Source organism: Anser brachyrhynchus, assembly GCF_964034855.1.
Source record: "Anser brachyrhynchus genome assembly, chromosome: 3".
In the NCBI taxonomy this organism is placed as follows: Eukaryota; Metazoa; Chordata; class Aves; order Anseriformes; family Anatidae; genus Anser; species Anser brachyrhynchus.
Genome location: NC_137696.1, coordinates 28,309,009 through 28,453,187, shown reverse-complemented (window position 1 = coordinate 28,453,187; position 144,179 = coordinate 28,309,009). Strand labels below are relative to the sequence as shown.

Genomic DNA, 144,179 nt, shown 5'->3' with positions numbered 1-144,179 from the left:
AACTGCATCTGTGGCAAAAGGGCTGTTGGTACTTTTAACTATGTTGATTTCTAACACTAAGCTACGTGTCTGAGCCCATCAGATGGAAATGACCTCTTTCTTCCTAGTCTGCCGCCATGCTACAGCTTGGACGTTCCAGGCAGGCCTTCCTGCTGAAATGAGAGCAATACTCTTCCCATTCCCCTAGTTCGGTTCCGAGGGCAGCAACATGCAGCTGGTGGGAAACAGGAACATCCTCTGCTGTTTGTAAGGTACACTCAAGCCTATCCCTAATGTTTTGCGTCCTCATTCAAATGGACTCGTGATTTAGCTGTGTCAGTAAAAGAGATTGGTAGGCCCAGCCACTTCGAATTGCCTTTTCCCAGAAATTAATGCCCTTTCACGATCTGTTCGCAGAGATGCTTTTGTGAGTGCCCCTTAACCCACTTCAATCAATCTGGATTAGCAAAACCCTCCTGCTTAATCCATATAAGCTACGCCTGGCTCAGGTTGACCAAAAGTAGGTTAGGGGGTGCCCACATGAGCCACTCTGCAGTCAGATCTGAAGAGGTGGTAATTTCCACAAAAAGAAGTAGGACGGGCGGAGCAGGGGAAGTGGATCTGAATCAGCAGTTCCTTCCCTCCCCTCAGCTGCAGGCAGAAAGAGGATGCCAGCTGGGGCCCTGAGCTCCACACATGGCACTGCTGGGCAGCTCAGCTGACAGCACAACTTCTGAAGCCGCAGTAGTGCAGCTGTTTTCCCATACACCCATTCTCATCATCACAACATTGAAAAAAGCTTTGTGTGGACCAGCTGTTGCCTAGAGTGCACAGCATACCAAGGCCTTTGCAGACTCCTCACGTACTTCCACTGGGATGTTTGTGCACGGGCAAGAGTTGATGCAGGTAGAATTCAAAAGCAGGTTTGAAAAGTAAGTGTCAAAATGCTTGGCACTGGCGTTGCTCATTCCTGAAACAACTGCAGGCACATACATTGGTCCTCTGGTGCTTTCTGTATGGCAGTTTTCTATAAAATATATCTGATACGGAGCTTGTGTGGCTGTCGGGCTTGCAAACCCACATAGAGCATACGTAAAAGCTGGGATATGTACTGGGAAGTGCTTCCTCACTTCCAGCATGTGGTGTTGCTGTTATGATCCCTGTCAAGGAGGTAGCAAGTATTTACCTGGCCGTTTGGCTGGCTTTAGCCTGCAGAGAAATTTTAACCTCAAAGCTGTAAGTTTAGCATTTTCATAAGATTTGGAATGTGTTAAAAATATCAAAGGAGATCTAGGTAGTGTGTAGGAGTGGGGACAGGGAGAATAACTCGTATAAATGGCATGCCAGGGGTGTGATTTTATACTGAAAGGCTAGTTACTAATGGGATTTGAAATGTCCTAACAACTGCATTCTTGCTGAAGTGGTTTTTTTGCTTTACATTAGCAACTTTTACTGTTCTCTTCATTATTATTATTATTATTATTATTATTATTATTATTATTATTATTATTACATGAATGAAAGAAGTCAAATGTTCGAGTGATCTTGCTGCCTTAGGAATAAATGACAAAGTTCCTGTTTCTTTCATGAGGACCAGAAACACATTTGCAAAGGGTTGTGAATATATGAGGAAATATTTACCACTCTCTTGCGTTTAGGGCATGGAGGAGGATGAGGGGCCTTTGGGAAATTCGCAGTCTGATGTTGACACTCCTTTCTTGTCTCCCTGCCTGTTACCTACTTCTGGATGGGAAAGAAAGGGGCTGGGAATGGTAGCTGCTTGTTTTCTGAGGAATCTGTACTAGATCTCTGTAAGGCCACAGCCAATATGTTTCCCCTTTATGCAGCAGGGAGAGATGAGGCAAAGCAGTGCGTGTGCTCATACATATTTCAAATCCTTTATTTTTTTTCTTAGGGTTATTTTCACTTTTCTTTTAAAATAGGGTAAATCTTGGTGCCCTAAAGCTAACTCCTCTTCTATATAGTTTACTCTTGTTGATTTAAAAACAGGAATCCTGAGGAAGATTTGTCAGCGTAGCGTTTGCTATGCAAAATTTACATGCAGCTGCTTTGAACTAAATTCCTGGCAGAAGTGAAAGGATTTTGAGGCTTCCAAATCTTAGCTGACTTCTGTTTTGTGCAGACGGAAATCCATCTGATACGTACTTCTCAAAAGATCCCTCCTAGCCAGTAAGGGCTGTACAATCCTTTTCCAACCTGACTGAGACATATTATTGGTGTATGGGAGGGGATGGTTCTGGACCAAGAAGTTAATTAGCTGTGCTTGGGAACGCCGGCTACTAAAGTAACTGATTATTTTTTGAAGGGGGAGGAAAACTCTTATCTTCAGAGTTGAAAGCAGCAAAAACATGCAAATGTGTGCAAATCTTGAGAAATCTTATTTCTCTTCTGTTGGTCAGCACTTTTCCTCACATGTGGGGCAAATTTTCCAGCAGTTCTACTTTGGTTTCTGGAGTTGTAAGTTGTATCTAGTCCTACAGAATGAGGAGCATTTGAAGGCTACTTGCAAATCAGGTGTTGGTAATGTCTGACTAGTTTCACAGTAGCTGAGAAACCGTTGACACTGATAGTTTTTTTTGGTAATGAAACCATGATCTAATCCAGGACCAGCGGTAAACAAGTGGTTTGCTGTTTAGACATGTAGGGTAACTAATGCAATTAAGGTAATGCAGTCCTCTTACAGGTGAAGACTTCTCCTGCATTGACACAGCAGCCTCCTCAATCTTTGGCAGCAATGCTAACTTCAGTGTGTGGAAGCTCTCCTTAGGAGCAGGATCAATTCACTGCCCCATAAATCTTATTATGTATTCCATTCGTTCCTCAGAGAAGTATCATGAGGGTTAATTATTTCTCTGCTCTGACTCAGACAGTGATTTTGTGCCAGAGGATTCTGGCAGTAAGTATAATCCTAGTGATACCCTCAGTGAGGAAACCATTGTTAACGATGTTGATGAGGAAGCGCTAATGGAAGCTGAACCAGAGCCTGATATAGAAATTGAGAGACCTAAGGCAAACAAAGGAAAGAGGTTGGAAACCTTGCTGTTTGCTGCCTTCTGCAGTAGATCTTAGGAAAAATAGCTCTTTGTCTTCTTCCCCCTTCCCCCAAGCCCAAACACAGACTGCAGAATGCCTCTCCTGAGGCTGAGCTGTGCTAGAGGGAGGGAGGAGATGTGCTGCTTAAGAGCTGGTGCTGAGCGTCATTCCCTCGGGAAGCCATGCAGTGAGGAGCGGTTTTCAAATACAGTGAGTGTCTCTTCAGCAAAGCTGGGCTGCCAGATGGGGGCTGAGGCCCCTGTTCTGCCCATGTTCCTCCAAGGCATCGCTCCAGAGCCAGTTGGCATGGAGAATTGTAAGTACGTTGGCCATGTTACTCTGTTTAGGACCAGTGCTCTGGTGGTAGATGTCGCATGAATAAACCATATATTTCCAGCTCTGTTCTTCTCTATCAGTATTTTACAAACTCATGATGAGAGACCAGTGACGTCTACCTGCTGTACAGCTGTTCTGTGAGGTGCAAAAAGGCTCCCTGTGCAAGTACACAGAGGTAAGCACAACCTAGTCTGTAAAAAATTTATTTCCCTTGTCCCAAAGAGATTATTTTCCTCTCCTACCCCCATGTGGTTTCTAAGGCCTAGTTTAAACACATACAATGACATAAGATACATAACTATTTTCCATACATGGCATTGGTTGTTCAGCAGGAAGCATTCATTGCTTTAAGACAGTACTGAAAGAGATTCTGTTCTGCACTCCAAAAGAGAAGCAGACAGGATTATCTTGTGTCACATCCTTCTTCTATTAGTCAAATGGTGAGATCAGACATCTGAGTTGTTTCAGTCTATGACCTTACCCCATGCTTCCTGACAGATCTCACAGCTTTTCTTTTGTCTCTAGTTTATATGCAGAATCCCCCAGTCCCTGTAACAACCTGCATTCTTTCTTGATATTTTTCCTAGTATCTTGGACCCTTTGGGAGATCGCAACCTTGCCTTGGTTTCTGTGTGGCTGCACTGCCTTAGTCTGGATCCCCCCAATGAAGGTGCTTAAAGGTATTTATGGCCTTCTCCAATGTTTCTTGCTGCTATTCAACCTACACAGTGCTCTTTTAACTTGCATTCTTCCTGTATGCCTCCAGAAGCAGAACAGCAGTCTCTAATGTGACACTGACACTATGGCCCTTTATAGCAACCAGCGGTTTACACATTCGTCATTCAACTCACAATCTGCTTTACTATCTCTGTCATCTTACCGTTGCTCTCTCATTCTCTAACATGCTTAATTTTCTTTAGGCTCAGCAGCTGCTGCCAGAATTTTCACTGAAAACAGTTTTCAGATTCTCCCTCATGCTCTCTCGCAAGGAATGTCAGTAGCTCTTTTTTTTTTTTTTTTTTTTTGGTCTCCTGTTTCATGGTATAATATAGTTTTCCTTCTAATTTCCTTTCTAATTGCTTCTGCATTTTCGTTTAACAGTCCGTGATCTCCAGCAGCATGTGTTACGCCCCATGAAATTTGGACACTCTGTGACTTCATTATTTCAAGCATCCTTGTAAGCCATACCCAGCAGTTGTAACCTTTCTTTATGTGATTGCATTCAGAAACATCCTCTTTTGTTAGCTGACTGTCATGTATCCCCAGCAGTTCTCAGCCTTCTCTGTTTTTTATCATTATCCTGAGGCCCAATGCTTGCATTTTGTAACATTGTGAGGCTTTCTCAAACAGCTCTGTCATGGTGACATCTCCTCTGGTTTTCTGTATTACCATGAGACCTTTCTTGACGCAGATATCTTGTTCAACTTCCCTGATGTCCCACAGCACTACACAGCTTTTTTTCTACAACCTCAGCAACTTTTGTGGTTCTCCGATATCCCCTGACTGTTATCTGTCTTTCTTTGATCTTTCCCAGCTGAACCACAACATTCTCTTACCATCACTCACCATATCATCTATGATCTTCACAGGCACCTCTGGCTCATTAATGGTTATTTCCACAGTTTTCAAAAGTTCGACTCAAAACATTTTCAATAATCCAAAAATGTTGACAAATATTCAGCCAAAAAGGACTTCATTATAAAGTAGCAGTTCAAGCATTCACTTTGTTTCTTGGACAACATTTTTTTTAAAGAAAATACATACCTGTCTCAGTGATTTTTGAGAATAGGACATTGTTACAGCATTTGCAGAAGTGTATATCAGTAGTCTGAGCCTCTTCAATAAGTGACTAAGCAAGGTGTCAAAGGTTTTATATCACGATTAGCTTGCCCAGCGTGTAAAGACCCTGCAGAGATGAAGACTGGCAACACTGTTGAAAACTTGATCCGTAATAGCAGTCTCTTTAATAAAGTGGATATTGCTGTTCAATGCAAATCAACCTAGTAATATTTGTAAAGTACTTGAAATATTTGGGTGACTGGTACTATAGAAATTTAGACTGTTGCTGTTCTTATACATATGTATTCTTAGACATCCTTACCCATAAAAACTAACAAGACAATTTTGAGTTGGCTATGGTTTGGCAATTTTTACTTGCCTGCTAGTTGACCTCAAAACCTGTTCGAGGTTCAAAGTTTTAAAACAGAAAAAAGAAACATTCTGAACTTTATGAAGCTGTGGAATTGGCTTCATTCTGATATCACTCCTTTTGAAAACAGATGAGCAAGAAATAATGCTAATTACAGTTCTTATCAGATTTTCAAGTAGTAGCATCATCATCACCAGACTCATCTCTGTTGGTATAGTGTAAGCTAACTGCATCCATTCTACATGGATACCATTACAGAGTGAATATTTCTTCATAAAAATTCCAACTCTTGGCCATGTTTCTATACTTCAAATCTCTCCCTGTCTCCAGTGCTTTGATTCCAGCAAGAATCCTAAAATAAGTTTAAATAAGTTTGTACCTGTAGCTTGTCATGTGCAAACATGCACGCTTGTTCCTGGTTTCTGCTAATACGGATTATAAAAAATGATACAGTAGTGCATTACAGTTTTATTTAGTTCCTTAGTCAACAATGCTTTTAGTTATTCCCAGCATTAGACACCATGTTTAACTGTGTAAGGGCTGCATTACTTTATTTCCTTTACTGCTCGAATTCTAAGGCAGTCAACAGTACTTCAAATATGGATTTATTACTGCTTACATAACCACTGAACTGCAGGGAAGGGAGGATGAAAATGTTACTGAGTGCTGGGATCAATTTCTTTTCACATGAAAGCACTGTTTAGCAGAAGAGGAAGAAACTGAACCTGGTGCCAGCTATTTTTGCACTAGCCAAGTCCTGTAATCAGAACTGCATGGGACTGTGCTAACTTCACTCTGCAGTAGGGTAAGGTTAGCTTAAGCTTGCATATATATGCTTCCACAGGCCCCTGGTCCAACCCTTCCTCTCCCTTCCGTTTTCTCTCCTCAGCCTTTTCTGCGGCAAGTGCAGAAGCCATCTCAGCCAGGTGGACATCATCAGGTGAGGTCTGTGATGGTCACTGTGTGACTGTGCTGCCGAACCTAATTCAGCGACGGATCCAAATTCAATCATGGCATAGCTGGATATAAATCAGATTTTTATCTATCTATCTATTTATTTAAAAACTGAACTGGATCTGGCATCTTTTCAAACATGTAAGTTTTCAGAGGAAGAGAAAAACAATATATAGTTTCTGTTACTTTTGCATCAGGTAGATGTTTGGTTTTTATTTTCATTCTTTCCCAGTAGGAATTTCCCTGGAATGAAGGATTCCCCTGTGAGTGCTGAGTGGGCATGACTGGCTTCTTTCCAGATACAGGCTGTCATTTTAGTGTGCAGGCTGGAAAATAACCACAGAACAACTTAGGTTCAAACGGTCCTCCAGAGGTAATTTGGTTCAAACTCTGTTCCATCCAGCACTAATTAGATCAGACTGCTCTCTGATAATACTTCTCAGGTAGATGGCCCATGGAGAAAATAAAGCCTTCAAGTTTGGATCAGAAAAACATTTCTTAAACTTCTTGTAAGCATAAGCCTCTCCTGAATCATTTGTCTCCTCAAGAATTTCCTGAGCGCAGCACTTCTTCCCAGACTAGGGAACAACTAACCACCTCTAACTGATAGCAACAGCTCAAATTCTTCTGAGGGGAGGGAGTTAGAACTGATTATAATTTACTTGCTTGAAGTGCGAATATCCATTTCTCCGCCTTGGAAGAACTGCACTGCAGTGAGCAGCTAGATAAGCTTGCATAAGTACTTGCAGCCAGTTCTCACGACCATGTCCTGGAGGAAATGAGCATCACCTAGTAAGCAGATCATTCGGGTTTCCCTATCTTGCTTTGATACTACATTTCTTCTTTCTGTGATTTGCCTAAGTTTATGGTTCATACTTCTTAATTAAGAAATATATTTTTTTTCTCTCTTAAATGTGACTCTCTTTGGATCCTCTTTCACTGGAAAGTATACTCTGAGTTGTCTTTGATCTAGCACTGGGTAGCTGTCAGAATCAGAGAACTGCTCTTTAAAGCAGGTTGAACATAGGCATTGCAAAATTAAGGCTTTTATTCATCTTGTTTTGTAGTTTGCCACATGGCTGATGTAATGGCATTACCTCTAGCAATGCTCATTCTGCCTTTAGCCTCTCTACTGATATTGCTAACAATAAGTGAGAAATCTATTTTTGTGAGCGTTGTGTGACAACTGGCTCAAGTGATACAAGGTGCTGAACATATCTATGCTAGACTCAATAATAATTTAAAGCAGGAAGTCTCCACATTTAAATAGCAAGAACACATTAATCCGGACTAAATTTTTGTCCTTCAGCTTCAACTTTGTATGACAACTGTCCACTCTAAATAGCATTCAAATGAAAAAGAAAGGAAGACGTCCCTCATAACTGTACTTTCAGTCACCCTTTGAATGGTGTTGGTTCACCCATAATGCGCAGCCTCTCTGAAATACACATATTGTCTGTTCTCAGCATCCACAGTGTTATGAAGCAGTTGGGAAAAGAAAGTGAAGAATAACTTCTCCAAATGCAGCTAGAGGGGAGGGAGAAGTATTAGAGAGACCTGGATATAATTACCTGAGCTGGAGCTCAGCCAGGAAAACGCTGATCTAAAGAACAGGGAAGTCCTGACTCTGCACGAGGGATCCAGACAAATCTAAAAAAAATAAAATAAAAATGCAATAACAGAAGTGGGATTTGAGCATCTGGGAAAATGTTTGAGAGAGTGAACGAATACAAACTAAGGCCTCTAGGGAGTGTGGTAGGAAACAAAAGGAGCAAGATCAAGAACAGAGGAATATAATGGTAACATAGATGGCATTGACTGTCTTATAATCAGTCCATCCTACCTGGTAAAACTATCAGCATCCTGTACACGATCTAAAAGAACTGAAGTCTTGGAGTTCGTTTAACCCTCTACCCAAGCTGAACTACATGAACACAGATGAAAATAAGGCAAGTTATCTCTGTTGTGCTCTTGAATAGCAATGAATAAGAACTGAGTCAGACATGATAAATATAGTAAATTTTTAACATAGCACCAGGTTAATTAGCCATCATTAAAGGAAAGCTTGTGCAGGAAGAAGGATTTCTCTCTGCTGGGCTGTTCCACAACTAAGGAGACCTGGTCTCAGACTGGAAGGATTTTACCCTTAATTCCACAGTCCTTAAAGGGTGTTTATAGGGAAGGTGGTTTAGAGGACAAATGTTAAAAAAAAGAGGGGGAAGAAAAGGAGGGGAATGGATGAACTTGAGCAAATCCAAGCAGGGTAGCATAAGGGATTTGAAACTATGCATACTTCTCACTGGCAGTTTTATTTCGTTTTGTTTTGTTTGCTTAATTTTGTTTGTTTTTGTTTTGTTTATTTTTTACTTTCTCTGAACTCTTTTTTTCTTTTTTTTTCTTTTTTTCTCTCAGCTCATTTGTTTTATGCCAAGAGGCTTAGTTGTCTTTCCTGGCTTATTTGTAGTGCATCTGGATTTAAACATCCTGATAAATCAGTTCCTCTAAAGACTGCGATCTAAAAATGAAAGTTGGGATGGATTTTGACCTAATTTAAACAGTTATACATCTGATGAAGTAAAGCTTAGCCATTGTCTTCTACTGAACGTAGTCTTTTTAGAATTGGTAGTTCTTCCATTGTTTTTATCTGTCTGAATGTATTTTTTAATTGTATATTTTTTGCTTCTTTATTATCATGTCTGCTTACTGTGCTTTAGAAGACAAATGTAAGCCAGGGTCACAGTGCAAGTTCAGACTAGATTCAGACCACAATGCTGCATTTCTCAGCACCTTGCAGGATTTGGCATTTCATTATTTATTTATTTTTTAATTTATTTAATTATTGAACACAGAATGAGAACAGATTCATCTTGGTCACTATTCTAATATGACTGGCTTGGAATCTAAAAAAATAAATTTTGAAGACAGCTTTGCTTCTGATCTTAGGACGAACACTGGGAATTAGTTAGGCACTGCTACTTGAAAAAAAGAGAGAGATAATTAGAATCCAAGTTTTAATCATGCTGCCTTTGAAAGCAAAACAAAATCAGTAACAATCTGAAATCAAGTCCCTTGCTACTTCTCGCTTTAGTAAGAGGATGCTCAATTCCCACAAATGCCAAGAGCGTTTCTCAGAACTGAGAGAAGAGCTCTACTGAATTTTGCTGCAGCAGCTACAGAAGTTGCTGCACTGGGCTGCCCGCTCTGCTGCTCTGCTGGAGGTTACCACCATCTGAGCAGTGTTGGCAGAAAAGACCTCAATTACACCTCAGTTTCTTCACAAAAAGCCTGTTTGTCTACTTAAAATCGCCTCAGTGGGATTTCACCTGTGTGTCACTAGCTGCAGTGCTGTCTGGCATGGTTTTGATTATGAGCTGATACCAGCTAATGCAGTGTAGTATCTTCTGTGGAGTGCCTTAGTGATTTCAGATGAGCTCCTAGTGACAATTAGTACTGCTTTGCCACTAACTGGGTATGGTGGTTTCATACTGATGGCTAGCTAAGCTCCACCACGCTGTTCTCTCGCTCCCCCTCCTCAAAAGAACAGGGGAAGAAAATAGGAGGAAAAAAGGCTCATAGGTTGATGTAAGGATCAGTTTATCATAGAATCGTATCATAGAGTGGCTTGGGTTGGAAGGGACCTTAAAGATCACCTTGTTCCAACCCCCTGCCATGCGCAGGGATGCCACCCACTAGATCAGGTTGCCCAGGGCCCCAACAACCTGGCCTTGAATTCTTCCAGGGATGGGACATTAAATGTAATTAAAGGGAAAAAAACAACAATAGCAAACAGAGAACAACACTCCCCCCCCCCCCAAACAGCAACAACAACCAACAAAAAAAAATCAAAACAAACAAACAAACAAGCAAAGACCTTGTGGAAGCAATGGCAGAAAATTATTCTTCCCATCAGCAAGTGATGTTCAGCTGCATTTTTGGGAGCATGGTCCCAATACACAGAGTGGTTGTTTGGGAGGACAGACAGTATAATGAGAGCCCCCTTCTTCTTCCCCTTCCTCAGCTTTCGTTGTTGAATGTGATGCCATATGGCACAGAATATCCCTTTGGTGAGTTTAGGTCAGCTGCCCTGGCAATGTCCCCTCTCCACACACCTCTTGCCCACCCCCAGCCTTCTGGCTTTAGGGAGGGTGTTGGAGAGACAGCCTTGATGCTGTGCCAGCACTGCTCAGCAATAGACAAAACATTGGTGGGATATCAATGCTGTTCTAGCGACAAGTGCAGAGCGCAGCACTATGTGGGCTGATGTGGGGAAAGTTAACTCCATCCCAGCCAGCCCCGGCACGCAGGGCAGTAAGAGCAGGAAGGACAGAGGCTGAGCAACCAGTGAACACTCGCTTATAAAATCACTACTAAAATGGCAACGGATTATTTATGTGGGATGAATAATGGGAGAAAAAGAGTTGTGCTGTCATTGTCAGATGTACAAGGCCCAAGTGCCACATCAGTGGTGCTTCAGTCTTTTGTTATCTCTGAAGATACGAGAATTGCTCTTGGCCTCAACTCAATCTACCACCTGCCACTAGAGCAAGAAGCTATCATCAGCTTTACACATCTGGAGTTCAACATCAAACTCCAGGCATGACAGCTCTAACTAACTGATGTTACTTCTTGTCCTTTACTACAGCTGGAGGCCCAACGTTTAGACATCTATTTTCTCAATATGTTATGCACCTTCCCTCTGACTACAAGCAAAATACATTTGCCCAGCAAACTGCTTGCAATTGCACTGGGATCTGCTGAGCTCCTGCCTTTCTGGTGTGCTGTTGAAAATCAAATTATATAGGTTTAGCAACATAACTATAATTAGGGTCAATGGAAAACTGCGGGTAGGGTAATACTGTGGATTCTGCAATTTTTGCCATGTTGCTCCATAATAGGGCAAAACCCATTAATTTTATTGCTCCACAGTGCATTAACACTGTCAATAAAACATCCCCTGCTTCCTGCAGTGGAACTGGCCTTTCAGTGAGCACATTGCCAAGGCTGGCCTCAATTTACAGTAATCCGCAAGTGGGGCCCAACTGCGCTCCTCCTGAAGTCAGTGGCAAAGCTCCTATTCACTTCAGCAGTAGCTGCCTGGGCAGGCCTAGGCAGAGAAAATAGGGATGGATAAGGGAGCAGAGCTGACAAAAAAAGAAGGCAGGTTATCGTGTTTCATTATAATCTCTGCAGTTATCACCTGATCTCATACTGATATTACCAGGAGGTTTATTCATAGATTAAAATTATGTTGTAACTAAAATTTGATCTATATTTATTTTCTTTTTCTCCATCACACAAAGAAAATCTGTCCTCTAGGTTACTGCTACTTCTGGGCTCTTGAGTTCCTTCTCTTCCTCCTTCAACTTTCTTCTGCTTTTCCATCACGCGCCCATGCACATCTTTCATCCATTGCCGCTTCTTGGAGTTTTTCATTCTCTACCCCTCTACTGTTCCAACTCCCAAAATAATTAGATGTCAACTGGCTAATTGCTGACTGTATTGTACCATTACTGGCCCTTTCAGGCAGGAGAATACAACTCTTGAGATCATTCTTTCAGGATGTCAGCAAACTTGGGTAGATGTCGTAAGACTGATGTCATAGTTGGAAGGCTGCCCAGAATCAGGTTAAAATTAAAAAAAATCAAGTTTGAGCTCTTGTGACTATAGAGGTGGTCTGAATACGTCATACAGGTTCAAACAATTACAAAGATAATGCAAGATCCAGGCTTCATTCCTTGTGACACAAGAGGGAAATAAAAATGGAAATGAAAAAGGAAAAAAGAAAAAAAAAAAGTGAGCTAATTGTGGGAAAGAAGTACAGAAACTGAGATGGAAAGGAAAACAGGGATGGAGAAGGGGGAGAAATATAGAATACTCTACTGGAAAAGGGTAAGGGTGAACTTAAACTAAATAAAAGAAATAAAATCCTAAGTAGTGAAGAAAAAACAAAGAAGGATGACTAGTAAAATAAGCTGGGGATTGTGGCTGAATTTAATTCTGGCACTGCAGAGAAAAGTTCCAGCTATTGAATTACAGTCTAGATTCTTTAGATTGCAGAGTTGTAAGTGAATAGATTGGCTCTCTTATGTGCTTACACAACACCCACTGACTTAGGGACTATGACCACATGAATGCTTACCAATGCTAAGAATAAAAGGTTGAAGTAATTCCTGTGCACCAGATGACTTGGAAGAACCTCTGCATGAGGTGGCAGAAATAAAGACTGTATTAAAATGCAAGTGGTCAAAACAGATGAGCAATGGCTGCAAGGTCAACATCAAATCCTGTATTTCCTGTTTTCTTAAGGCTTTGACATTGCACTCACCGTCCTTTAAAATTAGTTTTTATGTATATATATTCTTATTTTTACATTATTAATAGTAATTGTTGTATATTATATATATATTATCATAGCTTTTTAAGGAGATAAAATTGATATCCTTTCACGTGTTACCAACATGTGTTTGGTTCATTAGATGGGTTGTAATTCCAGATCCACAGACTGGAGCAGAGGTCCATGGAGGAGGCTGCGGCCCATGGAGAGCCCCCGCAGGAGCAGGCCCCGGGCCGGAGCTGCAGCCCGTGGAGAGGAGCCCACGCAGGAGCAGGGGGTCTGGGGGGAGCTGCCGCCCACCCGTGGGGGACCCGTGCTGGAGCAGTTTGCTCCTGGGGGATGGATGGACCCCGTGGTACGGAGCCGTGTGGGAGCAGTGCTTGAAGAGCAGCAGTCCACATAGGATCAGTTCGGGAAGGACGGCATCCCATGGGAGGGACCTCATGGTGGAGCAGGGGTAGAGAATGACCGTGAGGGAGTGGCGGAGACGAAGCGTCAGGGACTGACCACAGCCCCCTTTCCCCGTTCCCTGTGCCATGAGGGAGGTAAAAGAGGGTGGATGGGGAGGAAGGTGTTTTTAGTTTGCTTTTAGTTTCTCACTGCTTTAGTCTGCTAGTGATAGGCAAATTAATTTCCCTATGCTGAATCTGTTTTGCCCTTGAAGATAATTGTTGAGTGATCTCCATGTCCTTATCTCAACCTGTGAGCCCTTCTTTTTCTTTTCATCATATTTTCTCCCCCTTTTCCTTTGAGGACAGGGATTGAGAGAGCAGCTGTGATGGAGTTTGGCTGCCCAGCAGGGTAAAACCAGCGCAGTGTTGGTTCTAGTTTCCCTTACTCCCTGGTACTCCTTGCCACAGGGATGCCCCCCATATTTTCCTACACAGCTCTTCATCACATAACACAAATTTAATCTGAGCATGTCCATTCTTGACGGAACAAATGCAAAACAATTTTCAGAAGTTTCAGAAGGCTTGTTCTATGAACAGCAAAAGGTAACTCCTTGATATTAGCATTCATGATACCTTCTTCATATTTTTAGCATAAGGATATTCTGGGATTAAAAAAAAAAAAAAAAAAGGCTGTAAACTTTTTTAAGGCAAAATGGTATGCTTTTCTCCTGACTGGGTTACTTTGGCTAGAGTTTTCCAGAAGTATTGAGGTGAGATAAATACCCCGAATGGTAAATTTCAGGCATCACAGTTGATACTTGCCAGTGTTGTAAATAGCTGAAAACAGTGACTTAAATGGAAAGCATAAAAACCTGAGCTACAGGAAGCCTCATGTTCGTTATCCATAATATCACAAAGTACTTCATAAAATAGCTACATTTACTTTGTAAATTCCAGGAGAAGACTTCAGTTCACCTTAAACACGTTTACTTTCTCAGCCTTCTTGGGAGGGTGAAGTTACCATCAGGCATGCAGAGGCAGTGGCACGGAGGATTTGGAGAATGCATTCAGAGTCCCACAGGAGAAATGGGAGGGAGTACCAGGCCCTGCATCATCTTCAGTGCAAGTCTTACGCTTAATACCATAATTCTCTCTTTGCGGTGCCAACTGATTTAAAGAATTAGCAGTAACTGAAGTATAGTGTGTGCATTACTGTTGTGCCAGGGAATGCAGTCATCCACCAGTGAGGTTGTCTTGTGATATACATTGCCCATACACACACAGTTCTTTTCCCAAAGACTTTTGTAATCTCGGATTCTGTTTACTGTTTTATCAGCTATGCTAACAATTAATTCACATACGACAGAGCCCAACCTACTCAAAGATCCTTAAAATTGCAGGATCATGGCTTAAAAGATTAAGTTAAAATTTAACTCATAACAGTTTTTGCTGAATTCACATCACCAACTTATTTATCATTTAACACGTGACCGTGACTGTCTTTGATTTACATATAAACAGAAGACTTTTTTTTTCTAGTTATCCTGATGTCCCAAGGCTATGCATGTGTACATAGAATGTATGTAAAGGAAAGGAGCTCTGTTTTCCAAGTGCGGAAAGGAAATGATTCTGACTAGAAGCATACGTCATCAGCATCGGCATCCCTTGCCCTTTGTTTCCAAACATGGTAAAGAGCAATAAAGCTGTTTGTGGGTTATAACATGACATCACGTAAGAAGACACAGTTCTAATCTTTTTTATGCATATATGTATATAACAATCTCAGTGTGGGCATCTAAAGAATTAAGGGTTATGAAATACCAGGCAACAGCAATGTATAAAAGGTAAATGACACATAGCAAAGGAATCTCCTTTCAAATCACATAGCACATGAAACCGTTCTGGTCTGTGACAAGTACACCACTAGATTTTTTCCATGTTTATCCAAAGTAGCTTAGTAAGCATATCATGCATTCCATTCACTGAGTCTGTGTACAAAAATACAGAGTATGATGACCCTAAGCAATGTCTGTAGTGCCAGTAAGCTTGTCAAAAAGGGCGACTGGCTGTAAACTGTTTATTTCAATTAATTTTTATAACAGAAGTGATAGAAATAGCTCCTATTCAAGTACAGCTATACAACTGTTACTTCAGTGCAGTTATGCCTGTGCAACTTTGTTATAAAAAGAGATAAGAGCCATGCACATCACGTGTTCTGTGAGCTAACGAGACTTCAGGAAAGGTTGTCAAGAATGGCATAAGGCAGATCTATTATTTTCAATTTAGAACCAATGCATTTATCTTTTCTGTTTGCTAAAAAGGGCAGTTTCAATTTTTTTTTTCCTTTTTCTGGTGACTGAAAGGAAAAAAAAAAAGTAATGCAAGATGCAGGCTTCCTTCTGTCCCATATGTCTTAAGTGTACAAAGCTTTTTTTAGAGAATAGCTTTCTTTCAGGGCAAACTAGTTCTTACTAAAAATAATTCTTATGAGATCAGATAAAATGAGAGGCATGTTGCTGGCAGATACTGGTCCCTTATTTACAAAGAAATAAGGCTAACTCAGCCTAATCCAGGCCTATGATACAAGGAGGGAGCTGAAGAACCTTCCCTGTTGCCCGGGACCTTGGTTGACAGCCCGAGAGCTATTTTGGTTGCTTTTGTCTACCAGCATTGGAGATGCGAAACAGAAGGAAAAGGGCCAGTACAAACACCTCCCCCAGCCTGCCCTAGCCTGTGGGATTGGCCGCAGAGACAAGCACAGCCACATCCTAGAGATTTCCAAAAGGCACAGGGATGATCTGCATACCCAGTTTGGATTCCTGATCCTTTTGCAGATGGCTGTGAAATCACTTTAACATGGTATGTCTCTCTACTTCCCTAACGTGATCTACAAAAACAAAACACAATATAATCCCTTAGATTTGTAAGACCTACCTGGATGCGCATCTGTTTAATTGTAAAAATTCAGGTGCCACTGCAACAGAGCTGGAAATATGGTAAAGACTGTCTACCTTCATGGAGGTCATTTTCCCTCCAGTAGGTCTTGGGGTTGCATGCTGCATGAAAGCCAAATTGAGATGGCTTTCTAATGTTTGTGTCCTCTTGACTTTGAACTTCAAGATTCTGTCTCCCCTTCCTTCATAGAAATGTCTTCTCTCAAGTCTTTCATATTGAACAGTGCCAGATTCCCTCTAATTTCTGGCCTTGTGTAGTATTTTCAATATTTTTAGCCTGTTATTGTGTAGACCGCAAGCCCCTGAGACAGGGCTTGTGTCATATATATAACAAAATGCTCAGTAATTATTTATGATTTTTCATGGGATGGGATTGCAGCATTTATATACATTATTTAATAACAGATATGGACCACAGTTGTTAAGCAGACAGAAAGATCCATATTGTCAGGAGGACTGAAGGTGATGTCTCAGCTTGCACGTGTTGTCGGATAACTACATCTGTACACAAACATGCTGCACATGTACGTCCAAATGAAGTCAAAGCATACTAGTCACCTTTTATTTGATTAAATATTTGTTCATGCAAAGCATTCTGAATTGCTTATCCATGTAATTACTGGAATGGTATCAAACTACCTTACTTGTAGTTGTGTGGTCTGTTTTTGCATGTAGTATTCTTTACTCTTCACATAAGAGTGAAACAGAAAGGTTTGAAAAGGGTTAGGATCTTTTCCCCCAAATAATGTATTTCCTTACAAAGAATTCATTGACTTACTGCATTAGAAAAATATCCCATGATCAGGTTAATTTTATTTTTGAACTAGAAGATGAATCCCAGAATCCAGTTGTTCACTTGTAATTCAGCACTGAGCTAAAGAAACAAGAGCAGAAAATGCATAGTTGTAAATCATGCTAGCAGCCACAGAACAATATAATGCTGAGCAGCCATTTTAGGTCTTCGGTTTCTTTATACCCTTTCCACATAATGAAGCCTGCTAAATGAATCCTTATGGGAATCATTCATGAAGTTTGTGTTTTCTACATGAAATTCCATGTACAAGAGATTAATTTTGCAAAGTAAACAGTCTGTATTCTACAAGAATTAGTTCAAGGTACTTTTTTATTGTTTGCTAGATGTAACAATAGTATTATCCTCTTAAGAAAACGTAAACTCATTCTGCCTGGAAAAAAAAAAAAAGAAAAAAAAGAAGAAAAAAAAGAAAAAAGGAGAAATATATGTCAGTGGGATTATTTCAGTCAGAAGGAATGAAGGTGGCAAACACAGTTCCTGGTGTATTATATTCAGAAGGATTCTGAGACCATTTATAGCTAGATACGTGGAACGTATCCTACCTTCTTCTCTATTACAGAAATTGCTGAAAGAAACAAACTGTTGCTGTTTCATTTCAGTCTTCAAAGTGAAGCTCTAACAGTAGATTGAGTAGATGCTCTGCCTAATAAATGTGTGTACTTCTAGCACACTTCTTTTCTAATGCTCTGTTGATGAAATTACCACTTCCTTTCTTCCCCAAATTTGCTTGTGGATAGATATATTATTTTTCTCAGTGAGAAATAATCCAGGTGTCCAATCAACCCAAAGGTTGTGCATTCATTATTTCTATTTAAGCCAATTAGAACAGTGCAGATGCCTCTTCTATTTGATGATTTGCTTCCAGAGAAAGATTAGAGAATTAATTAAAATATACAATCTAATTGAACTGAAATCATAAGATTTTGTTTCTAGGAAACAACTTACAAGTATAAATGAGTCTAGAGTTGTGCATTTATATCTAAGTATAGAATGTATCATTTCAACCCGCTACACCAAACTTTGAATCTGATGTTCGTTTTCAGACTGCTAGTCTAATTTAGTTTCAGAATGGAGAGTACAGCTTAAGATTCCAAGCACCCAGAGACCTGGATGGGGGCGTAGAAGGGTGACATGTGATTTTTGTTTCAGTTAATTTTAGATTTATTTCTGTTTATGAGATCAGTTGTCTATTTCTAAAAGTGTTTTCTTTTTGGCAGACTCCTCAACTGAAAGACTTATTTCGAGATATTTCCTGTTGAGTAACTGATGGTGCTGCTGCTGAGAGGTAAAGGAAGACATACAATGCTGAAGGGAACGTATGGTATTGTCATAGTAATGACAGGCATGAAACAGGAGTGCCAAGATCACAGAATCATAGAATGGTTTGAGTTGGAAGGGACCCTTCAGGATCATCTAGTTCCAACCCCCCTGCCATGGGCAGGGACACCTACCACTAGATCAGGTTGCTCAAAGTCCCATCCAACCTGGCCTTGAACACTTCCAGGGATGGGGCATCCACAGGGCAACCTGTTCCAGTGCCTCACCACACTCATAATAAAGAATTTTTTCCTTATATCTGATCTAAATCTACCCTCTTTTAGTTTAATGCCATTAACCCCTGTCCTATCACTATACTCCCTGAGAGTATAGAGTCCTTTTCCAGCTTTCTTGTAGGCCCCCTTTAGGTACTGCAAGGCTGTGATAGTCTCCCTGGAGCCTTCTCTTCTCTAAATTGAGCAACCCCAACTCTCTCAGCCTGTCTTCGTAGGAAATGTGCTCCAGCCCTCTGATCATCCTTGTGGCCCTCCTCTGGACTTGCTCCAACAGGTCCGTGTCCTTTTTTATGTTGAAGGCCCCAGAGCTGAATGCCATACTCCAGATGTTATCTCATGAGAGCAGAGTGGAGGGGAGAATCACCTCCCTCAGTCTGCTGGCCTCACTTCTTTTGATGCAGCCCAGGATACCGTTGGCTTTCTGGGCTGCAAGCGCACATTGCCAGCTCATGTTGAGTTTTTCACCAAACAACACCCCAAGTCCTTCCCCTCAGGGCTGCTCTCAATTCATTCTCTGCCCAGCCTGTATTTGTGCTTAGGATTGCCCCAGCCCAGAAGCAGGACCTTGCCCTTGCCCTTGTTGAACTTTGTGAGATTTGCACAGGCCCTCTTCTCAAGCTTGTCAAGGTCTCTCCGGATGACATCTCTTCCCTCCAGCATGTTGACTGTACCATACAGTTTGGTGTCATTGGCAAGCTTGCTGAGGGTGCACTCAATCTCACTGTCCGTGTTGCCAACAAAGATGTTAAACAGTGTTGGTCCCTGTACCAAGCCCTGTGGACCCCACTCATCACCGGTCTCCACATGGACATCGAACCATTGACCACAAGTCCTTGACTGCAACCATCCAGCCAATTCCTTACCCAGTGAGTGGCCCACCCATCAAAACCACGTCTCTCCAATTTAGAGATAAGGATGTTGAGCAAGACAGCATCAAATGCTTTGCACAAGTCCAGGTAGATGATGTCAGTTGCTCTTCCCTTAGCCACCGATGCTGTAACCCTGTCATAGAAGGCCACCAAATTTATCAGGCATGATCTGCCCTTAGTGAAGCCCTATTGGCTGTCACCAGTCACCTTGTTATTTTCCATGGGCCTTAGCACAGTTTCCAGGAGGATCTGCTTCATGAGCTTGTTGGGTGCAGAAGCAAGAGTGACTGGCCTATAGTTCCCTAGGTCTTCCTTTTTTTTTTTTTTTTTTTAAAAAAAGGGGGTTATGTTTCCCTTCTTTCAGTCAGTGGGAACTTCACTGGACTGCAGTGACATCTCAAATATGATGGGCAGGGGCTTAGCAACTTCATCTGCCGCTTCGCTCAGGACCCATGGATGTATCTCATTAGGTCCATGGACTTGTGCACCTTCGGGTTCCTTATCTGGTCTCAAACCTGATCCTCTCCTACAGTGGGCAATTCTTCATTCTCCCAGTCCCTGCCTTTGCCTTCTGTGACTTGGGTGGTCTGGCTAGAGCAATTGCTGGTGAAGACTAAGGCAAAAAAGTCATTGAGTACCTCAGCCTTCTCCATATCCTGGGTAACAAGGTCTCCCATTTCCTTCTGGAGATGGTCTCCCATTTCCTTTCCCTACTCCTTCTTTTATCACCAACATACCTATAGAAGCCTTTCTTGTTGCCCTTGGTGCCTCTGGCCAAATTTAATTCTATCAGGGTTCTAGCTTTCCTCATTCAATTCCTGTCTGCTCTGTATTTCTCTGTATTTCCCCCAGGCTATCTGTCCTTGCTTCCACTCTCTGTAGGCCTCCTTTTTCTGCTTGAGTTTGGCCAGGAGATGCTTGTTCATCCATGCAGGCCTCCTGTTGTTTTTGCCTGACTTCTTCTTTGTTGGGATGCATTGCCCCTGAGCTTGAAGGAGGTGATCCTTGAATATCAACCAACATTCCTGGGCCTCTCTTCCCTTCAGGGTTTTATCCCACAGTACTCTACCAAGCAGATCCCTGAAGAGGCCAAAGTCTGCTCTTCCACAGCCCAGCTTGCTGTGCTCCCTCCTTGTTGCCCTCAGGATCCTCAAGTGCACCTTGTCATGGTCACTGCAGCCAAGGCTGCCCTTGAGCTTCACATTCCCCACCAGCCCCTCCTTATTGGAGGGAGAGCATAGCATCTCTCCTCGTTGTTTCCTCTATCACTTGGAGAAGGAAGGTATCATCAGTGTATTCCAGGAACCTCCTGGATTGCTTAGGTCCTGCTGTGCTGTCCCTTGAACAGATATCAGCGTGGTTGAAGTCCCCCATGAGGACCAGGGCTTGTGAATGTGAGGCTGCTCCTATCTGTCTAGAGAGGGCCTCATCTGCCTGGTCTTCCTGGTCAGATGGCCTGTAGCAGACCCCCCACTCTAATGTCATCTGTCCCTCAGCTTCCTGTAATCCTGACCCATAAGCTCTCTGTCAGCTCCTCATCCATCCCCATGCAGAGCTCCATGCACTCCAGCTGCTCACTGACATAGAGGACGGCACCTCCTCCTCATTTCCCCCGCCTGTCCTTCCTGAAGAGCCTGTATCCTCCATTCCAACACTCCAGTCATGGGAGCCATCCCACCACATCTTGGTAATGCCAGTGAGGTCATGGCCCTGGAGGTGTGTGTACATCTCTAACTCCTCTTGTTTATTGCCCATGCCATGTGTGTTAGCATAGAGGCATTTTAGCTGGGCACCCAGTGAAGCTGCCTTACTGGCTGCAGTGGCTGGAACTCCTTTGTGCTGGTCTTCAGGTGCTCTCCTGCTGACCTGTGACCCTCCTCCAGGCTCTGGGCATCTATTGCTGATACTGGCTTCAAACTGGTAAGGGTGGCATGAACTGAAGTTCTCTTCCCCCGGCAACTTTACTGTAAAGCCTGTTCACCAGCTTGGCAAGCCTATGACCAAAGATGCTCCTCCCCTTCTCTTGCAGATGGATGCCATCAGCCTCCAGCAGACCATGTTTCTCAATTCGAGTCCCATCATCTAAGTAATTGAACTCCTGACTGTGGCACCAGTCTTGTAGCCATTTGTTGATTTGCCTGATTCAAATGGCTCTTTCAAACCCCCTTCCTTTGACTGGGAGGACTGTTGAAAAAGCTACTTGCACCCCTGAGTCCCTTACTGCTGCTCCTGGAGCTGTGTAATCCTTCTTGATACTCCTCAGGCTTCTCCTGGTTGTATCAGCGGTGCCCATGTGAAACAACAGCAGGAGAAGATCTTTCCTTCCATCTCAGAGCAGCCTAACAAGCAGTGCAGGAAGAAAATGCAGCATACAGAATGATTGGATCTATCCCTCCAGCTTATTGTGTGAGTTCTTTTGCCATGTATTCTAAATGAGGATTGTAATTTGTATTTCATGTGATCATAGGTTCTAATCCTTCCCCTTTCATATATAAAAATTCCCACTCAGACTTTGCAAATGATCTGTGTTTGGTTAGCACAGGGTTTCTTCATCATTTATTTCCATTGTGCTAAAGACACCAGCAGAATTTTGTATGATAGTCCCGTTTGGACAAAGCTGTGGCAAAGTGAGATGGTGGCAAATGTTCTCTCCTTTAAGATGAATATTCAGAAATCTTGGCATTTTGATGAATTCTGTTGTAGCACCTGGAAGACCACTCTTCCCAACCAAGCATTCTTTTGTCTTCCTTTACTAATGATCACTGCTGTGCAATTATTCTAGTTCCTGCTCCCATCTAAAACTCCTGCCCAATTTCACAGCTGTAATAATAAATTTAATATTAAATAAATAGGTTTTGTTTGTTTTTTACCTAGTAACAGAAGAAGAGACAATGAGATGCAACACTGGACAGTTAAGATGAATCTTTTTTTATTGTGTTGTGGATGTTCTGCTCTTAATTTAAGTCCTCTGAATACATTTACACAAGCCTTTTCCTGGTGCTTATAGGTTCTTCATGTACTTGCTGTAAAGAATGCGGTAGCTGGATGGAAATCATCAGACAAATGAGGTCAGAATCTCAGGAGAGTATGCCCGCAGAACTTGGAACTTGGTAGGTAAAAAAGAGGTTATGGAAAGTTCTTAGCTTTTGAGGAAAACCTCTTGCAAAGTATTTAGCGAATGCACACAGTAAGATATAGGAATAGAAACATGCTTGTGGCTACTTGAGAGCTGTCAGAAACCAGTAAGACGTGCAAAAGGTGAAATTTAAGAGAAAAATGTTTATGAAGCTCAGCAGTTTTGTGAATTGCAGCTAACTTCACAAAATTCTTAGAGGACAAATAAAAACTCCAGGGCAGTCTCTTGTGTGCTTATTTAATGTAATTAATTAATGCATTTTCAAACCACTTTTTTTTTTCCTGTGCAGAGGGATTTTAATTATAGCATAAGAATCATATGTAATTGGTGTAAGAGATGTTCACATAAATGGAAATCTGAGCTGCTATGTTTGAAACTAAAGGAAAGAAGAAATGCCCTACTGGAAGACGGGAGCTTATGTGAGTCAACTTAATCTGATTTGTGTGTGCTAAAGGTCTGGCTCATTCAGAAAACTCAGATACTGCCTGTAACATGTAAAACAGCCACATGTTGTCATGGGCAAGACCATAAGGTAGAGATAATGAGGATAATTTCCTTGTTTTTATGAGGTCAGATATCCATTAAGAAAATAACCAGAAAACACTACAAATCAAAAGCTTTGTAGAGTAAATCACTCAGATGCTCAAGCAGAAGTCCCATGTCTGAGACCCTCCTGCAGTATGTACCCACTTGGTCTTCCAGAAAAAAACTACTTCAGACTTTCCTCGGGGATCCAGATGTAAGTGGAGGGAAGAACACCTCTTAGTTAACATATGAATGGAACCAGTAATATGTTTTCTAGGGTAAAATATCATAGTCCCCTGTAGAAGTTACTGGCAAGGGTTCCAAAGCATCACTTTTATTCTCATTTCATGTAGGTTTCAAGGCATCACCTCTAACTTTGACCTGGTATGATCTGATTCATGTATAAAATCCTCGTATAATTCCTTGGGCTAGTAGATCTATGCTTTAGCTAGTTCCTGTCCCTTCCCAAGCACAGACTGCAGCAGCTTCCAGCCTGTTCTAAGTTACCACAAGCCACAAAGGATCATTTTAAAGCAGCGATCCCAGCACTTTGGTGGGATGTGGAGCCACATCCACCTTTTCAGCTGTCCTCCAAACATGCCATCTATTCCAGATTACAGAGAAGTGCACGAAGTAAGCAATGTTTTTTTGTCAAATGAAGCTTGTGATGTGTTTCTTTTTAAACTTCTTTTGAGCTTCCATGGTGAAGTTAAGAGAAGGAGGGATGATGTATAGCAACTATAATGGAATAAATAGCTGGCCTGTTTCTTTGGTTTTAAAACCTAAATTAAAACAATAAATGCAAAGCTCATCTCTACAAAGACAGACTGACTTTGGTATTATATTTCTTCTAGAATCAAGCTTTGAATAATGGTCTCTGAAACACTATCATGTTATTTCTTGAAAAGAATACAGCCCAAGCATATGTAGATCCATATCTTGTACTTTTCACAGCAAAAAGATAGATTAATTCCTACTGGATTTTATAATTTTTAGCATCATAATCTCCTTGCCTCTTTCTAAAATAACATTTCTTTTTCTGATCTTGTTCCCAGTCATTACTTCAAGGACCATGCAAGGATTTCCCTTGCTGCTGGACCCGTGCAAATCTTGCATTGCTTCTTATTCAGTTCTGCACCTCTTCTGAAAAGGCTTCTCATCTTTTTTTTTTTTTTTTTTTTTAATACCATCCCTATCAGATGCTGATGGTTATGGTTGCTACTGACTTACAGTGGTTCTAAAACATGAACAGGTAAGAGATGGAAGGCTTTTTATTTCTTTGCAGATAAGCCAATATCCTAGTTGTAAAGTTGTTTTAATAATAATAATTTCAAACATTACAAAGCTGGCACTTCCCCTCCACCCACTGGTGTAGTCACAGCAGAATGAATGGTTCATTGTTATAAGAATCATTTCACTGCACAAGGCAACCTCTATTTGCAATTAGAGGGTTAGAAATGTTCAGCCAATGATGACAATTAAATAAAATGATTGTCTGAGCATCCCTTAGAGCTTTGTTATAAATCAGCCTTTCTTCACACAGTTGGTGCTACCTGCATTTTATTATATACCCACAGAGTCTTTTAGAGTAACAACAACCCTAGTAGAAATAGGCAAGTGAAATGTGATTTCTGTTTGCATATTCAGAGCAAAGAGCAGCTGGCTGCACCTTGAGTAGAAATTGGGTTTATGCAACAAGGACTTGGAACATGGGAGGGAGCTTAGAACAAAGCTGCAAAATAATAGCGGAGGCTTTCAAGAAACTGAGTTATAAGAATATTGAAAAATCTTATTTAGTGACATGGAGTAGTTGATGTTTTAGGAATAGCTGACGTCTGAAGGTGACCAAGATAAAATTTACAACTCTTAAGAAAATGATACCGGGAAGGTTGAATTTATCTAAGCATAACAGGGATAAATAAGGAAAGTTTTACAAGGAAGAATTTCCTGACAGCGAAATCTACTAAAGATAGCATAAGGATGGTTTTTAACCAAAACTCTGGAAACAATCTAGTGGGGGAGGTCCCTTTACTGGTAGTTTTCTACCTCAATTTATTTACTTCGATGTTCTCCAGAAGAAGAGTGAGGTTTTCTTACCAGGCAATTAGAAACCCCAGCATTCAGCAAGCGTTTGAAAAAGGCCAGATTCCTATGAAAACCATTATTTTTTGAATGTAGACTCTCCAGCAGTACTTTCTAGTGAATGTTATGCTCAGAAAGTGGTGAACTGACCATAGTACTTACATTCCTGAATGTACCATGCCAGTCAGTGGCAAACAATCATTATGAGTGTTTTAGAAAAAAACACTGAAATAGGAAACAGGGTGTAAGACGGTCTGTTCTGTCTAAGGCTGGAATGAGCAGGAAAACATCCATCACTGTTTATGTGGTTGTATTTCTGAAACGTGGAAGCTAAACTAACAGAGGAAGTGCAGAATTAAATACTCAATGGAGACCGTGATTATTGTTGATACTGATGCATAGTTCTTGAAAGTGTGACTTAGGACCAGTTGCAAGGAATTTGTTCTCATTGATTTTAAAGAGCATATCTTAGTTTTGAAATTGCTGCTTACTAGCTATAGTAATAATAATGCATGTGTTAGTGTTATAATCTCTTAAAAGCTCATTTCTTCACATCTTTTTATAGAAACACTAATTCATTTGGCAAACATTTTTGTGATGTTCTTTCTAAAATACTGAAGAAGAATATTTTTGCAACTGCTGCTTTGTATATTTTGGGTCTCATGCATGATTTATCACTTACTAAATTTGAAATCCAAATTATGGAGTTGGCTATGGCCATTGCCAGAAAGCAAAATCTGCAGTGCTGGAAAGGAGTTAAAGAGGTTATCATCATCTTACTAAGTTTCTACCTTTATTGGAACAATATGTGTATTGTGACTTACTTCTAACCTTGCAGTCAACAAATGCTAACTCACAATAGCAAAAGTTGTCATTCGTCTATAATCAGGACATTATATTTGTTTCAAGTTATTCCAACTTCGCAGTCAGTGGAAATTAACAAGCTAGAGTAAAAACGTTGTCATTCATCTATAACTGGGACAGTAATTTTATCATAAGTTATTCCAACTTTGCAGTGAATGGAAACTAACCAGCAATAGTAAGTGTGCTGTCAGTCATCTAAAATAGAAGGGAGGAGAAAGGAGAAAGATGGTTAGAAGACAGAACACATTTGTAACAGAGTCAGAGCAAAATAATTCCAGTGTTGTGATGCGTTCTGCAATTGAGCTTTTTTTGCTTGTTTGTTTGTTTGTTAAAGATAAATTGCAAAGTACCTAACATTGGTGAAATTTGGTACAGGCTTCCAACTGGAAGTCTACGCCACCTCCTTTGGCTTCTGTCCAACTAAACTTTGACAAAAGGAAGAGGTACAGTGCAGTAAACTATGCTCTGGTGAAGTCAAATCGCTGCTGGTGTTGGGGCCAAGAAGCAAGATAAGCAGCTGTTTGCAGAGCTCAGGGCTGTTTCAGCTATAATGCAGCAGATAACTAATACAAGGCAGCTGAGCCAAGTATTAAAGCTAGCTCGGATACGAGAGGCTGCAGTGTAGACATCCCTTTAAGAGTAATAGCTCTTTTAAGGAAGAAGTCTTTTTTTTTTTTTTTCCAAATGCTACAAGTGCATTGTAGGCACTTAACAATTATTAATAATAGCTAATTAATAATGGCTCAAATCCATGGCTGTAGTTAAGGAACGTAAAGCATAACTCATATGGAGTTGTAAGATGACTCAAAACCATCTTAACCAAATCCCGGGCCAGCTTTGTGCCTGGACTTTACTCCAGCATAAGACAGAGCAGCAGAGTACAATTTGTTCTGAGACATTAGCAAGGGAGAGCAAAGAATGTAATGAATAAATTTTATTGGTAAGGCATAACAAGAATGCAGACTGGTGGCAAATAAGACCGTTAGGGGATAAGAGCATAAAATTATATGGAGGGAGATGAGATTGGTCTATCGCAGTGGTCCTAAATCAAAATGTCACCTCAGAAACTACGAAAGTCAGCAGTGGAGTGGAAGTGAATGAAAGACAAGGGTCAAAACAACAATCATAATTTATCTGAATGTCAGAAAAGCATTTCTATGCATTGATTTACATTTGACTGTACTTATACAAAAAGAGACTTCAGCCCTCACCGAATAGCCTACAACACAATACAAATTCTTTTCATAATAATTCTAGGGGGGGAAAGCAATCCGGTTTTATTCAAGGAATTTTCGCTTAAATATTTTAGTCTACTGAGAATAGACTGAAAGACACATACCATACTCCAGACTCACATCTACAGAGGTTTATGGTTAGATTTTATGATGCTATTTGACACTACGAGGAACGCTTTTAGGATCCTTGGTGGAAAGACACTGTGGAAAGCTTCAGCTGTTGTTTTTTTTTCCTCTTCAGTCATGCTTGATGGAAGATCTATAAATTGTTTACCTGTATAACAAGGAGCAGGGTCTGCTGGCAGTAAGACTGAGATTCACATTCAGGACTCAAGACTATGTTTGATAGTAAAGGATTTGCTTCTTTTTCTGGTGATGTTACTTTGCCTTTTTTTTTTTTTTACAACAAAAAAAATAGTGTTCCATTACGAAAAGACGTTGCTGACTACTGCTGTAGTTATCTGCTGAGTCATCCCAGTAATTATAATTGTTTATTTTAGCATTCTTAACGAGTTTTTGAGATAGTTAACCCTTCTTCCCCTAGAAGATGGTTGAGAAATACTGCATAATTTCATAAATAAAGCTGAAGAGTCTTTGGTTAAAACACCCTTAATGGTCTGCTACGCAACACTTCAGCAGTCAGCTGACTCATGGCAACCTGAAATTGAAGATTACTTGCGAGTGAGGAAAAGAAAGGACAAAAAGAAATTGCAGTACATTTTAACTATCTTTATAATAGTCTGATCCTCATCTTGTTCAAATCCATGGAGCTGGTATAGATGTCATCTCTGTGTCTGGTTGAGAGCAAAATATTTATTTATAAATTAGATTAACATAATCAGTGATGAAAATAATATATTAAATTACACAACTGACTTCTGTTTTGATAATCTTAGATGTTAACAGGAGCACACTGCCAGAGCCATTTTCTTTTGGCCCACCATTTATTTTTGGAAATCCTGCCACTATCACCAAAGAGAAGGTATTAGCTTTCTCTCTGAAAGTGCTTTGTTGTTGCAATTCTCTCGCTTCTATTATAAAGTAAATTGTATTTTCTTTCTGTATTAGCTGTACAGAAAATAATTCCAACAGATATAAGAAATCTTTTCCTACATATTAAAAATCAAAGTCTAGACACATTAAAAAGAACAACAACCTTCAAAAAACAAAACAACCCCCCCCCCCCAAGATAACCCACTCCCCCCCACTGCAGAAACCTCTCTGGTGCGCATCTTGCACTATGCTGTTCGCAGAGCATTAAAGAAGGCCAAAGTGATCTTGTGTGAACGCTGCTGTCCTAGGACACTAACTATAATGAGACATGTGAAGATCTCAGCTGTTTTTTCGTCTTAAATACAAACAGATTTTCCAGAGAAACAAAGACTGCAAAATGGAAGATTGTTTCAGAGAAAATGGGGGAAACCTCACTGTGAGAGGATGGATTACTATGCTTTTTGAAGCTTTTGGATTCCCCCAATGACTCCAGAACATTAGTCACACATTCTCCTCATGACCTTGTATTGAGGGTGATCCATGGTGATGATATGAGACCAGACTCAGCTGGGTTTGCTCAGGAGTAGCCTGCCAAACCCCTTGCATCTGGCTGATGCTAAACAGAAACACATTCTCTTCTGGTTTATGCCTTGATGATCATTTTCTGTAGCATTCAGAAAGCCTCCACTGGGTTGTTCGGAGCAGAGGCACACCATACCACTCAACCCAAGCTGATCCATCCATCGGAAACATCTGAATTCCAGTCCTCGTTTTCAGCTGAGCAACAGAAAATGCAAAAGGGATCACTGCAAAGTGGCTTTTGGGTACTCTGAGCTGCTTGGATCCCAAGGAAGGAAGGTATGAACACAACTTCGACACAAATTAGAAGAGACATTATGTGCCTCTGCCTCTTATGTTGTCCGCGGCCCTAGGTTATTAGTGTGACACCATCAGCTACCAAGGCTTCTGCCACGTTCTTTTTGTGGAGAAAGGAAGGAGGTGGGAGGTGATTTGGAGGGCATTAATGCTCATGCTATGCTGTGGAAGATGCTGAGAAAGATGATGGTAGAATTGTACAAAGTGACTTGGACATATCTAATGATTACAGCTTGGGAACACATGGGCCAGTTACAAGAGGTTACAGATTTCTCAATACGTAATTCAGAATCATAAATATATACATGGCCCTAACTCATTTTTCTGCTAGACTGCTTTAATTTCTTGACACTAACATTGCTAAATGGACCTGGAAATAAAAAGACGCTCAACATTTATAATTGATTTCTGCCCTATTTCATTTTGGCTCCCCTGCTTCTCATAGAACTAATATGAGTTCCTAAAGATTTAATATTTTGTTACAGATTAATTCAGTGGGATTTAGACTAAGCTAGTGTCCAGCATGACTTTGCACTTGGTGACATCTGTGATACCAGCATGCAAAATGGTTCTTCTGGCATTTTTACAAATTCTATTGTACCACACAGTATGCCTTGAGAAATCAAGCTATAACCATATCTGATTTGGCTAAGAACACCGAGCAATATAACACAAATAATAATGATTTTTTTTTTAAGGAGTAACAGTTTCTGGCTATTTTCATTCCCTCTCAGGCAGACTTGTTGCTCAGGCACACTTTCAGTGTTTTTATATACATGTCACAGTCAAAGCTCCTTTAGATTTGACTGGTATGACCAAACAGTCACATCAGAACAGTCACATCAGCATCCTGAATTTTTTCTAGTGTAGAACAAAGGGGATCTCAGAACAGAATCCTTTCCCAAACATCTTTTCATTCCTTCTACTGGAGTATCTCCTAGAGCCAGTTAAATATCTATCTTGGATATATCTATAAGATGCATAGATGTATGTTAGATGTAGATCTTCACGATTATATTTGGCTGCTTTCAAGATATTTTTCACTGTCAGAATGGCTTACTTGTCAAAGCTTTTATTTGGAGGACATTCTGGGGATACAGTAACCCCAGGCCTTGGAAAATACACGATTCTTTAAGGTTCTTAAGGTCCACGGTCAGTCATGAACGTCCTGAATATTTAATGGGAGCAATTAAGATAAGTGTATTTACCAGATTCAATCGAGTCCCTTATTTCAGACCGTGTGAACATTGTTGTCAATGGTACCCACTTAATTTTTAAGAGTATGATGCTGCTTTTCTGATTACTCATCTGCATTTTGTGATTCACCTCTACAGATGCGTTTTCATTGACATCATTCCTATGCCAGTAAAAACATGCAAATTTTTCGTATTAAATCGGTATTCGTTCGCTTGAATTTCAGAGCCTATCACTCTTTTTCTGAATCGGTATTTTCTAACGGCTGCTCTTTTATTTTTTCAGACTGACGTGTGTTTATCGTGCTACTCAAACCCTTGCCTGCTGGTGGATGGCCCTGACACCAGGGCACCGTGCTGATCCTGAGGGTTGTGCGCGTGGGGCCAGACTGGTGAGACTCGTGGGAGCAGATGAAATCTGTGGCACCTGGATGAGAAATATGTCAAGAAGGTGTATGTATATATATATACACACGTGTGTATATATGTGTTTATAAAATTCTGTACCTTTTTATATCTAAAAATCTAGCAGTTTATGAAGAAATGTATTGAACTACATGCATTAATTCACACGTTTTTAATGACCGAACCCCTAGACAACAACGGTAATGGTGAATAAAAATGACCGACGCAGAAGCACCAGGACGCCTTCCCGTCGCTGGAAGCCGTCAGGATAGGCGCCCCTCGCTTCCGTCAACGGGCACCGAGGGGAGCGCTGGGCTCAGCCCGGCAGAAGCCGCTGAGGGAGCGGGGCAGGGGGGAGCTGGGTCCCCACCAGGCCCCCGGGGGATCCCGGCTCCCGGCAGGAGAGGGGAGAGCGGAGCGCGGACACCGCCGGCAGCCCGGGCCGGGCCTCGCCGCGGGGGCGGCGGCTGCCGAGGACAAAGGGCTGCCTCCGCCGGCGCCGCCGCACCTGAGGCCCGGCCTCCCGCCCACCCCCCCCAGCGGCCGTACCCCTGACGGGGGGCGTGGGCTCCGCCGCCCCGCCCTCCCCGCCGCTCCCCCGGCCCCGGCGGTGCCGCCGGCCTCCCCCGCGCTCCTCCGCTCTCCCCTCGCCCTCCCCCCCCGCGTTGGTTCGCTCTTCCCCGCCCCTTTCCCCCACCTCTCCGGCCCGTCCCACCCCCGGCGCCCCGCGGTGGTGTGGCCCGGCCCGGCGGCGGAGGGAGGGAGGGAGGCGGGCGGGCGGGCGCTGGCTGCCGGGGCTCTCGCTGTCCGTCCGTTGAGGCGCCGGCCCCTGAGGAGCGGAGCGCGGCGAGCGCCGAGCTGAGCGAGGAAGCGGGAGCGGCTCCCCGACGCCGGGCAGCGCCATGAGGTGAGGGGCCGGCCGCGGGCGGCGGCGGTGGGCCCCCGCCTCTAACGGTCCGCGGCAGCCTGCGGCGGGGGGCTCGGAGGAGGACGGCGAGGAGGAGGAGGAGGAGGAGGAGGAGGCGGCGGGGGCCGGGCCGGGGGGAGCCCCGCGGTGGGGGAGGGCTCCATTGTTAGCGCCGCGTGGGGGAAGGGCGGCCCCGCCGGACCCGGCCCCCGCGGCGGCGGCGGAGTTGCGGGGCCCGCGGGGAGGGAGCGGGCCCGCGGCGTGCCCCGGGGCGGCCCCTCGCCTGCTGGGCCGGGCGGGCCGCGGAGGTGCGCCGGGCGCGGCGGGAGCGGGGTCTCCCGGCGCCTTCCTTTCTTCCTCCCTTTCTTCCTTTCTTTCTCCATTTTTTTTTTTTCTCCCCCCCCCCCCCCCCCCCCCCTCCCCGTTTACCGGCGGGTGTTGCATTGCAGCAGCGGCGGCGGCCGGGCTGTTCCCGGTGCGATCAATAAGCGGGAGCGGGGGGCTGGGGATTCCCCCGCTCGCAGCCGTTTGGGGCTCTCGGGTGTAAACACGGCGGTGCCCGCCGCCGGCCGAGCCCATACGCGGCGCTGCCCTGCCCCGCGGGGCGCCCGAGGCTCGCTGCGGGCTCATTCATTTGGAGCCCAATTCCTGCCGCCGCCGCTCGGCCCCGCGCCCGTTTCTTTTCCTCCTGCTTCCCCGGTCTGCCTCCCGGGCGGCCGCGAGGCTCTGGGCGCCGTGTAGGCCTGGCCCCGGTTCCCGCTGGGCGAGGAGCCGGGCTCTGCCCTCGGAGGTGCTGCGCTCGGGCCGGGTCCTCCTTTGTGCTCCCTCCGGGGCACAGCAAAACCCTAATTACGGGGTTTGAACTTCTTGGCCCCCCCCCATGCGTCCACACCTTCTTCCATGCAAAGGGCAGCCTCGCAGCTGGAAGCATGGCGAGGCCCCCCCCGTTTTGTACAAAACTTTGTTCCTCTATTTCCCTCTAGTCTTCTTTGTTAACTGTTAGTATTTATGCAGTACGTTATTTTAATCCTCATCTTGTGTCATGATACTTTATTTTCCCTTATTCATATTACTCTGGAGAAATGAGATGCCCTGCAAGTTCAAAGTTACAACTTAAAAAACCTTACAGATCCTTCATATACGGATCCTTCAAACATTAGCAGTTTTATTTCGATAATCTTTAACAGTGTACTGAGTACTGCTAATCTCACGAAGGTTGATACAAACATCTTGAGAAGCCCTGTATAAATTTGTTTTTTATGCTGGCAGAAAAAAATACTTCCAATGTGCGGTTGATGCTGAGTGAAGTAAGCTCTACCAGCAAGTCTGTGCTCTCGCTGATGTAACTGTATGTGTCCTAGGGCTTATGCCAGTTCAGAGGCAGCACAATGTTCCTCTTAACCAGCACAACAGGAAAGTGCCTGTGTTGAACCTTCCCTTAGGTTGCTTATTTAGGTGTTTGATTCGTTGACTTCAAGCAGTTAGTAAACGTCGGCAAATGATCTGGTTGTGTGCCTGAAACTTTCAACCTGCTCCTGAGTACACAACACGAAGCTGGTAAGAGGGAAGCTCCACAGCGAGTTGAATGGGCTTGCTGAGTGGTCATGGGGTATTTTGAAGAAAGCTGACTCCAGAGGCTCGATTCCAAACCTTTTGGAAAAAAAAGAAGCAAGCTGTACCAATTAAACTACACAAGTTATGAAAACGATGTGGTTAAAGCAGTGTTTTCCTCTCTATAGAGGCACCATTAAATTGACTCGGTTGTGTTTAATTGGTCCAGCTCCAGTACAATGGCAAGCTTTCACTGCACGCTCTCCCTTTGGACTTGTTTAGACTAGGATTGACGCTATATTTCTGAAACATGTTTAAACCAATATCTGCACACCCTATTATGTTTGAGCAACGAATTTTAGCGTGTATTTACTGGTTAAGGCAAGCCCTGATGGGGGAGGAGTGAGAAGGTGGATAAGGATAAGTGACCAGTGCTTCCTATATAGCTCTTCTATATGCAGGTATTACTGAAAATATGCTTTTGACATGAATGATGTTGATGGTTTCCTGAAATGCGTAAGTGTTCTGCTATTGCTGTTCCATAGGTAAGTATGCAGTTGGCGCTCCAATTTATATAAAAAGAAACAAATATCAGAAGTCATTCTGAGGTGAGGTGGATGCTCCCCCACCCCCTTCCAGAAAAAAAAAAAACTTAGTTTCTGTAGTGTCGTTTGGTGCCTACATGTGTGAGAACCCAATCTTCGGCCATGTCAACCTGACATGATCATGATAATTTCATGTTAAGGTCTCACATCTTGTCTAGGCTGCTTAGATGATCAGTTACTAAAGAGCAAACTAGTTGTCCTTGTGGTAGGTAAAATTAAACATCATTGTAGACAGCATCTTGATATTGTAAAATGACAATTCAGTAAGATGCGAACATCACAGCACAAGTTGAACGCAAGAATTAATTCTCGTAGTAGTCTGTTTTGTATTTGAATCAAATTTATATGCTCTTTGGGTAGCATCTGTTAGGGTTGCAGGTGGCCGATAAAGTTTATTAGACTTAATATTAAGCATCGCAGTTAAAAGGTCCAGCTTAAGAATGAAGTGACTCAGTTCAGGACACAACTTGAACAGCCACCCACCAGCTTTAGATAAACAGTTGATAGTGATGAACACCCATTTCTCTTATTGTATTGTGGTTAGCTGACAAAGTACTGCTCTTAATGTAGTTCCTGAACGGACTTATAATAGGAACCCAGAAATAGGTGTATTCGGTGAGATTTCCATTTGCTAGCCAAATGGAATGTGGTGCTGGGAAAAAGTAGTTAAAGTATAAATAGCAGCACAATTTTGTGCCCTTGTTCTAGGAATAGCGTAACTTCCCATTGTATTTATACAAGAAGCTCATGTGTAAACAGAATGATAGTGAAGGGTATGTTGAAATCTGTGTTATAGAAGCTGAAAAACATAACTACTGGTACAGTTGGGATTCTGCAGTGAAGGCTAACTGATTGATCTTAAGTTTTTATTTTTTGGTATCTAGCTCATTTTGTATGCTTACTCTAAAAATAAATGAGCTTCCCAAGATGCTGACTTTTTAAATCAAACTGTGTACGGCTTTCTCTTGGGATTTCTACATCCATTTCTTTGTGTGGGAAAGAATTGTTTTTCATTAGTGTGCTAGTGAGAAAGCAGACTGCTTAATCTGGCTTTGTTACCCAAGTTTCAGGAACTGGGAAAGAAACAGTATTATTTTAGATCTTTATTTATTTTAGAATTTTAAATTCCATTATTTCTAGAGCTCACGGAATCACAGAATGGTTGAGGTTGGGGGGGACCTCTGGAGATGATCTGCTCCAACCCCTGCCGAGCAGGATCACCTAGAGCACGTTGTGCAGGATGGCACCCAGGCGGGTTTTGAATGTCTCCAGAGGAGGAGACTCCACAACCTCTCTGGGCAACCAGCTCCAGTGCACTGTCACCCTTACAGTAAATAAATATTTTCTCCCATTCAGCTAGGAATTCCTGTGCTTCAGTTTGTGCCTGTTGCCTCTCGCCACTGGGCACCAATATTCATTACTTAACTCATATTCGTAGCTCACTACATTAATTTGTGTTTGATAGGCTTCTATGCATATTGTGTGTGTGAAGGTTTATTGTATATTTAGATGGGGCAAACAGCTAAATTGCTGCAGATTTTTTTCTTTTTAGGAAATCATGTCATATCCTCGTTTTTTTCAAAATAGTTAAATTTGTGGTCTCATTAAAATTTCTGCTCACATTCAGTAGTTTATCTGCTCAGGTATGTTGCCCTAGAATAGACTTTGTTACTTAAGTCTGTATTTTGTGCTGGGGTTAGTAAGCCTTCATTATATTCTAAATTTTGTGCTAGTATGTCTGATATCATACTCCCTTTTTTTTTAATGTCTTTAATATAGGAGTGAAAGCCCATGCAGAAGTAACAAAGCATGTACCTTCACTAGGACTAGGAATTCTTGAAGGGTCCCATGTATGTTTTGTAGTTTTCCTAGACAAGCAGGTATACAAGAACATAATGTTAGTAGTGACAGTAGTATCACAGAATCATCTAGGTTGGAAGAGACCTCCAAGATCGTCTAGTCCAACCTTTGACCTACCACTAACAAGTCCTCCACTAAACCATATCACTAAGCTCTACTGCTGTAACTGCAGCTATTCAAGGTAAAATACCAGAGTAGAAGAAGCCATTAATTTCAGTGGCAATGTTAAGTTATTGTGTACATCAAAATGTAGGGTAATGCTTTGGAATTTTGGCTTTATTTTAGTTTTAATACATGCATAAATAGTATATTTGAGCTAGAAAGCTTAATTCAGTTAAGAAGTATTTGACAAAATACTGGAATTGTAAGCAGGCCAGTAATTTAGACTGGGTCTTTGTAATGGGAGCCAATACACTTCCTAAAAATTGCTCATGTCTCAAGAGCAACATTGGAGGTGTAGGCAGTTTTTTCCAGGTGGGTACAGGAATTCAGGTTACTTTCCGTCTTCTAAAGTAAACTAACAGATGGACTGAGTCATCTGTCTGATAGAAGTGCAGACTTCAGCTCGTGTTTTATCTGTGGCAATTGAAAGTAATTTCTGGACTGGTTGTTTCTGCCCACCTGATAGGGAATCTGACAACTGTTTTGCCCTCAAGGTATCTGGATAGAGATTAGTGAATTTTTTTTGATAGTAAAAGTGTAAGTCTTTAAAAGATTACTGTGTGAATGGAGGATGCATGAATCACTTTTTTTTTTCAGAAGCTATTTATGACCATCTTACCAATTATGTTGTCAGCCTCTAAAAATTAGAAATAGTCTGGGAGTGTGTATAAATCAGGAATGCTCTCTGGAATGCTATATACACATGTATTCTTGACTCTGATTCAGGGCTTCGTATCGTTTGTTACTGGAGGTCAGAAAACAAGACCAAGTTGGTTGGCTTCCTACTTCAGACTGCTGTTTAGTGAAAGCCTTTTTTCTACGCTTGTGTAAAGAGGTTATTCTTTCAGCACCTGTTTCGGTGGATGCCTTCCCGAACACACGCCCTGAGTGACGTATCTGCAGTGCCTTAGGCATATGATTGGAAATACTTAGTAATGAGGACTGCCGCTTGCCGTGCCAGCGCAATTCATGCAGAACTATTGTAGAAGTGGGTTATTGAACTGCTGGATAGAGTCATTTGCTTTCATTACTAGAGAGCAAATGTATTTTGTGAAACAGATATTATTCTCTTCTTTACTGTGACCTTTCATCTGGAATTGCTCTTGACAGTTCATGCCTGCTTCCACTCATCAGTGTAGGAATACATATGCCAGCTCTCTAAACATCTAGACGGGTTTAGGTTTTAGGAGTGCTCTAGTGCTGAGGGAAAGCAAAAGATACCATCTTTTTATGTTTGATTGGGGGGGAAAAAAAAGAAAACGTGATTTTTTTTTAGTAGTAGCTAAAAGTAAACCTAGAGAGGTAAGTCCTACAATCCTTCTTGAACAGATTCAATATTTTAAGTAATTTTTAACGATCGCTTCACCACCCCACCCTTCCTTTTCCCTGCCAGTCTTTGTGAATTGTATAAAACTGTGTTGTGTTCTTGGGATGTTGGCATCTCCCTTGGGACTAATATGGGAGCAAAGTGACTTTTCTATCTGGCGATACTTAAGCCTGCTGTATGAAAAGCCAGTGCTGTGGCCCTAGTGGCTCTCCCTGCTTTAATTTACCCTGTGTTGTCACAAATACAAATGGAAAATAACTAGTTTTGTGTATAGCTCTTTTTGTTGGGCTACATACATAATCTTTTTTCCCTTTTAGAGATGTCTGCAACACCTAGTTTTAACTTTAAACATTTCTAACTTTAAGAAGAAAAAATGACATCTAAGTAACTGAGTTTGTTTTGCCTTGCCTTGGTTTAAAGTGCTGTGTACTGATACAGGCTTTAGATGAAAACGTGCAATTTTATTTCAGCTACTGCTGTTTAATTGCTCTAATGATTAATAAGCCTCCACCTGCCCAATGTCACTAATTGCACATCTTGCTTTACTGTAGCTATTTCACAATTAATGCTTTAAAAGTTCCTGAAAAAAATGGGGAAATCATTCCTGACATCTTTTGGCGGTGTTACGCTCCTGGTGCTCCTTATGTCGTAATTCCGTGGGCACTTACAGGCAGCTTATGGAACTGCTCCTCGTGAGAAAATGTGAAGTTTTGGGGGTGTGCTGCCCAAATGCCAGCGCCAGCCTGGTGAAGAAAAGTTCACTGTGTCATTAGATAAATTGTTAGTTTGCTTTGTCTTCTCAGTTGAACTGCTAGTAGTAAGTACGTGGCTTGGGAATCAACGCATAAGGGAGCGCAAGGAGCTGAAGTTCCATCACTCTCTGTGAGTAATCTTTAGGCGGGGCTAACTTAAACAGAAGAGAAAGCACATGCAAAAAAACTTCCATGATCAATATTCTGGCCAAAAAAAAAAAAAATCTGCTCTTAGTTTTGTATATTGAAAATTCTCCAGGCAAAGCTTGCTTATATATAGGAAAATAGTGGTTTAAAAAAAAAAATTAGTCCCAAACTAGTATGTTTCTCTAAATTTGTGGTGTGGCAATGTGGCTAATTTTTAATGTTACTGTTTTTCTAACTGTGGTTTAAAAAAAAAAAAGGTGCTGATACCCCCTGAGGTATGGGGGGGAGAAGTGGAAACTGATTGCACTCTGGAGTGTGATACAGAAATGTTGTTTTGTTGGACTGGTCTGCTGCCAGAAACAACCCTAAACTCCTAGTTTGTAGCACAAATAAGATTGCAAGGATTTTGTTTCAAACGTTCTCTCATTCTTCTTTTATTTACAAATTTGGAACTTAGTTTCAGTTTCCTGAATCAGATCCTAAAGTGATGTATATCTATTGCAAATTCCATAAAGAAGGTGAATTTTGGTTGTTGTATGTTCTAAGTATATGGGCCATATAGTTAAAAAAAAAAATTTTTAAAACTTTTGAATTTAGCAGAAAAATAAAGGAATAAGTAATCACTGGTGTAGGTAAAGCCTTTGTTATACTTAGTTGCAGTTTTATAGCAGCTAGAGGAGTATTTTCTTTCTAGAAAGAATTTTTTTTTTCTAGAAGTCAATTTGTGTTGTTCTTAAAGCAGAATCCTAAAATATGGTTTAATGCTTTTTTTTTTAGGGTGCTGACTACTGTCATCCTCCACTTCCTTGGAGATGACACTGATAACAGATTTTTAACTGAAACACTTAGGAGGTGATGTAGTTAAGGGAATGTTTTACTGTGGTCTCCTCACAGTTGAGGAACTACTGGTAAATGCTTTATATTTCACTTGTGTAAGACAGTATGTCTTTGCATGTGATGCTAGCAGATATGATCGTATATTTTGTGGAGATTTTCATTTAAGTTGCATTGTTCTTACTGTACGGATTGAAAATGCAAATGCTAAACAGGAAGGTGATTGAGATTCCATTGTATTTCATGCATTTCCAAAAAAAACTTTCAATACTTCTGTATTAGTGGTATTTTTACTGGCATTGGAGGGAAGAGGTGGCTGGTATTTTTAGGTTACATTCAACTTTCTGTTTGTCTCTTTGCAAATCAAACTTCAGCATATGCTCTGTGTAAATTTGTGCCTTGAACCTAGTAGTGTTGCTTCTTCAAGTCGCTAGCTCTTGAAATAGCTCTTTGGGGCGGGGGGGAGATTGTTTTTCAGGCACCAAGCTTCCAACTCTAGGCTAGCAAGAATTTCTCTCTTCTAGTTACTGTAGCTGTTCATGTCAGTGATTCGTTACAATAAAGAATATATACTGCTGCTGCTTCTGATGACTTGTTTTCTTGTTGTATTGCTTTATTCTATTGAAATCTTTTCCCTTCGTTGCTCTCTTTTAAAAGCTTAGTGTATTTTATAAACAGTGCATAGTGATGTGTACATTTTATTTCCTCTCCTGTGTTAAACTCCTGCTGATATTTCAGGAAAGCGTACCAGCCTTTTGGCAAACCTTAGTCCATTGAACAATGCTGACTCTTCTATGAAAGTATTTAGTCTAAGGTAACAGCCTGTTGAATTTGGACTTAAAATTGAACACAGTGAAGATTTACTATAAAACTCGTACTGTTTTTGAATGCGGTTACAAAGCGTATTTTTAGAAAACTGTTTGGCTGCTGTAGATTAAGTTAAATGAATTTTACAACTTCAGAATAAAAATGGTTATCTGTGGCCTAAAATAAAAGGTGTGGCCATACTTAGCAGTGAAACTTAATCCAAATGAACCTAATTATGGCAGAGATAAAGTAGTGAACGACAGTACTGTTATGAAAATGATCACTGCTGAACCTCACGTGCATGATCTTTGCATGTGTAAGTCTAACCAGTAAACATACTACTTCAGAGCATGTGTAGGTTGGCTGTAGTTGTATACTATTCTAGCAAAAATACTGCTTTTTTAAAGGAAATTAAGTTTAGAGGTACTTTTTTTCCCTCGTTCAGAATATGCCTGCTTTGATTAAAAAAGCTTGAAATGTGATCAGAATGCAAGAAGCTACTGTTACATTTTAATTTAGCATTACATGCTGGTTTATTTAGCCAAATCACTCTGATGTAAGTGGAACATGAGGATGGCACAGGAAGCAGATGATACTTTGTGCCTCCATTTTCTGTGCGTGTATGAAATACGCTTTAAACACTGACCTGCCTTACAAGTCAGGTACAAACCATTTGGTCTGAAATGGAGAATGAATGAAGAAGTATATTAAATTTTGCAACTTAAAGATCTTATGGTATAATCTCAAAGATTGTGGTAGTGCTGTTGTTTGTTCCGGTTTCCGCAACATTGTGTGATGAATCCAGTAGTCCTCTTTAGTGACCAGCTTAGTTAATGGCACCGTATATGAATTGCATATGGTTGCTGCTTGACTTTTCATCTGACAGTACAACCATATTATGAGGTGAGGAAACCTGTACTGCTGTGTTCTGGGGCTTCATTTTGTATTTTTCTGATGTCTTACGTTATTCTTCCATCCTGTAAGAAGATTAGTTTATCTTGGACTTCTTGGTTTGCTATACTCTAAAGGCAGCTTTGAAACTGATGGATACTACTGTACACTTCTTATTTGCTGTACATTTCTTACTCAGTGATAGAACGGTCCTGTGTCCCTGCCGCTGCCACTATTCCCAACAATAGATAAGTGCACAAATGGATGGCAATAAGATAAACACAAAGGTTGTTTTGTAGGTTATGAGTACTGTTGCTGTAGCTGCGTTGCTCTGAGAATATAAACAAGACAAAGGTTTTATAAGGAGAGGCAATATCTCTTACTGGGTCAGCTGCTGTATTGATGGGGAATGGCACACATGCAAGTTTTCAGATGTTCCAGTGCTCATTTCTTGAGAAAATTACTCAATTCTTTGGAGACACCATGTGGAGGTTTTGTACTGTGTGGATTGTTACAGGCACACCGCGCATACAGGTAGATATTGTGTTTTATTTTTTTAATGGGTAGCTTGTAATTTTGAATTCTTAGCCAAAAAAGTGAAGAATTAGGTGCTTCAAAGCAAGTAAGCAGAGGTAGGATCCTATTTAAATTGACACTTGGTTTTGTACTGCTCTGCAACCATGGTGCTTGCATAGAGGAAGTGGAGATGGCATTGCAGAGAAAGATGTCAAAGTGAAAATTGTGAAAATCCTTTTCAGAGGTTACTGTTCGTGTGTGAGAGTGTATTTTCCTCTGAATTATCTGACCACTGGAAATCAGTGGAGGAAATGTTCAGTATGGTTTGTTTGAGGAGCCCATCTGCATTATTTTTATAGAGAGGTGGTCTGGGTCACTAGAGTGGCTGCACATAGGTAAATCTCTGGGGTGCGTGGAAAGGGTTGCATCTTAGGCATGGCTAATACTTAATAGTAGGATTTTATCTTTGCCCTGTTGAGGTCTCTAGTTAGTCATCGCAAGATAGAGGTGTGTATATCTAAGCCTTTTCTGGGTGCTGTAAATATCTTACCTTCAATGCACGTGTATCCCTTTTCAGAGGGAAGGTGGATGCAAAACAAGCAACCTCTTCTCCCTCACTGTTTCCTCTTCCAATGCTAACGAAAACTCCCTGTTCCTGATGCGTACTGTTAGCCTCTGCATGCTGCCTAAGTGTGAACATGTGAGTCCCTATATTTGATGGGCAGCCTCCATCTGTGGGCAGGTAGCTGGCTTCTAACTAGTCCGTTCTGCAGCTCCACGGTTAGGAATACGGAGGGAGGCAAGTGACAGTAATGTAGGGGAAATCCTTAGCTATTATGAATTGGGAAATATATGTAACTTTGTTAATGGCATGATTTCCATTACCCAGGCCTTATATAATAAGGGTTTTCTTTCCTTAACTTTTGCTTCTAAATAAATTATACTTACTTTGTAAGTGATGTTAGGATGAAGACTGAACTGTCTGTGTAACTTTTAGGAATCCTTTCAGGTTCGATGATTTATTTATATGCTTCCAGGCATAGTATTCATCACGCATTTATTTGAAGTCTTGCATTTTTCTTTGGGAGTTGAACAGGGCTCCTGATGTTAAAGTATGCCTGCAGTTGGGGTGGGTCTGGGGGGTGAACTTACCCCCAAAGATCAATCATGAGAAACTTCCTTTGTAACTCTTGGCAAAATACCACTGTCTTTCTTGGGAATGGGGAGGGCTTTGAAAAAGAAGAAAGCAAAATACCAAAGGAGATTGATAGTCCATATTTTCATATGCCTTGTAATGTATCAATTTCCCAGCCAGCTGAGTGATCGCAATTTCCTCACTTTTGGGGAAAGGGGAAGAGATTTTATGCAATTCATATTGGCTTATCAAAACCTTTACCTCCAAGCAAGAGGAACAGTTTAAATGTCCACATGTAGTTTTGCTTCAAAATTCATTACAGAGATTAAATTCGACGTAATCTGAGTTGTCTTTTTTTTTCTTTAAAACAAAACCAATCCCTGCAACAAATAAAAAAAATCCCCAAACAAAATGAAGCAAAACTATTTTGAAACAAAGCCATAGGCTTTTCTTCTAGAATTTGAGAGCTTTTGTTTTGTGTTCAGTAGGACAAAAGTCTGGCATAAAATGATGAAAGCATTCCTCTCTTAAGAACAGAGATTCTGAGCATCTAAAGAAATTCTTCTTGGACGTTACTCTAGAAATGAAGCATTGCTGGCCACGTTCAGTGTAGCTGTGAACTTTGTCTCAGCAGCATCGTGTCTTCCGACCATTTAAATACACTGAATTTTTTAAATGTAAAAAGTTAGGTGTTGTGCCTCGGATCCTTGCTTAGGTTGGCGAGGAGAGTAATGTTTATTCTGGGGATGTTCTGGTTCTCAGGGTGGCTGGGGTTAATGGGAGCTTGGCAAGTAAAAAAAAAAAAAGTTCCATATTGTTTTTCTGCAGTGGGTTCCTGTTGCTATGCGACAACCAGAATGTCACTTAGTCCAGGGTGTATTAAATTTGTATTCCCTGCACATAGCTCTGCACGTTCGTTTTATACTCTACCAGGAGGCCACGTTGCCGACTTCCTGTAGGACTGTAGTACGAAGTATGTATCGGAGTTCCTGTTCTGGTGCTTGCTGTGACTGTGCACGTCAGCACGCTTGCACAGCCTTTCTTTGTTTTTGGATGTGTGGGACACCTGTGCGGCACAGGCAGACAAAAAGGGGCGATGGTTGTGTTCCTGGGGGTGGGATGATATTGCCAAGCAACATGCTAAGGCTTCAAAAGGGAGACATTTCTTGTATGGAAAAACCTCAGGCTGTGGATTCTGAAAACATCTAAAACATGATGCAGAGAAAGTTAATGCAGGTGGTATACTATATGAATCTTCAAACCAAAAAATCCAGTTAATTTGTAGTGATTAGAAATAACTTTGTTATTTGAATATGTTGACATCTCCCTTCCCTGTCTGAAACCAAGGCTCTCCCCACCCCCCCAAAAAAAACAAAACAAACAAACAAAAAAAAAACGATGGCAGCATCCAAACTCTTCAGCCTCTCCCCATTCACTGTAGATGGATGGATTCCGGAATGCTAAAGATGTGTTTGGGGAAAATTAGGTTCTGTGCCTCTGAAACCGGTAATGGACAAACAGCAGCACTGGCAAGGCATTATTCCATAATCAAATTAGACTTTCATAGTGGAAAAGAAGTCAAAAATAATATTTGAAGGCTAGGAGGATGTTAATTTGATCTTTGCTTCAAAAAAATGTCATGCAGCATGAATGGCAAATACAGAATTTGAAAGCTGCAGATGTTTAATACTGTGCTTGTAAGAATAAAATTGCACTGTCTTACCTGATACGACATTTATCCTATACAGTAGCAGGTCTTATTTTTAAGCACTTCTCTGAATTTCGTTCTGGATTTTGAAAGCTATTTTATGAAATCTAAACTGAAATTAAGGTAGGTACTAAAATAAGCAGGTCAAAGAGTGTTAATTTTTCTGCTCTTAAAATTGAGATATGCCATTACCTAATATATCTTTCAGTTGTCAGTCTGAAGCAGATTTGTAAGCATGTGTGTTTTAATGTTTTTTTTTTAAGCTTGCTTATGTGTGGCTTCTTGATAAAGTAAAAGTGGAAGAGTCAAAATAAAGTTAAGAAAGATCAGAAATATCTTGCAGTGCTGTTCTCTTCCTTGTTTTACCAAGGATATGCCTCTAATGCATGAAGTATCATTAAAGGAAAGGCAGTATTTAATAATAGCATTTTCTTCCATAAGTTTGCTGCTTAATTCAGGGCTAACTGTTTGAGCATTGCATGCATGTTCCCAGGCAAAAGCAATAAATACTATTTCTCAGTGTCCACAAAAGAGTCTGCTGCAATGTAAAACACTCTTACGGCATTTTGTATTGATCTCACCCAATACGGAAATCTGTTACAGAGAAATGATGTCATGACATGGGTGGGGGATGCTTTTTTTTTCTTATTTGGAAAAGTGAATCCATTCTTTTGTTTCAGAATTACCGTCACAAATTAGAGTACTGCCTGTAGCTTTTAACATTGTAGTGGCTTGGTTTAATGATATCCTTTGGCAGAAGGAACTATAGGAACTTTCAAAAACTGCCTTCTCTTCTTGAGGATGCTCTGTGTATGTGGGGGAAGTAGGTGAGTTGTGAAGCTGTAACTTGAATGAAACTATCTTATTTTAACGTGCAGAAAGTCTAGTGCATGCATGGGAAATTCATAAATTTGAGATGCAAGTTGTAAGTAGTGCTGAGGTAGGTTATTTAAGTAAATCTGAAAGGAGCTCCAAGTAGAAAATGGGCCTTCTAAAACCACTTTGGTTTTATGATAAACAGCACTTACAAGTTAAAAGCTTTAAAATACTAATCCATTTATTTTTATCTTCAGTTGTCTAACGTACTCCTCAACTGTTACTTAACTAGATCCTAAATCCAACTGTAACGTTGCTAGAAGACTGTCTGAGTTTGTGTTGTAATGTAGCCTACCCCTTTCCTTTTTTCTCCAAGTCTGGTAATGGCTGTGATTTTGCTGAGAACACCCAAGGTTAAAGAAAAATTCAAAGTACAAATCTGGGGCAGAGAGCAACGCTTGTCCCCCCCTCCCCTTCCAACACACACCTACAAACAAACTAACAAAAACACCTAGGAACAAATGCTGTTTAAAATCTTTTGTTCCCCCCAATCTTTTCTTCCTTTTTTTTTTTTTACATTGATGTCTGTAGTTCATGCTTCATATCGTGCTTCATTGTATAATGGAGTAGAAATCCAAAACGAACAAAAAGATGCAGCAGTAAATTAACAATTTTTTTCCTGCATTGATGGTTGCCAGATGAAAGCAATCTGTGAATGGGTAATACTTTATCTTAATTTTTTTTCTCTTGCAGTTCAGGTGCTATTCTGCTATAAATAGGGCTATTACAAAATAGTCAACTTCTTGTATCCACCTTCCTGCTGAAAACTGATTTTAAGTTGAGGCAAGTCCTGTAGGTTTGATAGGAGTAGTCCAAAGTTGTGTTTAGCTGTTTGAAAGAAGCTAACTTCTTTATGTATTTGTGGTCTGTTATGTTAACCTACCTTCTTGTTCATTAATCTTGTTCATTAATACCTGTATGCAAATGCAAAATTCTGTAAAAACTTTGCTGAAGTACTTGAACTCATCCCCAATAGCGACTGAATTCTGATTTGCAGGAAGAATTAGGTTGTTGTTTCAAGGCTGCTTTTTTTTTCTTAGTTGTCTTTCTATGTTGCAGAGGTTGGAAAGCCTGTAATGAAAGGGAAATTGGAGAGAGGATCATTTCATGGTCTCATAGTTTTCTGTAAGAACTGACTACTTTTTCTGTATTAAGGAGTTTGTCCTCTGGTACTGGTTGAGCTGTTCATAGTTGTCAAGATGCTTATTAGTTATTTCCTGACTTGTTATCCTATTGACTAACATGAGACTGCGGAGCCTAAACTTAAAAATGTTAAATTTTTCAGTGTATACCTTAATCCTTCAGAGCACAGAAAGCATCATATAGCCATTGAGGGGAAAGGGCCCTAGGTCATCTTGGATTAAATGATTGAGATAGATTTGGTGCACCAGTTATTGAGCTTCAGCTCTCCATTGGAGAAAACAGCTTGCAGTTTCTTGCACAGTTGAAAATGTGAGCTTTATAAGAAGCAATGTGGAGCTATACCTGTGAGTATCACTGATGGCATTGCAGAGAAAAGACATAATGAGTGAGAATAGTACTAGATTCACTGGTGGTGTCTGAGGCATCAAATTGAGGAAGAATACCGTCTTGGGGTCCAAGTAATGTATAATTTTGTATGGGGCAAGATGTTGGGTCAGGTTACAGCCTACTGATAATAACCTGAATGAGGGGATGAGGTTGGTTTTGCAAAAATAACTCTTTGCCTTCACCTCTTCGCTTACTAAAGTTACATAGCTATAGTATACTTCAGATTTCTTTCCCTTAGTCATGTTTCCCATGTGTTGCATACTTCTGATTAAAATCCTTTCAGTTTGATCCAGGCTGTTACCTGCTGCAGTGGATTGTGGCTGAGTAGTGTACTGAATCTAAAATGTTCTGACTTTCAGGAGAAACTTCAGGTTTTTATTAGAAGATGTGTATTGTTTTAACTATCTACATTGTTTAAAAACCTTGAAGGAAAGTATAGTGTATTGGGTAATATTTTTTTGACTTGCCGTCTGTATGTTCTTCTCATAGACTATAACCTAATTGTTTTTAGAGCAGAATATTTTACTTGAAAATAAATCCGACTGAAGCTCTTTTATTTTGTATCATGAGAGCTAATTTAGCTGAGATATAATTAGCAGTAGTCGTGGCTTTTGTGTCTAGCAGAAATGCTACCTGAAAAGATAGGTGCAGTTTGCCTTCTTTGTACATGGCTTATTTGCATTTGGTAGCAGACGAAGTGTTGGAAGTACCGCTAGACAGTGTTACTAATTTTATGTGTAGCTAGTTGGTAGACGTAGTGGATAAACCCTGAGACTAGTAATCATGGATTACTTGCTTCTCAAAACTTGATGAGCTTTCATTAAAAATTGACAGTATAGCAACTGCTGACTGCAAAATTACTTAAAATTGTAGAAACCTTTTAGTTTTGTTTTTCTTCTGTGTTGCAACAAGATACTGTTAGTAGTTGATTTTTTTGCGGAGTTCCTTTAATCTGCTGTACACTGCTAAGCATCTTTAGATTTATGTGAGTAACTTCATGCTGAAGTTTCTCCCTATCAGATGTTAGACTTGAAACACTTAATAGAAAATATGGAAGAACAGATCAAAAAGTGAATGGGAGTGGGGTGGGTGTCCAGTTTTTTCACCAAGTTCTAGGGAATGCATATACAGGAAAAATTTAATTTACCATATGGAGAAAAATCCAGAGGTGTGAGGTAAATGCTTTTTTTTAAATTTTTTTTTAGTGGTAGGATTGTTTTCCATTCGAAAATGATCGTTGCTTTTTCACTCTTGCGTATGTATCTTAACTAGTAGGGCCAGCAAAGAGACAAAATGTGAAAGAGATGCTTGGTTTTTAAATCTCTATCAGTGAGTTCTTAACAAAACAAATGCTTTCTTTTCACTTGGCAGTTGACGTCTGTGTTAGCTCAACCTGCAGAGCGCACTTTCTAGATGGTTGTTTGGGAATTACAAATATCTATAGGTGGGGTGATCTGGAGAACATATCCCAAGTAATCTTTATAGCTTGGGTTTGTAGCCCAGAGGTCATGGGGGTGCTAACAAAAAAATTAACGAGATAAAGAGAAGTTGATTGTTATATTTTATTTTTTTAAGCACCTGTCAGTGCATATAGCTGTTCTCATTTTCTGTGTTTTAGCTCAATAGCTGAGCTCAGTTTAGGGTTTTGGAATTTAATTATGTTTGGTCAGAATAAATGTTGTTTATGAAGCTCATTATCTGATGTGTGCTTTGTCTAAATTTCAGAAAATGCTGATGAGTGATGTTTAGCACTTGCTAAAGCTGTAGTTCAATGCAAGCTTTGTCGAAATAAGAAGTAGAATCTTTTTTTTTGTCTAATGTTGCATATCTGGTTTTCTGCTGTTATTGTCTTAAATCTTGAAGTTAATTGAACAGTAATACTGTTCAATTGAATGTTATTTCTTGGAATGCCAATTAAAGCTATACAAGAATAATGTTTTATTCTTGTGAAGATGTTCAATATTTTTATGTGATTGCAATTAACTGGACAAATGCCAGCTGAACTGTCAATCCTAAATTTCATTGGCATTTTAAAATTTCTTGATATGTCTTGTCTGCAAAATAGGCTCTTGTCTAAAATGGGAGCTTTTGTTTTCTAATTTTAAAGTGCCTTGATCTACAGTTTGGGTAGAACTTTGACAACTTGAACCACTTCAGAAGCAGTTTGCTTGAACTCATTTTCAGAGGTTGTAATTGAAAATGCCATTTTAAAAAGAGGCTTCAGGAAGCCCCTAGACAAGCATTCCCACAGTTTAGGAAGACTTGAGTGACATAGGCTGTGTGTTGCATGTGACTGGTGAAAAATGCTAGGATTACTTGCAGCTCTGTTTGAGATGTGGAATGCACTGCATCTATTGTTAGCTCTCCAACTGGAGCAGGATTGTTTTTCTCTTCTGACATCATGTAGCAACACTGCTGTATATAGTTTTTTGAGCAGTTAAAGGTAATAGCACTGGGAAACTGTCTTTCAGCAGTTACTTACATGATTTTTTTTGGTTTAAAATTCTTAAGAATATGTCAGGCTGTATATCTCTAGAAGCCTATAAAGTTCACTGTGTTTAGCTTCCCTTTTCAGGGTAGTGTCTCTTGGAAGTCTAAGCATTCTTTTTGGGCAACTCCACACTACTGAGATTATGCACTTAGTGTGTGTATTTGCACCATAGTAGTGAGGATGATTGTTGCCATCTAGCCTGTAAATAAATACAGCAGTCACAAAACCACATAATAATGTTTCTTTGTTGTTGCCTGTAGCAGAAAAGATCATAATCTTTTCTTCCTCACTCTACAATTTAAATGCTGAACTCAGAATTTCATCAGAGAATGTAGAGATCTGTTTTTTCTAAAATCTGATCTTAGTCTGCATTGTACTTCAAGGTGTCATCTCTTCTGAATTCATATATCTGATAACATGCTATTAGAGGGGCATGGAGCTATGGTTTTCTGATATTGTCTTCCATCATCTATCAGCTGTGGATGCTAAGGGAGCTGGTGGATGTGATTGATGGGCCGCTTTCCATCATCTGTCAGAAGTCATGGTCATCTGGAGAGATGTCGCATGACTGGAGGCTTGTTAATGTGACGCCCATCTATAAGAAGGGCTGTAAGGAGGACCTGGGGAACTACAGGGCTGTCAGCCTGACCTCGGTGCCAGGAAAGGTGATGGAACAGCTCTTCTTGAGTGCAGTCATGCAGCATATGTGGGACAACCAGGTGATCAGGCCCAGCCAGCATGGCTTCATGAAAGGCAAGTCCTGCCTGACCTCCTCATCTCCTTCTATGACCAGGTGGCCCACATGGTGGGTGAGGGAAAGCCCGTTGATGTAGTCTACCCAGACTTCAGCAAGGCCTTTGACACGGTCTCCCACAGTATTCTCCTGGAGAAGCTGGCAGCCCATGGCTTGGGCAGGCACACTCTGTGCTGGGTTAAAAACTGGCTGGACAGCCCAGCCCAGAGAGTGGTGAACAGAGTGAAATCCAGCTGGTGATCGGTCACCAGTGGTGTTCCCCAGGGGTCGGTGTTGGGGCCCATCCTCTTTAATATTAAATATTGATGATTTGGATGAGGGAATTGAGTGCACCCTCAGTAAGCTTGCAGATGACACCAAGTTGGGGGGAAGTGTCGATCTGCTGGAGGGTAGGAAGGCCCTGCAGAGGGACCTGGATGGATTGGGTCGATGGGTAGAGGCCAATGGGATGAGGTTCAACATGGCCAAGTGCCGGGTCCTGCACTTTGGCCACACCAACCCCATGCAGCACTACAGGCTTGGGGCAGAGCCTCTGGAAAGCTGTGCAGAGGAAAAGGATCTGGGGGTGCTGGTTGATGCTCGCCTCAACATGAGCCGGCAGTGTGCCCAGGTGGCCCAGAAGGCCAACGGCATCCTGGCTCGTGTCAGGGACAGTGCAGCCAGCAGGAGCAGGGAGGTGATCGTCCCCCTGTACTCTGCTCTGGTGAGGCCGCACCTCGAGTGCTGTGTTCAGCTTTGGGCCCCTCACTACAAGAAGGACATCGAGGCCCTGGAGCGTGTCCAGAGAAGGGCTACGAAGCTGGTGAGGGGCCTGGAGCACAAGTCCTGTGAGGAGCGGCTGAGGGAACCGGGGTTGTTTGGCCTGGAGAAGAGGAGGCTCAGGGGAGACCCCATTGCTCTCTGCAACTGCCTGAAAGGAAGCTGTGGGGAGCTGGGGGTCGGCCTCTTCTCACAGGTAACTAGTGACAGGACTAGAGGGAATGGCCTCAAGTTGCACCAGGGGAGGTTCAGGTTGGAAATGAGGAGACATTTCTTCTCAGAAAGAGCAGTCAGGCACTGGGACGGGTTGCCCAGGGAGGTGGTGGCATCACAGTCTCTGGGGGTGTTCAAGGAGAGGTTGGACGTGGTGCTTAGGGACATTGTCTAGTGGGTGTTGTTAGTGTTAGGGCTATGGTTGGGCCAGATGATCTTGGAGGTCTTTTTCAACCGTAATGATTCTAGGATGCCTGATAATTAGAGAACATTGCTTCTGGGGACTTGGTTTAGGTTGATTGGTTTGTTATGAAATGTTAGATAAGAACGTATCAAAGGTAGTGGAGCAGTAGATTACTTTTAGAAATCATGTAACTAGGTTTGAAAGATCCTTAATCTCATATTAATTTTAGATAGATAAATTAATTTTAGATAGAAAAAAAGAATGCTTGTTAACATTTCGTCAGCGTTGATCTCTAGGCAGTGTGGCTGTTTATTTAAAATGAGACTTCCTTCTGACTATTTTAAAGAATAGAAAGCTCTTAATCTTAACGACTATGTTTCCTGTCTTAGATACAACTCCCTTGATAACAAAACAATGAGAGCAGGATGTATAATTCAGACAATGTAAATGTCAGTGTTCTAGGATTCTCTGCCTGTGGAAAGAACTTGGTTTTGCATGAGGTAGAGCTGTCAGTAATACAGTGGCATCACTAACTGGAAGTAGCCTGAGGTTGACCAGTAGCTCCATACTCTGTCCTAGAAACCAGGACCAGGGAAAGCTGTTGGGAAGGCTCCAGCCCTTAGTGATCACATGGCATCTTGCTCTCCTAGCAGCCTAGAAGAAATTGTTTCGTTTGAGATTTTGAGGAATGTGCCTGTTGATTCCTCTTATTTTTTTTAAAGAACCTGTTATCCATGAATTCTTGTAATCCATTTTTAGCCTTCTGATACTATCTGCCTCCGTAACTTCCTGTAGCGACAAATTCCAGAAATTCCCTGTCTTGGAAAGTAACGCTTTTAGCCTTTAGGGTGATAGAAATTGTTATGAAGTCAGAAGTTCACAGTTGGCAGCCAACTTGAATTTTTCTTCTCGTGAATTCTTACAGTGTTGAGCAGTCTGGTTTATGGTATGTAGAACAATATATTGAATATGTCTTTGCTAGTGAGATGAAAAGAGAGTTATCATGTTGCTTGTCATATACTGCAAGGCCAAAAGACTGTTAACTTTCCTTGGTGTAGACTAAGTGGATATGCAGTTTAAGTAGTTGAGACTATCCAAATAGCACCTTCCAATTTATTCCTTTTAGCAAATAAAGGTCTGCAGTAGTAAGGAAAGATCTTTCTAAACATTTTGACAGTTTTTGACAGGTTACTGTAGTGATTGCTCCACCAGTTTGCAATGTTTTTGTGAAACCATTTCTATAAAAGTATTCTCTACGTATGTAGGAGAGAGGCAGCATGTATTACATAATTTTTATGGCTAGAGGGAAGAGCTTGAGTGTTCGAATTTTTACAGCTCCTGTGCAAGATTTATACTGTGCAAGAGCAGAGCTTCCTTGTAGTTATTTCGTGTCACTGTTCTGCTGCAGTACCTCATTACGTTTGTTTCTGATATTACAAGTCAATATAGTTTTTCTTTTTTCTTCCATTTTTAAAGCTGTAACTAGGTAGATGTGTTTAGAAAAAAAGAAACACAGAAAACCGAAGTGGAAGTTCTGTGATGTAGAGGAATATTAAATTTGTAAATTTACTAAGTCAGAAATGATAGTACTAAGTCCTCTCTAAACTTTAAATTCAGATTCCTTCTAGGTCAGGAAAAAAAGTAGATTATGATGTAGTAGTATCAATTGACTCTCGTCTTTCTTGTACCTCATTATTATTAGAGTTGTAAAATTGAACTGGAGAAAAAATGGTGACCTCAGAAGATAGTTACAGTGACAGCACTATGTACAGTGTGGTTTTGATTGAAAATCTCAAGTAAAACAATTAGTCTGTGCAAGTGTTCATTGCCAGGAGGGGGGAAAAAAGGATTGTGTATAATGTTATGGTCAAAATCTAGTGAAATGCTTGAAGTTACTCCTTTTGCTAGTTGTATAGTGACTCTTATATTTTTGTTGTTGCTGTTGCAATATTTGTGGGTTGCCATAGTTTGTATGGAATGTTAAGGAATTTTAACATGAACTTCTGGATATTTTAAACCTTAATTAGGCATTAATGAAGTCTTTGGGCTTTACTCCTTTCCTGTGTTCTCTTTTGCCATAAAAAGGAGTAGTAATTCAGTGATGGAAGGCGGCAATTTTGTTTCTGGGCTTTGGGTATTACAGAGGTTAACAGTCTAATGTTGAAGTACCAACAAGAAACTTAGGAGTAACCCTGCCTATTTTGTTCTGGAGAATCTTAAATATTCTCTCTAGAAGTTCGTGTCTCATGTACACGCAAGGTGTATTTGCTTACAGCAAAGATCTAATTTTTGTCTGACAATTGGTAGCTGTGAAGAGTGAATGTAACTTCGTGTAACAAAATGTAGTTGTGTTCTAGTTCATTCAAAATTCAATTAGGTTTCCATGTCAGGACCAAAAGCTGTCTTTATTTACATTTATAAAGCTCCTACTGAAAGAAGCGGAGGTTACATAATTTAAATTTAGGTCAAACACTGTTCTTTTGAATGTTTTAAAGCAGCAAGTGATGCAGAAAAGGCCTTTCTTTTCTTACATGTTAAAATAAGGAAGTGGTAGCACATAATGAGAATATATACTGAACACCATGAGTTATTTTAAAACTTTTTTTTAATAATATGTTATACTTTATATTATGCAATATTTACGATATTTTATAATTTATACGCCATATTGTACAATATTATACAATATAATACGTACACAATATTTTATACTTGGTATTAAAATATTTTATACTTTAATATAAAAATATTAAAATATTGTATTCTTGATGTTTTGAATTTAACTTTTTACATGCTTTTATTTTTTGTACTGGGGAATCAAATTTCTTGGCTGAAAATTTGTTCAATATTTTAGAAAAATGAAAGGGCTGTAAATATTTGTTTTGATGATTGCTTTCATAGATGTATATAATACTATAACCTATACTAAAATACAAAAATATTGCAATAAATCGAAGTGCCTACTGAAATTGTAGTGACAATGAATTGGAAGTGAAATTCTGTTTATAGCAGCTTGATATTATAACTGAATCATTTGGTTTGTGTTTTGTGACTGGAGTTCCCAACATTGAATGTTTGTGAAGGGTGGACTTGGTTCTGACTGTCAGTGCCCCTGACACTTGCAGGGAACACCGTTTCTTAGCTGTTGCACTTGTGTGTTGGTGTAGAGAAAACAAACTGAACAGAAAGTTTTAAAAGCCAACAAGAGGAAGCATTTTTTCAATAAAAATCAAGCTGGTGGGATTAAATGTGAGTTTAGAGACTTCAAGTAAACTAAATCTATGCTACACTTACTAGACTAAATCTATACTACTAATGGTTACATATTATTTTCACACTATAGCTTTCTTTTTGGCAAAAGTGATGATACATTGAAATTTGTCTTTGTAAGAGTTCTTAGCTGTTAGCAGACTTGTTATCAGCCAGAGAATGGGTCTGGAGGGAGCTTTCTGTCACTGCCACACCCAGGTTTCTGAACCTGACTGTTGGAAAAACTTTCAGACGATTCCTTGTCAACTCACTATTTAAAAGACACCTGTTAGAACTGTAGCAAGCACAGTAAAACAACAGAAGTCAGTACTTCGGCTTCTAAACATTAGGAAACTTCAGTGGCATTAGAAACTGAGTGCAGCTCTTAAGGTATAGAAGGAGTTTATGGGAAGTTATTCTAAACAGCCTCAAAATCAACACCTCTGGGCTTTGTAATGTAGTTTTGTTCTGCCAGACTTGTATAATTTTTAACATTAGAGACTGCTTTAGCATAACAAGCAGTGTTATGACACCAAAAGGTATTTGAAGTACTTCTAAAAGTTCTGGAGGAAGAGAATTTTCTTACTTATTTGAATAAAATAACCATAGCTGCAATAGAAAAAAATTTTTATGCAAACTTGGGCAATTTATTCACTGGTTCAAATTAAAAGTTGGTATACTGAAACCAAGGACCTGCTGTTGTATTTCACATTGTTGTTTGAGTCAAATGACTTGCACAGGGCAGTAACTTGAGCAGGCACTCTGCAGACAAACAGACCTTGTGTATTTTACCAATTTTTTTGAATTAAATTTGTTGAAAATGTAACCTCTCCATGTGTGTTGTAGTAAAAACTTTTAAAAAACATGTAAATTTTCATTGCATATCCTGATGACAGCAAATGTTGCTGACACATGCAAATTTTGTCTGAGCTTAGACAGTCTTTCTAAAAAATAGTGTGTATTACAGAAGGGGAGAATGAGTAGTACCAGCCAAATTCTGAGACAAGGAGCTTCCATACACTTTCCTACACAATTTTCTTCTGTTTTCTTGCAGACAGATTCAGACTGATCTATTACAAAAAGTAGAAGAAAAGGTTCTGTATTTCCTTTTTGTCCTTTATATACGCACCTAGCATGAAATTTCATTCATGGTGGTTGGAGCCCTAGAGAGCAAAAACGAGTCTTGAGAACCAACACCAAATACCACAAACCCAAAATGCTAGACTTTTTTTCTTTTTTTTGAAAGAACCAGTTAATAGTTCAACCTTTGGCAGTCAGTTGTTTGAATGTAGTTACTAGTGCTGTCACAAGACGTTTAAAATTTCTACAAATACTACATCGCTGAAGAGAACTGATGTCCAGTTTCTTGGGGACAGTAGTGAGATTGCTTCAGCATTTGTTGTTGCTTAAAATAGGTATGCCAATAGGAACTGCTAGAGGATAATCACCTGAAGTTACTGATAACTAGAAATGTAAATTCGATGTGAAATGCAGTAGCTGAGAAACTCATGCATGTATGCTTCAGCCACTCCGCAGAGACAGTGTAACCTCTGGTAAGGTGAACAGGTCCTAAATTGCCAGACTAGCAATTGCCAGGCACCTACAAATGTTGATTCTGGCTAAGGTCCTTCCTCCTGTATAACAACTCTGACACAACAGCGTGTTGTGAGGATTTTAGTAGTCAAGTTGGCAGCGTGCTACATGTGAATAAAAGCTGTGCGTGCTCAGGAGTTTTGTATCCATTTATACTCAAGAGTTTTTTTAAAAGGCAGATAAAGATCCAGACTATTTGAGGCAAAAACATGATCTTTCTTATCAGCTGGATCAAACGTCATTTGAATAACTACAGAAGAATGAGTTTCCCCGATGGCCTTTATAATCTGAAACAACTGAAACTTAAGTAGAATAATACTGAAAACAAATCTGATCGGTTTTATTATATTGAAAGTCATTGAGAATTGCAACTAATTATCCATTCCTAGAGCATTCAGGGAGTGGTTGTTTCATTTTAAGAAAAATTATTTCTGAAAGCTTGTGGGTAAATGATAACCACTATGATAAATAATGATGGTGATAAATGTAATGATAAGTTAAAGTAAATAATTAAAATAATTAATTAATTTTAATAATTAAATAATACATTTTAATGGTAAATTCTTGATGTTGATTATTCTTCCTCGCTCTTCTCCGTTCTCAAACTTTCCTCATTTGTTGAGGGCCATCTGTAAGGATATGTTAGTGTGGTGGGGAGCATCTCCTGGTTCTCAGAATGGCCATGTAAATGCCTCCTAGGAAGATAAAGGAAGGATTTCTGTTAGTTTCTTCCACCAGTAGAGCTTATCTCTGTATGTATTACACCATGTAATATTTGAAACTTGGAATGTGAATAGTTATTTCTGATAACTTGCCTGAAATCTTTAGGACTAATATGCTGTGTTTTGACCTTGAGAACACATACTTCAGTGTCTTCAGCATATGGGAAATACTCAGTTGGGAGAATTATGTTGCAAATCATGCCCTCTCTCACTTATTTATTCAGGTTTGCCAGTAGCCTTGAAAGTCTTCAGTGTATTTTGTGGCAGACATGTATCTAAGAAGGCAGGATATTCTACTTTCTTAATCATAAAGAGCTCATTCTATAATTTGTTATCCTGGGACTTAGAATTAATTAGGTGCCAACTCAGAATTTACCAGGAACATTTCTAGACATGATTGCATTTGTAGGACTGTTTATCCCAGGCAGGTATGCCAAATATCAAATCAGGTGGATAAGTGCGAGAGAAAACAGCGAGAACACTTCTAAGGTTATAAAGCTGTCTTGTGTTGATGAGATATTCTGAATTGTGTGTTTCTTGTGAAAGCCTTTTCTCCATTTCCTAAGTGTGAGCGCTTAGGTTCTTGCTCAGTTCATTTCTTCTGTCTGAGATGTTAAAGGAAGTTGGGATATTCTGGTCATTAAGGTTTTTTACTGCCCAGATTGAAGGCTGTGATGGAGAACATGATCAGAGTCGCAGATGGCATAGCACACTGTTTTGGGCCACCAGCTGGTGCTATAATTGCATATTAGTTCAACTGTAACTTCAGGTCCTAATAAAGTTATGCCTGCTCTCGGAGTGTTTCTCAGACGTGGGACTGGAGCTGCGGTCTAGAAACACCTGAGCCAAATCCACAAAATTCGTTTGAAAAATTAAATTCATTTGACTGGTCGATTCTTGCTTCATACGCCATCCTAAATGGTAACCTGCTGATCTGAAAATGAGATAATGACTGTTGTTGCATAAATGTGCTGTATAGATGTTATCTATGTGTGTTATAACCAAAATCTCTATCTATCTATCTATCTAAATAAATGATACAAGGTGCTGACTTGTGTCACTGATCGAGGTAATGATGCTTACGAAAGGGCTCTGTCCGTTCCTGGAGAGTTTTCAGAAAGGGGTACGTGCAACTCTTGACCGAGGGTACGCTCTGCTGGTTGCAAGGCTCAAGGGCTGAGCTGCCTATGCACAGAGACACTCCTGAACTACAGAGTTGAGGGGCAAGTGTCAAATTTATCTTGACAAACCTAACCTTTTCAGGAACTTCTGTGAGATTTCATTTTTCTAAATATTTTATTGCGTGGCTTACGTTATTTTCTTACCCCCCATTGCTTTTTTATGTATGCTGCTGCCTTCCCAAGTGATTTCCTACTTTTTGTCTGCAGGTAATTCCCCAGTCTAAAGGGTACTTCTCTGAGCTAAGCTTTCTAGAAAGCTAATTGAAGTTAATTTTTCCTTTTAGATTTCATCTACCTCCATTTTATTTTTTATTTACATGGTATTATTTTAGATGCCAAAAACATAGTGCTTATTTTTCTTCCTCATTGTTAGTTGGGTAATGATGAAAGGTAGCCGCTATCTCCTTTATGGGATCTCTTGTATCTTGCTATCAGGACAGACCTATTTGTGTACATGCCTGTATGGGCCTGCATCATCTGGGCCGGGTTATTACAAACAGCTCCCATATGACAACCTGCAGTTAAAACTCATTTATGCACTCTTTTGTGACAAGCTGTTTATAGATAGGCTATAGATATAGATAGTCACAGAAAAGGGGGGTGAAATGGTGAATCTTAAATTCACAGTTACCTGCGGAGTATAGGTTTTTACAAACATTCCTTTCATACTTTGGGGTAGATTTGCCACTTAGTAATTCATAACTTCTTGGTCAGTTGCTAGTAATGATATGATTTGAATTGTTTTGACGAGGCCAGTATGAATGCTGGTTGGTACGCAAAGGAGTTGAATTTCTGTTTTACGCATCTGTTTTTAAGTACTATTTTTATATATGTATTTTTAATTTTGTATGAAGGTATTCCCTCTTGGTTTATACTGCTACACAAAATACTTATTTTGTATTTTCACCAGCCTGCTGCATAAACTGAATGTCTTGACCTGATGCACCATTTTTTTTGTGGTGTTCAAGGTTCTGCTTCACCTCTGTAAAGGCTTCTCTGTCTCTTACCTGCTGGGTTAAAGGATACACTGATGCTCACAGTGGGTCCCCCTATATGCTGTGTTTTGTAAGGAATTGTGAACGTTCGGTCTATGCCCTGACTTTGCCAATTGCTACAAATGCTCACTTTCCACAAAGCAAGCTTACTAATTCTTTTTCTGATTCCTATTAACCAGGAGGAGGTAGGATTCCATGTTGCTGCTTGTTATTGCACTAGTTCCATTTTGATATATTCTTTAAAATGACTGCTGAACTTGGAAAGTTTTTGGGGGGTGGTACAGTGAGGAACGCAGGGGTAAACTGTGCCATCTGCAGGAGCAGCATTACTCATAAATAGTCAGGACTGATTCCACTTAAGCCGAAGTAATACTTAAATGTTTGTTTTTAAAGAGAATTCTTGCTGTTGTAGCTTGTCAAGATCTGTGTGTCCCTACTTGCTCTAAGAGATATTAGTTGTTAACACTGACTGATGTCTCTGCTAGCGGAAGGAGCTGCGTTGCCATATCTAGATTTAAATAGACACAGCATCCTGCTGTGAGGCTGACTACTGTAAGGAAAGCAGCTACTGACATTCAAGCTACTGTTTTTAATGAGGCCTGGAACTGATTAGTCTGCCTAGATCACGGGCAGCCTTTGATCAATGGAATAAAAGCTGAAGTAACTAGTTCCTAAACCAAACCAGAAGTTTGACTGGGTTGTGCAGTGGATTCTGCTGACAGCATGGCTGGCTGGTTAGCTGGGGCTTCTGTTCTCCTGCTGTCTGAAACAGCCCTTCTGTAGGTTTCCAGTTTGTGATTCACTTCTGGTAATCAGAACCTTGAGTTCCCCCAGCTTATTTTTTTCTTGTTAAGAATCTGTTAAAATTCTGATTTTTGTAAAAGTCGTGAAGCACTTCTGAAGAACTTTGAGTGAGAAGGGGAAGAACTGCCTGAGTAGCACGTGCTGCTCATAGCCTGGGTTTGTGTTATCCTAACCAGCACGATGGTAGATGGATTCAGAAGTGTACGGTCTGATAAATATGATTAGTCATATGATTAATGCGCACTTACTGGCATGTAGTGTCTGAGAAACCCTGTTGTAAGTCTTGAATGACTTTATCTCAACAGTCTTGCTTGATTATTTTTTCTAGATTTTTTTCTAAAACAAATAATGACTCACTACATACAGGCAGTGAATGCTCTCTTTTCTGTAGAGGAACAGGGAGAATGAACAGTTTACCTTTTTGCAATAAGAGTGAAACTTTATAAAGACAAAACCAAAAAAATGTGTGTGTGTGGAAGTTAAAAGAATATAATTTCCTTAAGTCTATAACAAATTTGTTAGTGTTTTATGGAGTATTGCTGTTTCATTTCATGCATACAGGTGTGTAAACTCTGTTCTGTTGACTTTGTTTCATGTTACATTAACCAGATCTTACTGTTAAACTTCATCCTATGATTTTGGAAAAGTGCACTTGGACAATTGTTTATGCATAAATGGAAAATGGATTATAATCTATGAGGGACCAGCGGAATGAGCTGTGGTTGTAGTGTATACCCACATATGGCATAAAACAGGAAAAAAATAAATCTATTATCTCTGTGTCTGCCTGGTTTTGTGTGCTTACTTTAATTTAGCAGTGGATGACATGTGTTGCAGAATATGGATGTGTAGCTACTCTGAAAGTGCAATATTGTGTGATTGTGTGAAGGCCCCTGCCTTGCGCGTTGCTTACCTAAAAGAGGCCTTTTATAGGGTGGGTAACAACTGAAGATAACCAAATGAAACAGCATTCTGTAGCTGCCGTTACCAAACTGTGTGCAGATCAGTTTAGTAGTGTATGTAGCCTGAGTTTAAAAAAAGGAAACAAAAAATGACTCCCCCTGCCCTTTGTTGACAGTCTGAACTTGCCAATGCCAGCAGTAAATACAGCGCATCTTCTGGAACACCCCAGGTGGGGGGTAAGATTCCCAAAGCTTTTACAGGAGGTAAGATGAAGGACACACCCTGCGTGGTTTAAAGATTAAACTTCTGAATGTACTTGTTAGAAGGGTGTCATGACGCTAGAAATACAGCTCAGTAGTAAAGGCTGTAAATAGCAGAACTTTGTCCTGTGGCATGGGGTTTAAGGTATCTTAGCACTTAAATGACTATTGCAGAGAACAACAAAATGATGATTAAAAATAATGCAAGACTGCCTGGAAAAGATGGTCTCTAAAATGAGGATATAGCTGCCGAGGAAAGGTAATACAATGGCTAGACTGGTCTAGGATTAAGAAAGATGCATTAAATTTCTTGATCCATAGCAGCTACCTTGTACAACGACAAAGGTCGGTGGGATGCCAGCTGGATTGTGCTGCTTTTATACTTTAAAACCTTTTCCAATAGTTACTGCAGTATTAGATGAACTAGTGAAAATCCATGTACAGATAAAGCTTTTTGGCACTTCCAGTTAATACAAACCTAAACAACGGGTGTACTGATAAGGAGTTGTTATTTTCTAGCACAATCATTTTCAGCTCACCTTTGCATTACAGTTACTCAACCAAATACTTTATTAGCACAAATCACCAATGAATACATAATTATGTTTTTAAATATTCATTTTCCAGTTGGAGTTGATGAATGATTTCTCTTCTTCTGCAGTTTGAAAGTAGTGATTAGTATAGGTCTCCAGCTGTTTGTGCTTCTGCTGTATTTTTAATACTAAAACCTCAGAATAAAAGCCTTAATTGGCTACAGCTGCTCTTCTGCTTGGGCTGCTTGTATTGGTGTTTTTTGGACTGAATTTATACTTCAAATTTAATGAGAGGCGTTTGCTTATATAATAATTCACTGAAGAAACAGAAGTAAAAAAAAAAGATTAGCAGAAAAAAAATGAAGTACAAAGTAGTATTAACCTGTGCACTACTTTTGGTTTACACACTGTGCTTTTCAGTGGGAGTTTAGGTATAGTCAGTTACACTCCCTAAATATGAGGGGATAGAATAACTGGCATCTAACTGTAACTATGGTACTTGGGGTGGGGGAAAAGTGTCTAAACATCCCTTCCAATTCTGACAGTAATGTAATAAAAACACTCTTATTGGGTCTGGTTTTAGATCTTATTACTGTTTTGAAAATTTTATTTTCCTTTTTTTCCTAGTAAAGGAAGCTGGTAAGTGCTTTTCTCTGTGCCCTAAAAGGGAAAAAAAAAAAAATACTTTTGTCAGAACTTTAAGGGACTTCCTGAGCTGTGTTGATAATACTATTGTGTATAAAAACTTTTACACATTGTAATTTATTATGTATTTTATTATGCATATACTAAAACATATTAAAAACCATCTCTAGTCTTTTTTCGAGTAATGTTGTTTCCAGGTTTAGCTTGTTCTGGAGTCAAGTCTTGTGCCCAAATACCCACGGAAATTTACATGCAGAGATTTAGATTTGTTGAATAATTATTCGTGCCTGTTCGTACAGATGTACCGTGTGTACAGATTATCCGGTGTGTGAAAGTTTTGAACTGAAAGGACTCAGGAAAGTGTCCTTTTGCCATTATAACCAGTAAATGCGATGCAGTTTGCTTTTAAAACTTGAGGATAGAGGTAGTAATGGAACAGAAGGTCTTCAAGTGAACATGAATATGTCCTTGTATTGCTGTAGTTCTTACTGTTTAACAGATTAAAATGTGAGGTTAATGTTATTGTGGAAATGAGTTAACTTTCTAGTCTTAATTCAGGTTTTGTCTCAACCTGAACGTTTGTAAAGCAGAAAGAAAACTGGGGAGACAACTGAATACATCAATGAGGAACAAGAAACCAATGCAAACAGCTGCTTGTTGTTTAACTAGATAACTATTTTTCGGGTACAAAGGTAGATATAAGAGAGAACATTTAAGAAGCTAACACACAAACCTCCTAAAATGGGGGAAATGTTACCATCTTAAAAAATTACACTGCCGAGAGGTATCAGATACTATGAGCTGCTTTGTCTGGAAAAGCTGTGGATATTATCAACACCTTTGGGACCAGTTTTTTATAAATTCTGTTGATCAATTTTAACTGATGTGAGCGTGCATCATGTTTTAGTAACTCAGATATGTGTGTTTTCTGCTATGGAGTAAGATTGTTCTTCTTTTTGCCGCAGGGTAACCATTTTTTATAGAGTTTTGGTAATAGACCATCTATTTAAGAGAGGCAAGATGTGTTGAAAAATAGCCTGTCTTACAGAGATGACAATTCAAATGTCAATTTATACTAGCTACTCTGTGTGGATTAAAAACAAAAGGCAACCTTCAAACAAGTGCTGAGAGCACGCTTCTGCATTGATGCGCTTATGTTGAAGGGCCGTGTGGTTCTGCTGCTTCACCTTTATTGCGGTAGGCACATGACTGAGCAAGTCAAACGGCTTCTACTTAATGGTTCATGGTGTGTCTCAATCATCCCTATTTCTAGGACAAAACATTACATGTATTGAATGCACAAATGTTAATGTTAATTATTTACTAGATTGAATTAGTTACTGCAATCGTCTGTTGGTGTTCAAAGCTGAAAGTGGGTCATAGAGACTCAAAATACTTTTACAGTGGATTCTGGCATTGATTTTCATATTTCTGCTTATGCAGTTCCTTCTCTAGTAGTTGGAGAAGAGCAGAACACTTCATTTTGCCTGTAGCTTCATAAAAATAGAAGTAACCTCTCCATGCTGTTAGAGTTACAGTAGCACTTGTATTTCAGGAGAGAGTGAATTCCTCCAGCAGCTCCTGAAAAAGGGTTTTCTCTTTAAATCAAGCATGATTACCATAAAACAGTGGCTGTATTTTTAGATCAAAACACCTTTGCCACCTTGTCTTCAAAATCATTAACTGTTGAAGCCAAACTTCAGACTTGAGGAAATGCTGAAATTTTTGCTGTTTGGCCAAAATAACACTGTATGAAGGATATTCAGGGGTAGAATGATCACAGGTCTGAATGATTAAGTTAATGATTAGGTTAAGTTGCATTTAAGAGTGTACAAAAGTACACTTAGATCTAAGGGATTAGATTTCAGAAAGGCAAGCTTTAGTACCTTGATTGAAGTATATTAGTAAAATTTGCTGGAAGATGTGAGGAATTGGGAGGGAGGGTAGTTGAGGCAGGGCTTTGTTCAAGTTAGAATCTTAAATCTTGACTGACTTGAAACCTGACTTGAAGGGCTTCTGGAATAGATAACTTTTGCTTAACTAACTGCTTCAAGAAGGATATTACTAATAACTAGGTTATAGGAGTGAAAAAAAATTCGCTTGTTTAAAAACTGATGTTTAGAGACTAAATGGTGTGGGGAAGAAATAGGATTTAACATAATGCTGGATTAAACTTGAAAAAGATTCCAAAAGTAAGAGCGTGTGTGTGTGGCAGGGGAAGAAGGAACTGATGGGAATGTTACAACAGTTCGCTGTGCTGCTGTGACGAAATGCCAGGTTAGGAAAGTTCTTCATATTAAGTCTTTCAGATATGGAAAATCGTTACCTCTTCTACGTCCTTCAGCATACACTTGTCGCTTTCTGAAGAAGAGTACGATGAAGTAGAGTAGACATAGCAAGAGACCAAGTTTTTAGTAGTTCAGTTATTTTAGGGTACGGAAGGTATTTCACAATTGACTCAGAAAATTGATGTGTTACTTTGTCTTCGATGCTTTGTTACTGCTGTGAAAAATAGAAAAACCCATTGTGCTAGATAGGGCATGCTTTCTGAGAACATTAGCATTACTAACATGATGGATACTTCCCTGGTTTTGCAGTTGTCTATAAAAAAACATAAGTAAACTTTCAGTAACTTGAGACCACCTGTCTAGCTGCATCATTTGGGAATTAAATCCGGAGTTGAATACTCTGTACTTCTGAGGTATTTCCAGTGCTGAGTGCTAGGAGGGAGGCCGGGATGCTGAACAGGCACTGCTGTTTAAACTAAAAACTGAGTTTCTTTAGTGGAAGATGTCCTTCTACGTGAACAAGGAGCAGCTGTGCTGACTTACCAGGCACAAAATTTGTCCGTACTGTGGAACTTCGTTATGCAATATTGTAACGATGTCATTTTCACTTTTCAGTATCTCAGATGCTGGCATCTTCTGTTGTGTTTTGTAAATACTGACCGTCATCTAAATAAAGCCACCATTCATAAGGCTGGTGTGTATATATATACGTATTTTTTTTTTGTTTTGAATTCTTCCCTGGGTTTCTTGTAAATAAATCCTGTGCCCTATGAGCTGCTGTGTGAAAATGCAAACTACTTGTCAGTTCTTACACTTTTGTTCTAGCAGGCCATGAATCGGGTGGGTGTCTGAAGCATACAGGAAAAAAATGCTGTGTTTTGAAATGGGGCTTTTCTCGTCCATTGTTTCTAAACTGGGGAGAAGCATCTCTCTGGTGAGCGTATTTTCTGTGTAAATGACGTGCGGGTTTCCTTGTGACCTCTCTTCAAGGTCTGCTGCAACCGTGTGGTTTGATTTGGGGCCAGCTCAGAATAGCAGCAGAGAATGCAGTGCATCCGCTGCTTGTTGGTAGCAGGGATGACGTGTGATGAGAGATGGGCGAGATCTGGAAGCAGCGGCACTAGTGAGGAAGTGGAGTTAGCCATGGGCTTGGGCTGCGGAGAGATGGCTTTGCCCAGGGATTTGAGAACAGCACCTGTCTGAAAACAGGGAATTGGAGGAGTTGGTCACCTTATCCAAGGATTGTGGAGTGAGAGGTATTGCTGGGGCAAGAAAGCATAATTGAGAGGAGGAAAGGAAGCAGGAGAGAGGAGGTAAAAGAATGGAGCGGTTGCAGCAGGTAGCGCAGTAGAAATGAAAAGGGAAAGCTTTGTGTGAGGACAAAAGGAAGAGAAAGTGGTTGTGAAGAGCTGTGGCATGCAGAAAAGTTGGGCTGATCTAACCAGTTTTTCATTGAAACAAACAGTTGAAGAGTACTGTGATCAGCCTTGTCAGGTATTTGTCTAATTTCTTTTTTTGAGAAAGAATTCCCTTTCACTTGAGATTCTAGCAGCTTCCTTTGTTAACCATCTTGGTGCATAACTACAGTCCTTATTGATTTCTTTTAATACTTGACTAAACATCTTAAATTCGTAAATTTTTTTTTCTCCCTTCCTTTTTCTGGACATGCAGAAAAATTACTCACCTGCTTTTAAAAAACATGCTTCACTTTTCCTGCCTTACTCTAGTGAGAGTACGAATTGGATTCCCTACTGTGTGTTGCTGGGTGCTTTTTTAAAAAACAGAAGCATTGGGGAGGAGGAGAGGAAGCACGGAGGGATTGTGAGTATTGCCTATAGTATGTTCGGAGTAATCCTTCCACTTCATTTTTGAATAGCAGTGTTTCCGTTCACATAACGTGCCCAGATTTCTCTGTCTCACTTTGTTATACCTCGAACAGTTCATGGGGTGTGTATTTAATAGTAGAAAGAATTATAGGAAGTTCAGGGAGATCTATAAATTGTTGAAGATTGAAAACTTGGTTCCTTTGATGTAGAAGGGAAAGTACTGAGAGGTTTCCTTTATCTGGATCTTACCAAATCCTTCAGTTCAATGTTTTTTTTTGTTGTCTCCAACTATGGATGGAACGAGTGAGAACACTAGTGTTTTGTTTCCCTTTCACGTACAGACTCAACGAGCCACTTTGCTAATCATAACAGCATTTTATGAAGCTATTTTAGACTATTTTAAATATTTTAAACTATTTTAAATATATTTAAATATATTTAAGCTATTTTAAACTATTTTAAATATTCTAAACTAAACTATTTTAAACATTGTTTTGTAGTACAGGTCAGTGCTATAAATAATTCATGGTTTATTTAAACCTCTCAGTTTTAGACATTGAGCATTAGAACTTTTGGAGTTCTATAAATGAACGTCTTCATGTACTACACAAGGAGAGGCTGGTTGAAACCGCAAGTGTGAAATGCGTGATGTTAATCTGTGGGAAGAATGTTCCAATAAAATGAGGTGCCAAAACAGTAACTGTCATAAATAAGGAACTTCTGATGACATGTCTGCAAATCAGTGGGACCTCCTCAAAGAATTTTTTTTTTTTTTTAGAACTGTAGTGTGATTTAGCCAATGTGGGAGTTCCGGGAGTTCATCTGCAGCAGTCCCCTGCTCAGACCAGGCCATCGTCAAAGTTAGGTTGGGTTGCTCAGGGCCTTGTCCAGCTGAATTTTGAAGTCTTTGAGGATGGAGATTCCACAGCTAGCTTCTCTGGCAGCCTGTTCTAGTTTTTAATAGCTCTATTGGTGCAACTGCTTGTTTTGTGGTTGAAAGCTCTTCTTTTTTTTGCAACCCTTGACCATAAGTCTCATCCTTCTCTTGTGCACTTTTGAGAAGAGTCTGACTGTGTTCTCTATAATGACCTGTTGAGTGGTTGAGAATGGCAGTTAAGTGCCTGCCTTTTAGCTTAAGACTAAAACACAGCTGTCTCAGCTTCTCCTCATACATATTTTTCTCTGGCCCTTTAATGTTTTTCTGTTTGGCATACTCCAGTTTGTCTAAGTCTTCCATGTACCAGGGAGCTCCAATCTGGACACAGTGTTCCAGACATGATATTACAAGTGCTGAATAGAGGGAGATAATCATTTTCTACAGACTGGTTGTTATGTAGTCACAGGTGCAATTTTTTGCTCTTGCCTTTGAATTTGTTGAGGCTTCTGTCAACCAGTTTCTTCAGCCTGCTGAGACTCCTCTGAATCACAGCTCTACTGTTCAGCGTATCGATCTCTTTGGTTCGGGGCCAGCCATCCACTGGGTTGCTGAGATTGCATTCCATCCTGCTTTCTTGGTCATTAACGAAGACATTAAACAGTATTAGCTATTGACCCTGAGACATTCAGTAGCTTACCAGTTGAACTTCAAAGTGCTCCTCACTGTAACCCTTCCTCCCCCACACTTTGTAGCCCACACAGGACTTCAAGTCCTGTAGAACGCTGTGCCAAAAGCCTCGCTAAAGTCAAATTAAGCGACATCACTCCCTTTGTTGGCAGAGCAAATCATCTTGCCAGAGAAGGCAATTGGGTTGATCAGGTACAATTTGCTATTGAATATTCTTGCTGGCTGTCCTCAGCTGCCTTCTTGACTTTCAAATGGTTGTACCAGGGCCTCTTGGACTATTTGCCCTCTAACGTAACAAAGATTATGCTGGCTGCCTCTGTCTCCCTTCATTTTTGTGCTTGCACTTTTTTAGTATGTTCATGAGTACGCCTTTTTCCAGCTGCCAGGAACTTGATCACTTCTTAAAGCTGTTAGTAGTCTCAGAATGTCATACCTTGTCGCCTCCACCCTTGTTTGGTGCGTGTCATTAATTTCAAGAGAATTTCATATCCTCCATGTTGAAAAGGAGCTCCTGACTTAAACTTCCTCTACCACAGATAGTAAGTACTCAGTTCCTCCAGATTGCAGTGAAGCATGTGCACCTGGGAAGTCTGGGAAGAAAACCTGTTGGTAGAGACCGAGGCAAATACACGTAGTCTCTTCTGTGTCCTTTGCAGCCAGATACCCTGTCTTGCTTCTGTAGTGGATCCACATTTTCTTTGATTGGTTTGTATTGATGTCAATGCAGTGTTTAACTGAGCACTTGTTTTTAACTAAGTAGGCTTAACTTTGTGTTTTTTAGGTGAAAGTAAGTTTTAGAAAGGCATTTCATACAACAGTCTTCTTTGTAATGAGCTGTGAATTGCATATTTGTATATTAGCACCAGGGCTGTAATGTCTCAAAGATCAGCCATGTTTGCTTTACACAGCTCTGTACGTAAGAGGCATCGATAATATTAAATAGGTTATGTAAAAATGCTACTATCATACTATTTCAAGAGAAGATGAGTGTTCTTTATCTGGAAGTAAAATGAGTTACGTGATCTACAGCAATGGGAAGGTAATGATGGATTCTATTGCAGTGTTCAAGGACTCGGATTGCCCTGGGAGTCTGGGCTTTGAAAGCTGTGATTTGTACCATGTGTTGAAAGCTGAAGAAATAACGTACGGCCATTTTTTTGTTGAAACACATATAGAAGATTAGGAAATGTATGTTAAATGTCGGAAATGACAAAATCGTCAACAACCGTCTATCTAGCTGCTAAAGATAGTGGTGTTTTTTCATGCCCACTGAAGACCTTACATTACATAGTATGACTGGGCTCAGATTTGTAGAATTGTAGCAAAGAAAAAAACAAACCATCAAAAATAGATTATTTATAGGAAGGAAGTATCTGGCTAGCTTTCGGCACTGGTCTTAAGTTAAAGGATTTGAACTTATAAAGCTATGATTCTTCCTTTTCAATAAAAGTATTGGTTTTACGGCTGTTAGCGTTGTTCAATTACAGCAGACTGGTGCTTACAAATCGGTTCATTACCGAATTGTGCTCTGGAGCTTGTTTTCCATTTGCTTTGTCAAAAAGTATACAAACTGAGAATCCTGACTTTTCAGGATGTTAGGGTTTTCTTTATAAAAATTTGGTATATGGTATATCTTCATAAAAATCTGTCTCAAATTGGATGAAAGACCGCGATAGCAATCTTGTGCTCCTGTTTCAGTCTTGAGTAAAACTGCTCTCCAAGCAGTATTAGCCAGCCTGTGACAGAACCTTTGGCTTGCAATGCCACTGTATTGAAAATGCATTGAGGAAACTTAATCTAGTTAAATTACTGTGTAGATTCTGCATAACCTTCTAGTGTAAGTAAAGTCATAAATGCCTTTCAGAAACATGTTTGAAGAATGAGTGGAAAAATTGATTTGAGTGCAACATTTTCAGAAAAAATATCTGGATAAATTAATTACCAAGAATGCCATGTCTAAGAGAACATCCTGTGTAAGAGGATAAAAGGAAAAAATAATACGGATGAGTGCATGGAAGAAGCGTAACCTGAATTATCCTCTTTCGTATTTCTGAAGAGACTAAACATAAGGTTGGTTATATTTCAACAGGATAATAAGAATGTCTAGAAAGACTTTTTCCACCCTCTCCTCACTACAAATCCATTGTTATGAAATAGCCAGACAATGTGCTCCCTACAATGGCAAAGAGCATCTCTGTAGTCCTCCCATGTCACCTGACCTCACTTCCAGTGTCCGTATTCTTTTTTTTTTCCACCTAAACTCCAGTGGATTCCTGCTTAGCCATGCCAGCCTTCTTCCTCATCTCCTTGACTTCCCACATTTTGGAATTATCCTTTTAATGTGCTTCCAGTCTGCAAACTTTTGCTTCAAAGATGATGGTATTTCCTTTAGTAAAACTTAGCTTTCTGATGCTATTCTCCCTCTGCTCCTGTGCTTTGGATCTGAAACTTTAGTTACTTTTAAACTTTGCTTAATCTGTATTAGATATGATACTCGTTTTAGTGGTGTGTATTTGCTAGATGTCTTAATGTCATCTTCAGCTTGAGATGAAAATTGGAACGTTGACTCCACAGATGGTTTATGTAGTTAAGCTTGGGATGGAGATTGCAACTATAAGTTATATATGTTTATATACATTAATATAATATTGTATACTGTTAATAATGATTAATCATATATAGCTAGTTCCATGCTACCCAAAATCCATGGTTGTGAGTCTGCTATTATTAATTCCTATCAATGCTTTGCTTTTATTAAGGTTTATCTTTGTAACATGGCTGTTTCTTGCCTTGACTGTCATTGTATTGTCTGTTAAATATCCCTTATTCCCTTTGAGTTTGAACAGGTTAAGAATTAGCACATACATCAATTTTTTCTGGAACCCACCTATCCCTTTAAGATAGACCACATATAAAACCCTAGTTAATACATAAATCAAAACTTTACTGTGTTCTTCTTCCTATTGAAACTTTCATGTAATTTCAGTGGCTTTTTTCCACTTCTTGCACTGCTTGTGTCCAAAACACATTTATTCCAATTTCTCAGGTGCCTATTTCAGACTGTTCTAATGTGTGCTTTCTCTCAATATCACTCATTTTAAAAAATAATAGTTTGTACAGAAATTTTCAGAAGATTCATATTTCTAATATATTATGAATTTTGAGCATCTGACTCAGGCACGTGTCTTCAAACTTAAATAACAGTTCTGAATGAAAAGAATTGCTGAATTTTATGTGAACTAGCATGAGAAATCTACAGGTAGGACTGAATTGCCAACTCAGAATGACTGCATGTCCCCTGCATAGCGTACTTTTGTGTTCAATATGGTAGCGTGCAACAATACTTTAAAAAATAAAGGAAAATACATGGGTTATAAATTGGTAATTCCATGTTGAAAAATACTGACTCTCATTTGAGATTAAGCTGTTCAAAATAATACTTTTTTTTCTACCTGAGTGTCCTGGAGTGATTTCCTTAGTATTTTTGATGGTCACCTGCTGCTAGGGAATAGTTCGCTGCTAAAACTGTGAAACTGAAAGAACAGATTTTTTGGAAGAGAAATTTATTCGTAAATTACTTACTGTAAGAACAGACTGCTCTTAAATTAATGTTAAGTGATTTTACACGTGAGTTGAAAAGCAGTTTTCTTTGTGGAAGGTGTTTATTGAGCAAAGGACGTTTAGTTTCAATAAGCTGTATACGAACTGAAATTCTGGAACGTAATGTTGCAGAATACTGTGCCAAAAGCAAAGCTTCACTTCTTTGCAGGCGTTTAATCCCAATGGTTAGATTCAGCTTCCCTTGCTCCTCAGCAGTCGTGTTTTTTAATTCTAGTTGGGACTTTCCCATGCGGATTTCCCTGTAGTTTCTTGTGTTGCAGCTAATTTGTGTTCTGAGTAATTCATAAGAAGAAGTGGGAGAGATGAGTGATTATCCCTATCAGAGAGTAAAAAATGGGGGAGAGGAATGAATCTGTTATCAATCAAAAGTTTTTCTAGTCAAAGGCAAGTGCTAACTCATGAGAGCTGTTAATGAAACAATGTGGAGCTACTCCTTCTGCTTTGACCTCCCAGTTGAATGGTAACTCTTGTAGGAGTTTGACCTGCTATAAGAAATCAACAACCACACTGGTTCTCGGGGTTTCATAACGTCAGAAGAAGAATCTGCATGAAAATCGGTCATGAGGTACATAAGCTGGTCTCAGATTGCTCTTGCTCTAAAGCCTTAAATAGCAAGTTAAATACTGTACTGTCTGAGGTCCTGGAGTGGACAAACCACATCGTTTGAAGCTGGATGCAAGCAACAACACGACTAGGTTCCTTTTGCTGTGCCAAGCACACAGTGCTTCGTGCAACAACGTATTCAGCTGGGTTTTTGCAGTGCCATACAAAAAAAAAAAAGAGGGGTTCTTATTTTTCCTCTTTAACTTACCAGTTGAAAGGTATCTTATTTGAGGGCATTGGAAAGTTTAAAAAACAAAAACAAAAAAAAAAACCAAACTTTTAAGGTGCTAGCAAATAACTACTGAGTTAAGCCAAATGAGTTGTTTAGAACACACGCCAATTTTGTAAAGTATGTGTTGTTGACAGAAAGTAGGGGTGCAGTGCCAAGTACGTATTTTTTTAATAGTGAAGTGGAGAACATACATTTTCATTGTACTATGCCAGTAGGGGTTCAGGAACAAGTGGGAAAAATCATCTTACAAAACACCACCAAGACATAAAACTTGATATTTGGACCAGTATTCTGTTGCTTTATAAAAATGTGTATTTTAAGATGTCAGTATTAGAAGTGTTTGGAGTTTTTCTAGCTTTGTGCCACGCAGTTTGAAAATCCTAAGTAGGCACTTGATGAATCAGCGTCTTTCCATTCCTTTCTGCCCTACAAAGACTGCACATTTTAAGAAGGTTGTGTTTCTATGAATTGAGAACATATGAGCCAAAAAAAAAACCCCACTGAATCACCAGAAGTAGTAAGTAGCGGGATATGATTTTCAAAAAATAAACAAAATCCAACCCTAGTTGTTAACATCACTAAGACACTGAAGAGCAATCTCAGCTTTCCCTTGCTTTGGTTTTTATATTTAATTGAATCATTTTTTCTGTGGCTGCAATTCTGCAGTTTTCCATATGCATTTGAGCATTTACATCACTTTATCATTTTCTCTACTTCAGTAGAGGGGGGGAAAAACGAGCGTTGCGTTTTGGGCCAGGTGGGGAAGGCTTAGGTCAGCAGACTTTATTGGTGTCACTGTGCACTGAACTTAAGAATTTGGGATGTGAGAGAAGGACTGCGTTCCATCTGGGCGAAAGAATCATGTCAGGGTTCAGTTTGCTATGTTTTTTGAGCTTTCCATATGATCTCATCACTGGAGGAGGAAAGTATATTCTCCCATAAGAATAATCTTATACTTATGACTCCTTACTACTATGTCTTTTTTTTCTGTGAGCTTTTTGAGTGCCAGACCTCCCCTTACTCCCCCCCACACCCAACAAAAGCCAAACACCCTGTCTTTAGCTTTATATAGTATTGCTGTAGGTGGACTTATCCAGAATAATGGTTGGGTTTAACAATCAGTCTTACATTTTTGTCTATAGAAGAACTGTTCCTAACATATATTTATCTAGCTATTTGTCAAGCTTTAGATTTTGGGAAGAGAGCTTGTATGCTTTGCCTTCCTGAGGTTTGGTAAGCACCGTTTTGCATGAATCCTCCCTTGTCTAGATATAATTTCATACGCGTAGTTTAGTAAATTTACTTGGGAATAGATAATCGTTTAATTTTACTTAGTTAAGATTTAGATTGTCACTTTGGTTCCCCAACCCGCTTCCCCAGTAAGTTGGCAGTCAGCTCTTGAACAGCTGTGTGTTTTGGCAGCCGCGTGTGAAGCTGGAGAGAGTTGCCTTCCCTTATTCTCCTGCGTACCCCAGTGAATGTTTCTGTTGGGGAGGTATAGGCTAGTCCAAGTATAACCGTTACACCAGTACAACACATGAGAAAAAGAAAAAAAAATTGTAGAGGCAAGTAAACAAAGGATGCCTTTGAAGGCCTAATGACACGGCAAAGAGATGAAGACCTTTTCCTTTTGTTCTGGAATGTGACCATAGAGAATGTTTGTTTCCCCAGTCTGTCCATAAAAATAAGTCTTGTAATCACACCGAAATGGTTTTGATGCAGTGAAGGAATATGGGCATTTAAAAAAAAATGTATTATAGAGCTCATGTATAAATACTGAGGTGAGTGAAGACCTGTCATGTGTTGGAAATACAACAGAGAAGTGTAATAAGCTTGGAGAGCAAGAAATATAACAGGCAGTCTTGTGATTCGTTTGGCTCCTGCACCTTTGAACTGAAGTTTATGTTTAGTAGAGGAATACAAAGGGTGTTGGGTCAAGTTCTAGTAACAGCCTTCATGTTAAATTTGGCATTTTCCCAGGAGAGGGTGGATCAAGGAAAGCAAACTAAACCTTGTTTTTTTATTAGACTTGTCAAGGACGTAGTAATGAGCTACTTGTATAGGTATTGATTTGGTGTCCCTTCAGGTTAGTGGAGTATGGATCTTATTTTTAAAATGTGAATTATAAACTAAGTATTTAAGTCCCCCAAAATGATGTCTCATTGCTGCAATGTAATGTGCTATGCTCAAATGCTGAACTATCACATAAGCACTGAAGAGAAGACCTAAGGATTCTTATTTGCTAAAGCTCATGTATTCATGTTCTACTTGAAAAATAAAAAAGTATTCATTTTAGAGTGTAGAACTTTTACAAAGGGAAAGAAGGGAAAGAAATTGAGTTAATCTCCCCTGCATCTAGTAATGTACAGTTATTGAACCTTGGGGAAAAAAAAAAAAAAGCTAGCACACCGTGGTGATTTAATTTGTTTCTGATGGTGGTAGTTTCATTTTTCTGTCTTAACTACTGCAGGCTGGTAAACAGAGTGATGGATGGGGGGAACTGCTAGCAGGAGGGGAGTTTCTTATCTTCAGTTTGATACCTGGATATGAAAATTACAGATCAGGAACATTAAAGGTTTAGCTTTAGGATTTGTGTGAAATGATGGCAGAGTGCTTATTTTGTAATAATAGAATAGGTCAACTGGAAATCGTTCATATTTGCCATTTTTTTAAAGGATGTGAATCATCTTGTATCTTTATATGGATAAGAATAACCCACTACTATTAAAAAAGTTATTTCAAATGAAGCATGAAATATTTGTGATCGAGACTTTTGTGTAATATTTCCAGTTATAAGGCGCAGCCTGGAAAGTACAACTAAGAATAGTTTGAACAATTGTTAAAAAAAAGAGAAATGGTGCTCAAGGTTATCTTATTTGTGCTCATGAATTGTGCTACTTGAATACCAAATAGCTGTAAAACGAGTAGTATTTTTTCTTATGTTAAATAAAATTATGTAAAAATAGAGCTTTTGTGAAAACTTGGACTTGTGGAAGGACTGTGACAGAGCAGAGAATAAGAAGGCTAAATTTGATGGTCTGTGCTACTAATTAAGTCTGCTCATTTACCATTACTTAATCATTCTTTGGTTCTACCTTGATTATTATTGAAACATATTAGCTTATACTCGGTGTCTCCATTTTTTAATAGAATCTAAATGAAGTTTTGTCTGCCACGTGATTGTGAATCTGAGGTGCATTTTTTTTTTTTGACGAACACTCTGTAGACCTAATGGCTCTGCTTACAAATCGGTATCTAGGTCCTGTCATGTCACCTGGGGTTTATCATGCCTGTGTTGAATCCAGATTCAAATGTAGCAAAGCTATGTTTTGGGTTCAGAAATTGTCTTAAGTTTTCTGTAATACTGCTGCTACGTGTTTTAGAAAACCACAATTATTTGTTTTGTGCTTTGTGAACAATGCAGAGTCTTTCTGGATTTGAACATCGGTAAGATAGTTATGTGCCAGAATCCTATAAATAGAGAAGTCCAGTATGTTCTTGAATTGTCCTCCTCAGATGAGGGAATGTTCTTATCTACCTGTGGCATGCTTTTTAAGGGGACTGTGAAGCACTTGAAACTTGCAGCAAAGTTTATTTTAAGAAGAACCAGAGTCTTTGCATCTAAGCTTTCCTTGTGGATCAGATGTGATCCTTTCGGTCTAAAAGATACAACATTTCTTTTCTCAGTATAGTTCATATATTATAATTTTGCTATACCTATATTGAACTACTTTCTGTCTAGAAGAAGGATGGCCTAATTGGATGTTGTTATCCTATTACGATCTTAGGTGATGAGGCTAGAATATGTGCAATTTTAGAACTGCAGGCGTATTTCCTCATCTCATCTGGAATCTTTTGCTACCATAAGAAACACAATCTCTCTTCTCCCCTAAACCTGAAAACCATTTAAGCATTTTTCTAGTTGTCGTTGTTGACTGCCATTGCAAATGTGATAGAAAGTGATGCTATGTCAGTGTTACGTTTGACTGGTGCTTTGTCAAAAACATCATTATTGAAAGCTTACAAAGCAGCTGGATGCACTGCAGTATTTTCTTGTGCCAGGAAATGGAAAATGAGATATTGGGAAATGCAGCATTTTTTTTCTTTAAAAGATAGGTGAGGGGAATTTTCCCACCTTCATGTTTTATGAACAAATATTTCATTACTGTCCCTCTGTAATTTATGAAGAATGCATGTCTCTTCAGCCATTTCCATTCTCCAAATGGCAGGCCACATTCCTTGCAAGCCAGACAGCTCATGTGTTTTGGATAATGCTGGGTCTACAGGAGTGCAATGTTCAGAGAACTTGACTTACTGATAAGAAACCATTCTCTTCTATTTTTATTTCCTCTCTGCACTGGACATTTGCTGTAAAGACAATTTGTGTAGTTCCACCCTCACCCCTCCTAATTGTGTGCTTATGGTATGTTCAGCTTTTTTGTGTTTCTATCACGACGATGTTCATGATATGTTCCCTTCTAACTTTAGACTGTACCTTAGCTTCCAGATGACTGTCCACAGCTAATCCTCTTTATGGCAGCAATAAACTCTCCTGATGATAAAACTGTAGCTTTGAGTCATCAATAGAACTGTTCCTTAGGGAGCAAATAAAACATCTAGGTGTTGACTGCAGTAAAATGTCAAAACCAAAAAGCATTTCATTTGTGAGCCTATGAACTTTTGTGTGCTGAACTTCATCCTGGTGTGTGTGTGTATGTATATTTTCAAAATGCATGCATACATTTGTATTTGATGCCTTGTGCTAACAGGGGCTAGGGCCTTCCAAGCCTCCTCTTGTAGAAGTAATTGCCCCTGGAAAACAAATTGTATGGAGCTAGTACAACTACACCTTCTTTGTTCTTTGGTCTTTGTGGACAACTTTGTCTGTGGTTTTAGCATTTATTTAAAATTCATGGTTGGTGGTGAGGAGAAAGGAAAACATGCAGGGAGAAAACTGCTAAGAAAAGGTGCAAAAAAGTAAATCGCTTCTTGATCTTTCATTAGTCATTATGCCTTTTGTGTTGGCCACAGATTTTCAGAATGGATGCCTGTAAGCAGAATGTCAAAGTGCTAGCAGTTTTGAATTTATGAAAGAGGACTGTGCAAGGAGCATTCCTTTAACTTTTCAAGTAGAAAGGATGTAACCAAAAAGATAATTTGTCTTAAGTAACTTTTATGTTCTAATCTAAATTACTTGTATTTTAACAGTGAACAGAGTATCTGCCAAGCACGAGCTGCTGTAATGGTCTATGATGATGCCAATAAGAAATGGGTACCAGCTGGTGGATCAACTGGATTCAGCAGAGTTCATATATATCATCACACAGGCAACAACACATTCAGAGTAGTGGGCAGGAAGATTCAGGATCATCAGGTAAGTGAATCTTTGAAAACTTTGAATAGAAATTGTAAGCTATTTTTATGATTCTTTTTGACACTAAGAAATAGGTCTTCAGTAATGGGAACTGTAAATAGTAAACTTTTATTTTAACTCAAGTAATGAAAACTGTATTGCGGCTTTTTCCCCCATCAGCTGAGTGTTTCATATACCTTCAAGGCAACATTCCTTGTACGTTCTTCACCGTTCCTTCCTACGTGCAGATACAAAGGGTAGGGAGGAAGACTTCTACACACGTCATCTGGTTCTCCTTTAACCAAAATGTTAGTCTAAGAACTAATGTTCTTCCCTATATTATGCAGTTAGCTGCAGTCTACTTTGGTACCAACAGTTCTTTTTTTCTAGCTGTTTCTGTATTACAAAAAGTTGGATACCTGGTTTGTCATTTCCCCTGATCAGTTAATTAAAAAAAAAAACAAACAACTTTAGATATTTGGTAATGCTGATCAACTACCACTTTGAGAAGTAGAGAAGAGAGTAGTAATGATCACATCTTAAGTTCCTTGATGAAGAATTTAATAGATCTTGAATAAATGGCAAACTAGCACTCTGTTGTGAAATATGATCTGCCTTGTGATAGTTGGGGTGGAGTTATATCTACTATCTTCTTGTTTGAGGAAAATTTCTCTCACCTTTTCTTGATCTTTTATCAAGAAAACCTGAGACATGGAATGATAATCTCACATGTGATTTGTCACTAAACACGTATTCCAAGTAATAAATAGTATCTGTGCATTTCCCTGAGGACAAATATATATTTTCTTGCCATTAGTCAGGAGATAAAGCTGAGAGGATATGGTTATCCAAGTGCAATACGATGTTCTTAGTGGGTGACTTGTAGCAAATGGTTGTACTGCTGGCTAGAATTCACCAGCTTTTGTGTGAGCCATAACAGTCTTGCAAGATGATACCTTATGATGCATAGAAGAAATCCATGTAAACTGTTACTGAAAGCACTGCAAGTTAAGGGGTTCAGCAGCCACAGTAGGAAGGTGATAACTTGGTTAGAAAAATTCTCACAAGTACTTTGTGAAGTTGATGGAAAACCAAGGTGGTTTCTGAAATCCAAATGCATGTTCACATGCTAGTAAAGAAACTGTTGATGTTACTACATTGCTGTTAGGAAATACTGCATCATTTGAAATGCGAATTATCAACTTTGGTAGTTTAAGCAGAAATACATTACTGAACATTGTCCATCTTGTAGATTACAGGACTGAAATTAACCCACATGGTTAAGGAATAAAAACTAAATGAAGCTGAAACTTGTGATGAAACAGCACTTGAAACTGCTTTAATTTTTCATTATTATAGGTGGTAATAAATTGTGCCATTCCGAAAGGACTGAAGTACAATCAGGCTACACAGACCTTTCACCAATGGCGTGATGCAAGGCAAGTCTACGGTCTGAATTTTGGCAGCAAAGAAGATGCCAATGTCTTTGCAAGTGCCATGATGCATGCCTTAGAAGTATTGAATTCACAGGAAGCTGGTAAGTCTCTTAACTCTACTTTTGGAAGATTGATCAAATAGAGATGAAAAAAATGAAATCTTTATGCATAAAAGACAGTAAGTCTTGTTTCTAATCATGATTCAGCCTCCAGCCATTTTAATGATTTGGGTGTTTTGTCTGCATAACTGTTGCTGCTTAACAGTGATTCTCAACCTGATTGCCACCCACATAAATGGAATTCCTAAAAACTAACTTGATTTTCATGGTATTTATTACATGTAGGAACTTGCTGACTTATTTTGGTAAATAAGCACCTGACCAAGAAATCTATACCTCTTAATCACAGTACTTTTCAGTCTTCAGGTGGTGTCTATAATATATTCTATTTAGACATTACAGCAGATGGATCAGTATAGCACTGGGACACACAGAGGGAGTTCTCATTTTATGAGACTTCTAGACTTTTGTGTTCATGTAACCAAAGAGTTCTTTTGTCCTCATTAATCTTTAAAGGTTGTCTGTGTAACAAGAGAGAGTATTTCTGTGCCAGGTTTCTTTCTCGTGTGTAGAAGAGAAGCTGTGGATAACCTTAGGGCTGTCTCAACTACAGCAAAAAAGGGTGACTTGATAAAGTTCCTTTTCATTCTTACAGCTTTTTCAACACTTGCCTTTAGAAACTAAGCTAGCTAGACCAAGTAGTGCTGTTATGCAGTACATGAGGCCAAAAAATAAAGGATACCTAGAAGTGTAAGGTGTCTTTTGCCAGATAAAATCATGCAGTTGTATATCATATTCTCCTGCCTACTAGTTGGATGTTTTCTCCTCTAAATCCTCCAGTTCTCCTTTCCCTAAGGGCTATTTGATTGTAAATATTTAATGCACTCCAACTGTTTATTATCTCACAAACCAACATGAGTGGTTGTAACCTTTAAGTTGTCTGAATTGTAAAGAGAATCTTTGTTTCTCCTTCATGTGATTTTTGACTTGGTAGTAGTAGGTATAGGTGGAAATGTGTTAGCTGCATCACAAACTAGTGGTTGATGCTGTCAGCATTGGCAGAAATAACTGTTCTTATATAACTTTTGTGAGCCAAGAAAGAATGTGACTGGTTCATATTGTCTATTAGTGACCTGTTTCCCAGGCATATTGGTGCTCTAGCTTCCATCAAGATGAAATAAAAAGCAAACTTTAACGTAATGTGCCCTGAAAACACTTCAGCAGATGTCTGAAGATGATTAGCTATGCACTGCTGCTTGTAAAAACATTCACAAGCATGCATATATAAGCTTTTTGTAAGCCCATTATCATTTTCTAACAATGTTGAAAGATAAGTCCTCATAATGTATCTGTTAGAATACTATTCCAAATTTTCATCAGTTGAGGGGTTTATTAGTGTATGGTCTGCATACTAAATATTTTGACTTTTATCAATGTAAGAAGTAAAAAGAGATGATTGAGCAACCTGCTCTAGTGGAAGGTGTTCATGCCCATGGCACAAAGGGGTTGGAATTAGGGGATCTTTAAGGTCCCTACCAATCCAAACAAGTCTATGATCCTATCTTTCTGAACATGACCACTTATATAAGGAAAGTATGATACTAAATGGCTTGCAGTTCAGAAACAAACTAATTGGACTCCTTGCTCTGAGTTAATGCATTTCTTATATCTGTAGTAGGATGTTACTGCACTCTTAAAATTATATAGTCTCCCTCTCCTGCATATATTTGAAAAATGTCAGTGGTCTTTACTGGCATTATTTGAAATTTTATTGAGGATCTCTCTCCCTCTAGTGGATCTGCAAAAGCAAAGAAGTGGCGCATGTAGCACAGAGTTCAGTGACAGCCTTTTTGTCATTCTAATGAGTTTAGAATGCAGAGTGAAAGTGTTTGAAGTTATAGTAGAATAAAGCCATAACTGCAACTGGCAATTTTCTTATTAAAAAAACAACATGGTACATATGTCTCAAAGGACTATAAAGTGATGGGTGCCTTGTCAGTGGAATTGCTTGAAATATGCTGCATGTCTAGTCTTTTCTCTCCCTGATCTACAGTACTGAACATGTGATCATTGTATTTTCTTTTAAGTTTGAACTCTGGTTATTTAAATAAATACAAAAGTTGGGGGGTTTTCACTCTGTTCTGCTTTGAATGGTTGTATTAACTAGTAGCTATGCAACCAGACCCTATTCTTCTGGCTAGTTGAGCAGACTATAGGCTACCTGCACACTGGAAAAGAAAGACAATATGCAGGAGTGTATATTAGCCTAGAATTTTAAGGTAGGCTACTAAAGCTACAAACCCATGCCACGTACCTTTTAGGAAACGTACTCAAAATCACAGAATCATCTAGGTTGGAAGGGACCTCCAAGATCACCGAGTCCAACCTCTGACCTAACACTAACAAGTCCTCCACTAAACCATATCCCTAAGCTCTACATCTAAACGTCTCTTAAAGACCTCCAGGGATGGTGACTCAACCACTTCCCTGGGCAGCCCATTCCAATGCCTAACAACCCTTTCAGTAAAGAAGTTCTCCCTAACATCCAGCCTAAACCTCCCCTGGCGCAACTTTCGCCCATTCCCCCTCGTCCTGTCACCAGGCACGTGGGAGAATAGACCAACCCCCACCTTGCTACAGCCTCCTTTAAGGTACTTATAGAACGCGAAGGTCTCCTCTGAGCCTCCTCTTCTCCAGGCTGAACAATCCCAGCTCCCTCAGCCGCCCCTCGTAAGGCTTGTCCTCCAGATCCCTCACCAGCTATGTTGCCCTTCTCTGGACTCACTGGAGCACCTCCATGTCCTTCTTGTAGTGAGGGGCCCAAAACTGAACACAGCACTCGAGGTGCGGCCTCACCAGAGCCAAGTACAGGGGGACGATCACCTCCCTGGTCCTGCTGGCCACACTGCTTCTTATACAGGCCAGGATGCTGTTGGCCTTCTTGGCCACCTGAGCACACTGCTGGCTCATATTCAGCTGACTATCCACCAATACTCCCAGGTCCTTCTCGGCCAGGCAGCTTTCCAGCCACTCATCTCCCAGCCTGTAGCTCTGCTTGGGGTTGTTGCGCCCCAGGTGCAGGACCCGGCACTTGGCCTTGTTGAACTTCATACAGTTGGCCTCAGCCCATCGCTCCAGCCTATCCAGATCCTCCTGCAGAGCCTTCCTACCCTCGAGCAGATCGAAGCATGCACCTAACTTGGTGTCGTCTGCAAACTTACTGAGGGTGCACTCGATCCCCTCATCCAAATCATTGATAGAAATATTAAAGAGATATTAAAGAGAACTGGCCCTAGTACTGAGCCCTGGGGGACTCCACTAGTGACCGGCCTCCAACTGGATTTGGCTCCATTCACCACAACTCCTTGGGCCTGGCTATCCAGCCAGTTTTTAACCCAATGAAGCGTACGCCAGTCCAAGCCATGAGCAGACAGTTTCTTCAGGAGAATGCTATGGGAACAAAAAAATGAACCAAACTTTCTTCAGTTGATACTCAGGAGAATTTTGAAAGACTTCATTTCATTAAGTAATTGTCTGAGGCAATTACTGCACCTTAATCAAATGACAAATGTGTCAGCAGTTCAAGAGATCATTTGAAGAGGATTTCTGGCTTTAAGGTTGCATGCTGTGTGTTCAGGTATTCAGTGAATGGTCTTAAATGTCTGGAATAAAGATGACTGGTTTCTGTATAGGTTTTGCATTGCATTACAAAAATTTTCATATCTCCATTAAATAGAGCTCAGTGTTGCTATCAAAGTGACTCTGGAATGAGAGAAGAGCCACAATGAAAGGAGGAAATGAGCGAGAAAATTCTCCGATGTCTGAGAAAACTGATTATCCCTTTGAAGAAATAAGGGCAAATAAGTAAATTATGCTTTGGGAGATGGGAAGAAGGAAGATCTATCACAGAATCATAGAGCGGCTTTCGTTGGAAGGGACCTTAAAGATTACCTAATTCCAACCCCCTTGCCATGGGCAGGGATGCCAGCCGCCAGATCAGGTTGCCTGGGGCCCCATCTAACCTGGCCTTGAACATCTCCAGGGATGAGGCATCCACAGCTTCTCTGGGCAACCTGTTCCAGTGCCTCACCACCCTCTGAGTGAAGAATTTCCACTTAACATTTAATCTACACCTCTCCCCTCTTTTCGTTTAAAACCGTTTCCCTATATCCTATCACAATCTGCCAGTGTAAAAAGTTGCTCTCTGTCTTTTCTATAAACACTCTTTAAGTATTGAAAGGCTGCATTGATGAGCCTTCTCTTCTTCAGGTTGAACACCCCCAGCTCTCAGCCTTTCTTCATAGGACGAGTGCTCCAGCCCTCTGATCATCCTTGTGGCCCTCCTCTGGACCTGCTCTAACAGCTCCACATCCTTCTTGTGCTGCCCACTCCTCTGTTGATGCAGCCCAGGATGCAGTTGGCCTTCTGGGCTGCAGGCGCTCACTGCTGGCTCATGTCAAGCTTTTCATCCACCAGAACCCCCCAAGTCCTTCTCTGCAGGGCTCCTCTCAGTGAGTTCTTCTCCCAGTCTGTACTCATCTCTGGAATTGCCCCGAGACAGATGAAGCACTTTGCACTTGGACTTGTTGAACCTCATTAGGTTCATAGAGGCCCAATTCTCAAGCTTGTCCAGGTCCTCTTGAATGGTATCCCTTCCTTCTGTTGTATCAGCTGCACCACACAGGTTGGTGTCATCTGCAAACTTGCTGAGGGTGCACTCAATCCTATTGTCTGTGTCGTTTCTAAAGATATTAAACAGCACTGGTCCCAAGCTGGACCCCCGGAGGGACGCCACTTGTCACTGGCCTCCACCTGGACATAGAGCCAATGACCTCAACTCTCTGAGTATGGCTGTCCAGCCAATTTTTTTCATCCACCCTTCAAACTCTTAACTCTACAATTTTAAAGATAAGGATGTCGTGTGGGACCATGTCAAAGGCATTATAGAAGTCAGTCGGTCTTCCCTTGTTGACTGATGCAGTCACTCCGTCACAGAAGGCCATCAGATTGGTCAGGCAGGATTTGCCCTTGGTGAAGCCGTGCTGGCTGTCTCGGATCACCAGCTTGTCCTGCATGGGCCTTGACGTTGCTTCCAGGAGGATCTGATCGGTGATCTTGCCAGGCACAGAGGTGAGACTTGCCAGTCCATAGTTCCCTGGGTCCTCCTTTCTACCGTTTTTAAAAATGTGAGTGATATTTCCCTTTTTCCAGTTGCTGAAGGAGTGTGATGAGTGACTTTTCCAGTTACTTATCATATTGAGATTTTATGCAAAAAGTACCTTCCAGTTCATTGGGAAGTGGTATTATTTTGTGGGGCATCAGTCTTCAGCCCCAAAAAGGCCTTGCTAAGAGAAAAAGAAAACAAGTATGAGATTGATATGTGTAATTTACGTTTGAGGTGGTACTTAGGGTTGTTTGTTTGCAGAAGATGAAAGGATGTTTGAAAGATGTAACTGTCAACAAGACCATTTTGATTCTTTCTAATGTACTCAGTGTATCTTACATTCATTATGTTTTTTATATGAATATTTAACAGTTAATTTGTTTTTTGTTATGATTTTAAATGATTTTGGGGCATTCTACATAGAAAGACCAGGATAGGAATATCTTCAGTGAAACTGTTCTAATATTGCCTTAGGAGATGCTTTAATTCATAGGAAAATCAGGAGGAAGAGAAAGAAATATAGTTCCCCCCCCCAATCTCTGTATTTTGCTGGCCTAACAGTAAAAACAAATTGAGGTTACATTTCTTTAAAATCATTAGTAACCCTAGAAGCTAAGTTGTTCAATTATTAAATAACCAAACCTTTATGGAGAAAAGATGCATGCTTTATCCACAGCTTTGGAAATACACTGATCTGTGATCCTTTCTCTTATAGTGAAGATAGTTCATTAGATCACCCCTTATAGGGGAATGTACTAACCTATAGACTGAATAATTTAGTATCTTTGGAAAATGCAAACTGGGATGAAAACTGCAGTTGCCTAATTGGAATATGTGTAGAGACTATAGAAGGTTGAAATGAGAAATTTATGGGGAGGAGTAAGGAAGAGGGGGAGAACAGCTCAAAATGTTTCTCACACTGTTGTTTCACATCATGCTACAACTTGTTTCAAGAGAAAAATGATTTTGCTGCAGTGAAGTAATTATGCTGTACCTGTACTCTGGCAGCCTTTTGGAACAGGCTGTCAGCACTGCTTGTCAGAACGGTAGTAATGTGATGTGCTATTATTACCTGGGTTGTCAGAAGTAGAAGAATATATCTATTTTTGATAGTAAATTTTTCTTTTTGTTTTAAGTATGGGATTGATTAAATTTTTTTTTGGTAGTTACTAGCTTCTATAACTCTGATTTATTGGCCAAACTATTGATCTAAAAGAAGTTTTAACTGTTTATTGGACAAAATACTTCCATTTCAATTGCATGTAAGATCATCCAGAGCATCGTTAATTTCAGCTGGGGTATTGAAGTGGAGGAGAAATTGCTAAGTTTTCAGGGTTGTACTCACCTTTAAGTATTGCCTTTGTGGTATTTTTGATGATTTTTGTGATTCTTGAGGATTAGTGTTGTATCAAGTGAAAGTATTAAAGTTTGGGTGGGCAACCAAAAAGAAGTTCATTAAAATTTGATAGTTGGCCTTAACTGCAGGGCAGCCATAGATAGAAGTGTATTAGTTTTGTGAATAAGGTTTTGTTTAATAAATATCGGGGAGCGTCAAGAAGGGTTCATGTTGTTGTCTTAAATATTATGTGTAGAAGTGGTAGCTATGTTATATCTGACATCTTTTGTAATCAGGGTGTTGTCATACATTCATTAACATAATTGTGAAAATTTAACTTTGTTATAAAGGCTCAATTATTTGATATTAATTTAAAATTGACAGTTATCACCTATAAAATTGCTACTTAAAGAAACTTTTACAGAACTGGGGAAACAAGTAGTAAATACCTTACTGATGGTGCTGATATATTTAACCTTTGATACTTTAAGATCATTTTTTAAAGTTTGTTGGAGTGACCTTAGTACTCTATCCTGGAAGCTTTGTCTCCATCTCCCCGTACATAAAAGAGGGAAGCAGAGAGGGAAGCCACAAGCTTGCTTAAGGCCACCAAGTAAGCTTGTTCCCAAGCCAAGTGTAACACCCAACAGCCTTGTTTCCAAGGCTCTGCTGGCATTGATAGGAGGCTCTGCTCCCTTCAATAGAAAGTTTATCTGTACTCAAATTCAAATATGTTTTATTGAATGTTTTTGTTATCCTTGGCCCCTTTTTATTAACTTGTGCAGCTAGAAGTGCCTGTGAAGTGAAATGAAAAGCATTAATTTCTATACAGGAAAAGCAACATAATCACCATTTGCTAAAATAAATCAAAACGAGTCAATTAATTCAACTGAAAGCACTTATAAAATGGGAGTCACATATGAAGAGGCAGATATTTGAAGGAATGGGAAGTCTTAACTGGAAGGTAATTAGCTTGAATAGAAGTACTAGAGTAGTTTTGTTGCTTATTAATGCCCTAGTGTTTGAGCATCGTAGCCTTGCTTATAAATCCATAATACAAACCCAGGTCTAGATGAGAGGTCTAGATGCCACTTTACTTTCGCTAAACACTAGTTAGCAACTTTCCCTAAATTTTGTTCTGTAATGCTCTACAATAGGACAGGCTCTGAATAGGAGGAGGAGGAAGTAGAGCAAAGTGAAATAGGTCATTTCCCCATGATCACTTTTCCTAGTACTTCCTAGTATCAATCGCTGAAGAAGTCTGCTTTCCATTCACTTAGAAAAATCTTCAAGCATTTATTAAAATACATCATTTGGTTTATTAAAGAAAACAAACACATTCTTATATTCCACAACAGAACTACATCTTTTAACTTTGGCTTTGAACTTTTGCCTGGGGTGTGCTCTTTGCTTAGTAGGTGTGCTCGAATTGTCCTTTATCATCTTTAGAAAAGGTTTTCACTGTTATGCAATACTTATCTTTATAGCATATGCCTATACAAATTAACTCGCTGTCTGCTTTCGTTTCATTCGTCCTTTGAAAAACATTCATACTTCGCTTTATATTTCAGACTATACGATGGGTATGTTGCTTAGCTTTGGCACTGCTACACTGAGAAATGAAACGGTGGAAATTCTTAATTACTGGGTTGTTCATACAATTGTTTCTCTAAGGCAAAAAATGAGGTCTTCACCTCAAACTAAAATTCTCATGTCATCTAGTTGACCAAGTTTTTCTAAAGATACTAGATTAAAAAAAAGATAGTCTTTAGATCCTGTACTCTTAGACTGTCTTTAAATGAATGGTACAGTAATTGCAGGTGTGAGTGTTGGCTTGACCTATCCTTACATTACCACCTCCCAAGGAAGCCTGTCCAGCTAGATGGAAATACACATTGTAGGTATATAACCTGTGATACATGTATTGTTCCTATCTTGAACAGTAAATATCCTGTTTTTTCGTAGCGTAGGAATGCAATGTCTTCTGGTGCTTTGTCAACACTGCCAACATCAGACAAGTGATATTAAAAGAAGCAGGGTGGAGAGTTTCAGGTGAAACTCCAAAGCAGACAATATATTCGCAAACACCAGGGAAAAAAACTGGAAAGTCACTGAGAAAAACATGTTTCTATCGTCAACTTGCCAACTATAGTTTCATAGTGTTGTGCAACTGGAATTAATATATTCAGCTCTTGAATGGACATAGAGGTAAGAAGTCAATTTGAGGTGAAAAGGAAGTTAAGGAACTTGATAAACTACGACACTGGTTGTGGTTTAAATAAGGGATGCTCAGTTTGGCTCAAGCAGTCCCCAGCAGCTGGGTGTCATTCTTTGAGCTATGCCAGCATAGCTGTCTCCATGGCTGTGGGAAGAACCAGATCAGGTCCTGATTTAGCTGGGGAAAACAATTCTTTCAGGCTTTCCCCCCGGGATTTTTAATGCATTGGATTTTCAGTCCATCTCTCACTTGATAGTTGCCCCAACTGTTGTAGAGGAAGGGTGATGCAAACACGAAAATAAGCTGAAAAGCAGAAAACCTTTAAACTGAACTACTGCTGAACAAATTAGTATATGAAATTATATCCTCTGTCAAAGTACACCACAGACTGCACCATCTGTACTTTCTTTAGAAAAAGAGAGATGTTAGATTTTCCTTAAAACTTGAACAGATGATTCAGCTGTATCTTCTACTTGGCTTGTACTGGTCTTTGAAGATAAAGCGATTCTGTAGATGGAACAGACTTTTTGTCCAGGCAGGATCTGTGAATATTTATCTGGGTGCTAGATATTGCCAGTGTATCTTGAAGTGTTCAGAAACAGCTAAGAAAGCTTTTTGTCACCTAGCTCCTGCTTGTTTGTTTATAGCATCTGTCCCCCTGTCTGGACAGTCCTGCTTTAGCAAGGAAGTGGTGGTCATGACTTCCTGGAGTAAATTAATTTTACAGCGTAAGAGATACCTTTCCCCTTGGTTACGTACCTTTAGCTTGCCAGTGTCCATCAGCATGGTGGCTACTTCAGAATGTGTTTACAGAGGGGATTTCCTTGGTGAACATTCCTAATGGCTTGGTAGCTCACCATTTCTTTCTTGAAAGCCTTTGATCTACTAAAGTTGCATTTCTTCCTGGTAAATAAAATACATATATAAGTACTAAAACCAACTGTGTCAGGTTGCTTTGCAGGTGATTGCGTTCAGCTTTATTGCATGTATAGATGGTAAAAAGCACCATAGCTTACTGGAGCAGGTTGGCTTCCCATGTCACATTCTGCGAGGCTAACGCAGAATGAATTTTGCAGAATTTTGACTGAGAGTGAAAAGCTGGAGGTTATGAGAACAGGTTTTACTATGAAATTCTGTTTGTAGAATAACAAAATCAAATTACAACATCTGGTCTGTGCCACTTCATTTCCCTTCTTTCCCATCTCAGCCTTCCATAAGCAGTGGATGAACAGTCAGCACAAACAGTGAGATGATTTGTTTCCAAGGGTGATAGCAAAAGAAGGAATGGGGAGGGGGCACCAGCAGAAAGGCTGCAGAGTGACAGTATGAACTCAGCCACTGCAGCATGGTGGACATCTAATAATACTCTGTTCAAGGCCAGTTAAATACAGGAGACTAAGCGGGTAGAGGTTCCAAGTTTTCATTTTTACTGCATTTCAGTACCATAGTCCCAAATTGGTAAGTGGCCATAGTGTTGAGTCCTGAGCCTTGAGCTAACAAAACCAAAGGAGATAAGGGATGAAAACAAGAATAAGGAAGTGGCTGAAGGAACGTTTCAGAGTGACTCATAGTAACCTTTTGCTCATTAAGGGTCATTAGATGAAAGGATATGAAAATAGGAGCATTGGTTGAGGTGCCCCCCCTGCTGGACCTCTGTAACACACGCTCAGTAGGAGGTAAGCTAGGCAAGGTAGAAAAACCAATCAGAAGTAGCAAGGCAGATAGTTTCACAAGTTGACTGTGCATAAATAACAGTACTTCAAGTCAGATGTGTGTGTGCTTTGCAGAAGCTTGCTAAACACCTCATTGTGCAGAATGAATTAAAAGACCTTCATGTCTGTTCTAGCTCTCTCTGCTTGTTGGCTAGGTGCACTGGGCATGAACCTAGGGATAACAGTATGATCAAAAGATGTTTTTCATATTTTTGGTTTTTGCTTGTTTATTTTTAATGCTTAGATCATTGTGACTTGTACTGAGAAATGACAGATCTTAGGGAAGGAAATATATTAGACGTAGCAAGCAGTAATGGTATCTAGCATCTTTACGCAGCTGCCCCTGGGTTGTGTCTAATTCCAAAAGTCTGTGAAAGGCTGCAGCATGGTGCAGGCAGCAAACGTATGGGCTGCTTCCCTGGCTGCCTGGGGGCTGCAGACATGGCTTAATGGGCATAAAAGCCTAACACCTGTCACGAAGAGGAGATGAGAGATGAGGGGACTTGTAATGTCAGAAGTTTTAAAGCCAAAAAGTTTTCCAGATAAGCAATATGACAGATGTTTCTATTTTATTGATAACTTGATTATTAATTATCATTGCAGTTAGGTGTTTTGCATTAAAAATAATGTAAATTTACATCTGTGGATAGCTCTTGGAGATACTCCAAGCAAAATAGTACATCCATTGCATCATCATACACTTAAACATGAGGACCTAATGATTGCTAAAAAGAAGAACTAAGAAAGACAACCTCTGTAATACTTTCTGCTTCTGTCTTTTATAAGTAAGTTTGCATTATGTTTTAACTATAGAGTAGATTGTAAACAACTTTATCATTTTCAGGATTTGTTTTCTTTATGACCACAGTGAAGACAATACTGTGCTGTTTTGAGTACGTGGATCTTTTTGTGTAGCCTTCAAAGACGGCACTTGCTTGCTGAATCTGATGCAGATCAACTGTTCTTGAGGTCTCAATATATCACACATGGTCTTTTCATGTTTTGGGTGACTTACACAAGTTCAGATGGCAAACAACTTCAACATCTTGACATTTGAGATGGATGAGATCTCATTACAACTTGTCCGCTCTAACTACTTTGGTGGAATCTTGGGAAGAAGTTTGTTTCGTTTTGAGACCTCCTCAGAACTGTATAAATGGTGGTTGTTCTTAATTCTGTCTTTGATTCTGAATTCCGTAATCTTAAGTGTAGCTATCGTCTAAATAATTTCCTGCTTCACTGACCATTTTTACAGACAAAATACATTTGCTGTGAACTGTACACAATTCCAAATTTCTCCGTCATTCGATTCTGTTAATAGTTTTTAATTAATTTTGTGCTGTAAAGAAATTCATGAGGAATACAAACCTATCTGCTTTTAAAGCATAGATCTAATATACAATTTGAAAGATTTGTAATACAGACTTGGTCATCAGCAAAAAGTCACAGATGAATGATGTCTTTCTCTTTTATGTTTCTTGCATTTATCAAAATGCACAGTTTGTACATTTGCTGCATGCCTCTTCATTTGGATGCAATACTTGCCTATGGAAAAACAAAGTGCTTCAATCCAAGTTGACAAGCTAAAATCTTGAGTAAATTTTGGTGTGATTTGTAGAAACATACTTACTTTCCTTGTCTCGATTTCGCGATAAAGTTCTGATGTTTTTTCTCCTGTTCTTTCTTTTTTCTTTTTAATTTCCAGTGTTCTATTTAGGTGAGTGCTTTTAATTTTTTGAGTCTTTTCTGTTCCTCCAAGAATATTTGTCCATTGTTTTAAGAAAATACAGACTTGGGGTGCTTTTCAAAGCTTTTGTTAAGTCCAATCACATATATATATAAAATTTATTTTGCATTTCTGTGAAACTTCCATCCATGTGAAATAAAGCCATTCTGCAGATATGTCAGGTAACATTTGTTGCAGCTTTTATTTGCTGTATTATGTTGTTGAGCTTGTTTGGCTTAAGAAGCAGAAGCAGACAGATCCTACGTCATGTGATGGCTGTCCTTTTTCCTTGATTTTTTGTGCTCATCCTCCCCCACTCCCCCCCCCCCCAAAGAAGAAATCCAAATAGTGAATGATCTGTCTTCACTTCTAGGTCCTACGTTGCCTCGACAGAATTCACAGCTTCCCTCTCAAGTACAAAATGGTCCGTCACAAGAAGAATTGGACATCCAGAGAAGGTATGGTACTGTAAGAGAACAAATTGTTCAATTAAAGAATTTAGTAACTCATCACTGATGATGAGAAAGTAAATGTCAATGACTTAAAATTACTCTGTTGCATTAGGGTAGTATTTATATGGTTGCAATTTTCAGTAATGCAGCTTTACTGTGTAAAAACTTTGTAGCTTAGTTCCTTCTTAATCTCCACACATTCAGAGATTGCAAGGATTGCTCTTACTGGATTGTCATGAAAGAATTGAAATTCAAATTGGAAGTGAAAGACTTCACTGCTGTCATTTTCAGCCAGACTAATTACTTTTCCAGTGACTTAGAGCTTCAGTTTTTGAGACATGTTTATAAAGAAGAAATCAGTAAGCAAGGAAGGAACTTTTAACCTTTGGAAATAGAAAATAAGTCATCTAGTGGAACGTCAATTTTTCTTACTGGATGTGGATGCACTAAATCAAAATATTGTATGGGATAGCTTGTTCCCCTTTCTTCTATCTTAGTTCATTACCAAAAAAAAAAAGGAAACAAAAAAAAAACTCACCCCACAATCTTTATTTTCTGCTTCCAGTGTATACAGAACCTTTATTATACAGAACCTTACAGAACCAGTGTATTACAGAACCTTTAGTAGTTTAATTTTTGGCTATAGCAATATTGGTTATAGCTGTGCTGCCCTCAGGGAGAAGACTGTTCCTCTGGCCGATTGGCACTCCTCCTAGTGTAGCTGTTTTCTGTTCAACTAGAGGCCACTGGATCCTGTCCCCTGTAACATTTTTAACATGTTTATTTTTTTCCACAGTTCATTTTAATAATTAAGTATGTATCAATCATGTGGCTGAGTTCTGGGAAAAAACTTCCTAGCTGCCTAGCTTCCTGTCCTGCTCTCCTTTTTCAGGAGTTGGACTTGATGATCCTTATGTGTCCCTTCCAACTCAGGATATTCTATGATTCTTATTCCATTGCAATATGCGTTAGTGCGGTATGTGAAGTGTCTGGGACTAGGGTATGTGAGAAGGCAAAGTCTTCTAGGTTGGTGGTATGAGACTGGGTTGACTGAAAAACAGACCTTGGTCTGTCTTAACCATACTGCTTGTGAAGCAATCCTGAATTATTTTACCATCAAGATACTCCCAGGAGATTAGCTGTTCCCTTCCAGAAGGGATGCTGGGAGCAGTTTAGGTCATGTGCAGTACAGATGCAGGGAACAGGGTCCTTGAATAAATAGGAAGTCACCCAGTTTGACACTGCAAATACACGTAATAGTTTTCAGTGGTAACTGAAAAAATAACTAACATGCTGGATCTAACTGGCAATGGCACTGAAGATATTTCTATTTAATATTTTTCGTTTTGCTTCTTTATGTAGAGGTGAGCAGAAACAGATTGCTAATTTGGAAATGATTCATATTATATATTTGATTAATTAGCTACACACGTGTAACAAAGTATTGACATTAAAATTGGTCATGCTTGTCTTTTTCCTAGAATATATGGCACTTGTTTAATGTGAGCAGGGATCACTATCTGAAATTTACCTTGTTCAAAAATTAATATCAAGAAGCCCATTACAAATCTGTGTTTAATGTGTTTACTTCTAAACCTGCTGTCATGATAAAGGTCTCTTTTTGTGTCACTCTTATTTTTGACAGATTTTAAAATGTTGTTTTGATTAGCTTTTTCTGTTCCCTTCTGTTCCTTTAGAAAGTTTTATTAATTGAAATTTATAATGCTGAAATACTCTTAGAGAAGCATTGTAGATGGATGTCCCCAGAAAGAAATGCTGCCCAATGTTAAGAGCCCCGAAAGTCTCTTGAAGCTTTATGCAAGAAGGCTGTATTATTAGATGCATTCTTATGGCTTCACTTCTCATTTCATCAGTGTGCTCTACTTGTTTTCATCTAATATAACTTCCTCTTTGAAGTCTGGTCCTGTTTTTGATTTTTATTTTTTCTCAAGAAAAAGCATAGGGAACTGGCATTCCAGTATTTACTCATGTTGATAGCCACATTGTGGAAAAAACGTTGTGTCATCAAGTTGAAGACAAACACAATTTTGTTAAACCATTTCACAAATGATTCTGCAGTCTCTGTGTTACTGTAAGCATGTAGTTATAACACAGTTCAATTCTAGCTTAGAGCTTGTGCGCTCTAGAACTTAAAGACACTTAGTGCATAAATTCTAAGCTTCCAGACTGTAATAGCAATAGCCTTACTACCATAACATAGAGAGTAGTAAATAGTTTGGAAGAAAGAGGTTTATGTATGCGTTACTTGTAGCAGATCTGTAAGTGACATTTCCAGTCTCAGTAAAGACGGTGTGGGCAGAATTAAGTTCTGTAGGAAGTAGTAAGATGAGGTAGTACAGGAGAAGGGAATGAATAAATGTTACTGTGTAGAAAGGAACGTGGAGTTGTGATTTCAGGAGAAATGTAGGCTTTGTGGAGTCTATTGCTTGTGAAATGTGTCTGTTAGGGAGAGGGTTTCTGTTTAAGATGTGGCTTAGTAATAGCTGTCTTTTAAGTGCTGTGGTCTCTTATCCCTCCCATTAAATATACCTGAATTCAGCACTGTTTGACCAACACATCTGTAAAAGAGTTTACGAAAATACGTTTTAAGTGATTCTAAGTCCACAGACAAAAATCTGCTTAGGTTAAAAAGTGAAGTTGGTAATGGGATCCTGTGGACGTCATTTAGTTCAACCTTTTGCTTGAAGTAGGGCTAATTTCAGACTTACGTGGCTTGAAGTGTCAGGGCTTTTGTAGGCACTAATAGACATATTGCCTCACAAACGTTTTGCCAAAGGAGTGACCAGTGAAGAATGACATATTAGAGAGATCTTCAAGTGATCTGATGCTTTCCTTGCTTTTGTAACAATTGTTCAACAATCTTGTGGAAACAGTGAATAGAAAAATTATTTCAATCATTATCAACAGAAGTGTGTCTCTTTTTGTTCTACGTTTTTTCCTTTTTAGAAAGCATTTAGATGCTTTATGTTCTGAATAAAAGTGCTAAAGTAGTACTTTTACTTCATTTTGCTGCACATGAATGTTTGCATTATTTACTGTGCATTGAATAACAGTTTATAAAGCCATTAGGACCAGATATGCAATGTAAAACACTGAGTTTTTTATGAGGCCAAGATTACATTAAATGAAATCATTTAGTTTGGTGAATTGATAAATTCATTACTTTGTTTTTAAAAACCTTAATACAGGCTGTGTGCTTTCCCTATAAAAAATAACTATGGGAGTATTTGAAGATAACTGTTATCTTCCCTTAACTTGCTCTGATTTAAATACATCAATAATAACCTTTAAAACACTTTAGCTTTGATTTTGAATACTCAAAAGTGAAATCTTTCTGTTTTCATCAGAGATATTTTTCATTTTGTCAGTGTTAGGCAATGTATAGAAATTCTACTGGCTATTAGGAAGTGAGCAATTTCACTTGACATAGGTATTTGTTAATAACTTCAGAGTTACTTAGCACTTTAAAATATATTATTAGTTCATAGCATGCCTCTGTGCTAGTCATGAATATAAATTTACCTTCTCTTCCAGCCATGGTAAATATATTGTCAGGAATATGAGTCAGAGAGTTGGTATCTAATATGATACTGAGGAATTTATTGAGTTAATATTTATAAATAACTTCAAAGTCATCACTGCTTCATAAATAAAGAGTCCAAGAACACCAGAAACAGAAAGTGTATAGATTAGGAGGAGTAATGAAGGTGTACAAGCCACCTGTTGTCTTTCAGGGACGTAATGGACCAAAAGTTGACCGATTTCTGTCGTAAGTAATCAAAAATGTTACAGGTTCTCAGAACTCAGTACCAGAATACTTGTATTTCCTGTCATTATTAAATATTTGATGTTTCCTTACAGTTTTAGATTATATCATAGATTGGTGCGATACTATTAAACAAAGAGAACTTGGTGTGTGACGCTACTAGAAAGTAGTATTGATATTAATGGTTTTTTATCCTTTGTAGAATGTGTTCCTTTATGCCTTTTGATAGCTTAAAAGTATTTTTGCTGAGGTTTTGCTAATCTTAATTTATAACCACCTTAAAAGGATTTATATTTTTTGGTAAATTAGTATTTATTTCATATATAATTCCTGAGTTTTTTAAAATCACGTGATTTCTGATTCCTGACTTTTAAAAACACTTGGAAATACTGAAGGGAAAAAAGTGCATCCTACAATTAATAGTAACGTAGTTATATTAGTACTAATGTAGTTATAAGGGAAGGAAAGTTTATGCCCGTCACATTTTGTCCCTGATAGCCTGGCTTCTACTGTTTTTGGTATAACCCATGACCTTTCCCTAGTTAGTAGCCAGATGTATTACTTCTAATTCTCTTTACCTTTAAGTTGTTTCATCTATCTGACAGTTTATTTTGAGGAAGTAGTATTTCTTTAAAGGCATACAAATTGATTAGATTATGACTATATGGTTATAATCTGAGATAGGCATGTGAATAAGATATAGTAGTTAGCTTTTTGCTTTAGGTTATAAATAATCAGTGGAATACTGCCATTACAAAGTCTATATGAAGTTTGCATTCCAGAAACATGATCTAGGTGGAATTAAAGTTGGGTGTTTTTTTCTTTTTTTAAAATGCATAAGCTAAGGCTAGGCTTTCTAGCCATCCGAAGTTATAACAGTATAGTTTAGTTTTCGAGTTGAGCTGGTTGAGGTGGTTTCATGGGACAGCCTGAGGCTATTTGGATCTTTCTTACTTATGCATTGCATAGCAGGAAGGGAGAGAAAAGGAGATTGAAACAAAAAGACCCATCAGCATTGTTTATAGCACCCTAAAGACTTGATTTTTCTTGCCCTCAAAGTTTCTGGAAAACAGAGTTCTGGCATAATAATGACTTTTTTTAGTGCCTGTCGTCTCATTTTTTTTAATTCAGTTTCTTCCTATTCACAGTAAAGTTTTCCTTAGTTCTGTCAAGTTTAGCTTTCAGAGATTTTACTGATTTTATGTAGAGTTAACAAGTGCAGGCTGGTTACTGTACTGAATAGCTATAGATGTTGGACAACATTGACTTGTTTAGCAGACTGAGAAGAGATCTCTTGCGTTAAGCAGTCTTTTAACTACATTGGCAAAATTACTGCCTTAATCACTGCAATTGAATATGTATGTTGCTGCAAGGATGATTCTGACAATTACGTTGAAATGTCTCTTTGAAATCTTTCTGCAAAATCTTGTTCAGTTCGTTGTTTTTTTAGTGTAAAACATGAAATTGAGATTAGAAAATGGTCTACGTTTTTCCAGATTTTTAGTTATTGTGGTTCCCTTTCCTGAAACTAACTCTATTCTGATTGTGCTAATGGAAATACCACTGAGAGGATTTGCCAATGAAAGTAGATTTTTCTACTACTGAGATTCTTAATTTTTGCTAAAATTTGATGTGCATGTTTTTCATGCAGTCTGGTTTCTGAAAGAAGTGTTCTGTTTGATCAAACCTTAAGTCTATTTAATTGTTTACCTATTATGTAAACAAAGAGCATAAATTAGACCCCTTTCTCTATTAGAAATCCTGTATCTAATAACCTTTGGCTTGTAGTTGCGTCTTCATGTCTCTGTTGTGGTGTTTAGTAACCAGTTTTTGCTTAACTGATTAAACACTACTCTTCTCTTATTCCCTTATTTCCATTCCTCCTTCCAGGAAAGGAAGCCACCTGTGTACCAAATACTAGTATTTGGGTTATTTTAATACTAGCATACAGGAAGATTAAATTGACAGTTAAGAATTTTTTGTGTGCAGTGGTGATCAACATCAGGGGAACAGCTATAGTGACATCTAGATTTGATTAGTATTTCAAGCAATTATACAATTAAAATGCCTTTACACTTAGTTTAATGCAAAACTATAAAATGTTCTTTGATGCAAACTTCAAAGAAAAAAAAGATTGAAACAGAAATGAAAGGTGAGTATTTCTAAGAATCAGAGGTCCACTACTGTTGAAACTGGGAATAATTGTCAGTTCCAGAGCATGTGCTTAAACTTGCTTCATAAATCTCCTACTTTTATTGAACAGTCAAACGCTGTGGATCATCTAAGTGTGGATCATCTTTCTTGTTTGTTCTATCTTGACTAGCTCTAGTCAGGGTTTCTCTGAAACAATATGCAGTATGCTTAGGTAGAGGTAGAAGTTGTCCAGACCATGTAACACTTGAAGATGCGTTGTGGTTGGTTTTTTTTTTGTTTTTTTTTTTGCTTTAAAGCTAACTTGGTAAGAGTTCAATGAGTGAGAGCATATAGCAAGAGTTCAGTTTAGATGAGGTAAAGTTAAGTTGATGCAACTGAGAGCTTAGGAAGTTGGGAAGAGGTTTAACCTTGATCGCTTCTGTTCAGTTATGTTACTGAGGCACCATGAGTACTTTTATTAAGACTTGTCTCAGTGGAGGCCGCCTGCATTTGGAAATGTGCAATCTATTACAAAGAAAAAAGTGTAAATCATGTCAAATTAATTATGAAATTTGTGGGCATGGTCATCCATGTACGTAAACATTAGCATGTAAGAATTGATACACATATTCAGTAGGTTTTCTTGACCATACAGGGGAGAGAGCTATGTGGCAATTACTGAATTTTAGAATGATGAATAAATTGCTAAATATTGAAGATGGAAGAGCAAGCTTAATGTTGATATTCAGATTTTATTGTAAGTTACTGAAAATTTGAAGGGCCATAGGAGGTACACCTTTTCCCTTTCTGGATTTAGGCAAGAGAAGATTAAACTAGTAGCTATGTTCAGAATAAGTGACTTGTTAAAACATTCACTTTTTGATTTCTTTCTGTAAACAGTTGTAACAGTGATAAAATTGGGTTGACTTTATCTAGTTAAATTGATGTCCAGTCGCTAGGTAGCTACTCTTGGGTAGACTATGAAAGGCTTCAGTTAGCAGCCAAGGTCACCCATGCATGTGGTGCTAGCGGCCTCCAGCTCACAGCTAAGCCTTGTGTTGCCTGCTTGCAGCCAGCTGCCCTGTTTGTTGCAGTGACTCAGTGGTGGGAGGAGAGGATCATGTGAGACGTGTTCTGGTAGGTAGTGGCTGTTGGATTAGATAATGGTATCTATGCCCACATGCTTGGGCTTTCAGCATTTTACAATAAAACTCCAAATATTGCGGGCTTTTGGATGTTACTCCATATACTGAGGCATGGGTAGAGGGGCTGGTGCCAAGAGCTCAGAGGACTCCTGAAAGCACGGGCATACTAGGACTGCAGGACTGGAATGCTACTGACTTTTCTCATAGTGTGTGCCCTGACAATGCAACTTTTAAAATCAGTAAGTGTACCTGAAGCTTAACGGCCATGAAGCTTAATTTGAAGTTTTGGTGGATCAAGTGATGGTTTTTGGTGTCTTCATTCAATACATTCCTCTTACTAATGATTTTTTTCCTCATCCATACTTTCATTGCCGCTGTTGTCATAGCTCTAAGCAGCTAAAACAGGGGTAGTATTCCTCTTTATCTTCCTCAGTGATTTGATGTCCTTCTTTGACACCAAGTTATTCAGCAAAGAAAGAATGGAATATGAGATTGTGGTCATAAATTATGAGTAATAGCTGTCAAATACTAGGTATTATCTACATGTGACTGACCTTTTTGCTCAGTGCAACAATTACTTCGTTCACGTCTGTTCCTCAATATATTTTTTTTTCCTGCAGGCTTTGTCTTGCCTGTTGAATTTAGATGTGATACAAAGATGCTTCTGTCTTTACTGTTCATGGAAATACCTCTGGTTTTAACGTAACTGGCTTCATGACAAACCCTTTGGGTTTGTGGATGAATTCTGTTATTCAGGTTGGTATGTTGTTGTCTTGGCACAGTTTTGTCACCTTTTTAGGAAGAATGTTAATGGCCTGGTCTCACAGCCAAGGTGAAAATACACCACTGTTAGCATCTTGAAGTTTTATGTGAATGTACAGGAAGAACTTCCATCTGAGGAAACAAGGTGACCTGTCAGAACAGACATCTATTTGGTTTCAGTAACTGTTTTAGCAATGAATTTGTTAATGTAGGTTTTTTCCTCTTGGTGCCCGTGTGACAGCAGTTCTGGTGGTGTGGTTTTTTTTAGACAGGATGAGATTTGTTTAATTCTTAGGCATCCGCTTGCTGTTTTAAGTCTTTGCACAAATGGAGACGCTTTCAGTAACACTTCTACAGGTGACCAAGGTGAAAAGTGAGAAGTTCCAGAAAAGGATGGTCTCTCTATAGCCTCTGTCTGTTTTGACACAGAATATTTTTTCACCAGCAAATGCGAAGTTTCTTGATATAGTTGAGATCTTTGTCTTCCACTCAACTCATGTGGTAGTGGTCATCTTTTAAGAGAATTGACTGAGGCTTCAATTCTTTTGATCGGCTATATTGAAATCTTTAATGAAGGGGCCTACGGATCTCAGTCTCACACAAGCTAAGACAACCTATTTTTTTTGTCAAAAAATACAGATCTCAAAGTATTAGATAATATTAATTTGGAATAATTTTGTAGTTGCCTTGTGTGATTCTGTTACTTGTTCAGCTGTAACTTGCTAAAGGCATGCTAGGAAGTGATCTTGCTCGTTTTGTTTAACATCAAGAGCTGAGATAGTAGCACTGCTTCTGAGTTGTTACTCCCTTTTATGAGCTGATTAAGTACAAACTAGGAAGGCTTTGTGTGTACCTGGGTAGGCTAACAGCAATGTTGTTTTGCTGTTCTCATGCAAGATTCTAATAACTTCCAGTAATACTGATCACTTTGACCCTTGCAGATTTTTTTCAGCAGGGATGCAATAGTGAGTATGTTGCTTGGTGCATGTTTATCCTTGTGATATTTCAAGACTGTAGTCATGCTTCTGATTCCTAGCTGATCAAAGGACAGGACGAAGTAATGCTGATGGAGTTCAGAGTCACAAGTTACTGTTACAACTATGATTCTTTCTTAATCCTCTGACTGTCCTCAGCTGGACAAAAGTGTAGGGGCAAGAAAAAGAGAAAATAACTTGCTTTAACTTTAAAAGCTGTTGGAATTTTTAAAACAACAAATAAAAACGTAAAAACAACAACAAAAAACACAAAGAAGAACACACAAAAAGAAACAAAAAAAAATCAAACCAGCATCCCCAGAGTGAAGTCTAAGGTGGTTTTGGTGTGAAACTAATTTAAGATCCAAAAAGAAATAGTTTCATGACTAGGATGCATGATACAGCTGGTAGCTATTCTGAAGTTGATTATTAGTATCTAAACCAGTGTAAAAGTACCCACATTGCATATGACTGATGTGCTGTCCAGTTTTATAGCACAGTGTTAACTGTTGTTAATGTGCCTCAGCCGTTAGATTATAGTAATTCACAATTTTAGATAACTAGTCATTAGAACTAGGAGGAATGGCCTCAAGTTGCACCAGGGGAGGTTCAGGTTGGAAATGAGGAGACATTTCTTCTCAGAAAGAGCAGTCAGGCATTGGAATGGGTTGCCCAGGGAGGTGGTGGAGTCACCGTCCCTGGGGGTGTTCAAGGAGAGGTTGGACGTGGTGCTTAGGGACATGGTTTAGTGGGTGGTGCTGGTGGTAGGGGGATGGTTGGACCAGGTGATCTTGGAGGTGTTTTCCAACCTTAATGATTCTATGAATCTATAATATGCATTTCACTATAAGTTAGCGTGCTGAGACACATTTGTAGTGCCTCTATGCCTAAGTCATAGAATATCCAAGTTGGAAGGGACCCACGAGGATCAAGTTCAACTCCTGGGTCCCAAAGGACCACCCAAAATATCAGACCTTGTTTCTGAGAGCGTTGTCCAAATGCCAGATGTACTCTGGTGGGTTCAGTGCTGTGACCACTGCCTTGGGAAGCCTGTTCCAGTGCCCGACCAGCCTCTAGGTGCAGAACCTTTTCCTGATACCCAGCCTGAATTGACCCTGTTGCAGTTTCAAGCTGTTCCCTTGGGTCCTGAAAAGTTGTCCTGGTTGCTAGATAGTGTGCTTTCTATGGCTGAACAATATTCATGTATTGCTTTCACAATGTTCATGAATATTCCTGTCTTTTAGATGTACCAAATCCTTGACATTTCAGAAATGCTTAAATTAGTGTGTAATGACCCTTCTTAATCTCCTAATGCTTTTGCATAATATGTTTTTTTCTCTGACAATTTTAAAATTACATTAACAAATGATAACTAAACAAAGACATGGAGTTCAATGCAAACAAATTTATCCTGTTTTTAATAAGCAAAATGAGTTCTTAATGTGTTCACGCATATTAGAACTAGTCAGTACATACGTGCATGCACATACCCCTCTCAGTAGTTAGAAAAACTTGAAATAAAGCTAACAAAAATCCCCCCTGCTGAGCCAGAGCAAACATCCGTTGAGCTTAATTACTCGAACATGTTAAATGTCCTGAATACTTCCTCCTGCTGCTCTGCCATCCTCTGGGCATTTTTGGTTCTACAGCCTTTATGCCTGACACAATTTCTGCTTTCTAAGCGCCCTTACATATTTTTTTTTCTTGTGGTGGGGTTTCTTCCTTGAATCACTCTGACAAGGAGTTCTACATCTCATCTGCTTGATGTGCAAAGGTGCTCTTTTTTCTTGAGCCTTTGCAATTTTTATTAGTTGAGTTGAATCTTTCCTCCTAGATGTTGTATTAGGATGTCCTCATTGTTCAAGGTTTTAGACCTACAGTTGTCTTTTCCAGAATACAGAATTCCGGCTTATTTATTTTTTTATTGTGTGAAACTTCTTTTGGTACATTTCATCATAGTGTGCCGCTCTTTGAACCTTTTCAGTTCTGCTGTTTTCCTCCCTTCTGAGATACATGAACACAAATGCAGATTAACCAATGGATTTGTGAAGCAGGATAATATTTTCTATGCTGTTCTGTAGTCCTTTCTTAATGTCAAGGGTCTAGCTAACGTTTTTTGAACAGAACACTTGTATGGATATTTTAAACCCTTAGTCTTGAGTCATATTCCAGCATTTAGTCAGTCCAGCATTTTATATGTGAATTAGCAGAATTCTCCCCTTCCCCCTACATCACATCAGCTATATCCCAGTTGTTTTATTTGCCAGTTTTATTGCCTGGTTACTTGGAGTTAGAAGATCCACCTGTACTTCTTCACAATCAGTCATCATCCTTGCTATCCTAAAAAACTTAATATTAAGGAACTTAGTCTGGGACACTTCATTGTTTCTTTTCCAGCTTGCTTATGAAAATATGAAACGGCACAGTTCTTGGTATGGCTTATCACAGAACTGCCTTTGTGACGTTTCACTTCTGGGAGAAGTGACCTATGTCAAGGTTCTATTTCTGTTTTAAAAATACATATATGAAAAAGCATTTAAGTATCTTGCAGTTGCTTGATGTTTTATTAAACTCAGTGAACTGATACCTTCTAGATTCATAAACTAAATATAGCTTGAAATGGTTATAACTTAGTACCTTATCTACGTTTTAGTTTTAGGATTAACAATGTGTAGCTTCCTAGATAAAATATGCTAATTTCTGCAGAATGAATTAGAAGAAAATAAAACTAACACAGCTGTTTTAGAGTAAGTGCTGACTCTTGCTCTGAATAGCCTTTTAGATACAAACATCTGCACAAAAAAAGAGTCAAATGTGATTTAGTTGAAGTTAGACAGAAGGAAAACCCCACTTTCATCTAATAATATATATTTTTATCTGAGGGAAGGAGAGTACACAGGAAAACTAGATTTGTACGAGACATAGCAAGTAAAAATGTAATGACAAAAATATTTTTGAAGCTTAAATTTCTGTGGTTTATGTTATATTCTCTTGACGTTTTGCAGAAATCCTCTACTGGTTCCAAAAACGTATCAGTCAATTAAAAGACCTTTTGGTGGACTTGAAATGCTAAAAATCAAGCATTTAACGAAATGAGTTGTAGCTCTAATCTCTTAGTTACTGCTCCTACGACTTTGTTTTAAGTGAGAACAGTAGCAGGCAGAAGAACTGATGCAGAAGCAGAACTATTTTGCAGCTTCTGAGGATGTTGGGTAACGTTTTCAGTATGGAAGAGTCCTTCTGCTGTACATAACTGGGGCTTAATTGCTTTTAGCAATTAACAAATTGTCAACATTTCAGTGTGGGATTTCTTTTTATTTTTTAAAGAATACTGGTATGAAATAGGATGGATTTGAATAATAACAGTGCTGGCGTTTCCATTTCTGCAAGTAAAACCTAAGAATGAATAGGAGTGAACTAGCTGAAGTTCCCTGTGTTTTCAGGCATGTGTAAAACTAGGTGTGTAATGCAGGATTACCAATGACCTTTCTAAATAAAAGCAGTATATAGAAAATATATTTAATGCATTAAGGTGTCAAAATTTAGGTCTCCTTTTTGCTTTTATAGTTAAAAGCTGGCTGAGTTTCATATTTGTTGAGAAGTTACCTTTAGCTTGCGGCTGAAGTGCAGCAAAGTTTGTGTGCTTAATACACAAGTTTTTATTTTTAAATGCAATGATTTAAAAAAAAAAAAAGCAGATGATAACTGACGTGTTTTTTCAGTGATAGATACTGGTAGGAACGTAGCAGCCACAGCTTTGAGGAGGATGTACCTAATTCTTCTTTTAGTAGTGAGCTCTCCCAAGAGATGAAAAAGCTTTGAAAATCAAAAAGCTGTATTTTAGCTGACTAGAATCATGCATCTTATCTGACTGTTAAAAAAACAAATAGAGAAAATATATATTAAAATAAAAAAAAATAGGGTTATATATAGCTTTTTCTGCTATTTTGTGTGGGAAATTCCTTTCTTCCAGTCAACCTAATGGCAACAAATTCTTAAAGAACAACAATAACAACAAACACCCAACTTCTTGCCCCTAGGAAATTGTTGCCTTTGCATGGTTGTTTACTTGATTTCTTCCTCTCCACATTTTCCCCCACTCTGCTTTCCTTCACAATGACTCCTAAGGGCTGGAAACCCTGCCAGCTCCCAGCAGGGTTTCTCTGTCTGCTGCACCCTATTTTTTTTAATGATCATGTCTAGTTTTCCCCTGAAGTTTTTCTTCAGTTTTCTCAACTCCCGTTTTGATGAGACTTCAGCGTGTTTAGTCAGAAAGCGGAGAGGCATGTATAAAGTATGCACTTTGCTTCTGTCAAATTTGGATAAATACTAGCCGACTAATTTATGTGAAAGATCTGATGTGTTTTTTTGATGGGTATTTGTGATATTGCTATTTCAGTGTTTTTATTCACTGCTTCAAGTATAAAATACCATGCAAAGAACAAATGTAACTCCATATCCCTAACTCAGGAGATTGCATCAGTGAGTGAATTATCAGCAATAGCTTTCTATTCCTACCTCTTGAAAGCTGTCTTTCCTCCTAGCCAATTTAATATTGTGAAACTGGGTATATGAGTCTTTTTACTGTAAATGTAATACACCTGTTATCCAGCTCCAAAAAATAACGTGTACAGTTTAGAATTTTATGTAGGTGCAAATGCCGTGTTTTTGTTCTCACAGTTGCAAAGACCGTTCATTGTTTTATCTTTTTGTCCTCTAACAGTTATTTAATATTCTTGGTTTTAACTTTGCAGCTTAGTCTTTTCTTTTTTTTCCATGATTATAGACAGTTGCAAGAGCAACAAAGGCAAAAAGAGCTGGAACGAGAGAGGCTGGATCGTGAACGAATGGAACGGGAGAGACTGGAGAGAGAAAGGCTAGAAAGGGAGAGACTTGAAAGAGAGCGCCTTGAACAGGAACAACTGGAGCGAGAACGGCAAGAAAGGGAACGGCAAGAGCGCCTAGAAAGGGAGAGACAGGAAAAGGAGAGGCAGGATCGAGAAAGACTTGAACGACTTGAACGGGAAAGGCAAGAAAGAGAACGGCAAGAGCAGTTGGAAAGGGAACAATTGGAATGGGAAAGAGAGAGAAGAATTTCAAATGCTGGTAAGAATTTCAAAACTGAGTGTGTTCAAGTACCATACTCTTCGTGTTTGGGTAATGGCGTGGGAGGCGACAAACAAGGGCAGTGAGTATAGCTGTGCAAGAGCAGTCAGTATATAACTTGTTTGGTGGAATTGCTTTCTTTCTTATGGCAAGAAGTCCAAGATGACTTTCCTGTCATAATTTTCCACTAGTGGTGAAATAGAACATAAAAATATTTGTTTGCTCCATTGCTTTACTTCCTGATTTCATGAAGAACTTGAATCGTATTGGGCACCTCCAGCATTGGTTAAAGTATGATTTAAAATTTCTAAATATTTTGTTGTTGTTTACTCTATTAAACAAGATGTATTCTCATCAGATAATTTGACAAAACTAGCTTGAATATGTTTACGTAGAGGGTATGTATCTAAGTAAGGTGAAGTAATAGCGTGAGAAATGCCTTTCAGTATGAACTTTTGCTTCACTTATGATCGTAGTGAATTACAGTGAAAAGTATTATATGAATTTGTAGATAAGATAGTACACTGCCTTTAGAAGTGTGTCCAGTGATGATTAGAAGCCCTTTCCCTTAGCTAATGTAATGAAACACTAGTCAAGCACTTCATCTTTTAGTAACAAACTCAATTTAAATAAGAAGTCATCTTGTGGTAAAAGTCAGAGTATGCTATGTAACAAACTAGTCACTTTAGAAAAGAGGATTTTATTGGTAGATTTATTCCAACTACTTTGAAGTTTTTGATGGAGCTTATTCTAGGGAAGAGAGATAATGCTGCCTGTGTTAACAATTCTACTAATAAAATATTGTACCAAATGTTAAGATCACTACACTTGCTTGCAATTTGCAACAAAACAAGAAGATAAAAGCTGATAAGACTGATTAATCAACCCTGTATCTAACCATCTCACAGATGGGATTTGAGAAAACTTGTCCTAGAACATATTTGTAAATTCAAATGTTGGCACAAAAATGGTTGGTAAAATTTAAGCAGCCGTTGATAATATATAAAACTTTCCTAACAGTATTTTCACTTGTGCCTAATCCTCTGGTACTAACTGTAGTCTACATTTATACATTTTGTTTGAATGCTGGTTTTGTTGCTTCATTAGCTCCCTTTTTCTCTTTCTCCTTTTTTTATCCTGCCTTTGCTGCTGCTTTCCATCTTCTGTCCAGCTCCATCTTTCGACAACTCCCCGTATAGCACTCCACTTCCTGAATACTCCAGTTGCCAGCCTCCTTCAGCACCTCCTCCATCATATGCAAAAGCAGTCTCAGCACCAATGTCAGAGTCCACATCGGAGTATGCTGTAGTGACTTCTGCACCACCGACTTCCACTCCCCCTACACCGCCTCTAAGGCACTCTGCATCACGTTTTGCTACATCTTTAGGCTCAGCTTTCCACCCTGTTCTTCCCCATTATGCTACGGTTCCTCGTCCACTGAACAAAAGTTCTCGGCCCCCTTCTCCTGTGAATGCCCCAGCGACGTTGCCTCCAAATACAAAGCCTGTTGCTTGGTCTGCGCCCAGTTTTGCTCCCCTTCCCCCATCACCTCCAGTAATGATAAGCAGTCCACCAGGCAAAGCTACTGGTCCAAGACCTGTCCTCCCAGTGTCAGCTTCTAATCCAGCGACCCAAATGCCTACATCTCCCACAGCTCCTAATGGGCTTTCTGAAAATGTGACTTATCCAGTTCCTTCGCCTACCTCAGGTCCAACTCCACCTCCGCCACCTCCTCCCCCACCACTGCCTTCCTTTCCACCTCTGTCACTCTCTGGACCTCAAGCTTCTCCTTCTCCAAACTCCCCTAATGCCTCGACTCCCTCATCCAAGCCTAGTGTTCTCCCTTCTCCCTCTGCAGCTACCCCTGCCTCTGTTGAGAACTCTCTAAACTCTGTGCTGGGAGACTCCTCTGCTTCTGAGCCAGTCTTGCAGGCAGCCTCTCAGCCGATTGAACCTACGACCCAGCAGGGTAAGGCTTTCTGTTATTGCTACTAATTCACTAATCAGTAATGCAGTCAAAAACAATTTGTATCAAAGCCCTTAACTGCTCCGAAGAATTAACAAAACGCTTCAAAAGTTGCAGTGATCTTAATACCACAACGAAATACCATCTGGAAACTGGTAAGGGAGAAGAGCCAGAGTTCTGTGGTCTGTCATAAGTAAAATTCTGGTTTCTTAAGCTCTCATCTGTTGAGAACAGAGCTTGTCAAATACTTGCTTGGTAAATCTTGCACTGTTGGTTTATTGGGACCATTGCATTAATAGGCAGCATCGTTAGTTTCCTAATGGCAGGTGAAGCAGGAGTACGTGTATGTGGCTTTAGACATATGACCTTAAGTAAGGAATAATTTGAACCACTTTGATACTCACAAAGTAGCTTAAAATTTAGAAGGTGATGCATAACAATTACAGCATTTCTTTCTGGACAGTGTTCATTTTGAGGTGTGTGCTGTGTGCGCACGCACGTAAGGCGATTGATTGGTCTTTCTGTGGTGTTCTACCAGAATAGATTAAAAAGTTTCAGTATAAAAAAAAAAAAAAGACAAAGTTAGTTTAAGCAGATGACAGTCTTAACGGACACTCTACCAATGTGATATAAATGTGTTTCACATGGATGTAAATGTCTTTGTTAACCTGAATCCTGTTTTATAGTGACTTAATAGATTTAGGTCTTATGTATATAAGACTGCAGTAGCTTAGCTAAGGGTTTTGGGTAGAGGGGATCCAGGGGGATAAGTAGAATGTAGCTTCATCACACAAGCCATGCAGAGTAGATCCTATTTATACATGTGTTGCATTAAGTTGAGCTACTCTGTGGTTGAGTAGAAATAGGATGAGTGGTCTTGTTTTTTTTATGGAATAAAAGCATGCATTTCGATGGTGAGTAATCACTAGAGAGTTTAAAATGCTTCTAAACTTACTCAAGGGTTAGCATGATAGGAAACCAGGGAGGCTTTCGAATGAAATTCCTGCCTTTAGAGATGGCTTAAGGTGGTTGCTGACTTCCACTAGCTTATATCAGTTCTGTAGTCAAGCAAGGGAATAGAGTTGATGTGTGGGGCTGTTTTCTTAATCACAATTCCTGAAATTGTTCCTATAATATAAACACTTCGGCAGCTGCATTAAACATCCGAATATTCTTTCTTTAAAACAAACTTTGTACTGCATATCTGTACTGTAAAAGATTAAAGGAATCCATAAATAAATGGAAGAGCTTGTCCTCGTCAGGTTGAAATGTCAGTCTTCTAACTCACTAATTAGTGTTTGTGTGTAATTATTAAAGTTAATTCCTGTGATGTTTTTTGGAGGAAAGACTTATTCAGGCTTATAAATTGGTGTTGGAACTCGAACACTTGCAGGGTGCAGATGCTTGGGTGGTGTGTTAAATGCTCATAGATACAATGAAGAGTCACTTTTTACTTAGCACCATTTTGATAAGTAATTTTTTTCTTCTGCAGTTTGATACTTGTACATTACTTGACTCTAAAAGCTTTGCTTGCTTCCCTTCTGAAGGTTCTTGGCTGCAACACAAAACCGAACTGGAGGGTTATTGTATTTAAATGGCTCTGAAATTCTGGTCTCTTACAGCGTACTATATAATACTTTTAGTGCATTTAATAAGAATGTTCTCCCCTGCTGAAACTTGGAGTGTTCTCTTGCCTACAGAAAGGACACTTACCGGTATTAACTTCTCATACACAGAGAAAATGAACCTGTGTTTCGAGAGAGAATAAGGCCTTTCCTTTCAAAATCCTTAATATTGTCCTTTTTTTCTTTTTGATACTAGGTGTTGTCCAAGGACCACCTGCACCTCCTCCCCCACCCCCGTTGCCCCCTGGCCCAGCTCAGTCTTCGGCAGCAGCCCCACCTCCTCCAGGCCCACCACCACCACCTCCACTTCCACCTTCAGGGCCTCCGCCGCCGCCACCACCACCTCCTCTTCCTAGCCAAGTACCTGCTGTTCCCCTCCCACCTCCTGCTCCCCCCCTTCCTGCCTCTGGATTTTCCGTTGGATTTATGTCTGAAGAAAATCGCCCTCTAACTGGACTAGCAGCTGCACTTGCTGGAGCCAAACTTAGGAAAGTGTCACGGGTAAATGCAACTATTGTTTTTTTTTCTGATTTCTGTTTCTAAATTATGTGTTCCTGAACTGACTGTAGTTTTTGTTTCAGATTAATAGCCCTGTAAAATACATTTTGGATAGGCATAATTCGTTATTTAAAAAGTTACAGGTGGTGCTGCTACAGTCTTTATACAATTGTTTCTTTCTACTATGTTAGCTTTGCTTATTTCATTGTCAACTATAACTGTTTGCATGTACACTGTTACTTTGTGTATTGCAAAGGGTGAAGACTCCTCCAGTTCAAGTGGAGGAGGAGGCTCTGCTCCATCTAAAACAGACAGTGGCCGTGGAAATGGGCCACTTCCCCTGGGAGGCAGTGGCTTGATGGAAGAAATGAGTGCCCTGCTGGCCAGGAGGTAAGTGGCTGTTTCTGTGCTGTAGCTGCTCTTAGAGGTAAGATTCTTGGTGTCTGTTTTCAGCTGGCTAAGGATCAAACAAACATCTGCTTGCTCATGTGGTTGCTTTGTGAAGTTGATAACATTTTGTGAATAGCCATTTTTACTTGAGTATAATCGAGTACTTTTCTTCTGTGTAATTCTTTGTGCAGCGGTAGGGAATATAAACTTCAAAAGGATAAGGAATCCCAAAATCATTTGGAAAAGAGGGCTTTGTCAATGAAAGCATTCTGAAAGTACTTTAACACTTATATTTAGTTATCTAGATAACAAGCTGTATGTATCCTTAATTATAGTGAACAGCAGTCTTTCATCTTAAAGCCATGATGATCTTGGTAACTTTTGTTTCTGCTTATAGGAGAAGAATTGCTGAAAAGGGATCAACAGAACCAGACCAGAAAGAAGACAAGACCGTGAGTTGAGAAATTTTATCTACGTCAAGTTACTCGATGCTTGAAAAAGATTCTAATGATGTCATGGAAATTATTTATACTTTACCATACTTATATACATATCTTCTATTTTGTGAAGGTTATATTGTTTGTTCACTTACTGCATAAAATTGAGCAGAACTATTAAGTCTCTGTTTTTTTTAAAAAAAAAAAAAGAATTAAATATTTGAACAGTTGAGATTCATTTACTAGGTTCACAAGAGTCAAAGGTGTGTTTTTTCTCTCTGCCCCTCACCCCTGTCTTTATTCTTCCTTCCTTTCTCTTCCCTGTTAATCAGGAAGAATCAGAGTCTTCAACTTCTAAGGCATCTTCAACAAGCACACCTGGTAAGTAGCATAGGTTTGTGAACTCTGACTCTAATGCTAAAATTTAATGATGAATCTCAATAAGCTGTGTTAAATTTTGGAGTCTGGCTCTTAGTCCTTGATTACAACCTGACATTTTACTGTAGAATGGTTCTGGGTTCAGAAATGTTTCAGAAGGCAGCAGATAAAAACATCTACTGAAGCACTATACCAAATGCACTATCCTCTTGTGTCAAACCTGTAGAAACAGGTTGGAACCTGTCAGCATGGAAACAGCTGACAGTGAAAGCAAGCTGTCTTTGTCATTACAGGACACGAGCTGTTGCAGTAGTTTGTTTCCTTCAAGTCAGGCATAGAAAACTGTTGGTCAGATGTAAACCGTTACCACTTAGCTCAGTAAGGATTCGCTTGTGTAAATGTCTCTTCTAAATCAGTAGAAGTGCACAGTGCAGAAATTCTTTAAGCATTAATTCCTCTGCTGATGTATGACTGTGGCGGAGTTAGGAGCTGTGTAGTACGCACTTCTGCTGCAGTCAGTAAGGAAAGCTTTTGTATCACCAGTTCTGTAGTCGATCAGTGTGTATTATCAGCATGCATATGTATTCATACTGTAAATACTTGTATTACAAAACTTGGCTGACACTTAGGACTGTTTTTTTCTTGTACTTCAGTAGTACCTTCCTGAATGTTAGCTTCCTAGGCCCCCTCTTACCCTGTGCATAGCGGGGACAGTGTGCAGTTTGTCATCCCAAGCGATGCTGCTTCCCCTCTGGAAGCAGAGGGGAAAAAGGAAAATGGCTGGGTAATGAACACACCAACGTTCAGTATGTTTTAGCTTTCTCTGATTGCTTTCCCATGTGTGTGTTTCTTCACTACATGATTCAGCCACTTGAAGTTTTGCAGGTCTTACTGTTGAAAGCCATTGCTGTAGGGCAATCAAGTTCTGGGTAAACACTAGCTGTGGGATAAAAAGAAACAGGGAGCTAGGTGTGTCTTAATGGAAATAATGGAAAAGCTGTTACTATTGAGATAAAGCAGGTCATTTAAAGAAATTGGATTGCAAGGCAATAAATGACTTATCGTTTTCCATCCTTTTTTTCTTCAGAGTTTGCTTTGTTCTATTAACATGGAGATGATGCTAGCATTGGGTAAATGTCTGCTTTTTGGGATGCTTCTCCTAATAATATAGGACAAAAAGAGGGAAATCAAGAACAGTGGAAAGAAATAAAGTAGTTCCTTTGGTTGGTAGTTGTGATGAGAAGCGTCTTTGAACTTAAATGTCAAATGCACCTGGAGATTAGTCTTTCATTAGAAGAGAGATTCCACCTCATTTCTTGATGATGTAAAATGTTTTGATAATGCTGTGCATCATCATTGGAGCATGTCTTTAAGATGTTTAAGAGGAATATTTGGCATATTAAGTAGAGGCCAGGTCAAAAATTCAAAAAATTATTGCAATAATGTACTACAGTGCAAGTATAATAAGCAGGCGGTTTTCAAATGTGCTATTTTAGGGGCCTAGAAAAAACTTATGCTATGTGTATAGGTGGTGTTACTAGACAAGGATGAGATGCAGAAACTTTCAGTGAGATACTCAGGAATAAGGATCCTAAATAGTTAGGGAGAAATACATCTACCTTTTGGAACAACAGATGTATTGTTACTATCATAAATTTAAATTTGATGACTTTGCCATCTGTCTGTCCCCATTCCCTCGCATCAAAGTATTTGTCATGCTACAGAAGCATTCTGTCCTCAGGAGAGGAGCCTTTGGAGAAAGGGTTGAACTACACAGTTGGGGATTGGTGAGGGGACGAGAACATCATGGTGGCAAGTGTGGTGGTAAAGGTTACCTTTCCAGAGGAACCAATTCTCTGAAGTGATGATATTCATTCCAAGAATGGAAAAACCTACCTACATGGCTGCCAAAAAGTAGGAATTTAGTTAAGAGTAATATGTGTAAGGAAGGAAAAGTGTTTTCCTTGCTTGTTTGACTTGAGAAGGACAGGTGGAAACATCAGGGCTGTCAAGTGAGGAGTTGAATTATTACAATTATTATTAAAATACTGAATCTGATGTATAATAATACCAAAATGAGGATGAATCTTTTCTTAGCCCTGTATGAGGCAGTCCGAGTGGTGTTCTTTTTTGAATTCTGTGTTGTTGAATGAGAAATGATGATTTGTGAGCTGTGGTGTTTCTTAGAGGCCCTACGTAGCATTGCTTTCTATAGATAGACATCTGATAGTTTTATAAGAAGTATGCTGAGCAATCTGAGTGGTGGATCTGTCGTGACAAAGCTTCTAGTGTTGTTTTGAGCAGGCTGCTAAAATATTAAACAATTAGTCTTTGTTCAGTTACAGGATATCAATGCTTGGTCTAGTTGTGTAACTATGAATAATTGCCATTAATAATATGATTCAAGTTGTTATGCAGGGACTAGCTAGCATTTACGTCTTACTTCGATGTTAAGTTTACCCTTTCTATGTGCTGTGAACTACCAGTGTTCCAGATTCTTTGTCAGGAGGAGTATGATGTTGAAAGGGGAGACATTTCTTCTGGTCTCCTTGAGTTTATTTTTATTTCAGCTCTGTTAAGAAGCTATGCACTTTCTCTCCTCTTGTGCTTACAAGGAGAGCTATGGCACGATTGCGTAGACCTGTTAAGTCCTATGCAAATGGCGTATTCCTTTTAGGGGAAGAAACACACAGTTACATAAAGTTAAATAAAATGTAACTTAAAACATGTTAGGTAATATAAACAAAGCAAGCTCAAAAACGTAGAATAGACAACAATAGATAAAGTTCAACAAGGCCAAGTAAGTTCAACAAGGCCAAGTGCCAGGTCCTGCACCTGGGGCGCAACAACCCCAAGCAGAGCTACAGGCTGGGAGATGAGTGGCTGGAAAGCTGCCTGGCCGAGAGGGACCTGGGAGTACTGGTTGATAGTCGGCTGAATATGAGCCAGCAGTGTGCCCAGGTGGCCAAGAAGGCCAACAGCATCCTGGCCTGCATAAGAAGCAGTGTGGCCAGCAGGTCTAGGGAAGTGATTGTGCCCCTGTACTCGGCTCTGGTGAGGCCGCACCTTGAGTACTGTGTTCAGTTTTGGGCCCCTCGCTACAAGAAGGACATGGAGGTGCTCGAGCGAGTCCAGAGAAGGGCGACCAAGCTGGTGAGGGGTCTGGAGTACAAGTCTTACGAGGAGCGGCTGAGGGAGCTGGGCTTGTTCAGCCTGGAGAAGAGGAGGCTCAGGGGCGACCTTATCGCTCTCTACAGTTACCTTAAAGGAGGCTGTAAAGAGGTGGGGGTTGGTCTGTTCTCCCACGGGCCTGGTGACAGGACGAGGGGGAATGGGTGAAAGTTGCGACAGGGGAGTTTTAGGTTGGATGTTAGGAAGTACTTCTTTACCGAAAGGGTTATTAAGCATTGGAACGGGCTGCCCAGGGAGGTGGTGGAGTCACCATCCCTGGAGGTCTTTAAAAGACGTTTAGATGTAGAGCTTAGCGATATGGTTTAGTGGAGTGCTTAGTGTTAGGTCGGAGGTTGGACTCGATGATCTTGAGGTCTCTTCCAACCTAGAAATCTGTGATACTGTGATACTGTGACAACAGACGTGAAACCTGAATAATTTTGCTGTTTCAGCTATATAGTAATAATGGTGGTTGAGCAAGCTGCAGCCATGGCAAAAAAATTCTCAGATGATTTTGCAAATACAGCTAAAAATTCCAAGACTGGACAAATCCGGAAGCCTCGTATAGTAAAGTAATAAAGCTTGAGACCTATTACTAGCATTGGCAATGTGTAATTAACTGGGTCAGAGACAACTATGCTAGTAGACTTCTGCGGTTCAGATATTCTTCTAATTTTGCTGAATGCTGGAGAGCTTCCTGATTAGTGTGAGATTCAGAAGAACGTTTCAGCTTGCCCAGCGTAGCAGAGTTGAACAGTACAAAATAATGGGAACAAAACAGCAATTAAAAACAAAACAAAACCAACCCTCAGCCAAACCAGAAATAAAGACTTAAAAGATCACAGATATGTTAAAAACCTAAGTAACAATAGCAAGCAAGTAATAACAATTAACAGTATAGAAATAATGTTTTCATTTGTACAGATTGTAAGGAATGAAAATCTGACCAATATGGAATGAAACTATCGTAGTGATAGTTATGTCATGAGGAAGGGCTAGGTAAGACCACTAAAGGAAATAGTCTCATTCGCCATACAATAACAAACAATAGTCCTTAGCTGAAATGTTTGCTTGTTTTTGTTTATTTTTTATTTCTGTCTGTTGTTGACAAAGATTGCTGTAATAAACTCAGGATAGTGAGTGTGTCAAAGTTGCTTGGAGAGGATTCTAAACAGAACTAAAAACAGGCTCTGTAATGGAAAACGAAGCATGAGATTATATAAAAAATAGGTGTGTTTTTTTTTTTTTTACAACTTGAATCAAATTACTGTCTGTGGACTAGGCCCAGAAGTCCTCTTCTGCAACATATAATAAAGTGCTTGACCTTCAGTGTACAAGCTGTCTAGGCAATAGCAGAGTTACCCAGTAAAACTTTGTCCTGTATCATGCTGTGGTAAGTAAACTACTACTTTTCCGGATCCAAGTGCAAAATGTACCTTTAGTTTTGAGTCTGTTGTTTTGAAAGAGGTAATTATGCATTGCAATGTTAGAAGCATCCCAAAAAGGGACACAACTTTGGAAAATAAATACATTGTTGAAAGGTATTCTAGTTGTGTGAGGTTTTCTCATTCCTGCTGTTGCTTCATTGAAATTAACACTGAATTATTTTTATGTAATTTGTTAACAGGTTAGGGAAACTCCTTTTTTTTAAAAACATACTCCCCCAGTATCTGAAGCTGACTGTTCAGTTATGGTTCCAGAATTCCATGTTTCACAACTAAAGCAATAAAATACATAAAGCAAGGCAGAGCTTTTCCCACCTGGTTTAAGACGTGCACTAGATGACCCTGCTTGGCAGGGAGGTTGGACCCAGATGATCTCCAGAGGTCCCTTCTAACCTCAACCATTCCGTGATTCTGTGAAGAATCAAATGGCATTTGCAATGTCTAGATTTAAAGTGAAGCTCAAAGATGCTATCACAATGTGAATGGTTGCATGACTGAAAATAAGACGAATATAACAGGAGGTAGCTTAATATTAAAGAACTAATGCAACGTAGTTTAAAAAAGGAAAATGGCTGACTTAAGTTGCTAGGTACTTAAGCTTCTTCACATAATTATACAACAAATGGAAGACAATAGTTTTTATTTTTTCTGTGTTTGACAGAACTAACAAGAAAGCCTTGGGAAAGAACAAATACAGTGAATGGAAGCAAGTCGCCTGTTATATCCAGGTACTCCATTTTGTACCAGTAGCTATCTTTTTCTATAAGTTTGCTGTTGTTGCTCATGCTGCTAAAGATATTTGACTAAAATAGCAAAAATAATACAAAGCAAAATTTTGGGGTTTAAAAGTCCTGCTATGAAACTGCTTTTGGCAATTTTAATTAAGAATAAAGTGTTGCTTTTGAAGAATGGTGAAAAGTGAAATTTTCATGGTAAAAGTAAAGCAAAAAGATTACTTAATAATTGTTGGCATATAACTTCAATAATCGTGGTATATATTTGCTTACATTACAGAAAGGGTTAATTCTTTCTATTTCCTTATATTTTTAAGTCTGAAATTTCCTGCAGGGGAGACCAAGTTCAGTGCTATCATTCATATATTCAGTAATAAATCTACTGAATAGCTTTTCTCCTTTCTATTTCTGTGCTAATTATAGAACCTATATCTTGATATTTAAGCATCTTGGTGAGGTTTGGTTCAGTGACAGTTTTCAGTAGTTGCCTCATAACAGTCCGAAGAAACATCCTAAAGAGTTATGGAGTATTATGCATACTTCACTGCACTGACTGGTTGTTGGTAACTTGTCAACTGGAATTCCTGTTGGCACTGGGCATTATGGTAGGCATTTCAGTAATAAAATTACGTTAAGTAGGCTTGTAGCTCATTTTAGTTTTCATGTGTATTCTGGATACAGAGGTTAAAAGGTTCTGACCTGTGATAATCTGAAAAAGTTACCTGAATTTCTTAAAAGACAACAGAAGAATGTGTTAAACCTGAGAATGTTCTATTTGAAATTACTTCAATTCTCATTAAAATTCTGGCATGTTGGAAACAGCTATACAAGATCTGTTGATTTGGGAAGAAAATAATTCTCTAAATGGCATTACTTGTCGTTGAGGTTGCCATTGAGGTCTCATCAGTTCTAAAATTAAGTACTAAACACTATCAGACTATCAGTATCTGTGTCTTAATTCCAGAAATTACTAAGTCCGGTAACTTAAAATCTCTCCAGCCTTGATTCTGGTTGCTTGTATTGTGGGTCTCTTTTCATTTGTTCATTTGTTTTTTGTTTTGTTTGGTTTTGCTTTGTCAAAAAAAAAAAAAGTAACATTGGTGGTGATGTCCTCCCTGTTCTACTGCCAGTGTAACAAAATACTGCTTCACAAACTTTGCCTTGATTTCTTCTTCCTACACCTACCTGGTAGATCTTACGTGCTTTAACAGAGATCTCTTGTTTTCAAGCAGGTTAAGGTATAAATACATGATATTGAGGGGGAACTTGTCACAGAAATATTTTTTTTAAGGAATCCTAAAGAGATTTAGAGCATTTTAGATTTGATTATTTGAGGTGTTTGCTGACCTGACCATTTGGGTATAGATTCTCCTATTCTCAGCCTATTTCACTGATCTTATTTCTACTGGTTAAATTCAGAGTTTACTGTAGTATGTTTAAAAAAGGATTTTTGACCTAGAAAGAATTACAGATCTTTTGAGACTTCTCTTGAGATGTGTTAAGAAAATCTATTCATCAAGCTTTTTTTCGTTGTCATCCAATGGAAAATGCTGATAGACTGCTAATTCAGACTAATTAGAGCCTCAGTGAGTGTATGCTCTATAAGGACTTAAATAAGGAATTCTTTGTTTAATCAAATATCAGTATTCTATTCTAGTGCTGTCATAACCTCCTGGAAGGTTCCATAGCATATATTGTAAAAACTGCAGATAAAGTTTTCCAAGCACTGTTTATGGTTTACCATACCAGGATGAGGAATATTTCATGGACTGAGAAAGGAAAGGTATTCATAGAAGGCTCTCTTAAATATCCTTGCATTTTTCTAAATTCTCTGAAGTTGACAACTCTGTCTACAAGCAGATTGTTAAGGTTTGAGTGAGTTAGTCAAAGGGTGCTGCTACTTGAAACACTAATACCATGTTTGCCAGAAAGGGGTTATCTTTCACCTGTTAAGCCTAGAAAACCTGCTCCTGACCTATACAGAGTGAACGTGCTCATTTATGGGGATTAAATAAAGCGTGCTTAAGAAAATGGCAAGTAAGCAATATTTTCTCTTGAGAGCTTCCAAGCAACTAGACAAAGGATTTGTTATTCAGAATGAATGTTTAAAATCAATACTATCCTATTTAAAATAAACCCTTTTTTTCTAGCGCAGATTTTTAAGTATTGAACTACATGTTTTTCATATTTCCTGATACGTTCAAAATAGAACTCTTGGAACACAATCAGTGAGGCTCCATTGTATTTAAGGTTTTAAAACTGAACATTAAGGTCTATTATAGCTCGTTAAGGTAGTGTTTCTCCCCTACTCATAGACGGGAATCTCCATGGAAAAACCTGCTTGTTTCTGAAAACAGGCTCTATGATTCACTAAACAGGTATTATCCTGTTAGGATTTGAGACTTCTTAATGATTAAAATCTTTCTTACTTTCTTACTTTTTTTTTTTTTTTTTACCAATTCAAGGGTGGACTTTTTCTACATAGATTGGTAATCACCACATCCATGATCAGGTTCCTCTTTGTATTTCATTTGTCCAGTTAAGCGCGTTTTTGGCTGATTCTGAAGGCAAATTGAGGTGGTTTAAGAACCAGCTTTGAATTCAAAATAAATACTAGATTTCTGTTAATCACCACCTGCAAAGTTAGAAATTCTTGTTGGATATGCCATGATTTAGTAAACCTTCTGCATTGTCCTGAGAAATTTTTCACAAATGGAAGAAATATACAGGAATAGCAGGTAATTTTCCAAGTGAATTTTCATGTTTTGCTGCCACAGGTTAAGTAAAGATAAATAGATTTTGCCTGACATAAGCATATGAAAGAATAAAGGAATCATTAAACATAAATTAATGTTTCAGTTGGGAGAATATTCACATATTTAAAAATAACTGTCTATTTTAAACTGTAGTTTCTGTAGTGGTACAAAAATTTTGCACAAAATACTGACATTTAAAGCTCTTTGGGTTTTAAGAGCTTTCTGCAGTTAAACTTCTTAGAGCTTTGAATTTTTTTTGAACACTGAATTATTGAATCAAATTCCACTTTCATTTTTCATCAAAGCACTCACTGTGGTGAATACTTCATATTTTGTATAAGAAGTTCCCCTTTGAGATACTTATCTTTGGTGGTGTATTCTGCATGTTGGCATGAATAAAATCTTTATCTTGCATGTTTGTTTTAAGGTGCTTTAGGGATTACGAAGGTTGCCTCACTGTCCTGCCAGGCAATGCTATGAAAAACCACACGGGAGTGCTCTGTAGCCATTTTAGGACTAATGGTTGGGATGTTTTATTTGCTAATTTTCAGTGGCTAATGTCTGTCTTAATGGCAACTGCATTCACCATGAATCTTTTCTCTGAGCAAACTGGAGAAGGAAAAGAATAACTTGGGTAGAGGGGAAGCTAGACTTGACTGAGATAAGTAATTATCTAGTTTACAAGTTAAGGTCTTTCATATTCGATTGAATGAAGAAGTTCTTGCAGGACTTCTTAGAAAAAAATTGGATGCGTTCCTACACTTGAGTGGTCAAGTTTTTAAGAAGGCTTTCCTGTTATACCTCTAGACAGGTATTTCACTAGTAGGAATATGTGGCATAAGATTGGCAGAGCTACCTTTTTATTGTAAAGATTTTGAGCAAAATAAGCAGCAGTCTGTTTGTGGAGATATGTTCTTTAAAGTATAAGTAATTTTATTAAAATACTCAAATATGTTCTTTGAATTCTTTTAATAAAACACGCAGTAGATCCCTGTTATCTCTTGTCAGGAATAGCTTTGGGGAGGAAACTGATTTTTTTTTTTATTTCAGTTTAGTTGGGTAAATGCTATAATGCCCTAGTATATGGGAACAAAGACACTTAATGATCAGAAACAATATATGGAGAATCTGAAAAACTCACGCTGTTCTGCTTGGAGTCAATCTGTGTTTGCGCTTTCAGGTATAAACTGCAAAAGTAGCATTCTAAACGTCAGATATGTGAAGCAGCAGCATTTGCCAAAGTTCCCATATTGATTTTTATTTTGAGCAAGGAATTCTTGCACTGTCAGTATCTAAAGATTTTTGTAAAAGATCCCAAACTGTGGTTTGTCTTCATAGCATTAGCACACACCGTCGATCTTCTGATGGCTACAAGGTGAATTCTGTTTTCCAGGTGCTTCTACAATAAAGTTATTTAATATTTCTTACTCTGTCTTAATCCATGGATCGTGTATTTCATTTCAGTGTGTTTCAAGTCCAGTAATGTTAGCAGTGTCTCTTTTGGAAATCGTTTAACAGTATTCTGATCCCATGTGAAGAACAGAGCTGGTGGTGTAACAGAGAATGTTCCTGCACCTATCCGCTTGATGCGAAGTCCATCAGCAAAGGGACAGTTAAACACTGCTTTTGCTGACTCTGTTTTGCATGGCTAATTATTGGCAGTTTTTTCCTACATGGGTGCAACAGGACTTCACATAAGTAACTTGTCAGTGCACAGAATTAGTCATGAAGCTTTAAAAACACAAGTGTTAAGAGGTTTCTACCACTTGCACCAGAGTTCTTGTCTTCCAAAAAAAAGAAAAAAAGGATTTATAAATTTAAAATGCTGTCACCAGATTACTTGGTAGCTATGAATTTGTATTAGAATGGTGCCAATGCGATAAATGTTACTGTATATAGGTTGTGTGGAAAAAAATTGCAACTCGTGTCACATGCTATGTCTTTGTTTTTCGCACTGTGAACCAACAAGAGGTGAAAGTATGGAGAGTACAAACCTGAGGAAGTTTCTGTAGTATCAAAATGACAATTGAGTGTGCATCCCATTTTCTGTTCAGAGTTGCACTTGGAGTGTTTTTCTTCTGTTAGCAAATAAGAAAATAGTCTGTCAAATTTTAAGTCATGAAGACCATCAGGATTGAGGCTCATTCTGCTATTATTGAAAAGCCAGAGTGTAATCAAACTATTTCTTCATGGATAAACTACTATCTTGTAAGGGGAGATGAGTGAGACCTGAAAGTACTGGTTTTGTTTAAAAAATAAGTATATTATAGGGGTTCTTTTTTTTTTCTGAGTGAGAGCACAGCTTGTTCGTGCTAGATAAATAATTTTCCATTTATCTAGGCATTTTTAAAGCAATGGATACATTACTTTGTGTCCCTCATGTACTGAAATCAGATACTGTGTATGGGAAAGAAAGTAAGAAGCATAACTGTACCTTTCCTGCTGGCTTATTTTTTTCCTGTGCCTGGTCACCTTCCAGCTTAACAAAAAAAGGTTGTACCTTCAAGTAACAAATCTTGAAAAATGCAGTGTTTAATTACTTCCTCCTATGTAAGAATTTGTAAGTGAGAAACTGAATGTAAGCCAGGCTTTTTTGTTCAGTGATACCACATACACAGACGGTGAAATAGGACCCAGTTTATTATACCATTACCCTACCCTTAAAGTCCACATCCTATGATAATTCTAACACTGGGGGAACATCTTGAAATTAACTGTCAGCAATTTTTTACAAGCATTTTTCTTTATCCTTTTATAGAATCATAGAGATTGTTAGGATGTAAAAAGTAATTAAGAACAGGAGAACATTCCGTCCTCTTTGTCTGATGCCAGCCAGCCATTCCTGTTTTAGAGAGCCATTCTCTATTTCTACTGTTAGCATCTAGCTTCTCTCTCTGCTTATAGCTGCGCATATGGAAGGCCCTTTGGAAGTGTAGTTAAGTACATGAGTCTGAAAGTTGCACGTTGTATAAACAGGGGATCAGAAAAAGCGAAAAAAATGTGGTTGAAAAACCTCTTATTTTGGAACCTGTTTTAAGAATGCAGGATAATCTTTGTAGGCAAATTTTCGATGTCTTAGGAGAGTAACCAAACATCAGAACCAAAACATCAGAACTTCCTCCCAAATATTATATGATAAAACTTGCTGCCATTACAGTATCTTTGTTTTCAGTAGCTTTAGAATGCATGGAATCATATAGGTTGGAAGGGACCTCTGGAAGCTGTCTATTCCAGATGCCTTCTCAGAGCAGGAATTAGATAAGGTTATTCACTCTTGCCCTGCTGAATTCTCAAAGTCTTCAAGGGTGATGCCACACACCACATGCTTTTAGGTTGCAGTATCAACATGCACTCATTAAGAGGGAGTGCTTCTTTCAGAGAGCCTTTTCTGAGATAAGTAGTTTCAAAGGGGAAAAGGAAAAGTATTTGGCATTCAAAGGAGATCAGTTTTTCACGAACACTCTAAAAACATCGGAAACCACTGACAATGAAATATGTCTGCCAGTTGAATTGTTCTTGTTTTGAACTAATAACTTATTCCTATGGTAATTAATATTTCCAGTGCGTGGAAAACGTTCTTGGTTGTTGGTTTCCATTCTGTGTGGTATTTTGGGTCTAATTTTTTTCAGATTTTCCTTTCATTCATATTTTTAATATTGTTTTGATAGATGAATATTAGCAAGTTTGATGGAGAAGTATTATGTATGTTGTAATAATGAGTGACCAGTAACTTACTGATTTGTTTTTGTACTGCAGACCAAAATCTACACCAACGGGGCAACCCAGTGCCAATGGAGTACAGTCAGAAGGTCTAGATTATGACAGATTGAAGCAGGTACATATATGGTGCTTTGTATAGAAAACTTGGCTATTGGGACCTGAAGCTCTCAAATACCAGTTTTGAACTGTTTTCTTAATTAGTTCCAAACTTCAGTAATTATTTAATTATTAGTAGTTACTTTTCCCCAAACTTATTTCAGTATTCTTAGGAGCTATAATTGTACGATGCCTGCTTACAGAGCCCCATTACTTTCTCCCAGATGCTTGTTCCTGCTTTTGCATTACACAGAATACACAAGATGGTATTGATACTATAGATGGAACTGGTAAAATTAGTTTGCTTAGAAAACCTTTCTTTCCCCTCTCCTCTCTCCCAAAACAAAGACTGCTCTGCCTACCAAAGTATAACCTTTTTTATATCGGAGATGAGCACTTGTGGTCATGAGCTTGGTGATGAAACAGCATCCAGTGGTATCCCCTTTTCTGGCTATCTGTGGAAATGAGCCTTGTGTGAAGAAGGAAGCTTCCTGTTAGATTAGCAAAACATGTTACAGGATGCTTTGGAAAACTTTTCTAACAGTTACCTGTACATGACAATTATTTGGCAAGCATACCATAATCTGAGCAACAAAGACCTCAGCGACAGATCTGTCACTTGTGTCAAGGCAGGAGATACCAGTTAACAGTATTTCTAATATTTAGACGAAGACCTCCCATGCTAGAAGGAAGGGAGTTCCTCATAGGAACCCTCGCAGGAGCAAATTGATTTAATTTACCTTTGTTCCTCAAGCTACTAAGAAGTCTTCCTTTGAGGCCATATGATCATCTTTGCTGATTATAGGTGATTCCTTTTCATTCAAGATTCTCTTTTGAGAGTAGTTGATATTTGGGATGTAGGGATGATACTGATCTGAGAACATTTCTATGAGGTGTTCCAAGTTCTCTGCTTAAGACAATAAGATAATACTACTGTATGTTTTTTCTCTGTAATGCTTAATAATGCCTCTGCTAGTACTTAAGTTGTTCAGGAAATGTACATTCTTTCTGGCTCAAAAACAAAAAACACCCCACCATTTCTGATGTTAACACAAATAGATTCCCTGTGGGTTTTTTTGAGTCTTGTATGAGGAAATGCAGTTTTCTATTTTCTAGTAACTGTTCCAACCAGACGGTAAAAAAGATCTGCGCTCTGTGCAAATATGATTTTTTTTTTTGCTGTTGTCCTGGAAAGAGACATCTTTGATTTCTTTATAATCCTTTTTGGCTACATAAAAGCCTAGGATTGTAGTGTCTGTTCTGGAGATAAAACAGGTACTCCTCAAATTTTATGGAGGATTTTTAGCACTCATGCTACAACTTGTAGATAGCAGTCTGGATGATTTTATGTTGTCAGTGGTTCTTTTGAGTTGAAGTCCGTGTAGATCCTATAATCCCATAAAGTTCAGATGTACCAAATTTCCAGCAGTCTGAGTCTAGATGGCTAGATTGTTTAGGGTGGATTGTTTTGTTTTTGGACAAAATGGGCAGTTACTATTAAGTATTTGACACATCACAAGTGCATTCTCGTGCTTCATAACAGCTTGTTGGCATATCCATTCTCTAATGGGAGGAATGCAGCTCTTCCCACCTTCTCCAGGAGCTTAAATTGCATGAGGGGTACCTCTTAAGCTTTGATGCTGTTACTTGAAGACAGTTCATGTGTATGTGGTGTGTGTATGTGTTTGAGGAACATCTAAAAAATGTCTAGTATTGCACGTTAGTATTCTATTTGTGTTGAAAAGCTGAAAAAGAGCTGAATATCTTCATTAAAACAATCTTTTGGAAGCGTTTACTGATGATTATTGTTTTGCCTGGGATGAGACTGTACTTTCAAGAAACAGACAGTACTTCCCACTCTGGTTTCAAAAGCATTTTCTTAAAATAATTATCCCAAATCAGATGTACAGAAGGCTGCAGAAAAATTTGATAGCATTTAACTCAGTCATTTTCATTAGGTCAAATTCCAGTTTGTGACTGGGGCTAACTTGATAACTTGATCCCATTTTTTTTTCCTTTGAATGCTTTCTGGGCCTTTCTTTTTTTAAACTAACTTTCTTTGTATTGCATATGAGCTTTCATCTGTGATAGAGCTCCCTTATTTTAAAGGGATGATCCAATTATTATTTAGGAATTATATTAGTGCAATATTCTAACTTAAGTATTTTCCTTCTTTAATAAGTACTACTGAAATCAATTTATAAGACTTATACTTTTTTAATCTTATTCTTTAAATTATATCTTCAGTAAGAATATTTTATGAATGCTTTAGATTTTGGGGATTAATTCCTTAAGATAAAGGGTGGAATATAAATTTCAGAACTGTTAAAGGTTGGTTGAAGGCTAGAATAATTTTGGATTTCTCTCAGTAGAAAGCTAGATGTTCCAAAACTAATCTATTACTCTGACACCATAGGATATTTTAGATGAAATGAGAAAGGAGTTAACGAAATTAAAGGAGGAACTCATTGATGGTAAGTATCAATTTATTTTGTTATTGTTGAGTCTCAGAGCAAGTAATTTTTAAGCTGCACCAAAATGTAAGCTTAGTATGCTTCTATTCTGAGAATCAAATATTGGAAAATATAGACTTGTTGATATTCTGTTGGCATTCTTTCATTTGTGCCTGTGGAGACAAGGGTTCACAGGTTGAGATGAGGACAATCTAAAGGGAAAAAGAAAAACAGGCAAAGGCTGTGTGGAAGCAAAGAAAAGAATATTCCCTATTTCCCTTTAGCAAACAATATTTGGCCACATTTTGGGAAGCAGGGCCTTGATAGACAGCCATTGTTCAGGAGGACAGTTTTTTGTAACAAGAGCTCCCCTTCTTCTTCCCCTTCCTCAGCTTTTATTGCTGAGTGTGAATTTATATGGCATGGAGTATCTTTTGGTCAGTTTAAGTCATCTGCCCTGGTGATGTCCTCTCCCCACCTCTTGCCCACCCGCAGCCTTTTAGCTTTGCGGTGATTTGGAGGCAGCCTTGATGCTATGCCAGCACTGCTTAGCAAAAGACAAACCATCGGTGTGATATCAGTGCTGTTTCAGCTACAAGTGCAGAGCACAGCACTGTATGGGCTGATGTTGGGAAAGTTAATTCCATCCCAGCCAGACCCAGTACTGTGCCAGACCTACTGGTATGTTGTATGTCTTATTTCCTCTTCTCTGTTTTTTTCAAAAGTGCTTTGACACCAAGTGTTGTCTTTTGAATGTGTGCTCTGAGACATTTGCAGTTATCTTTTATATCGTCGTTGTAAACGGGCTATTTTTATAATTAAAATAATCCAGGGCTGCTGGTGTGCATATTTCAAAACTAAATATATTCTAATATTCACTATGGTTATGTTTCTAGCTTCCAGTCTTCTCATGTTTGGTCTTTAACATAAAATTCAAGTAAAATAATTTTCACAATGTTCATTTTTATTTTAACAGAAGATATTTTATTAAATAGTTTTCCGTAGTTATGGGAAATTATTTAGGAATAATAATCTTTAAAATCGTTGAATCAAAAAGTAAATAAAACTGTATGGGTGTTAATGTTTTTTACTGCTTTGTGGATTGTACCAAAATGAAGTATGGTCATATTGAAACTGGTACCACAACTGGGAAAATAGTAAATGTCATCAACAGATGTGGTAGAAAGAGCTGACTGGTTTTGCGCTACAATGCAGTGCTTTTCCCTATACTTAAATCAGTAACTGTTTCATAAAAGACTTTTTCTTCATTAATATTTTGACTATGCTGTGTATCACAGCCTTTTGGATAGTACGATGCAAACAGCGTATGGCCCAGAGGCTATTGCTAAGCTTAAATAAGCCCACACACATACTCCTTGATATCTCAGTGGTAGACTTGCTGGAGATGTAGAACTGAAAAATAAAAAGTTAATTGAAAACCTAGCAGGAGTGAAAAGCGTTCTGCCTAGCTGAGAGTGACGCTTGCCTTTAACCACATGTGAGGCGTATTACATATAAATTATTCATTTTCTGAGACGTTTTAGTAGGATGAACTTTCTTTAAGAGGTTAGTTATTAATTCTGGCTTTCTTCCTTGACTTGAAATGTTTGATTTGTTAATTTCTCTCTTTTTCTCTCTAGCTATCAGGCAGGAACTGAGCAAGTCGAATACTGCATAGAAAGACTAGTACTAAGCCGATGTGACTCTTTAACTTGATATAAAACTGACTACGTTTTGTGAGCTGTTAGAAGAAAATGGAGACAGACACTTGGAAGGAGGGAGAAACAACATATTCTGAAAAGCTTCAGGCACATCACTCTGGTGATACGCTATTTTCCTCCTAGTTTGCAGCTTTTTTCTGACCTTTACAGCAAGGTGGAAAAGAGTCTTAAAGTTACTGTAATGGTTGTGCAGAATTTCCTACACCTATCAGACAAGATCACAGTGCTTTGAAGTATACTCATGACAAGATAAAATTGCACATGTTTCAGAATTTGTTGTTACACAAAACAAACAAACAGGGAAAAGCTTGGGAAGGCTTTTCAGAGAGGTTTTCTTTATTAATGAAGGATTTAGCAAGTTATACTGTTGTACTTCAAATGAATCTCAGGTTTGTCTTCCTATCATATCTGATATTTCCATGAATAATTTAAAAGATCAGATGTGTATAAGTTCAGTTCACAAAATAATGGAATGATGAGAAATATGTGCTTTTTAAGGGCAGTATTTGTAAGTGAATGACCTAGACAGGGATCACATGTTGAGTTTCTGGAATTTTATGATAGGAAGCCTCTCTAGTTAGCCTTCATGCAATTTTATAGGAAAAAAAAAAAAGCAAATACAGTCCAGAGTTTAAAGATGTAGATGCCTTCCTACATTGTTACAATGCTTTACCAAATCTAAGACTTCTACATAATGCGAATCAGCAGTCAAATGTAAATCATTAGTATGTTGTAGATTTACAGTAGATTTTTGGGCTTTTTTTAGATTTATGCATGTGGACATTTTTGTAATGTAACACAACACAGCTTTTTAATTAAAAGAAAAATTGCATGTCACAGATATTAAGTAGCCTTTTTATTTTTAAGGCTTAATTTATGCCCAGAAAATGTGGGATGAGGGAGGGGGAAGGCGACACATTTTTATTACTTTCTACACTTTTCTTCATCTTACATGCATGTGTAATAATGAGGAAAATGTGACTTTTATCAGTAACCATGTTAATGGAACCAGGTACTTAATCCTTTTTATATCTTTTTTTTTTTTAGTTTTATATTTGAAATTCAGTAATACTTCCATAATGGTTCTGAAACTCCCATGTGAATCTAACTCATTTCTTGGCAAGAGAACAAACACTTAGACATCTGAATTGCTGAGGATGCACCTGTATAAGTGCATTGTTCTTTATCTTTTTACCATGACCTTCTGCTTCACGGTTTTCTGAGACTACTTTTTTGATTGCTTAATGAAACAAGACAACAGTTAGTTGCATTAGAATAATGGAGCATGAGGTCACAGTAAATGTCCCCTTCTTCTAATTTATCTGCCACTTTCCTTGGGGGAGGGATGGGGGTGGGGCATGACATAAAAACAAACAAATAAAAATAAAACAGCTGCTCCAAAATCCAAACTCTAGAAAGCGTCAGTGGTATGTCATTGGTTTCAGTCACTAAATCGGGAGTAATTTTTGGGAGAGATGACACCCTTATATTTCCCCAGATTTTCGGTTTTTGTTTGTAATTGTTTTAATGTGGTACAGTTCAGTGGCATATAAATTCTGTGAATGGGATCTGTAGTGCTTTTGGAAAAACAATACAGATCAAAATCTTCCCATTTCTTTTGCACTAACAATTTCTCTGAGCCGTACCAGTGCCATGTTTGCTTTGTGATCTGTGCTGTTCCAAAAGAAAAGTTTACTTTCAATTTTTGGAGAGGTTAATGTACATGCAGCTCCATCCTTAGGACAAATGCTTTCAATAACATACTGTCTTAAGTGCTGAACACCAAAGTAAAGCAGCACTTAGTGCTTTCGAAAGGCTTAAAATGGAATTTTTTCTCCAAACATTTCCTGTTTCTATACCTTCAAAGTCTGAGAGAAGATGAAAGTGGAAATACTGACCAACTGAATTAATGAATCATTAAAAAAAAGTTTTTCCTGCACGTGTTTATTGAAGGCATTAAAAAAAGAAATCCATAGTAAGCTTGTAAAGTACTGTTTTACTCAAAATAAGAGGAGGCATTTTCATCTTTGTTAATGTAACTTTATTTTACGTGGACATTTTCAGCATTAAGGAAGTTTATCCTTGTCAGAAATCATGTTTGATTTGTTTATAGGAGAGTTCAGGAGTAGCATAGTGGAATAGTGTGAATGGGTATAAGTGGTCCAAAACTAAATGATGAACTACTAGATTTTGCAAGGAACTGGCTTATGCACTAAACGTTTTGTGCCTTGGTCTAAAATTAACATGATTTCTGTTTAAAAGAAAAAGGAACAGATGTCTTCTTTTGTGCTGCTTCTACATACATAATTTCTATAATCCCAAATTGCTGAATTGGTTCTTTCCAGAAAATCTGATTGAGTTAAAGATAACTGTAAACATCTCCTGTCATACTGACAGTTGCAACATTTTCAGAGATTTCAGTATTGAAAATGATCTGCAGAAGCTAAGATTATTTTGCTTACTGGTAACTAAGTTCTTTGAAAACCATATTGTGGTGGTTCTGTGCTTTTGTACAATGGATGTCTTAAACTGAGGACAGTTTAGGGGATCCTTTCTAACTCCAGGAAAGCGTTGCTTTTCTCAACACTGTGATCTGATCTGTGATAAATCTGTACTATATACAAGTGGCTAACAAGTCAACCACAAACTGAATGTAAAAATCTTAGTGCTGGTGCTGAAATCTCTTCAGACAGTCATAATGATTTCCAGTTCATTGTTTTAAAAAGTTATCAAGCATCAAGTGTCAATCAAAAACTGAAGATGATCACTAATGAATGTTGAATTTTCATGCATTTAGGTTTACCTTCCTTTTAGTTTCTCAGTTCATTCTCTGCTATTTTTACCATATTGTGTCATTTTAAATTTCTTACATGCTAACGTTTTGTTTGAGCGAATGAAATAAAATTGCAATATATACATGTTGCCACCATTTATTTATGGAACTTCATAGAAGAATATCGTACATTTACTACTAAAATTCTCAAACTTTAATGACTGTGATAATTCCTTAATCCTTGATTTCACCACTCATTTTTGTTTTTCCTTTGGAAGATTTGATAGAGAACATTAAATACCTTACAAAGAATGTAACTGCACTGGCTATGTAATATTCATGAATGATAACTACTGTACATATATCAAATCCATTTTAAGTGTGTGATTTTATTTACATTCTAACAAGGCACACTTTGTTCTAGGTATCCACAGAACTCGGAAGGCAGGGACAGGCAAAAACTAGGGATAAAATAACTACAGTTAGTCCAACTTTCCCTTGTTGCTTTTATGTTAATTACTTATTTTCAATACTAGTAATAAAAAAAATCTACCATGAAAGATTAGTATAGCTTTCTGTACATTAATAAGAACAGTTTCAATTTGTCTTAAAGCAGAATATTGCAAGTAGCTGTTAAAATGTTCTTGATTTAGGCTACTAAAAGCTGTGTTGTTTTGCTGTTGCTTTTTTATTCAGAAAGCACCAGTTCTTATCCTTTTCTAATTTGCCTGGTACATCTTAATCAACATTGTTTTGAACTCCCATTTCTTGCTCTCTTGCCGTGTTTTTATGGACTTGATGTTTCTCCACAGTTGTGAAAGATGCAGTCAGGCTGTGTTCACTGTGGCGGTTTCATGCTTCAGGGTACACCTGTTGCATGACAGTGTGTAAACTGCGGCAGCTCTTAACTAGTGGCTGTGAAAAACTGCAGTCTGAAACATCAGTGTTAGCCAACCAGGCTAGCAAGATTAAGTCATTCTGCAACCAACACTATAATGACGTGCACCGGCACCGTACTCAATTACTTCTGACTGTAGCCTAAATGGCCAGGTATCTGTCTACAGCAGCAGGCCCAAATCCAGAACTGCGATTCAAGTTGTACTTCACGCTACACGGGAAGATACCTTTCCTCTCTGCTGCCAGCGATCCTTATGACTTGCTGTCTGGCTCTGGGAGAGCCTGGGTCTGTCTCCTGTTTTCTTGAAGCCTGTACTTAAGGAGAGAGGAGACAACTTCATGGTGATGCAAACGTGTGATACTATGGCATGTAATTTCTCATTTGGAAGTCTTTTAAGCCCTTAATGAAAAGACGATCTTGTCAGCTGAATACAATAAGGGTATTTTTCTAGTGTTTCTGCCAGTGAGGTTGGTTCTCTTCAGCTTTTTCTTTAGTGAAGTGTTTAGGGTATCTCTCCTGTAAGGTGTTAAATCTTGGTTGTTCTGTCTCTGGCAGCTTGGAAGCTAGTTATTCTGCAGGCTGGCTTTAATTTATTTTATTTTTTTTGTAGTTTACATACTGATTTAGTTGCTTTATTTATTCAGCTCTTCAGCTTAGTCTTATGTCATCTTTGTTCACCATGAGCTGAAGTAAAAATGCGATGCCAACACAGTACTGGTAAAACATAAGTTCTGTGTGTTGTGTATGTATATAGAACATGTTAAGTGGTTTTGGTTGCAGGAAGATGGAAGTTTGTTTTTTATATATATAAAAAAACAACCAAAAACACACTATAATACAACATTCTATGTCCTTTACCTGTTTTATGCAGTCTTAGCTGCCCCCAAACTGACTTTTTTAAAAGCGATAATGGGTTAATCCAGCTTTGTCAAACATTGATGTTAGTGTCAAGTTTGGCACCAACTGTAAGTTAATTTAAAAATTTTTTTCAAGTAAAATTATTGCTAGTTAATAGTCTGCTATAACTGGGATAGCATTTTGGCAACAAGTTAAAAATTTCTGATTTAAATTCCTGAGCAGTATTATGAAGTCTGTCCATCAGTGTCGAGAGATGCATGATACCTATTTTTTAAAGTTGTATATTACAAAAGTAGAAAAGTTGTCTGTGACTGATCAAGCCGGTGATTATCGACACTTGAAATATTCTCTTCTGAAAATGGTTAAGTATGCTCAGTTACAGTGCTAAATGTTGCTTGCCAGGGTATCTCAACAAGAGTCATATAATGCTTGCAAATATGCCCCATCTTTTTAGTTGGTGAACAAGACTGGGCTGTTGGGGAGCAAGGAGAAAATTTTCCAAACTGACTTTGTACTGAGACTAACATTTCTTAAAGGGACTATATTTACCTGACCACATAGGCTATCACCATTGGGTTTTTGATAGAAAATGAAAAGGGAAAAGAGTCGGTGATTTCAGTGAAACTGGAGCCAGTGTATAGCACTTGAAGAACTGGCTAACGTTCACTTAAGTGATTTATCTTAAGGGGTGACTTTGGGATACGGAAACAATGAGGATTAAATAATCCTAAATTACGTGCTATCTAGGAGAGTCTTAATGAAGAGAAAAGTAAATTTGTTAACTGTCACTGCATATTACTACTTTTACACATTCAAAAGTGTTTCTTTAAATCATCCCAAACGAATGCCTGACAAGGGTGAAGTATTTTACTTCACTTCTTCAGGGATGGTAACCTAAGACTGATGAAATTCATATATAGTGACTGGCAATATATTAAAGTTGATTTGGGTTTATAATCTTAATTTAAAGGGAAAAAATGTTAATGTAGCTTGCTGTAATTGTCTAAAATATCAAATAGAGGTGTAGTCCTAAATTCTGTGAAAGCTCAGCAAAATCTTAGTCCCAGGATTAATGCCTGCATGTTATCTGGTAATCAACACTTTCTTCACGGGGAGTAATCATCACAGTGATTCCAAAAATCAAGGAATTCTGTAAAACTACCTCCATTTTATAAATGGATCCCAGTTGTACTCAGTCATTACAAAAATGCCTTATCTAATTTTTTCTAGAGTTTGGTGTCCTGAATTTTACTCAATGATTATTCTTCATCTGGTGTCCTACCTTGGTAAACTGTTAAATGGCAAAGATGTTGAGCAACTACTACAGGTGAAATACAGTGCTACTGTAGGTGTTGTAGCTGTCAGCTGTAAGCTGAAAGTTTTCTATGGATGTGCTTAATTTTGCAGTCGTTCTGAGTTATGGGGACCTTCTCCTGTCTTCCCAGCCTGTTATTAGAGCTGTTACCCGTGTGACATTTTCACAGAATCCTTAGGGTTGGGAAAGACCTCCCAGATCATCACCATACCACCACTCTTGCCCCCTAAGCACCACATCCAACCTTTCCTTGAACACCCCCAGAGACTGTGATGCCACCACCTCCCTGCTCAACCTGTTCCAGTGCCTGACTGCTCTTCCTGAGAAGAAATGTCTCCTGATTTCCACCCTAAACCTGAGGCCATTCCTTCTACTCTTATTGCAGTATCTGCAAGAAGAGGCTGACCCCCAGCTCCCCACACCTTCCTTTCAGGCAGTTGCAGAGAGCACTAAGGTCTCCCCTGAGCCTCCTCTTCTCCAGACCAAACAACCCCAGTTCCCTCAGCCGCTCCTCACAGGACTTGTGCTCCAGGCCCCTCGCCAGCTTCGTAGCCCTTCTCTGGGCACGCTCCAGGGCATCGATGTCCTTCTTGTAGTGAGGGGCCCAAAGCTGAACACAGCACTCGAGGTGCGGCCTCACCAGAGCCAAGTACAGGGGGACGATCACCTCCCTGCTCCTGCTGGCTGCACTGTCCCTGACACAAGCCAGGATGCCGTTGGCCTTCTGGGCCACCTGGGCACACTGTCGGCTCATGTTGAGGCGAGCATCAACCAGCACCCCCAGATCCTTTTCCTCTGCACAGCTTTCCAGCCACTCTGCCCCAAGCCTGTAGCGCTGCATGAGGTTGGTGTGGCCAAACTGCAGGACCCAGCACTTGGCCATGTTGAACCTCATCCCATTGGCCTCTACCCATCGACCCAACCTGTTCAGGTCCCCCTGCAGGGCCTTCCTACCCCCCGGGCAGATTGACACTTCCCCCCAACTTGGTGTCATCTGCAAACTTTTTGGGGGTGTACTCAATTCCCTCATCCAAATCATCACTATTTAATATTAAAGAGGATGGGCCCCAACACCGACCCCTGGGGAACACCACTGGTGACCGATCACCAGCTGGATTTCACTCCGTTCACCACTCTCTGGGCTGGGCTGTCCAGCCAGTTTTTAACCCAGCACAGAGTGTGCCTGTCCAAGCCACGGGCTGCCAGCTTCTCCAGGAGAATACTGTGGGAGACCGTGTCAAAGGCCTTGCTGAAGTCTGGGTAGACTACATCAACGGGCTTTCCCTCACCCACCATGTGGGCCACCCGGTCATAGAAGGAGATGAGGAGGTCAGGCAGGACTTGCCTTTCATGAAGCCATGCTGGCTGGGCCTGATCCCCTGGTTGTCCCACATATGCTGCATGACTGCACTCAAGAAGAGCTGTTCCATCACCTTTCCTGGCACCGAGGTCAGGCTGACAGCCCTGTAGTTCCCCAGGTCTTCCTTACAGCCCTTCTTATAGGTGGGCGTCACGTTGGCAAGTCTTCAGTCATCTGGGACCTCTCCAGATGACCATGACTTCTGACAGATGATGGAAAGTGGCCCAGCAATCACATCTGCCACCTCCCTCCCTCAGCACCCTCCGGTGGATCCCATCTGGCCCCAAGGACTTCTGACAGTCCAGGTGGAGCAGCATGTCTCCAACTGTTTCCACCTGAATTGTGGGGGAGTTGTTCTGCTCCTCATCCCAGACTTCCAGGTCAGAAGGCTGAGTACCCCGAGGATAAGTGGTCTGGCTAATAAGGACAGATGTAAAGAAGGCATTAAGAACCTCAGACTTTTTCTTATCCTCAGTAGTCACGTTCCCCCCTGCATCCAGTAAAGGATGGACATTCAAAGATTTTCAAAGATTCAGGATTTTCACTAACCTTTTGTGACTGGAGGTCTATGCTGCAATTGGTCAAGCACAGTAGAGTTGAAAGTGATCTCCCATGGTCATCCTATGTTTACCATCTTAAGTGTAATTTTGTTATTTATTTTTTAATCAGTGAGACACTGGAACAGGTTGCCCAGAGAGGTTGTGGTTGCCCCATCCCTGGAGATGTTCAAGACCAGTTCAGGTGAGGCCCTGGGCAACCTGATCTAGTGAGTGTCAGTCATCCCTGTCTATGGCAGGGGGGTTGGAGCTAGGTGATCTTTTAGGTCCCCTCCAACCTGGGCCATTCTATGATCACCAGCCAGCTTGTAGCCACCTAAGTCCCTGCTTTCAGAACAACTTTCAACTTAGCTATAAGGTTATCTGTGCTAACTATGCCATGAGCGTGCTGAACTATTATCCTAGTTTTCTTCACAAAGCTTCTAGGCATGTAAACAGTAGCAAGAAAGTGGATATAAGAAAAAGCGTAAACCAGTTCTGGAATTATTCCATGTAGGGTGACAGCTGCAGAGAAGGATGCAGCTAGAAGTGAGCAGGCCTGCAAGAGTCCTGAAAGCTCACTAACAGTTTTCAGATTGAGTCTGGATGCTGTTTGAATCTGTAAATATAGAGGATCAGCAGAGGTGGCTCTGTAGGTAGCCTTACTGCTGCTTTTCCACCACCTGTAGGCCTAGTATGTTTGGGAAAAATAAGTAATTAAAAAAATAAAAAACCAACCTACCTCTCTTTTGAACATAGATTATCTGCTGCTTGACATTTTTCCCAGTCAGTAGTACAGTTACTCTAGTGATATGCCAGTTTGACTCCGCATAGCTTAGGTTTCCTCTAATGCTGCAGAACCACCGATCTTACAGGTGGCCATTGTGTCCCTCCGCAGCCCCAGGTGCTGAAAGGGCTCCCTGAGGAAAAGAGGAGTGCAGACAAACTCATAAATGCTTTCTGCTCTCAGGGATAAATATTCCAGACCTCTGTCCCAAAAATAGGAAGATTTATATCATCTTTGAAAGGGAACGAGATGTATTGTTAATTGAGTGACTGAAGAGCACCCTTCCTTGCACAATGAGTATTTACAGAGTTTCTCTAGTTTCAGGGGGGGGTTGTGAAATGCTTTGCCACACTCCTTCCCTAATTTTTCTGGGACCGTGGATCTAGGGAAGTTTGTCATTGCCATGAAACCCTGAGGCTGCAGCAGATGAGAAACTTTTGAGTTTTATCTGGTTCTGCCAGTGAACGATGCTCATATCTGAGACAAAATTGGTCAGTAACATGCCTTGTAATTTCTGCCCAGTAATCTTTGCTCCATTAACGAAAAAAGCTCTACACTGCTCTCAATCCTGCAGGCTGACAACATGCTAAAGTGTAAGAAGCAGAGAGGGGCATGTGAGGATTCCAGTCCCAATGGAGTTGCTCTGTCATGGGATTTCACAGGGTAAGTGAAATGTCCTTCCTCCTGTTCGGTGACTGATGACAGAAAGGGAGTCCTGAGGAGTACTAGCTGGTAATGCAGGATGTCAGTGACAGTGGAATATCACTGGGATTCTTAAAGGACCGTTGTCACGTACACTGGTTTTATCGGCAGATCTTCAAGAGTTGATAGTGAAGGATGCAAGTCAAAGTGGAAAACAAACGAGTGAAGAATGTCTTAAGGTTCCTTGTGCCTTCTGGTGATGGAAGATCTGCTTGCTAAGGACTTTGGCCTATATGCTAACCAGCACCTGCATTCAGTTCTTTAGTGATGGACCTGCTATGCAAGTCTTCAGTGGTACATGTAAAGTCAAGCTTCTGACAGCTTGTGTTTGAGCTGGTTGCAGTGAGTCGTTCAGTAGAGGAATAAAGGGATTGCATAGGTTTTCCAGAAGACTTGACTTAAATATTTTTTTTTTAACTCAAGTATTTGCAAGAATTTTGGATCGTCTGAGATGAGAACTTTTTTGTGTCCTACTGTTATGCTATTTGATATCAGTTGTATGGAAGTGTATCTCAGTTATGGAAGATGAAGCAGTAACCAAGTTCTTCCTCACAAAACTGTCTTTTTAAATGCGCCACAAAACTGAAATTAATGCTGTTATATGACCTGAGTGCATGTAAAAAAGAGATGACCACAGGTCCCAGTAGTAGCTGGGAGTGTGAAAGCTGAGGAACACAATCTGGTCAGACACCGGGAGTTCAGATGTAGCAGAGGTGAAGTGCCTAATAAATACTGTGTACCCAAAGAGATATCATAATTAGCTAGGGGTGCGTAGGTTCCAGTTTTGTCTGATTATCAGGAGTCCTTATTCCAGCAGTAAAAAAGAAATAAAATATTCATTGCCTTTTTTCTTTCTTAATGAAATAAAAAAAAAAAAAAAGGAAAAATAAAAAAGTGGTAAGTGATGCAAAGTGAAGTTGGAGATTAGAGTCTTTCTCTAACAAGGCAGGTCAATGTTTGATGAGATCGTTTTGAGAGGCAGCATTGCTGAATGAGCCCCTAACTCTGTGTTGTGGTTTAACCCGGCCGGCAGCCAAGCACCACACAGCCCTTCACTCGCCCTCAGCGCTTCACTCGCCCATCCCTCTGTAGGATGGGGGAGAAAACCGGAAAAAAAATGAAAGCCTGGGGGTTGAGATAAAGATAGTTTATTAGGAAGGAAAGGAAAATAATAATAATAATAATAGTGCTAATAATACTAGTGTGCACAAAAGAAACGATGCACAATGCAATTGCTCACCACCCGCTGACCGATGCCCAGCCTATCCCCGAGCAGCCGGCCCCCCCCCCCCGGCCAGCCACCCCTATATATTGTTTAGCATGACGCCAGATGGTATGGAATACCCCTTTGGCCAGTTTGGGTCAGCTGTCCTGGGTCTGTCCCCTCCCAGCTCCTGCTGCACCCCCAGCCTGCTCGCTGGCAGGACAGAGCGAGAAGCCGAAAAGTCCTTGGCCTGGTGTAAACACTGCTCTGCAACAATTAAAACATCAGGGTGGTATCAACATTATTCTCATCCTGAATTCCAAACACAGCACCCTACCAGCTACTAGGAGGAAAATTAACTCTACCCTAGCCAAAACCAGGACATTGCTTTCATTGCACTGTTTTTAGTCCATATTGTGGTATGCCAGTGACAAAGTCTTCCCTTCTGCACATTTCTATGCAGATCTTAAACTAAGTGGAAGATGAACGTATGGGTTGCACACTAGTAACAGCTCTCAAATTCTCTTTAAATAATAGTAATTAAAAGTCAAGTGTTCTACAGAATAATAATTTGCAAGCTGAAAATAACCAGATTCTGTAACTTATCTGTTATATCTTAACTAATACTCTTGTATTATTTATCGGAACTAACCACTAAAATGCAAGTTTTCACTTTTTGACTTAGTCTGTTAGTTAACGTTAGTTTTCAAATGTGTTTTCATCTTCTGTTTCACTTGTATTATACCTCATGAGCTATTAATTGATGTAGGAATTTATAGTAGAATCAGGAAGATATTCTGTACTTTCAAGAACAAATAGTTATTCCCAAGTTATGTTAAATGGCTGGGCTTGGTAACCACACGCAGTTGGGTGTGAAGGGTTATTGTAAAGAAAAATACTCATGTAAGCTATTTGACCTGGTGTAATGGAAGTGTCTGAAAGTAACCTAAAAGTATAGTTCTCTACAGGTGAGGTTAGGGATGGGGACTGGATAGTGTGCCTTCAGAAAAAGTAGATTTTTTTAAAAAAAGGGGAGGGTTTCAAAAAACAAGGTAGGCAAATGTGAGGACTTCAGAAGGTTTCTGAGAGCCACAAATGCAAAGTTTGAAATGAAAAAAGAGAGCTTCAAATGACTTAGAAAACAGTGGTGCATTTGGCATGTTCAAAATAATGTTGATTTGTTGATTAGAGCATCTAGATTTTGTCTGTTCCCAAGTATTGCTTGTTACGGAAAGCAGAGAAAATGATGCTGCTTGTAATTTGAAGGGGAGGAGGAGGAATGAAAAAGCAGAAAAAATCAAAGGTAGAGTTATCACCCTTTGTAGGGTGATACAATTTTACAAACACAGTTTTGAGAGTTTCTAGATATTCTCAAGCAAGGAATGAGCACCTCATGAAATGTTGTTCTCTTATTGTATTACTTTGCACTTATGCTTTCATTCTTTTGTTAATGACGTAGAAATACAAGGTGAAATACATAACTTAAGTCATGTTTGACTAGTACAAAGGGAAAAGGAGTTCAGTTCTGAAAGTCACTGAAGTGTAGAGCCTTTCAGTGTTACAGTTTAAGGTCTGAACTTCCGGCAAACAGACCCAAAACAGTCCACCTGTGAAGACTTGACCATGATTAAGGACTGCTCTAGCAGTAAAGTTTTGGATTTTTCAGTGTGTAATAAATTGTTAATTACATTTGATATATCAGCTGAAGGTCACCTTCATTTGCCATGAAGTCATTGGTTTTCTGGGGAAAAAAACAATTAAGTTCACTTCAGTCTGCAACTTCTAAAGCAAAGGGGTCATCGTATATTATCTTCTATGTTGTCATGAAGGCAATAAGTTCATGCTTTAACTGGACACAAATAGTGAACATTTCTATCTATGCTGCCAGTTATAATTAAAAATGTTGCACGTATTCAAGCCCCTGAGTCTTCTCAGCTTCTCTAAAGTCAATGTGAGTTGTGTTACAGTTTGATTTTTGGTTTTTAGTCTGAAATGTTTCCAGACATCAGATGTAATTCTGTTTTTGAATATTAGTGGTCTTGTATTTACACAAACTAGTAAACACTGTCCATCTTTTTTTATGCATCTAAAAAAATAAAAATGTAAGCAATAAAATATGACTTGAATTGCAGGAAATTGCTTTTTTTTTTTTTTATTGGAGATTGGGAATCCTGCTCCTGATACCCAGAGGGGTGCAATAGAATGCCTCACGCTATTTTTAATTGATTACTTAAAATCTATATGCTATGGACTTGCATGCCTCTTGCGTACAGTGTTGCATGTTATGAATATTCTAGTGATTTCAAATGCTATTAATATGACTACAATATAGCAACTGTAGTATGCTGTGAGTAAACAATAAAGGATATTTGACAATATTTCTAAAGTAAAATTGATTTGATAATTAACTCAAATACAGATACAATAAATAAACAGCAATTCCTTGCAAGTAATGTATCCTTTCTGAGTAAGGAGATTAATAGCATTTATAACTGGTACAATTTGGAGAGGTATTACAGGATGATGCAGTGATTGCAAGTCTTCTAGGAGTTTTTGAACTCTGCTAATGAGTTTCAGTTTGGTAGAGGTAAGGAAAACAGGGCTTTTTATGAAGAAGTTCCTCACATACAGAAATGGCTTAATGTCTGCTTTAAAAAGAATAAAAATGAAAATGCTCCAAGTACGGAGTTATGTCAGCGTTTTTTTCAGATCAGATGTTATTGCCAAAACTACTGCTTGCAGAGGAAAACTTAGGTGCAGTGCTGCAAAGATGTATCAGAGCTGTGCTGAGATTCTGTATGCAAAACAGTGACTTAAAAAAAGGTCCTTGTATATTTTATGAGCTGCATGTAGATTTCATGTTCCCATTAATGAGTTTCTCCTCTTGAAAATGTTAGATTGGAGGGAGAGAGAGAAGCTTCTATTACACGTTTCTCAGTGATAACTGATCAACTCTTCCTCTTCATATCCATGCTTTCCCGCTTATAAGAGGTTCTATTTTGATACAGTTCAATATCAATTTTTAAATAAACACTAATTATTTGAGATGAATGTAAGGTGTAGTTTTTTCTTGCATTCGAGTACTGATTTTTGTGCGTGTGTGTGTTGTGGAAAGGTAGTTCAAGTGATTAACAGGGCAGCCACCAGAAAAGTCTCTCCTGTTGCGATGGTTTCCTTTCACAAGGAGGTTTTAGATGCTCAGAATGTAGATCAGTGAGGTAAACCAAAATAGACTTACTTTGCAGTCATCCTAGCTTGAGATGAGAGGTATTCCACAGGGCAGTTGAGATGTCACTGAACTGTTTATTGAACTGTTCCCTGGAGAACAACTTCAGATGTTTTTAGTGTTAAAACAGCTTCAGAACAGGCAGTGGATGACCGTTCAGCCATAGTGTTTTTCAGGCTTAAATATAGCTTTAAACGCAGACACACAGGTATGGCATCTCTGTGCTTCTTCCTGTGAAGAGACTCTTCTATTGCTGTCATGGGAGCAGTGTTTTCATCCTGCAGTAATACTGACGGTGCATTGTGAGCCTTTGCGGCAGGACACTGGTTTCTGTAACCAGCAGCTCAAACCAGAGTGGTGGGGATGGCAGATGCCTTGGGCACTACTGGCATCTCCTGCTACTATTTCCACCTTGGCTTGCTGACAGCAGCAAATTGTAAGCGAGGCACTCTGTTGCACTTCTGAATCTGCAGAGAGACTCCTACTCTGATGTCCCACCTCTCCCCAGCTAGGGCGAGACAGCGAGAGGCACTTGCACGTTTGTGTTCATCCTCCGGATTTCCTAATCCTCCTCACTCAGCAGCCTCATGTTTATTTGCTTGTCCCAAGGTTGTATTCTGCAGAAAGGCGTAGCTGTGCAGCTCAGGTTTATTAAGTGAAAAAGGCAAGAACCAGGGTTTTTCACTTATGTACTTCACCGAGAGGCAGTGACTGATCTGTGTTTTGAGGGAAGAACAAAGCATTTCAGTTTCTCTAGCCTATTTTTTTTTTTACCTACTCCTTTTGCTAGCTGGCCTGGTGATTGGTCAGTGGTATGGGAGTTGTGCCCAGACTGCCAGTAGCTGGGAATAACCTTTAACTGCTTTGTGTTCGGGCCTGGATTTACACAAATAACTACCTCGAAGAAAACCTTAGTCTACCTACCAAAGCCTCCAGACAATTAAATGGCAAATGTAAAAATTGCTTTCCTTCGTTTGTGAACTCTTACTTCCTTTCTCATGTATATTTATCGTATAAGTTACGCTTTCTTGAAATAAGCTATGTGTCCCATAATACCTAGGGAACAACTCAAATATAACCAAAATAAGAACATAAAAGCTGAAATACTGCTGTTGAAATTGAATTTCTGCGTTTGTGGCAATAGAAAGTAATTGTAATGGTCATTGCAGCTACCATAACTGGAGGAGAAGAAAAGGAGAGTGAACGAGTGGGAAAAAACATCTTCCCTTGACCCTACCTCAGAAACTATTAGTAATTACACCTTTCACGCTTTTTCTTCAGGGAGCCAATCTATGGAGGGCTCAAGGGAAGATGTCCAACAATAATTTCTTTCTTTAAAGTTATCTCCTTGAAATTCTAACTTCTAGTAATTTAAAGGCTTTTGACTTGCATATTGTGAAAACAGCATTTCTTTTATGAACAGCACATTCTCACCATTTCTACTTAGTGAAAGTAACGATAATGCCACCAGTATCTACCAGTTTCCACAGAAAAATGGGATTCCCATATTATTTAAGGGGAGTGCAATCCGTCTCAAAATATGAGAGTCTGAGGTCCACTACTGAGTACTGAAAATCTTAAGACTAGGCAGCACCGAACTCAACTGAGAAGGGAGGATGAGTCTCTTTGGACCTTCATGTAACAGGAAGGAAACTCAGATTTGAGCCCTAAGCAACTGTTTTTAGAGACGGGCTGGGAACTGGTTCTTTTTAACCCAGGGTCCATTTCAGCATCTTCAAAACTAAAGAAATGGTTGACTGCTCTGTTGAATCGTGTTCCTGGTGGAAGAACTCATGTTCCTGTTAACTTAAAGAGCTTAATGTCTGGCTTCGGTCCTAAAGATGAGTTTTGGATTCAAACGTACCCCCTCCAAGATGAACAACTACCTTTACTGTGTGGGGCTTATATTCTGCATAAGAGATTTGTAGCTTCAAACTTCATAATGTCTCCTCTCGATGAAGGGAAGAGGTTGCAGATGTGTAAGAGGGCAAGACAACTTCCAAAAATACATTGCATTGCCACAAAACTACTTTAATGCATTCCTGTCAGGGCAAAAACTCCTTTGCAAACCACCGCAGATTAGACATGAGGGCTAAAAAGTGTGGAGCGCATTGTTTAACATTTTTCTGCATGCTTCCAACTTTAAGAGCCAGCCAAGCTGAGATGACAGCTTGAGATCCCAACTGTGGCTTAGGATATGCTGTGCACCATAGAACTTCCTCCCCATAAAATGCCTTGTTTAGGAATTATGTCCTCCGTGGTGACCTGACTTTCAAAGATCTTTCGAAATATTCCCAGTGTTGTGTGTTAAATCACACTGCCTTAATCCAGAACTTTTTCAACCACTGTTATTGACTAGAAACCCTTTTTAACCATAGTCACACCAAAGATCTGGGGACCGAGCACTGCCCACTGGAAGTTGAAGCAGCAAGTTTCTCAGAGAACCCCTTTTTCCTGATTGTTTTTCCTTGCAACTCACATCCCTGTGCCTGTAGTGTCCAGGTAGATTTTCCATCCCATTTTCTCATGTCCTCTCCATGGTCACGTAGCTAAAACCACAGGCTGGCACGGCGCGTGTACCCACTCTGTCGTCTTCCTTGCACAGAAGGACGCTTACCCCTGATAGCTGAGATGCTGGTTTGTACAGGTGGGGAGGACAATCAATTTTCTTTAAGTTGGTGGACCTCTGCAGAAAGTTTCTCCACAGCCGAGACGCAGGCCTGTAGGGAAGAGGACAGACTTTCTTCGTATTGCCAGGGTTGTTTAGCCAATTCATCCACTGTGGGTTCCTCATGGTCTTTCCAGGTCATTACTGCCAGTGGATCTTGCCTGGGAATACTCCGTAGTCCAATTTTGAACTATACCTTGATGTGTTCTCAGAATTTTAGGGTAGGTCCATTTCTTCATTACCGTGTTTAGATTTAATTCAGTGCGATTCCCTTAAAAATTTGTATTTTATTGCCATTGTCTTTTGCAAGTTGTTTTGGGTAGGATTTTCAGGATTACTTTAGTTGAAACAATTTCCTTGATTTTTTTGTTTGTTTTGTTTGTTTGATTTTATGCAGCCTGTGCTCCTGAAATGGAAATATTTGAAATGGTGACATTTGTGTGTAGTACTGAATTTGTATGCTTTCCAAATTGTCACCTACAGATGGAGAGGATAGGATTCTATGTATTGCTTCGTAGATAGTCCAGGGGAAGGAACTATTACTTAAGGCCACCTGAACATTTCTATCCAGTTTGACAGGACCAAGGGACTGTAGCATGCACCCCACTACAACTAGGGCCTCTATACTCATCTACAAGTGTTCTTTACAACAGTGCAAGTTGATTGAAAATAGGATCTGCTGGAATCTGGTGTGACCCTCTACAGTTCTGTCCCTTGGTGAGCTGATTCTAGAAACAAAATCAGAAAAAGCTGAAATGAATCATAAGGACGATGTCCAGTAAACTTTCTGTTTTTATCAGGTATTACTAACATAACTCTACAAGCATTCTTTTCTTCTGTATCCCCATGTTCCCTCCTTATTTGTAAAAGTAGTAGCCACTAGATCCCCTCAGTGCTGCTTTTGACTTGCTCTGTGCAAACATTTGGGAAGACATAAGCAATCTGCATGGATTAATGTCTGCCAAGTGACTTGTCAGAGATGATGCAGGAAATATGATATTCTAGCTGAGGACTAACTCCAGCTTTCAGCCCAGCACTGAATGCTAAGAGAAGCTTGATGTTAAAGCTTACGCTTTTAAGATCCTAGTAGAAATACTCATAAATATTGTAGAATTTAATACTTGAGGAATATTATTTAAGTATATTACTGCTTCCAGATTTTTTGCTATGTGCAACTCTCTGTTCATAGCAACGTGCTTATAAGTGATTGAACTGATCATGGACTCGTTTATGAGTTTTTGACTTTAGAGATGCTTCCTTCTGCATTAGTGTGTCTCACTGTAAAGTATTGTTTTAGTTACCTTCCCCTAGTTTATCTGGACCGAAAACAATGCATGTTTGCAGCTTCTTAGGCATTAACCCTTGCCATTGAAC

General features: G+C 39.3%; 1 protein-coding gene and 1 long non-coding RNA gene across 7 annotated transcripts; both read left to right on the top strand.

Moving 5' to 3' along the window:
- The first annotated feature begins 6,886 nt into the window (after window positions 1–6,886).
- LOC308192592 lies at window positions 6,887–22,348 on the top strand. The gene is made up of 3 exons (XR_013948914.1): window positions 6,887–7,264; window positions 12,949–18,251; window positions 21,418–22,348. It is a non-coding gene; the product is annotated as an uncharacterized lncRNA (long non-coding RNA).
- Window positions 22,349–31,280: 8,932 nt separating this feature from the next.
- Window positions 31,281–129,394, top strand: ENAH (ENAH actin regulator). Of its 6 annotated transcripts, none has more exons than XM_080586295.1 (15): window positions 31,281–31,604; window positions 76,934–77,099; window positions 78,438–78,615; window positions 91,103–91,187; window positions 104,769–105,088; window positions 106,260–107,057; window positions 108,876–109,180; window positions 109,434–109,567; window positions 109,965–110,019; window positions 110,337–110,385; window positions 115,660–115,726; window positions 118,048–118,110; window positions 122,245–122,323; window positions 124,721–124,778; window positions 126,398–129,394. In XM_080586295.1, exons 1-15 carry the CDS (start codon window positions 31,600–31,602, stop codon window positions 126,433–126,435), a joined length of 2,400 nt encoding a protein of 799 aa, XP_080442421.1. In that variant the 5' UTR covers window positions 31,281–31,599; the 3' UTR covers window positions 126,436–129,394. The 6 variants fall into 6 exon arrangements, with proteins under 6 accessions (XP_080442421.1, XP_080442422.1, XP_080442423.1 ...); XM_080586297.1 differs by having other exon boundaries at window positions 31,300–31,604; window positions 106,947–107,057; XM_080586296.1 differs by lacking the exon at window positions 118,048–118,110.
- The last annotated feature ends 14,785 nt before the right edge of the window (window positions 129,395–144,179 follow it).

Excerpts from the sequence above, each read along its gene's own strand:
- ENAH (XM_080586295.1), top strand. Across the intron at positions 105,089-106,259 it reads GAGAAGAATTTCAAATGCTG|CTCCATCTTTCGACAACTCC; the intron begins GTAAGAATTTCA and ends TCTTCTGTCCAG. Across the intron at positions 115,727-118,047 it reads AAGTCGCCTGTTATATCCAG|ACGGGAATCTCCATGGAAAA; the intron begins GTACTCCATTTT and ends CCCTACTCATAG.